Raw genomic sequence first — 144,179 nt, 5'->3', positions numbered from 1 at the left:
CAATGTCTTGAACGACCCATTTTCCTCAGCTTTCAAATGCATGTTCAACAAGTGTTGGCTTCATCCTTAAATAGGGGCCACCTGATTCACACCTGTTTCTTCACAAAATTGATGACCTCAGTGATTGAATGCCACACTGCTATTTTTTTAACACACCCCTTTCAACGTATTCAACTAGTTGCCCAATTGCACAGCCTTGGGAGCGTGCGTGTCATGAGTGCTGGGTCTCGTTTGTTTTCTGGGAGTGTGCTGAACCTGCTGGTGGCTTGTTTGCCACGCAGCAATAAAAAAATATACTAAAAACCTTGATTTTTCTGGTTAGTCACATTGTACTGCTATTATTTTGAACAATACTGTACTTACTATTTGTTATAAATGAAGGCGCTTCTTCACAACCTCCCGGCCGTCAGAGGGCGCCTTCACCAGAGTGTTAGTAATTTTCCCTTTTCACTACATTTCTCATAATACCTCTTACCTGGGACTGATCACGCCACCAGCTGCAGCCTATTATGAACTGGCTTTATAAACCCATGTTACACAAGGAACGGTGCGAAGTCTTGTATTGCCCTGGTGTACATTTCTGAGCGTTTGTTGAACATTATTCTGATTGCTATTTCTGTTGTGACGTTGCCTGTTATTGGATTACTGAGTGTTTGCTACCTGCCTTTTTACTTTGCCTGTTTTCTGGATTACCGATTGTGATCTGCCTGCCACTGACCCTTGCCTGTCTAAAGGATTATTGATTGTCATCTGCCTGTCTCGACCCAGCCTGTCCACCACTCTGATTCTGGTTTGCCCCATTGTATTATATTTGTGATATTAATAAAACTGCGAATGGATCCTCCGTCTCATGCCTCTTCGTTACACTATTTTTACATTGATATTATTTGAGTAAATGTAGGCAAAAAAATAATAATAAGTAGAACAAAAGTTAATTTAAAAAAATCCCATATAGCCAACAGGTTTTAATCAGCAACAGAGAAACTGCGCCTTTTGCCGATGACAAACACCTCAGAAACTCCTCGAATTTATGAATATTTACACTCACAATATGATTTTATTTACTTACTACAAAAGTATAACACCTTATACAAATTTATTCAACACCATTGCACACTTTATATCGAGTTTCATACCATGTAAAGGAAAACATGATAATATAAAAAGTACAGTAATGCAGAAAAGCGCATTACAACCATGTTCAAGCTATTAAAAACGTTCAGATGCAAAAATGAACTAAATGTACAATTAGATAAAGTAGTTAATGATATTGCGCAAATGCTCTCGGTCTCTTCAAAGGTCTTCGCAAATTATTTTGTTATAAGACTCAGTTATCACATCACGTGTCTTCTACTGTAAGTACACAAAAAATAAGATGAATGATCCGCGTTTAAGTCAGATTTTTATGAAGAATATTTGACTGTTTATGTAACTGGCAAAAGAAAACTTCGCCAACCAAATGTTTGCCAAAAAGCGTGCATGTGACATCAAAGTACTGCCAAAGCACCGAGAATCCCTGTCATGTTACTTCAATATCATACAGTATGCTCAGCTTAAAGTCGAGCACACATATTGCCGTCAGTATGGCCTACTTGAAACACGACTGCCATCTACAGGTTTTTGTATGTCCTGCGTCCCCCATCGAACCCCCCTTCTGCGGGATCTCGCAGAATTTCGGAAGTGCTCGCGGCATTCTGCTCTCAGAGACGCACATTTTTAAAGACCACATCTGTATTACCATTAGCACTAGGCGCATCTGAAACATTGTTTGTAACATTAACATTAGCAGCCATACTATCCTCAAATAGCGTTCAGATGTTTTGCAACTTTCTCTGTCAGCCTTACTACTTCTTTACACTTAGTGCACATAAAACCCTCTTTGCTGGAGGGGAGGACTTAACTATACATGTGGCATGAAATGCAGGTTACAATAACAAGTGCAGTCTTACCACTTTCATGCTGGGCAAGGGCGTCTCTGTTCACCCGAACGCGGTCCGTGAAGCTGCATCACGTGGAGTGCTCGCTCGCTGCATGCCTCGGTCGCTTGTGGGCGTCTGGAGCCAGGGTGAAGTGGGCGCTGTACTGCATGTTGGATCTACGAAGGCCAGGCAACAGCTCCTCCACAGCATCCCGCTTTGGTGAGGACAGGTCTGAAAAGCATACATCGGATAAATCCGCCATTAGATCGACAGGGAAGGCAGATTTACAGTAAACAAATGCAAACTTTACCTGGCACTGTTTGGTGATGCTAGCAGGCTATATGCTAACACTACAATCGTTTCGCTTAGTAAATACTATTCAGTAATTGTCAAGGTAAAGTGTTCCTGAGATCATGCGGTAGCGTTGAACCGTAACTGGTCACAATCATAACACGTGTTGGAGAAAATGTATTTCTTATTACATTTTTGAATATATTATGTTACCATTTATGAATGTATAATCCTTTGCTTAGAATCATATTAATAGCTACTCAGAAAAACTGCCGAGGTGAAATAGTGGGTAGAATGTTCTTTTGTTATCATACGACCTTTGATTACTGCATATTCAAGTTGCATCATCAGGTTACTATCTCTGTTTTGGTAGAATGTAGTCATTCTTCTAGACTTAGAAAAATGTGTGATGTTGCTACCATTGTGAAGGTCTGTGAGGTTCAACCTTCGGAATGAACCAAACCAGTGATTAAAACCTAAATAAATACAGTCCGCAGAGAAGCTCAGATCGAGAGACAGTTGAGTGTTTCCTGATGAGACATCTCAATCTGGGTTCTCCCTGCAGAATTTTATACTACCCCATTCGTGGTCTGAGTGTGTCTTATTTTTGTTAAGGTTCATAAGTATTTTAAACCTGACACACGAGTCCATAGGCTTAAAAAGTGTACTTAAGTACAGTACTCAAGTAAATGTACTTTGTGACTTTTCACATCTGAATCTATCTGATCTGATTCTTATATAGTATAAAAAATGGTCATGGCATCTTTAATATTCTTGGTGTCACTCTTTTATATTTCAGTAGGGCTGTACATTTCCATTCTGTGGTTCTTCCTGTTCTGTTCTGTTGGGTGGAGCTGATGACGTCTAAAGGGTTTATAGTCTGCTATTGTTCAAAGAGTGAAACTACACTGGAGACTGAAGATCAGCATTACAGTGAGTATTTACTTACTACTCCAACACATCCTTACATTGATTTATAATAAATCCATATTATCTAGTTTTATCAGTTTTCTGTGGGAGAAATAAACTGAGGTGGTAAGGTTAAGGACTGCTGAAAATATATTTTGCGTTAGTATTAAAGACATATTGATCAAATATTTTCTACATATTTTTTCTATTTTATAACAATAGTCAGTATATAAAACTAAGAAACATATATAACAGTAAAGACACTAATAATACACTTAAGACACAATATTGTTTTATAAATGTAACAATTTGATGTAAAGCATGTGAAGATTTTAAACAGAAAAGCAGTAAACGCAATGAGAAGATCATAACCACTATTTCACTCATTTAAATAAACTGATGAATAATTGTATATAGTTCAAGTTCAACAAATGATTTAATTATTAAATATTTTAAAGAAAATCACACTGACTTAAAATAAAGGTCGATTTTATTTATTGTAAAAAAAAGGACAGTACTCATTAATCAACAGCACAGACACTGTAAATAAGTCAAAGTTAGCCTGAAGACTAATTTTCATCTGCTGCCCCTTGCCAGATTTTAAAAGCAAACCAAAAAGAGAAAACATAAAAAATTAAAATAAATAAATAAACATCCATAATAACCCAAACACAATAAGACATACATTCATGCAATAAAATTAGCAAATGAACATTCATAATTCAATTCAAATTGAGAATGAAACTCATTTAACCAAATACATTCAGTGATAGTAGAATACAATTACACATGATTGCATGTTTGGTTTTCTTTTAAACATAATGTAAATTTATATTTAAATGTTAGATTATTTGACCACTCATCAATTGGCAAAATATTCCATGGCTATTTTGGCTGGCTTTAAAAAGCTGATTGATTAAACTTAGTGTGACTCATTTGTATAACACAATCTCCTCTTATAGGTGGTCTTGTTGTTCTATCTCTATTATCCTTTTGCATGATAAATTGGATTAATGGGGGAAGTGCAAGTCCATTTAAAATCTTAAAAATCAGACAGACATCAGCAGAATGTTTAAAATGATCAAAACTTAGCAGTTCAAATTTTTAAACTATATTGCAATGATGATAACTACAAGACTTCTTTTACAAGACAAGTGTTTTTAGTGTTTGTTTTAGGGCTGTCAATCGATTGAAATATTTAAAATAGATTAATCACATGATTGTCATGAGTTAACTCATGATTAATTGCAAATTAATCACACATTTTTATCTGTTCTAAATTTACCTAAATTTAACACTTTTTCAAGTTTTTAATATTGGCCTGGGTGTGGACAAATATAGACGATGCAACTTTAAGTTCATTATTAGTGAGACCATACTCAACATAGAGCAAGAACATAGACATGTTTCAAAGGCAGAAGTTTTTTGAAGAACTTGTTTGTCTATTAAATGCATGGAAAAAGAAGATAGGAAATTAATAATCCCATTACTTCTCTTTCTTTGCACAGAGTAATTAACTTACACCAGCCTGTTTACATTTTTGACAGAACCTTTAGCCATTGTTTTGTATATGAATTTTAATTTTCTTTATTTTCCATTTCTGTTTGCTTCTGCATCATTTGTGACCTATGCTGGCAAATTGAGTCGGAATGAGCAAATTCTCAAAAATTAGTTATTTATATTTGACATTAATAATTCTCTATAAAAAAAATGTCTAAACTTAGAACTCTTAACTTCAAAGCGATACATTATTTGTTGGAATCTGACAAAACACAGCAGAGCTACAATTTGACAGAGTCAGCAAAGTTAATTTTGAGAAAAATCCAAGATTTTTTTAAACTTCAAAAGCAAAATTACCACATCCATAGAATAGGAACAGCCAGGGGTGTTGCTAGACATAAAGCTGTACTGGGGCACAGGCCCCCCAATTTTTTTTCACTTTTTCTTAAAAACCTGCGGTGTGAATCTATACAATTTCCTTTGCTTAACTCACTATTCCAACACAGCAACAAGTACTGAACATAGACTGTAAAAAAAGATGGACGACACGAGGCATGCACAGAAGGAATCCTCGGTGGAGCCAGAGCCGCTGTATCAAACTTCCGCCCAAACGCCTGCGCGACCAATTCAACCACGCCAATCATAACTTCAAGCCCGTTTCTATTGCATCAAATTACATGCTAAAAGGAAACTTACCACAATAATGAAGACTTGAAGATATACCAGCGTGATAAAAACTACTTGAAAGGACCAAAACCATCTATAGGAAACTTTTATTGGAAGTGTAAATAATTTTTTTATTTAGAGCAGAGTCCCATTCGTTTGAATGGAGAGGGCGGGGTTTATGACTTGCACTGCAGACAGCCACCAGGGGGCGACCAAAGAGCCAGAGGCTTCACTTTTCAAGGCTTAAGAGGCACACCCGGTACTGAAAGACAAACATGGATTTAAAAATATTTATTACACGGCTCTCTGGAATGCTTGATTCTGATTGGTCAGTTGAGACATTTGCAGGTTCGTTCTTTACAAATAATAACCGCTCCAAAGTAATAACGCATAGCCGGTACTACTTGTATGCTTAAAATCCCTCCGCGCCAACAAAGATTACTGTTTGGCGCCATCTTGTGACAAACACTGGACAACCACAATTAAGAATGGAAAATTTTGACATTAATTTTAACATGTACGGAAAAAATAAAACATTTAAACAGCGGATAGAAGAACGAACAACAACAAGACACAGAGAGCTTACTGAGACTCATTAATCTCATTAACAAAACTCATTAACAAAATAGAGCATGACAGCTACGAAGCCAACACCAAAAAAATACAGAATGGGCAATAAAACTTCTCAAAGACTGGCTAAAAGAGAAAAAAATGGAGACAGACAAGTATGAAGCAGAGGATCTTAATAAGGTATTACGATCATTTTATGCATCTGTGCAAAGTTTCGCGGAAGAATAAACATGTTAATTTAAAACAAATATGCCAATAAAATGTTTCAAATTCATATTCATGTCCAGTTTTTTTTCATATGTGGCAAGTAGCCGTGTAATAAGCGGGATAATGTAGAGGCAGCCGGTAGTTATCGCGAAATAAGCCCCTTCAGTGTGATACAAGTCACTACAAGATACTGATCACACTGTCGGGGCTTATTTCCCGATAACTATCGGCTGCCTCTACATTATACCTTACTTAAGTATCATCTTCATATACTTAACATTATTAACATGCTTGGAGGCATAAAATGTTTGAAAATAATGACAGCAGAGAAAATATTTTGATGAACATTTGCATTTTACATATCAATGATTTTTACAAGAACATTTTTTATTTTAGGACTGCTACTAAAATAATATATTTAGTTACTGCTAACTGTTTATGTAGTGTCCTAGAGCTAGTGAACTTAATATTAATTTCATATCTGAAAACACAGAACAGTACAACACATATATATTTTGACTGTCTCAGCAACAATGCAATTAGACTATTGACAGAGGTTTTCCTCTAATGTTTGAGACCTGACTGGGTGAAGATGTAATGTGTCTTATCTCCCTTGTACTCATCATCTCTCCTTTCTGCTTCCCTTTCCCTGCTTTGCACAAAACATTTCTGATGTCCATCTACAGAAGCCAATATGATCGGGTCAAAATAAAATTATCATTATTAATTAAAAAATTACTTTACTCTCGTCATGTTATCATAAGCTAACTCAATCGCGTGGCGTCACCTGGACTTTTTTATGCAGCTTTTTTAAGAGGCTTCCTGAAATTAATAAAAGGACTGGAGATGCATTTCACGTTTGAAAAAGTGATGCAAAAGGCTCACTGACGCGTGCACGCACCTTTCATGTGGATGTGAATTGGGTAACTACATTGCATATACAGTCGTGGCCAAAAATATTAGCACCCTTAGTAAATATGATCAAATAAGGCTGTAAAAAATTAATCTCCATTGTTAATCCTTTTGATTTTTTATTTTAAAAATTCACAAAAATGTATCCTTTCATTGGACAATAGGAATTCAAAATGGAGGGGAAATATCATTATGAAATCAATGTTTTTCTCAAATACTCGTTGGACACAATTATTAGCACCCCTAGAAATTCTTATTGGTAAAATATCTCTGAAGTATATTCCCATTCATTTTCACAATTTTCAGAACTCCAGCATGATTGTAAACACAAAATCATTCAGCTCTGGCTTCTGTTTCACAAAAATATAAAGAGGAGGGGAAACAAAGCCTAAATTCCCTTAATCATCCATCACAATGAGAAAAACCAAAGAATATATTTCTGATGTGCAGCAAAAGATAATTGATCTTCACAAATTGGTGAAGTGGCTTTAAGAAAAGAGCTAGAGCAGTGAAAATGACCATTTCCATTATCAGGGCAATAATTAAGAATTTCCAACTATCAGAAAATGTTACAAAACTGCCTGAAAGAGGACCTATGCCTATATGGTCCTAATGTGCGGTGAGAAGGAGAGTTTGAGCTAAAGACTCTCCTAGGGTCACAGCTGAAGAATTGCAGAAAATTGATGAGTCTCTGTTTCGGAAAACCTTTTAAAAAAGTGTCAAACAGAACCTACATCAACACATGTTGTTTGGGAGGGTTACAATAAAAATCTCCTAGCTAATTCAAAAACAAACTAAAGCATATTCAGTTATCAGCCATGACTGGAACTTTAAATGGGAATGGTTTTGGTCAGATGAAAACTAAAAAATGAGCTTTTTAGCAGCAAACACTCAAGATGGGTTTGGTAAACACAGAGAAAAAAAGTACCCCATGTGTACAATGAAATATACTGCTGTGTTTTTGATGTTGTGGGCCTATATTTCTGCTGAAGGTTCTGGACATCTTGGTAAAATACATGGCATCATGGATTCTATCAAATACCAACAGATAAAAAATCCGTGACTGACTCTGTTAGAATTCTTATAATGGGCCATGTTTGGATCCTCTAACTGTACAAATAACCAAAACACAAACCTCAAAAACAACACAAAAATGGGTCACTGAGCTCAAAACCAAGCTTCTGCTATAGCCATTCCACTCTTCTGACCTGAACCCCACAGAAAATGAGAGGAGTGAACTGAAGAGGAGAAGCACCAACATGTAGCTGGGAATCTAAAAGGTCTGAAGTGATTCTGGATGAAGGAATGGTCTCTGATCTCTTGTTAGGTGATTTCTTACCTCATCAGGCATTATAGGAGAAAATTTAGACCTGTTAAACTGGCAAATGGAGGTTTTAAAAAGTATTGAATAAAAGGGTGCTAATAATTTTGGACAATGTGTATTAGAGAAAAACATTTATTTCATAATCATATTTCCCCCCATTTTAAATTCTTATTATCCAATAAAAGAATACATTTTTGTGAATTTTTTAATGAAAAATCAAAAGGATTAACAATGCAGATTAATTTTCACAGCCTTATTTGATCATATTTACCAAGGGTGCTAATATTTTTGGCCACGACTGTAGATCTGCTTTGCCACGATTATCTTTGTAAATTAACACACATATTAACTGCTAAAATGTAAACTTGAGATTTACACTGGGGCACAAAAGATTTACACTAGGGCACGTGCCCCAGTAAAAGGGGTCTAGCGATGCCCCTCGGAACAACACCTTTAGGCTGTGCGCTTGGTGGACCAACCGATTTTCCTGTCGTTAATTTAGCAAAAGTGGATTCGGAAACACCCGTTTAGACTGTGAGATGTTACTGTGCGCTTTAGACAATGGGCTTAGATCATTAAAATAGGGACCTAAAAGGGTTGTTCCTATTCTCGTAAGGAGTAATGGGTCTTATCTCTCATTCTCTTTAAAAGCCATTTGCGCTGGCACCATGCTGATTCCCTAATTATAAAGCGGAATTTGAAACTGAAAAACTAAGCGAAGGAAGAAGACCCCCAGTTTATGATTGATATCAACAAATTGTGTTGTTTTCATTTTTATTGAAATTGTTATTTTTTGTATTAAAACATTTGAAAAATGTTCAAATCATAGAAGTAAAATTAGCAAGCTTTTAATTGCTGTAAATTTATGGATAGCCTACTTGATCAGCATAATTTACAAATATGCAAGAAAAGGTTTGTACTCTAAAAATTCTTTATTTGTAACAAACAGGAGATAAAGAATTTATCATTGTTGTGGCAAAAAGTCTTAGCTTGAATCTTCATAAGAAAAAATACTCAGGAGACAAAGGTTCCAGATGCCAAACAAAAATTACTTTATTCGCTCGAGCCAACAAAGTGAGACAATCAACACCCGTCAAAGAGGTGCTCAAAGATCATCTTGCCTAGATGCCTTATTATAAATATAGCAAAGTACAGCTGGATTCTCCTCAAATCTTAAAATGACGTACTCTTGTTTATTACTTTGATTGGTCTTGGTTTTCCCTAGCACAACTAACTTTTTGTTAATGTAGCGAAGTACAGCTGGACGACTTCTCTAATCTAAAATGACGTACTCTTGTTTATCGGTTGTTTTGACCTTGTTTCTCATAATAATTGTGGCGAGAAAAATTGTGGCATAGTCGCAGGATCGCACCTGGACTCTTTTAATTATGAAACGAAAGTTAACTGAGAAAACAAAAGTTTAAACGGGTGTCATCATAACCTTGTGTAGAAACAATAGGCCTAGTATAATTTTAATACAGTGTATGATCAGCAATATACCCAACAAAACTAACCAACTCTTTGGTTATTTTTTTACGCGATGCTAATGGTCTAATCAAATTCAATGGATTATGCTAATTTATGCTAAAAGTGCTAGCGCCACACCCGGACAGCAGCTAAATGGATTCCAAAACGGTAAAAATCAAATGTTTAACTCAAGGGGAGCTGGAAATTAGCATATTTTCAAAAAAGTGGAATGTCCCTTTAATATCTTTCCTCTGACCTCAATGCGTTTCACAGGGTTGCCAACTTTCTCACTCTGAAATACGGGACAAAAGATGGCGTGCTGCTGCAATGCGGATATGGTTTTGTGTATACAGTGTATAAGTTACGGTATTTCAGGAGGTTGCTTGCGTTTAACTGTGTCTAACGACAAATAGGTTGTGTGTATATAAGGGCGGGTAGACATGTGAAGGTTTGCTTTTAGTAAATAGATATAGTAGATTCATGCCGTCATCCAACACTGTTTATGCTCAGCATGTTTCTAGATATCAGACGATTCAGTTTTTGCAGCGAACTAAACAATTAATTCAAACTGATTCGCAAACCAATTCAAAATATTGTCCCATTTGCTTTGTAAAGACTCAAAAGACTCATTTATTTGCAATACTTTGTAAGGAATTGAATCAAACGAGTCATTAATGCACAAATGCCCCAGAAACACGAGACAGCAATTTTAAAATGAAATACACATTTTGTAATGAATTAAAATGCAGTAACGAAGGAATGAGTGTAACAAAGTAAAAGTGCAAATTCTCCATTAAAATATACTCAAGAAAAAGTACCCCCTTTTAAATGTAGCCTATTTTTAAGAGCTACATATTTTTAAATGTTACTCAAGTACATGTAACAAAGTAAATAATGCATTCCTTACCACCTGCACCTCTGCTGGTTTGATATTTGCTTCAATAACCACATATGGATCCAAACTTGCCCAAGTCCAGTTCTAGTGAAAATAGTGTAATAAAAATAATGTTAAAATGTAAAAAAAGACTTTCACATTTCAAATGTAATTTGTTTGGATTTAAAATATGTGTAATCCTTGATATAATTACAACACATTGTTGCTTTGTGTATATTTTACATATTTTTGATTGCTGAATAAATTAACTCACAGCTATAACAGAGTTATTCTTTTTTACAGGTCCTAAAGTTCAGCTAAAGCACAAGAACAATAAACCATGGTAGATATAAAATATTGATTCATACAGTAGACATACCATGTTATTTTACTGTTTCTAAAGCTCTAGTTACTTTCACTTCATTGACTTTTAAACTCCTGTTTCATAATCTATTCAGAAAATAGTAGGTTTTGTCCTTGGTTTGTGTCTGATATTATTTAACGTGTATTATAAAACTGTTAGTTCCAATCCTTGATTCTGATTGGTCAATAGCCGCTTCACCCAACGGTTCTATTTAATATCACTGCGCCCTTAGCAACCACACGTATCAACATAAACATAGAATGAGACAAAAGCTGTGGTCCAATTCAGGGGCTGCGACCTTCTAAGGACGTATTTTAAGCCCGATTGCGTCACAGCAGCGCAACTTAAGGCTAGTAAGGCCATCCCAATTCAAAGGATGCTTATAATGAAGCCTTAAAATGTGTCCTCATTTCTCCGCGCTGTTAAGGATAGAATGAATGGATCCTTAACAGCCGAGGATATCCCAAGATTCATTGCGCGCCTGCAACGGCTGCATATAACAGCTGGATATTCTAAAATAAACAATTAAAACCTTTATTAAGTAAAAGTGTATTTATCAAAACATTTTTCTTGTCACTGTTTTAGTATTATAAGTTGTTTTGTATTATTATTCTGTTCATGTTGCGTATATTTTTAAGGTTGATTAATTTGATAAACTGTTGAATAGTTTAATCTACATCATCGTATTTTTCTGATTCCATATTTATTTTAATAAGTCAGAAACGTCTTCACTCTGCTGAATAAAAAAACAATAAAACCATTACAGAAAATTCTAATGGTTTCTATTAAAATACCAATAGGAACCATTAGCTTTTACCATTAAAATCACTACACTGTAGTGTGATTTGGGCCATATTCCATTAAAACAAATAAAATTCCCAATAAAACCATAGAATTTCTGTGATGGTGTCTATTGTTTTTTTTTTAGCAGTGCGCGCTGTGCCGTAAAATTAGGTGACGCAAATGATGGGTACTCTGAAGGTTAGACCGTCTAATTTCACTTCTCTTTGCGAACTTCTGAGGCTGCCAACCTGAAAGACCAAGTGCTCATCTTTTAAGGTGCTTAGAAGGTCGCAGCCCTTGAATTGGGACACAGCTAAAGTTTGAGAACAGTTTGTTGTTTTCATTTGAGCTTTTATGCATATTACACATTGGAACACAACAGATTTTTGTTCATGGTCAGGGACTATTTTTTCTAGCGGAATGCTTTTATTGATTTATCTTCATGAAAGTTGAAATAATATTTTTATTCTTTAATATTGTGTGGTAACAATAGAGGCAAGTGCCGTATTGTGAATAAGTAATGGCTGAAAGGGTTGCAGGCACCTGACCACGCCATTCAGCCATTACTTATTCACAATACAGCACAGCCTCTCGTACCTTATTGCTTACATATAATCATTCCTTCAGGCAGACGCATCACATCCCGATTTAAGACAACGTCAACACATTTCTCAGCACCCCCAACAGCCTTCAAATAATGCAGGTAATCCCGACCAACATCTACTGTTTCACAATATGCATTACATAAGCTAATGAGTAAAGAGAAAATGTAATGATTACACAGTATAGCCCCTTTTAGTGCCAATGTCACAATTACATCACAACTCTAGCTGAAGGCAGAACAAAATGAAATTGGAGTCGGTCACTACAAAGCAGTACAGAGCCAGCTACAAAAACGCAAATGTCATCTTATGTTGTTCGGGGCTAGTATCAACAGACTAAAGGCTTAAATTTGAAATTTAATCAGATACCTGCTGCCACAGCCAGGCACAAAAAGCTTTGGTTAAACGAAATAAAACGAGTGGACCAGGCAGAAACAATCATCAAAAATGCTTGCATTTTATATCATATTAAGTAACTTTCAAGAAAATACAATGTCTTTTGTTGGTATGGTTTATGATTTTGTTACGTGATAAGTTGTAATAGAAGATAAGGCAAATTGTTTTGACTACAATACACACCCAGGGGTAATTCAGCAAAAATATTCTTCGAATGCACCACTTGAAACATGGATTCAGTCTTCCGTCCTTTAGGATCAGTTGATTTTGATACAAAGGAGAGAGCAAAGACAGAACTGAAGACGGAGAGTACCCGTGGGGGGTGGGGCACTGTGCTTGTTCTCTCTGTCACTCCGTCAGTAGTTTGCTTCACTCACAAAACCCAAACCCAATTACAGATAAAATATCAAAAAAATCTAGGAAAACCGTTTCAATTTAGGATAATCCCTGCCACCTAATCAGAAATTGAGAAACAAGTTAATAATTGATTTCTTATATAATGCTAACTTTTAGCCTATAAGTTAGCTAATGAGCAGAGGCTAAACGAAACTGTGTTGTCTCCTTTTTGACAGTTGCCAGTGCAATTGTAGAAAGGGAGAGATTACAGTGGGCGGACCCATTTTATGTGTCAGGCATATGTTTAAGTATCTGCATTTGCTAATGTTTGCTACTGTTAGTACCCAGAAATCTGGTTCCATCCATTAAAGTTAACTTTAATCATATAAAATTGGATTTTGTCCAGTCATTGTTTAAAAACAACCTAACAAAACTTTAGTGAAACAGTCAGAATTCTTATATTATTATTATTATTATTATTTTAATATTATTATTCCTTTATTTAACCAGGTAAAAAAACTTTCAGAGATTAAAATCTCTTTAACAGAAGTGACCTGGCCAAGATGAACAGCATGGTTTTAAAATAAAAAATAATATATATATATATATATATATATATATATATATATATATATATATACACATGAAGAGTTTCGTTGCAAAACGAGATAAATCAATTTTTTAACATTTTTGTCAAAACATGTTTATTTTATTACATGTTATATTATTATGTTTTCATGTTATTATTTTGTTTTATGGTGCTACTTAGCCGTATTTTTTAAAGGGCGTGTTGCAGGTTAACCACCACTGTCAATTAATGGGGACATAAATCACTCAAGATCTGTATATCATTTTTAAAATGTCTCAAAAATGGTCTTAAAGACCACTTTTTTTACGTTTTTGGTATTAACCACAATTCGACGATGGCGTCACGCTGGGGAGAGGTGGAGAAAGCCTCAGCCAGAGCCATAGAGATAGATGAGACATTTATTGCCGTTTAATACTTACATATATCATTTGGAAATCATATATACCTCGTAGGAAATATATAATGTGGTATAGGGGTTATTCGATCTACGTCATCAATGTTCGCGGCGGCCATATTGTTGACATAAAACTGTCAGTCTGTCAATTGACAAGCGAGGCAGCGTGGGTATTATGCATGGTATTATCTGTGTAATTTTTTTAAAACCGTGCGATGGTGTGTGGTGTAATACACGGATGTTCTAACAACAGCAAAAAGAACCCCGGAATTACTTTTTATGCGATACCGACTGTCAGAAAACATGAAAGGAAGGAGACAGAGTTGAACCAGCGAAGGAGAGACTCTCAAAGTCTGTCCCCATCATTTTACCACAGGTAACGTTAGGGATATATGCCTCACAGCCAAGTCTGTCCCCATAATTTGATCACATATGGTTAGCTGTAAGCAGTGGCTGAAATTGCTCTTTCAAATAAGCTGCCATAAATTGAGACCGTTATTAAATTAGTATTAATAACTATATGAACATAATAATAGGTCTGGCATTGATACTAGGTAGGGAATTAAGGGCCGTTCACATAGTTTTGAAAATCGTTTTATATTAAACAGAATAGCGGAGCTCACACCAAAACTATAACGATACAGATACAATGAACGACATCATTGGGATCACTTTTTGAGCGATTTTTCCCACCTGATGAAGGATAAACCATTGATAGCATTAAAATCTATTTGAACTTCAAGTGCATGAGCACTTAAAATGACAGTGAAGCTCATTGCTGAGCTCTATAACATTACATTACCTCCAGTTGCTGTGAAAATTGACTACGTAATGCTTTTTAATCTATTACATTAAACTAACTGTTATGCCAAAAGGTAAGAGATTACACAAACTATTAGATTCACTGTTTAGAGTTACTCGAAACGCAGCGTGTTGAGGACATCTGCTAAAGTTTTTATTACAAGCAATATTAAAGGCAAGTGATTTGCGCGAGTGCCGTGAGCGAATTAGCATAAACGTATTGTTTGGTGATGTGGACGATGATATAGTTATCGTTATAGTTATAATGTGAACGGCGCTTCAGTGCTTGCATGATGAATGCGGATACTGTATGAACGATATAGTTATAAATATCCGGATAAGTTACGGCTGGCAAAAGGACGGATCTTTACTTAAGGCAATTGGGTCTATTTGATATTGTTCCACAATAATCAAGCTCATCTTCTCTTAATACAGACGAGATTAAGCCATTAGGCTACTGCTCCCCTCGACTCAAATCTACGTGCGGCTAGGGGCAGGACAGATGTCATGTCAACAAGATGGCCGCGGTTAGCGACTTCCGGTGTTTGCGAATAAGCCCTATACTGCAAAGTTACCCTGCTAATTATTATTTAGGATATATGTGGAGATAAATAAAACTTCCCAAATCTGCTGATTTGATCCATTCATGTCCTGACCATCAGGCTAGAGATTTTTAAACATCCTTAATCCACACTTAGTTTATCAAATACTATCTAAAATATATTGTTTTGTGAAATAAAAGGATGCTTTGTTATATTGTTTTTGCGATCATAACAAATCACACAATCATTTATACGCAGAAGCAGTCAGCAGCTGCAGCACACTCGGATCCGACCGCATACATACTGTAATAAACAGGCGTTCGGCTGCTTTTTACATCAAATGATGTAAAAGGCTATGCCATTTGAGGAGGAACCGCTCACTTATCCCCATATTTTTATAAATCCTGTACATGGTTGGACCTGCCGAACAGGTTGAGCACTCTTATATACTTTGTTGATCAGAGAGGCTGCACAGTTTGACCAGCGGGCTGCGGGATCCGGCCCGCTCGAAATGTATAACTATTATCAGACCGGCCCAGCTGGAAAGTCCTGACTCTCCCGATTGTCACTCCGCTACTGGCTGGAAGTGAGTGCGTTTTGGTCACCGGTCGAGAAGCTTTCCCTGCGAACAGATGTGACATACTTCACTCAGCTTCCAGGATTTGAGACATGCTGCCTAAATCCGTTTGTGCTGAAGATTGCATACACCCATTTCAGGCAGGATCATGGTCCCCCTCAAGCCAGCATGCACGAGTATGCTAATTGTTTGTTTACTTTCTACACTAAGTTATGCTAACCTTATGCTGTCTGCCTATCTTTCTATACTAGCCTGTCTGTCTGTATCTATGTATTAATCTATAATCTGCGCTATCAGAACTGTACTTTACTCGTCTCTCTATAGTCACTTTCAATGGTCTCAAGGCGGCTTTGGTAAATTCTCTCCCCAGCGTGACGTCATACAGTGCGTTGTGGGGGAAAGGAGAATCATTGCAAGCCGCTGTACTTTTTCGTATTATATTCCGTTTTGTGATACCCAACAACATAAAATACAATGGATAACAGTTTAAATGTTTATTATCAACAAGCAAATTGCACAAATTTGTTGAAACATTTAACCTGCAACACGCCCTTTAAGTTATGAAGGTTTAAATCAAAACAAACCAACTCCAGTTGAATTGAAATTAATTGGAATGCACAACCGAAAAACAAGATTTCTGAACAATTAAAAAAACGGTGGTTATCTCGTTTTGCAACGAAACTCTTCATATATTCATATGCATGTTGCAGATGCTTTTATCCAAAGAGCCTTATAGTGCATTACAAGGTATACAGTATAGGTTTTAACAGTATGTGTGTACCTTGGGTTTGAACCCATAACCTTTTGCACTGCAAAGGCAATTCTCAACCACTGAGCTACACAGGAGCACAGTCTTTCTGCCTCCACCCAAACTCCGCCCACAAAAGTCATAATGTTTATTAACAGAAAGGGTCTATAAATTAATCTTATAAAGATTGTGGTTCAAAACATTGATTTTTCTCTTATCCACTTCAAACACATGCAGCAGCGGAAGTGCAGAACAATAAAATTAATATTGTTCTTCTGGGAAAGACTGGTGTTGGGAAAAGTTCATCAGGAAACACCATACTGGGAGCAGAGCTATTTAAACGGGGAAGAAGTATCTCATCTGTTACAAAAACCTGCAGTAAAAACCATTGTACAATTGATGACAAAGATGTGTCTGTTATTGACACTCCAGGGTTTTTTGACACAACACTTGAAGAAAAGGAATTAGCAAAGGAGATAGCATATAGTGTCTTTCTATCAAAAGAGGGAGTGCATGCATTCTTATTTGTACTTCCGTTTGGTAGATTCACAAAGCAGGAGGCAGTCATATTAAAGCAAATCCAAGATATTTTTGGTAAAGAGATACTGAAGTATGTTATAATACTTTTCACGTATGGAGATGATGTGGGAATGGTAGACTTAGATCTTGAGATGAAAAAAAATGAGATTTTATGTAACACTGTAGGAGACTTTATGAGATGTCATGTTTTCAACAATAAGGATCAAAGAAACAGAGATCAAGTGATTGATCTATTGCAGATGATTTACTCAATGGTACAGCAGAATGGAGGCTTGTACACAAATGAGATGTATAAACTAGCTAGCATGACATCATTTGAACGTTTCTGCAAAATACTTAAGGATGTTTGGGACGCTATTGTGAAGTATCTTAATGAGAACAGCAGCTTTGATTGTACCATTTGGAAAGCTAGATGTAATGATGTTTTTCATTCAATATGTAAACCCTCTGGATACATGAGTCTTTCAAACTGAAAATCGCATCTCTAAATTCATAGCAAAATCTATTTTTTCAGTTTTGTGAGATGACTTGCATGAATATAGAGTGCTTTCAGTCATAACTCATTTAATAACATAACTCCTTTTACACATTTTTTATTTTATCGTTATGTGTATTGCTGTTGTATTTGATTGTCTTCATATATTAAAGAAACTTCCTCATCTACAAGCACACTTGGCAGTAAAGCTTATTCTGATTTAGGGTGAGGTACACCATATGAAATTTATGTAAACTAGATAACTTGATGTCTTTGGAAATAATGCATATGTTATACCCGCTTAAGCATGTCTTGGAAAGGTTTAAATTGAAATTGATTACTCGTTGTTTTTGTCAAGATGAAAAGGAAACCATTTTTTATTTATTTTTTGGGTTGAATTGGAAAGATTTATTATGAAAAACTGAACATTGCTTTACAGCTAACTGGACTGGACATATTAATATACTTCAATGATCAAACACTTGATAAAGAAAAGGAATATCTTATTCAGATGTTGATTTTACTGGGGAAATTTCACATTCATAAAGTAAAATGGTCTGACTCTAAACCAAGCTTCTTTCACTTTAAAAATGAGCTTAAGAATTACTGTACTATGCTAAAGAACTGTAAAAATAAAAAATCAAACAGAACTCACATGATTACAAGCAAATATGACATTGCTAGTTAAATGAAACCTTTATTCCCTTTTTTCCTTCTCTCTCTCTCTTTGTTAATTTATTTATTTTAACTCTGGCTTGTTGATTGTATAATAATTGTATACTTTTGTTCAATTGCATATTTCTCATTGTACTGTTGTTGATTGCAAATTAAAAAATGAAAAAAAAAATAGATAACTTGATGTCAATATTTTAAAAATTATTTTGGCTGAATGAATGTACAGTGGTTTTGAAAAAAGTAACCATATACTAATAAAAGTGATTCAAGTGCAAATAGAGTTTATTTTCTTAATCTCTATTTAAACTCTATAAACTGAAAATTGTACACAGAATATGTGTTATAAAATGCAACACAAAAATGTGTTGCTTCAGTAAACACATTAATAAGTTTGTGGATTTGCTTGAGCTAGAAATAGCTACTGAACATAAATAAAATGTGCAAAAGGATTTTGAAAAAATACCATTACACTGTAAAAAGTGAACATGTGCAGTTGTTGACTTAGTGAGCTATTTTTTACCTGATTCTACCTATAAAAGTAATTTTGTAGCTGAAATCTACTTAAATCAAGTTTATGTAACGTAGAACAAGGGAATGCTGTTTAAACTTAATAGGGTACATTCAACCAACATAGAATTTCAATTTCTAAAGCTTGGGATGGACACATTTAACACAGCCACAGACATAGAGGGCGGTATAGAGTTGTGTCATCTACAAGACAACTTCTCTTAAGGACAGAAAATAAAAAGAACACCTGAGGACATTTGAAATGAGAAGCAGCTGGAAGTGGTGTTTGTCGTTTGGTGCAACTCATTTAGCCAGCTTAAAAGTAAGTTGTGATTTTCCTTTTAATTTTAGTATAAAATACATTTATTAAGATTGTTAGTTGTTAGTTGTGATTGATACTTTACTGTTGTTGGCAAAATGCAACACACAAATCTGTTTTGTTGTCATCATGACACCAACATTTCAGTTTAGGAAATTATTTTGGGTGTCAAAGACAAAAAACATGTAAATGGTCAAATTAAATGGGTCTTATTCACCAAGTATTTTATGCACAAGTGAGAGGTGTGTATGACTATTAATAGGGTTCGCTTGAACTGGTTTTTGCAATGGCACACTTACAGAGGTGGTACATTTATTTCGTTAACGTGCATCTACTTGAGTACGATTTTGGAAAATATGCACTCTTAAGAGTACATTTAAAAAAATGGTACTTTTACGCTTACTTAGGAAACTTTGTACTTGTACTTCATTACACTGTGCGGCATTCCTTCGTTACTGTATTTTAATTAATTACGAAATGTGTATTTTATTTTAAAATCGCTGTCTCGTGTTTCTGAGTCATTCGCAATTGAATAACTCGTTTCTTTACTAAGCAAATGGGCCAATTTTTTTGAATTGGTTCGCAAATCAGTTTGAATGAATTTAGATCACTGCCAAAACTGAATCGTCATATAGGCACAAACTATTCGTCGTCTTACACAGTTAAACTCGCACAACCTCCAGAAATATTGTATACACGTGACTGAAACACAGAATGAAGAAAATCCATTGATGATTGATGTCTGATTCGCTGTATACTGTACTGTATGATGTAAGTGCTTCTCACAGCACACACATGACATGAGATTCACAACAAAAGACAATGTGAGTTTTGTCTAAAATCAGTTTTAAGTATTTTTAAGTTAAGTGTAAGCTGTCGATGTCCTCAGACCATTTTAGAAGATTCTCTGAGTTAACTTTAATATGCAAAACTCTACTTGTCTGATATTTAAGCTTCGCTACATCAACATTGAGACTACAGTTAATTTTATAGATATGCTTGTCTATTCGGTATAAAATATTTTTTTAATCTCTACTGTTTGTGTATGTTGCAATTTTATACATGCTGTTTAAGTGTCCTTTATATGCATTGACACAATACAGGTCAGGCAAAATTGCTCTGTTTGCGGTGGAGTTAAGCAATGTCTAAACATTAAAAGGTGAACATGACACAAAAGTACAGAATGTCACATTTATTTTGAATGTTTTAACATGCACAATATTCCAGCTCAATGACACGACAACACGTTTGTATTTTAATACTTCTAACTAATGTGGGCATATTAAGACCATTGGCTGATGATCTGTGTCCTGATACATTCATTGTTCACACATAAAAAGCAGAGAATGTGTATTGTCAGTTTGATCCTTGAGTCTTGCATTTGGGTACAACACACAAGTCACCACTAAATGGTTGTTGTTCTTTGTTGGTAAAGCATATATGTGTTGATTGAAACATAATCAAATGTTAATAAAACGTGACATTCTGTACTTCTGAAATACTGGTTCATCTTACCAATTTCTGGTCTCCACAGCAAACAGAAAAAAATTTATACTGATTGAGGGCATTGTATATACTGTGTATACTCGGTGTGTGTGTGTGTTTATACAGATGCACATGCACATGCACAGACACAGATGCACATGCACAAGATGCATGCACAAGATGCATGTGCACAGACACGCACAGATACATGCATGTGTGTCTATTCTCGTTGTCAGACATATTGCTGCTTATCCTGTTGTTTAGTTACCCGAAGCAGCGTGTACATTTTAGCAGCATCTAGCGGTGTGGTTGCACATTGCAAAGTTAAGGTTAAATTGAGTATGATTATTGAACGTTTAGGCAATTTTGATTGCAAAGCATTTAGTGTTGTACATAAAATAAATTTATATTGTTGTCTTTTAGGACATAAATGTGGACATGCAAAGATTATGATGCATCTTTTTAAAGAAGATCTGTTCTCCTTAAACACTACAGACTGGACCATAAGCACCATGGAAGAGGTCATTTGTATCCATGCACATATGTGAACTGCCCCTGCCGCTTTAAAACTTGGAATGCTTTAATAAGTCATTTATCAAGAGGCCATCCATCTAAGCAACAACATCAAGCTGTTGCAACTGTTATATACACATGTCATGTTTGTGGCTGCAATCAGCTTTCATCAGACAAAGAGTACTTTCAACACATTAGTGTGCATCTTAAAAACTATGAGACAATCAATTGTATGTTTTTAGGTTGCTCTTATGAAACCAACATTTATAACAATTTTAAAACCCACAAATACAGAAAACACAGACATTTCCGATTGGAAGACTTCAAGCCTGGAGTTGTTGAACAAATGCCAATTTCAGGCTTGCCATTAGAAAGTGCTAATACATCAGAATTTGAGGAATCAACCAGTAAGGAATGTACAAGTCCAGGCTTTGCCAATGAAGACCAAGACCAGTTGAATGACATTGAAGTAAACCTAGCTTCACTTTTATTAAAGCTAGAAAACATATATCTTGTATCTAGCTCAGCTATTAATGATCTTCTCTGTGAGTTACGGTACTTAATTGGCTCACTGAGTGTGCCAGCTACACGAAGCATTATTAGTCAGGTCTTTCAGCATCACAGCTACCAGATAGAGGAAAGTGTACTGCAGGAGTTGGCATCAACACTTTGTAAGTCAAATCCGATTCATTGTGCAATTGCAGACAATGGTCCACTGTCCACTTCATGGAGACGAAAGGCTTACTATAGGAGTCATTTTAATGTGGTTGAGCCAACTGAATATGTGTTAGACCCAAAGAAAAACAAAACATTCCAGTATGTACCATTATTGAAATCTTTACAGCAGGTGGTAAATTGTCAACCCATCTTGGATAAAGTGATAAACTTTACAGAAGGAACATCAGAACCACACACTGAAACACCAGTGTATAAATCATATCGTGATGGACTACATTTTAAAGAGAATCCTTTACTTTCAGAAGCCTAAGTTATTTCTTTGATACTGTATGTGGATGATTTTGAAATCTGCAATCCTCTTGGCACATCAAAGAAAAAACACAAAGTTTGTGGAGTTTATTGGGTTCTAGGAAGCTTACCCTCATATTGTCAGTCATCTTTGTCATCAATTTATTTGGCTGCTTTAATCAAATCTGAAGATGTTAAGAGTTATGGGTACGAGAAGGTGCTGGAGCCACTGATAAATGATCTTGTAAACTTGGAGCAGCATGGTGTTTTCATTAGCAAGTTGGGCAGGGTTTTAAAAGGTACAGTTCAATTTGTGGTTGCTGATAATCTTGCTGCACATGGTATTGGAGGATTTGTTGAGAGCTTTTCTGGAACTCATGTGTACAGGTTTTGTACTGCTGAAAAGTCAGAAATACAGTCACAAGAAGTTAGAAGCGGTACATTTTGTTCCAGAACAAAAGAAATTCATGAAGAGCACCTTAAAACAATCAGACAAAAGTCATTGCCCAGTTACTGTGGTGTGAAGAAAAGTTGCATATTGTCAGAAAAACTGTCATTTTTCAATGTAACCTCTGGATTTCCACCTGAAATTGCCCATGACATATTTGAAGGAATTGTGCCAGTTGAAATTGCCCTGTGCTTGTCTGTACTTATCTCCAAGAAGTATTTCACTTTGGATGATCTAAATCAGTCAATACACAACTTTCCTTTTAAGTGGACTGACAAAACAAATCGCCCTCATTCTATCCCTCTCAACTTTGCATCAAAAAAAACTGTGGGCGGAAATGCTCATGAAAATTGGGCTTTGATAAGATTTTTGCCTCTGTTGATTGGCAGTAAGGTTCCCTATGAGGAACAAGCATGGCAGTTCTTGACAGACTTGAAAGATATTGTAGACCTTGTTGTCACTCCAGTTCACACTGAAGATTCTATAGCATATCTTGATTTTAAGATCTCAGAACACAGAGTGAGATTTCAAGAGGTATTTCCAGATTCAACACTTCGGCCAAAGCCATACCTGTCAAGTATCCCGTTTTGGCCGGGAAAGTCCCGTATTTTACCCTTCTTTCCCGCCGTCCTCCCGTATTAGTATTTTCCCGTAAATCTCCCGTATTTTAACCTGCGTTATTACAAAAATAATAATGCCCGGACGGAGTAATAAAAAACATTCCCAATCCCAGATCGCTAAAGATCCACTCATTCCGCTAATCCACTTCGTGTTTTCCCACCCGCTCCGCAGCATCTCTGTGTGCACTCTCTGCCTGGAGAACGAAGACGACAGTTTCTGTCTGAAGTTTGTTGCATTAACAGGTAGATTTATTACATAATATATCAGTTGTTAAACCGCAGAATTACTAATTTGGAAGTTTGTTTACGTATTTCTTCGGTAAACGATTTACTGTCGGTGTTCTAAAAGTGCTAACAAGTTAGCAAGCAAACAGCAACAAAATATCCACATTATTATCGTTTCAATGCTTGTCTAATGAATTAAATGTTCCCGGTCAGATCTAAGCTAACATAAATACTAAATTTGCTGTTGTTGGCACACTTTATAGACAAAAAATACAAAAAACACCAATGCCTTCACAAAATAAAAACAGAGAACAGAAAGGGAGGCTGGTAAAGGCAGTTAAACATTGCAAACATTGATTCAAAGCTCCATCAAGCCAGCAGATAAATCATATTGAATATCTACTGTACACTTTAATTCTTATTATATTTTCCCATTATAATCACTTGTAATCACTTGTCTAAGTGCCCTTTTTGGTTTGGGCCACTGCCCCATCTAGCATTTTCATTTTCTAAATGACTGTTCATTACAAAGAAAAGTGAATGGTTTATAAATAATTTTGGCATTAAGGTATAATGCAAAAGAAGTTAAAATAAGGCTTTGTTTTCAGCCTAAGGCCATCGGGTTTTGTACAGATGCAAATTTGTGTGTATAGTATGTACACAGTGTGAGTGTGACTTATGAAATGTAGTTTTTACAGAGCTGTGTGTTTCACTAGTTTTCTTGCTAATGAATTAGTTTGTTTAGTTAATTTTAACACAATTATCAGCACTTAGGTTTAAAAAATATTATCCGGCCCTCACCAGTCTTAAAATGTAAGGAATACTGGAGCTTGTTTGGGTTGGTGGTGGGACTGTTCGCGGTGGGCGCCGGAAAATTTCCCTTATTTTCAAATCCAAAACTTGACAGGTATGGCCAAAGCACCATTACTTGGAGCACTATCCCCAACTTATTCGTCAGTTTGGTCCACTGGTGGCAGTTTGGACGATGCGTTTTGAATCCAAACATAGCTTCTTTAAGAGAGTTGTCAGACACACAAGCTGCTTTAAGAATGTGCTCCAGTCATTGTCAATGAAACATCAATTTCAGATGGCATATTATTTGCATGTGAGCTCTGTCCCCAAACCATCTCTTGAAGTTACAGATGTTTCTACACTACCACTTGATGTTCTAAATGAAAACATTGCACAAGCACTGAAGCAAAAATATGTGCATATTGAGGAGGCATGTTTGTCGAAAAATGTTACATACAATGGCCTAAATTACAAGACTGGAATGATTTTGGCACATGGCTCCCTTGCAGGACTCCCAGAGTTTTGTGAAATTGTCCAAATGGTTGTTGTGCTAGACGGATTATGTTTTATTGTCAGGAAGCTGAAGGCGTGGTACTTTGAACACTACAGATCATTTGTTTTGGAAAAGTCTTTGAATTCAGAAGTGTTGCTTGTAGAGCCTCACGAATTAAGGGATGTGTACCCACTTGCAGATTACTGTGTTTCAGGGATGCATCTTACAACAGTTAAGAGATACAAACATGGTTAGGTATGTAACCACTTGTATATAAGGAATTTGACTGATGTATTTCACTTTATTTAGTGACTATTATTGATGTTATGTCTTTTCTCTCTTTAGATTGTCACAATGGCTTGCACAAAGAACATAGGGCTTCGAGTACTTTTTGGAAAAGATGATGCACACAAAATGTTCCTTCCTAATGGCTTGCCTGCATCCCTGGATGATATGCTTGAGAAAGTAAAGACGAATTTTAATTTGAGAGGAAACATAAGGCTGCAGTACTTGGATGCTGATTTTGATGAATTTGTTAATGTAACTGACATTTCTGAAATACATCTTGGCACCATAAAGGTAATTCAGCTACAGGATGAAATGTTTCCAGTGCAAGAATTAGGCTCTTCAGCCACCTCAGGATTGACCATGGAGATGGATGACGTTACATCTGAAATTTCATGCAATACAGAATGCAGCACAGAAAGCCCAAACATTTCCCATCCTGAGTCTGTTTTGTCCAGAACCCATCCATGGCCAACAAATTTCCCAATCCCGTGCTTCTCATATGAGACTGAGCTTCAATTAGAAAGGGGAAATGCTGAATATCAAGCTAATACGAAGGTGTTGACTGTTGGGTCGAAGATGAAAAATGACATTCTACAAAAAGTGGCAGAACAAATCTACAAATTTAAAGCATATCCATTAGACACTGATTTTAGTGAGGTAGCAGAGGCATTAGTGGAGAGACATCCTTGGCCTAAAGGAGCTCGGTTCCTGTTGTGGATCCTATGGATGGAAGCAGAGGCTAAATTTTAAAATGGCCACCTACAGAAAAATGCTGAAATTACATGGCTGTGCCGAAATTAATATTTATTCACTAAAAGCTAAAGGTAATGAAGATGCTCACCCATCTAAGAATATTAAAAGACCAAGACGAGCAGAGGCAAACTACTGTCCTAGTCTGCCAGTTGGTGAAACGAGAGAGCCTTGAAAAACTGTGCATAACTCTTTTGAATGAAGCGAAGAAAAAAAACGATAAAGTAATTCGTGAAATTTTGGCAAAGACTTTTGGCTATAGGCGTTATGAAATTGTCACAGAACAGCCAAAAATAGCAGATTTTATGAATAGATGGCCTACTCTTTTCCAGGAGAATGAGGTATTTTTTTGGGCACGTAAAGCTTATGTTTGATCTTACTGTAATTGCTATGTTGTCTGAGAACACACTTCTGTTTTTTATCTTTTAGATCAATGCAGAATTTCTCCGCATCACAACAGTCCCCCTTCAGATTCGATTCTTTGCAGAATTAGACAGACTTTCCACAAATCTTGTAAAAGTTATCAAAGGCAGAGGTGGAGCCATTCGTTCAAAAACTAGCCAATATGTGTTGGCATTTGATGAGGTACACTAAACTTCACAGTTCAGTTTTTGTTGTATTCACAGCCTGCTTTAGTTTACATTTTTGCTGCACTCCCTTTATTTATTGGTATTTACTGCTGATAAGTCTTTAAATAATTTTCAGACTAGTGACATAAATATAAGGAGAGAGTGTATCCTTAGATCCATTATTCTCTACCTTGGTGAGGATGACAAAAACCTGATAAAAGACTACATGGTAAGGACAATTAATATTAATGTTGATGATGGCCACTGTTCTGTGCTAATATGGTAACTTGTTTGTAGAATATTTTAAGCATTTTAGAGATATTTTAAATGTATAACATTTTCAATTACAGTTACGTAATTTTTAATATGTGCTTTAACATTAGAAATGCTTTAAATGTCGAAGTCCTGTTGTGTAGCTGAAGTGTTTAACCATTTTGTGTGTGTGTGTGTGTGTGTGTGTGTGTGTGTGTGTGTGTGTGTGTGTGGCACTGGTTTGTGCAGGTACAACTTTTAATTATTATAATGTGTGGTATACCCTTTTTTTAATTTCTTTTGCAGGATATACAAGATGAGCAGGAATCAGATGACCTCTCTAAACAGACAATGGCCATCTTTGTGAAACGAAAACCATGTGAGAGACCCTTTGAAATGCCAGATGACGTGGGAATCGTCATAGAAGGAAATGTGGTGTTGAATAATTTAAAATCAGTTGCATCTGCCTTTTATTCTTTCTGGCCTAATGTATTGTTTAAACCTTAGCTACCCACGAGATTTAAAATACACATTTGAGATGATACAAAAGTTATTTATGGACCTTGAAGGTCAGAAAAAGTCCAGCAAGGTGCACAATCTTTATGTGAAGTTGCTACAAACAGAGTAAGCATTTGGGTGGGAGGACAAGTAATTTATTATTATTATTTGGCTGAAATATTTTTGATATCAAGGACCGATGGTTTAACATTATGTAGCATCTACACTGTTTTGGTTTGTCTGAAGTCTTTATTATCCAAGCTTTTCTTCTCTAGGTTACTGATTAATTTTTATTTGTTGTGACTCAGCAAAGGAAAAAAATGGCATTGACAAATTGATTATTAAAAACAAGAAGTTATCAGTTTCATTCATTCAGATTCATTGTGTTTGTCTTACATTATATTTTAAATAAAACCATGTGTTATGTGTATGGTGTCAAAATATAGTTATTAGGAGAGCCGGATCCACCTTTGAGGTTACCATGGTCTGAACCTCTGTTTTTCCAAGGTGTATCACAGAGATTCAGACCATTGGAATGAAATATGCAAGAAGATTAATATCCTAGGTTCACCACTGAACACTCTTAAAACTAATTTTGTCTTGTTAATTTATTTGAACTCAAAATCCACATGAAATGACACATAATTTGTTAAAATATTACAATGTGTTAAATAGGATAACCCAAAACAATGTGTTAGAATGAACACATCCTTTCTTAGACTGAAGAAACATCAGAGCCAGCTGCAAATTTCATGTATATTTGCCTTGACGAGTTCTGAGGTGCAATTTCTGGGCAATCATCTGGCTCGGTGCCACAGAGAACCGCATGATCTCTGCAAATACACACAAAAATTGCAGTTGGCTTAGATGTTTCTTCAGTGGTGAACCTAGAATATTAGTTGTCTTGCATATATCTAATTGCCGTTGGCAGTCTTTGGTTTAATAGAATGTACTAGTTGTTTGACATCAGTCATAATTATTTGTCTGCAGAGTTTAATCATTTTATCCATGCACTATAGCTATATATATTTTCACTTCAATGTTAGCTTGGAGCACTGCCTGTGTACTTTTGATTGAATCTTTTTCCCTGTTACAAACTTTTTATATTTTTCAATAAAATGTTTTGTATCACATTTAATTTTAGTAAAAACATAAAGATAATCCAATTAGATGCCATTTAAAACATATATACATTAACAATAAAATGAAAAAGCAGGATTTTGTTTTATCATATTTTGCTTTAGTGTAAATGTAAAATAAAGGTAATCCTGGATTGTATTGAAGTTTAACTATTAAGTGGTGTGATATTCAGGGAATATCAGGGTTCTATTTAACTGTAAGTACATGTAAACCGAGCACCTTTGACCAATGATAAACTTTGTTGCATGACATGCCCCCTACCTTTCGCCACGCCCATTCCGACCTGCAGCAAACTATAATAGCAGGGTTTCAGTCACGTGATTTTGATGACGAGCGAGGGCGGGTCTAAGGGCAGATGGAGGGCAGGAAGTAAAAATCTGAATACGTCTAATGGAGGGAACCGTTGCAGAGAGTCCGTATTGTACAGAATTAGATCCAGTTTCAAGACATAGATACAAGGAGTTTATTAACATATGTTAGACGTGACCCTTACCTCATGAAGATGAGTGAGTTTTCGGTAGAACTGAAAGATTTACCGACAGTCAAGGCTGTTGACATCACCGATTATCAGCGACATCGTATCGATGGGGATAATGACAATGACAATTTATTTATATAGCACAATTTAAAACAACAGCTGTTGACCAATGTGCTTTCCAAATAGATAAAATACAAGATAAAAGACAAAAGAGAAAATAAGATAAAATCACATCAATAGATAAAAGACACAGGAAAAAATAAAAAAATAATAATAAAGTAAAGTAAAATCACATTAATGTAAATTTTCATCAAAGGCTTTTGAGAATAAATAAGTTTTGAGTCTGGATTTAAAAGTAAGGAGAGATGGAGCCTGTCTTAAGCTAACAGGTAAGCTGTTCCAAAGCCTTGGAGCCGCACTGTAAAAAGCTCGATCTCCCCTACACTTTAGTCTCGATTTTGGAGTATGTAATAGAGCCTGGGTAGACGATCGAAGAGATCTTGGAGGGTTATATTCGGTTAAAAGATCAGACAAATAGGTAGGTGCTAAGCCATTTATGGATTTATAAACTAGAAGTAATACTTTAAATTCAACTCTGAAAGGCACGGGAAGCCAATGTAGTGAGCGTAAAATAGGAGTAATATGCTCCCTCTTTTTTACGCCACACAAAAATCTTGCTGTTGCATTTTGGACAATTTGTAGGCGGGACAGTGTTTGCTGACTAATCCCCAAGTAAAGTGAATTGCAATAGTCAAGCCTAGATGAAATGAATGTCACCAAAGTCTTGACTACTACTGTAATGGAATTTTTGTTGAAAGTATTTTTTTTGCCAGATCTTAAACTTTGGGATGGTGTGTGGTTCCTAATGTTGAATGTTTTTTTAGAAACTGTATACTTCCAGAAATACCGCGACAGCAAGTTACAAACTTACATGTGTAATGTGATGAAAGGATATGAACTCCAAGCACTCTTTAAAGTAGGCTGTGTAATATATTTCTGTTATATCAATAGTGTCGTCGTATGAGACAAGATGACATTTTGAATATTGTTGTGATTAAATGCCATTGGTTTATTTACAAGATTTTTTAAACAATTGTTATAATAACTACAAGAACATGGTGCAACTACTACAAAACATTGCCATCCATTTCATTTCATATAATACATATTGCCAGTACAATTAGATTAGGGGATAAAAATATTACATTTGAAAACACATGATGTGACTGATGACCCTCCCTCCTCATTACTCTAATGTGATGACAGACTCCAAAAGATTAGACAAGACACAGCAAATAACATGCATTTATAAATCTTCAAGCTAAATCTTTCAGCCAGGACTAGGCCTTAGTTTCATTATGAAATATAACTAGTTTTAACAAACATGCCTTACTAAAAACATTACTTGTGTGCATTTTGAAGCAAAACAAAGGGCACTGATGTGTTTTAAGATGTCAGTGAAGGTCGTTTTCAATTTGGACAGCTCTTACATTTATTTAGCAAACTAAAATGAACTATTCAAATTTAGACAGCACAGACATAGAACCACATGTGATGTAGGGTTTGCACAGCTAAAAAATCTGAATTAAAACCAAGAAGTTGGGGAGCCCTGTGTAGAACTTTGTCATCTTAGTGGTTTGGTCCAAAGATCTCTCAGCTCTGTTGTGTTATGTCTCAGAACATGCTTCATCTTCTCAATGTCATCCATCATCAGCTCAGTCTGGCATCCAGCATCTGCATAGCCTGCAATATAGCAGTGGGGAGCATAATTAGTTACAGGTGAAACTTGAGAAATTAGAATATTGTGCAAAAGTTCACTTATTTCAGTAATTCAACTTATAGGTGAAACCTTTTTACAATATTTTAATTTTCTCGAGTATCACCTGAAATTCATGAATGAATTATGTGAATTTTTGTGGAGTTGGTTGACAACCTTTTAAGAAGTTCTCTGGTCCAATTACACAGGGTGATTTTCTGACAATCACATTTGTAACATTTAATAATAATGCTAGTTACACATCTTGGTACAATAATTTACCTTGATCATTTAATGTCCCATTCCCACTGATGCCCTCTGATTGTGAATAGTTGTCAGCTGGATGCTTCGGTTCGGAGCTCTCGGCTGTCTGCGTCAGATCCGGGCTCTCAGCTGTCTATTGGAGATCCAATAGCCTCTGTACATTCCGACCGTGTTTGTTGGTATTTCTTAAACATCTTCATCTGCTCTCGTGGCAGACATGCCTATGATTTGAGTTTAGTTTTTGGTAAGTTAAACGAGGTTGAATGTCGGAGCCCATTAGCGTTACACAAAGCACTAGGGCAGCTTAAAATGTAGAAATGAGGTCCATTAGACTACCGGTTACTTAATAATCATTACTACGTAAATGAGCATTTAACGTCAACCTAATGTTATATAAACACAGCCACAAAAACCAAGTTATATATCAACATACCTCCGACCAAGTGATCGCTGCGGGCATTAGCAGAGTTTGCTCCTCCCGGCGGCAGACGTACGCTTAAAATCCACTTTTTACCGTCGTTGTTTTGTGAGATTTTTACATTTTTCACCTTTATGAACGACAATCTTTGGAACTCTATAAACCCCCTTTCCTTTTTCTCGGTTAGAACGATTGGAACAGCCGTAAATTACACAAAACATAGGCATTTTAACATACGGCAGATGAAGCTACTTCACTTCCTGCCCTCCATCTGAGTTTCGCGCTTTCGCGAAGCAGCAATGTGACGTCACGTGAAACCAACCTATTGAGTGCGACTGCCTCCTGCGCTAACTGCCATGGCACAGCTGACCCTACTCAAGTAATCAGGGAGAGAGCGATATAAAGACCACAAGAAGCAGCAGGGACTGTTTACACGAGACAAGTTTCAACTGGAATCTGAAACAGTTTTATTAATTTTTATGGAAAACAAATTTGTGAAAACGGGTTTTAATGTAAAAGTCTTTAAAAAATACATTGCTATCTTGCTATGTGCTCGGTGTAGACTACAAAAATGAATCTGTGAAAACTGTGACGGTGTGGGTGCGCTTGTTTGTGTTGACTGTGTTTGTATGCAGATGTAATGAGGCGTGCAGTCCATACTGTAGCTTGTAAGCACTAACGACGGGTCTGGCATACATTGTACAATGATAGTCGTTTTCGCGGATCCGTGTGATCAGATTTTTTTTTGCCAACATTTTTTGTCTATACAAAGAAAAAAATTGTAGTACAATGGTGTCGTATGAACGTATCAGTACAATAACCTGTCTAATGTGTGTTCCCCTTTTCCTAGGAAGCGACTTAATGCTGCGTTCCAGGCATGTTTTTGAGCACGTGAACTACGACTTCAAAACCACGACTCACGACTCTGAACTGGGAGTATGCGTTCCAGGCAGCCTGTAACCCGTGTTTTTACAACCTTCTACCTGTGAAAGTGCACTGGAACGGCAGTCAAATCCGTGACTTCCTACCCGTGAACTCGTATTAGATCATTGTACTCCCAGTTCAGAGTCCTGAGTCGTGGTTTTGAAGTCATGATTTACAGGTTACAGGTTGCCTGGAACACAGCATAAGACCCAGGCTGAGCTGACATAACTATCCAGTACTGCACGAAGCAAGCGATTCCCCGAATTCACCAGGATGCCCAAAATCACGAGGCACCCACAAAGCCCAGGAGGACAACTCAGCCCCTCACTGCCCCCCATTCCCTTCACTATTGTTAATAAAATGCCCCACTTGTGCATTTAAGCATCTGTCTGTGTCCTGCCTCCTTACTGCCCTGCTAAAATAAAAACTGATTAAAGTGCTTTTTAAAGAATGTATTGGAAGCTGTAAATGAGATTTCACTTTAGTACAGAAATTATGTTACAAAGTAAAAATTATTTTTATGCTATCACATAAGAGTGAAAACATATTTTAATTTTATTAAATAAATTACCTTGCATCAAAGTAAAATATTGATTTGAGGTTATGCTACATATGATGTTACATAAAAATTAAACTGTATTTTGACCTTATAAAAGAAATTACCTTACATGAAAGTAAAAACTTGATTTGAAGTTAAGCAACACATGAATTTGCATCAAAATGAAACAGGATATTTGCATTATAAAATAAATGACCTTACATCAAAGTAAAAAGATAATTTCAAGTTATGCTACATATGAAGTAACAACAAAATGAAACTATATTTTGACCTTATAAAATAAATTACTTTACATCAAAGTAAAAACATGCTTTGAAGTTATGCTACACATGAAATTACATTAAAGTCACACTGATATTTGCCTCTATAAAACACATGAGGTCACATCAATGCAAAATTGGGATTGCAGGTAATACAAAATATGAAGTGACAGCAGACTTAAATTTAGATTTCAACTAATATAACATACATATTTACATCAAAGTGGAAATAAAGTTTCAATGTGTAAGACAAAATAGGTAATGTCAAACTTGCAATCTGATTTAAAATTGCAGGACAAACCAAGTTACAGCCAATGACAGTTTTGCCTTAGTAAAACCTTGGCATTTCGGGTTGGTTGAATTGAGTTATTCTCAGTCATCTAAAATGAGATATTAACTTCAACAAACTCAGTTAATGCAGATGTTACCAAATGAAGTACAATTTCTAAGTTGATCTGACAAAACATTTTTTACAGTGTAGAAAGAGCTACTGTAGAGCTTTTGAACATAAATAAAATGTGCAAAAGGTAGATATGTAAGTTAAATTTTCAGCATGGTTAAATGCTAAAACTAGTTGTTCAGATAGAAATAGTTTAGAAAAAAAACTTTAAAATGACACCAAGACCATGTCTATGGGTTCAAGAATAACAAAATACTGGCCATTTGAAACTCGAAAGTCATTTATTTTGTCCCATTGTTTTCCATTTTGCAGGTGGTAAAACTACTGTGCACGTCGTTTAATATTCATTGAGATTTCGTTAACTTGTAGTTTAGCAATTAAACTAAATGTATATTACAATTTCAAAAAATGGTTTCTGCACATCGCCTGAGGAAATCCAAAGTTGCGTTGAGGGGAACCAAACTGACAGCCACGACATCGGAGATTATCACGTACCTACAAAAGGGTATTGAATAAGGCTTGAATCTGACCTGCAGCTATCATTCTGGCTTGGTGGGATGTCAGCCAGCGAGTCCTCTGATTCTGACCTTGTTCTTTTACTACTCAGAGTGTCACGATGGGTACAGGAATCAGGACGCATGTGCGAAGTTCAGATGAATAAATAACATTTATTAACAAACAGAACGAGAAACAAAACACCAGGAGTATAAATAACGGGCAGGTAAGTACTACAGGAAACACTGACATGAACAATAGGAACAGACGTGGAACGGCGACAATGATCCGGCATACGGTATGGCAGAGACAAGGGTATATATACAAACACACTAACTGACAACAGGTGAAACAAGACAGGCAATTAATGAGTAAGTGTCTAGGTCAGGGGTCGGCAACAGGCGACCCGCGGGCCAAAAGTGGCCCGCCAGTAATATTTTCTGGCCCGCCGGATTAATTTGAAATCCGTTTTTTTTTTAGTTTTTTTTAATCAGACTTTTTTATTTTAAAATAACAGTTTACAAAAATGGCCCCGTGTATCATTCCTTCACTCGTTTTTTCAAAACAAAAAAAAAAAAAAATAAAAAAAAACGACTTGTTTTTCTATTATTTATTGCCTCAACTAAAACCCCACGACTCGTTTTCTGAATGTGCGCTCAGATCAAAAATAACAAAAATGAATGAAAACGGGTTCGGACAAATTTTAATTGAACAGCTTAGCAGACATATACCAATGAAATAAATTTAAACAGATCAGGTACTAACAGATTACATTTTAATAAGGGTTTTAATAAGGGTTTGAATAGAAACCTTTCCGGTAAGTCTCATTCGCTTACAGTCCGACTTTTGAACTTTTTTCATTATTATTTATTCGCGTGTAACACACTGACAAATAATATGTATTACCTGATAAAAAAATATTTGCGTCGTGGACAAGTTGCCACCGGCTCGCAAGAATGTCCTGAAAAAAATGCGTATAATAGCTCATGCTCGGACTGATAATCTGTACAACCGGGCAAATGCCCGGTGGGCCGGTCGACATGTGGGCCGGTGGCCCCCGAGATTAATTTTTTGTTAATGCCAAAATGTTAAAGTTATTTATTTTCGGCACGTCATGTATAAATGCAGTTGCATTTGGCTTGGGGGGCGGGTGACAGGTAAATATTTTCGGCCTCTTCATGCAGGTTCAGTGTGTGTTACGATCGCGCCCCCCTGCTCCACCCCTCAAGTGGATTTGTCCAAGCAGCCGTGAGGTTCATGGGGAAATATACAGTGATGATAGCGCATCATTTAGCCTTGCACTTAAGAATAATCATTATGGACAACAGAGAGAAGAAAGGGGGAGCGGAGAAGATCCGCAAGAAAAAGTCGCCCAGGTATATTAACAACCACCCAAGTATATCTAGCATAACTTTTTTTTGTTTTTCCGTGACAATGACATTTGCGTGCGAGCACGTGTCTCTTCCAACGAGTTCGGTATGTGTTTGCATGCCCTCTGTTTCTCGATGAAGTGCGAGCCGAGGCATGCTCAGTGTCACATTGTGTCCATGTTTCTGAACTTGAGCAGAGTTGTATGCATTAGAGGTCTTCACAGAGGACCCGTACACTTCCGGGTCTATATTTTAAAGGGGCAGTTGGGTCTGTTTCAGTTTAATTACTTCGGTCCGTGATCAGAGTCAGTTGGCGCTAATGCGTTAAAGTGTATGTGCAGTCTCAAGCGTGCCTCTGGTTTCTATGGCTATAACAACTGCCTCTTGTTTTGAAAGTCACAATGCACTTTCTTTTTCGTATGTTTATAAATATTATTAATGAACCATCTTTGCTTTCTGAACAAACATTTTAGATATAAGAGATGGAGATGGTAGCAAATAAGCAAAGTTATTATCAAGCCCATTGCACTAAACGAGCAATTATAGCTCAGATGGGCAAACAGTCATTATAGCTGACTCAAGATATAAAAACGCAAAGCTGTAAAGTCAAGTCACCCGTCACAGTGACAGCAAGTAAAATTTTGAATCTGACATAATGAAGCTCTTTTAATCTGCAAGGGAGGAATAGAAAGAGAGGCACTTTTACTGCTTCTGCTCTATCTAATAGAAAGTGAAGAAAGCTACATAAACTTTATAACACCGGTCACTTTTATAATCTGTAGACCTGCACTTTCTATCATTAATATACTTTACATAATATTGATTTAATATAAAAGGGGTTATCTACACAAGTATTGCTTTATATATCAGTGCAAAAATTTTTGTGGTGCTTTGACAAAACAGTGTCAGCTTTGTTCATGGCAAAGAGTGTTTGTGGTGGTTGAATTTTAACTATATAGCCTACTGTGAAATTAATATAAATGTTCAATAAATCAAAGCATTGGGTTAGTGGGGCGATTTTAGTGGGGGGAGGGGGGTGTCGTCGGTCCAGGTGTGGGCCGTTCCACAAGAAAATTGCCAGGGCCGAATTTTGTTCCCAGTCCGACCCTGTAATAGCTAGTTTAATCTTAACCGGCCGCTCTTTCTCTTCCAGCGCATCCGCGATCATAACTGTCATTAGATTTTGAACATACTTCTAAAACAATCAATCAAATAATTGCAGAAGTTTGACTTCATGAATCATTTGCAAATTTACCTCGTAAATCATGTCAATGGGTCACGCGTGAAGACGTTAAACTCCGTGACATCGCAAATTACTGAAAATTAATTGCAGGCTTTTAGAAACCACTACAAAATATGATAAAATAAACTCTTTTACTGCAGTAATATTTTAACTAATACACTTTCAACGTAGATTTTAAAGGAATCTACTGTTCTGTTACTTGAACCTTAGGTTCGACCTGCCTTCGAGAACAGCAAGTCAAGTTCGTTTACCGTTAATTATTAAGACTAAATGGGCAGGTAAATTCGTTAAAAAATGAAAGTAATCCGCCAAAATATGGTTTTACATGTCTATTAAAATAAAGCCATTATTAATTTTCCTAACGCATAGTTCTTTGATCTTTACCTCTGTTTAAAACGTTATAAATTTGGCAAAGGAGGATGTTCAGCAATTTGTTTGAACAGCAACTCTGCAACCAATGGTTTCGGTTTATGTTGGTTAGAAATTTGAGTGAGATGCTTTGTCCTATTTAATTTATTATATTTCATTATTTTTTCTGTGACATTTTTTCTCTGCTAACAATACAATGTTAAAATAATATTTATATTGGCACGAACACAATTTTTGTATAACATTTATAATTGTTATAGGCTACTTCATCTCTCTTTTTTCGTTAGAGACATTGAATTTGAGATTCTGGGAACGAGATCTAACGTTAAGTTTTGCGGACCCGTCAGGTCGGGAAATAAAGCGGGTGAACACAGAGTGTATTTTAAGCGGTTTACTAAATAGAACCTTGTCGGAGCTGGACAAAAAGCGGAGACCTCCTTAAGCATACATAGTCTGTATGAACTGTTTCTGACCATCTCTTTCGTTTTTGTGGATGCTGGATCAGCCTGGTCGACAACGTCTGACATCTTTGATGTGCTGTCCACTGTAAGTCTTTGCGGTCTGCTGCGCTGCTGTTTGTGTCGTATATACACGTCCGCAGTCTGTTTGAACCATTGATGACCATACCACGACTCAATGGCCTTTTAGTTAAACTAAACACAGCCATTTCTGAATTGTATGTTTCCGTATAAATCTGAATAACTAATTCTCGTTAACAAATTATCCTTATAACTTCACATTAAGGACATTACATGTTTGTCTTATAGGTGCACATGTGTATAAGCATAAATAGTCTGTATGATCCGTTTTTGAACATCTCTTTCGTTTTTCTGGAGCGAGGTGGTCTATCATTCATTGTGTCTGTATTCGGGTGCAACTCCTCAGCCTGGTAAGCGACGTCTGACGTTTTTGACGTGTTTTAATGCTCGAAACCCGGCAATTGCTGCTTGCAGTTATATTTCATCCTTGTTCTTCCGCAATAGAAGTCAATGGCAGCCCATAGAACCGTACGTAGGAAAGTTATGAAATTTGGCACACATGTAAAGGACAGTCTCAGAAGTTACTATAGCAACATTGGTGTGTCTGACTCAAACCCTCTAGCGCCACCAACAGTCCAAAAATCCACTTATGTTCATGCTCATAACTTCTGACCCGTGAGACCTAGAAACTAAATTCTTGTTTCCTCTGAATCCTTGGCTCATGTTGATTCAATTGCACACATTGATGTAATTTGTGTCATGCACATCTTTCCGCCATTTTGAATTGTCCGTAAAACCTACTTTTTCGAACTCCTCCTAGACCGTTGTCCGATTTGCATGTCCTTTGGTATGTAGCATCTAGAGACACCCCAGACAAAAAGTTATCAAAAGCTTTTTGATAGATCAATGCGTTCTCATATAAATTGACAACATATATGGCGGCGAGCACGCCAAAATGGACGTGAGGCTATATCTTCGCAAAACTTTGGTGTATCGACACGGGACTTGGTATATGTCATAACAGTCATGACCTGAGGGTGCCTGCAACGTTTCGTCACAGCGCCACCTAGTGGTCACGAGATTCGAAAAATGCCTTTTTTTCGTTTATAACTACTTCAAACTTGAGTCTAAAATCATGAAGGTGGTCTTGTTATATTCCTTGAGGCATGCCGAGTCAAACGATACCAAACGGTTTTTGGTCGGCCATTTTGGGTGTCGGCCATTTAGAATTTTCTCATTAAGTTCAGTATTTCACAAACAGAATGGCGTATCGCTACGAAATTTGGCATGGTTCATCGGTGACATGTTCTGAGCGCACCTATAAATCTTTAAGACGGCGCCACCTAGCGGTCAAGATGTGTACAGAAATTGTTTAAAATCTTTATTTCATTTGATTATATTGCCACACTAACATAAGACTTCACTCTATTGATTCCTTGGCTCATTTGGTACAGTCGGACTCAGCATATGTCTGAGTCAAACCTACTTCCTGTCGGCCATTTTGAATTATATTGAACACCTACTTTTTCGAACTCCTCCTAGAGCGCTCATGTGATTGGCTTGATTTTTGGTATGCATCCTCTAGAGACACTCCAGACAAAAAGTTATCAAAAGCTTTTCGTTAGACCTATCCGTTGTCGTATAACGCATCAAAGAATGCGACGGCGAGCACGCCAAAATGTGTTTGAGCCTATTTCTTCGCAAAACTTTTGCGTATTGATATGAGACTTGGTATATGTCATAACAGTGATATATAAAGTTTGCTACATTCATATAATAGTTAAATGAATCTCCAAAATACCAGAAAGCATGGCTATGACTAATATAATAAAACCATGGTTTCTTTTTCTAAGGGCTGACTAAAAAATTCAACAGAGATGACAATATAACACAAAAACACAATAAACACCCATGTAAGACACTTATGCAATCGTTATTTGTATTGCATTTTAAGTGTTTTGTATGCAAACGTGTTTTTGTAAGCATGTTAACTCACCGCCTGTAGATACCATCGTGACTCCAGTGATCGCTTCTTTAATACATGGATGATGAAATGATGATCCAACACACATCTTTAATTTCTCGGCACTGTTGAACTTTAAACACTTTTTTCTGTGCCCGAAGTTTTATAAACTTCTCCCGAACCGGTACCGGTGTGCGCCGGATCCTTAGCATGAAGCGTTTTGGCGTTGTAACACATTTTTGTTTTTAAAGATGCAGATCATTTTCTTCAGTCCGAAGTAAAAACATAGCGGGCATCTTCCGTTAAACAGTAAATTGGTGATCCCGATTATTTTTAAAGTTTTAATTATGCAGACAGATGAATGCGCATCTTGCCAGAGACTCAGATAAACTCCGCCTTTGACCTTTACCACTCCCCTAGCCCCGAGAAGCCCGCTCTGGCCCAAGGTATTTGGCGGGCCAGAAAAGCCGGACCTTAAGCCCCAACGAAGCACCAGTGAAGCACGATCATGCCCCGAAAGTGACAATGCAAACGTGACAGGCCTCAGCAGGCACTGGCACACCTGCTTGAAGCCCGATTGTGTTGTTCACACGAGGAGACAACCTTGAAGATGAAAGCATTGAAGACTATGTTCAAGAAGAGATCAGTGACTGTGGAGGAAGATTTCACATGATAAATAATAAAGATAAAGACCCTGATCAGGTCGTGAGTTTATTAAAGAAAATTGATAAGATGTTGTGGAGTAATGATGCCAGTTTCTATGACAACGTAATGTTTCAGGAGGCCGAGAGAGCTTTCAGACTAACTCAGCTGAACAAAGAGAGAGAGGCAGAGATCAGACAACAGATGGAGGCCATTACAGCCAAATATGAGGCTGAAATTAAAGAAATTAAAGAGAAACTAGAGGAAGAAAAAGCAAAAAGGAAAGTTAGAGAACTTCTGCTGATGGGGAAAGAGAACATGCTCTGGAGGAGTCATCTGACAGGACCAAAAAAAGATGATGATGGAAAACAAACACAAGAACAAGATCAAGAATCAGAAACCTCAGTTATTTAAAATCATTCTTCAATATCTTAGCTTAATTTGGCGGGTTTACAACCCAAACATGTATTGTAAACATTGTGGGATCTGTGGGATCTTTAGTTTGTTTTAATGTTTTATTAACCCTCTGGGGTCTAAGGGGTTTTTAGGGCCCTGGGGAAGTTTTGACATGCACTGACATTTGTGCTTTTTTCAGTTGCTTAAAAACATATTAATGGCAAAAGTCTTATAACACTGCGTTCATCACAAACTGGGCTACAATATCATATAATCAACATGTATGTACATGTTTGTATTTTTGAGAGAAAAATGTTTATGCGTGGTTTTTGAAAAAGCTAAATTTTTAAGTCACTGATATAACTCCACAAAACTCATTCTAAACATTTTTTCCCAAGACTTTTCAAAACAGGATCTAGTAGTCTAGAGTTTTTTCTTCAAAATGATGTGAAAATCATATGGCCTACTCATTCACATAAAGCAAGATTTTTATTTACAATTTCTAAGACACATTTGCTTGGGAAAGGCTGTATTCGTGGAGGCGGGAAAGCTCCTGAATAATCAGTGATTGACAGCTGAGAGACAAAAGAGTTGAATAATGAGCCACATGAGCCTTGTGGGGATGTTCAACAGGAATGTAACTTTCTCTGTAGTAATGATAAGGTTTACTTTTTAATATAATGTAAATACACACACACACACACACATTATATATATATTTCTATTGAAATATTTTCTATTAATTTCACAAGTATAAGTTACCTTTTAAAAACCATAGTAGTCTAATCATGGTAAAGGTACTGTTTGGCCATCGTAAAGTGAACACACTTCAACACAGGGTTAGTGTTTGGTTGGCCAGCAAAAGGGGTTTACTTTTGTGCAGTAAAAAGCTCAAAAGAACAACTGCCTATCGGTGTCTGGACTCTTATTTGTGTTTTTGTAATCATTAGAAACACAACAAGGGACACGCGTGATAAACCTATCAATGTTTGTTTACAGTCGCCGCCATTACCTCACGTGTTGATCATGAATGCAGTGAATGTGTGCACACGCGAGTGATCCTGTGTTTAATAAACATGCTGTGCGGAGATATGCGCTTAGACGCAACTAAATAAGGATTGTACTGTTTGTAATCGCGTATTTTATAAGAATACCAAAAAGCGCGTCGAGTTTCCTTACTCGCGTGTTTGTGTATGTGCGTTCCCGTCGCGTCAACTGTTTGATGGAAGACAAAGAAAACACTCGCGTCTGGAGATACTGACACACATACGCAAGTAAATAAGGATTTAGATGTCATGTTTGGTGCAATCGGATGGAACAACAAGGAATGGAGAGAATGGATTGTGGATTGCGTATCCATTGACTGCAGAAGGCACGAGTCATGCATATGGATGTTTCTGCTCGTTCACTTCAATGGCGCGGGGGTGTGGCGATCTCTTCTCATTACAGATAATGAGGTAACTGGAGAAATACGGTCCTTCTCCACCTTCTCATACAGTTTACACCGAATGACAATATCTGTTTTCAATCTCACTTACATCATTTAAAAGGAGACATTCCAAGCATTATGTAGACATCTATCTTTTGTCTCTACGACAAGTATTCGTTAAGTTACAGTTTATTTTTCTGACGCGTTTCTGAAAGGACTTCACTGAGGGAGAGAGAACAAAACGCGCATCATGTTTATTTTCGTAATTTTGCGAAAAGCACAACATTCTGTTTTTATTGGGATTGGACAGAAAAAAACTAGACACTGTAACGTTTTAAATGATGTATAAATCATATCTGTATGTCAAAAATCAGCAGAGTAATTTAAGTCTCTTTGTGGAGTGATTGAAAAATAAAGAGTTTGCGGCGCCCGCGCCGCCGTCGACCCCAGAGTGTTAATAAGTTCCTTTCTAAAAAGTTAAGATTGAAAAGTACAGAATAATCTGAAAACAGATTCCAAGGTAATAAAATTGAAAACAAAAACAAAGCAAAATAAATAATAACACCACATTTAAAAAACATATTTGTACTTAATTTGTCCCAGAGGACATATTCGCAACTTAATAAAGTAATAATGCTGTACAGTTGTTACGATTTCAGGCAGACAAGACAAAGCTGAGGATCAACGTGCAGTTTTAAAGTCTTTATTAAATCCAATGGGTAAAACAGACCATGGCACAACTACACAGAAGTAACACTTAACAACAACTGACAAATGGGAACTTTACTAGCAAGGTATTTAAAGGTGTGAACAACCAATCACAGAACAGAAACAATGAAACACTATGACAACAAACAATAGGCAATGAGTGAGTGAGTGAGTGACCATGGCAACAAACAAGCCAGACTGGAAACACCTGGGGAAACAATCAACATGAGAACCAATGAGAAAACAGAACTACAAACAGACTACAAGCAGAACAGGAAGTGCAAACTCAAATACAAACTAAAAGTCCAAAAAAAAAAAAAACAGAACAGAACCTTAATTTTACAGTTTTCTTCAACTGCTTACACACAAAATGATTACTTGTCACACCAATTCTTAAAACTGACACTCAAACACAAGAACCACACACTAAATTTGCAAAACCATACACAAATTTTTGGCCTTTTACTCAGTTTTCAATTTCATTAAACACTTTTTGCAAAACACAACACACAATTTTCTATGCAACACACAAAAATCTGACAGGAAGATTTTTGATTTCCTTTTATAAACAAAACTAATAAAAATGTCACACTAATTAATCAGTGCCTCACACTAACTCCTCACATGTGCAAACACTTGTTGCTTTACTTAACAACAACAAATCATGACTTTAGGAGTGGCCTATAAATAGGCCAGAGGTCAAGTAATAGCTTTTGGACAATGGATACCCAGGCCATCGTCCATGAACACATTTATGTGGAATAGGTGGGCTTTAATCTCAGTAAAACCAGAAGAAGGAGAAGGAATGTCATTGGACAACGTGGCGGAAACATTACAATGTGTGCTGCAATTTCACAAAATAGTGTCCTGCACCATCACGCCACACTTGGCCCCTATAACACTCATCACATCATACAATTTCTGAAAACTATTCATGACATGCTTGTTCAGGGTCTGCAGTATGAAGATCAGGCAAGATTTGTCAACATCTGGAAAAATGTCAGGTTTCATAATGCCCATCATGTCCAAAACTGGTTTGCTATTCATCCCCATTTTTCTGTTGTTTACCTGCCTCCATATTCACCATTTCTAAATTCTATTGAGGAGTTTTTCTCCACATGGCGCTGTAAAGTTGGATACGCCATACAAGAAGGTTCTTTCCACTGTGTCTAGCAAGAGAGAATATGGCATATGAAGTGAATGAAGTATTGTGGCCAGCAGTGTTGGGTAAGTTACTTAAAAAAAGTAATCCACTACAAATTACTAATTACTACTTTAAAATTGTAATTTGATTACATTACTGATTACTACATGCAAAAAGTAATCTAATTACTAATTACTTTACTTTTAAGTTACTTTGACAACATCAAATGTAAAAAAGCTACAAAGTGAAAACGTCAGAAACAAGGACGGATGAACCCAAACGCAGGCGATGACGGGGGTGAACAGAAAACACTTTATTATAACACAGACAAAACAAGAGCCCACGTGGGGGCAGAACAAACACGGAATACTGACAGATGACTTAAACTAGACTTGACTATGATTCTAACACTAGACAGAATCACACAGTAACAGTACAAAATGAACGAGCACAGGACTAAGAACACAATGGCATTAAATATGAAAAACTAAACAGGATAAGGAGAAAACAAGTGAGGGCAATGAACTAATGATTAAACTATTAACAGGGAGAAGAAGGGGGCGGAGACAAGAGACGAGACACCGAAGGTCATATTTAAATGCTTAAAGCTATTTTTGGTGTGATTTGCACTCTCCTAAAATTGCTGGTCATAATGATGCAGAAATATTTGTAGCTTTTATAATAAGTTACACATGTTTAACATTTCTCATTAAACATTCTACATTTATTAAAATCTATCTATCTATCTATCTATCTATCTATCTATCTATCTATCTATCTATCTATCTATCTATCTATCTATCTATCTATCTATCTATCTATCTATCTATCTAACGTTATCTATCTATCTATCTAACGTTATCTATCTATCTATCTATCTATCTATCTATCTATCTATCTATCTATCTATCTATCTAACGTTATCTATCTATCTATCTATCTATCTATCTATCTATCTATCTATCTATCTATCTATCTATCTATCTATCTATCTATCTATCTATGCACATTCATTCGCGGTCGCGGAGACAGAAACTAGAACATTCGCGAGGGCTTTTTGGTCAAGTTTAAGAATGTTAATATTCATGTTAGTTCGTTAAATATAACAATCAAAAGTTGTTTTGTTAATTGTTTAAATAAACATATGATTAATTAATGCAAGTGCACGCATTGAGCTCATGATTAAATAACATAGTTAAATAATGTTAACAAAGAAAACGTCTCGGTTACGGATGTAACCCTCGTTCCCTGAAGGAGGGAACGGAGACGTCACGTCGTGACCGACGAATTGGGAACTCGCTTAGAGAGACCAATCTGCTTCGAATACTACTAAAACGCCAATGAACTTGGCATTGAGATATTTGCATAATGCTGGCGCCGCCCCGCCAGGTGCATATATAAGCAGCATGTGCAAATAGGGAAATCAGCTTCTATTCGCTGAGAAAGCCGGAAAGTGACCGGCCTAAACAGCAGGTGGCAGCACCTGTGGCGACGGGACGTGACGTCTCCGTTCCCTCCTTCAGGGAACGAGGGTTACATCCGTAACCGAGACGTTCCCTTTCAGTCGGTCACTACGACGTCACGTCGTGACCGACGAATTGGGAATCCCTACCAAAACGCCACTAGGGGCTGACCTCTTCCAGTGTCTGCAAAAAACCCTCCAACTCCCCTTAAGGGAATGGAGAAATAGGATAAGGCAGAAAGGCCGGGCACTAGATGTTCCTTTAACCCCACAGAAGTGCCAGCGACTGGGAAGCGCCCTACCAGAGCGGGATAGGAACGCTGCGGAAGCCACCGCCCCTCTTAAGGGCTAATGGTGGACTAAATAACAGTAATAAGGACAGCCGTGGCTGTGTAAGCAAAGCAGTGCTCTGCTAAGGGAAACGTGGGCTGGTAGGATTAACCCCACGGAATAATACTCACAAAGGAACCCGATGGGACCCAATGTGGAGCCCAAGCCAAACACGTAGGTTCGTAAGAATACAGCTAGTGAAAGGCTGACAGCCAATGCTCCGCAACAAAGGCTGCCAAGGCAGCGGAGGAAGAGCAATTCAAACCATTACGCATTTTTGCTCTGATGGCCTTCCATACTGAAAACTCAATCTGGAGCCTCAGTCGGAGGCTGCAAGCCGACTTGCGAGTCTGCTCTCCGTGCCCTCCCTGGTGAGGAAAGAACACGAGAGGATACAGGCTCGATACGAACATTGTAAAATTAATGAACGTATTAAGTGTCGCCCAACCAGCAGCTCTGCAGATGTCTGTTAGCGAGGAACCACGAGCGATAGCCCAAAATGAGGCAACACTCCGTGTGGAGTGCGCTCTCAAATTAAGAGGCAAAAAATACCCTGAAGATATAAGCCAGGGCGATAGTATCAACTATCCAATGAGACATCCTCTGCTTAGTGACAGCTTTCCCTTTCTGCTGGCCACCATAACAAACAAAGAGCTGGTCTGAGGTCCTGAGGCTTTGCGTGCGAACCACGTAGAGTCGCAGTACGCGTACGGGGCACAACAAAGCCATGGTTGGGTCTGCGTCCCCCGGGGGCAGCGCTTGCAAGCTCACCACCTTATCTCTGAAGGGAGTGGTGGGAACTTTGGGCACGTAGCCTGGTCTGGGTCTCAGTGAGACAGCAGGACCAAACTAAAGGCACGAATCGTCAACAGAGAATGCATGTAAATCCCCTACTCTCTTCATGGAGGCCAATGCTAGCAGAGTCAGAGTTTTCATTGATAAAAAAAAACTTCAGACTTGCAGACTGCAAAGGCTCAAATGGGATACCTGAAGGCTTCAGCACCATGGACAGGTCTCAGGAGGAAAGAGGGAGGGCGTGAGGGGTTTAGCCTGCGAGCGCCTCTTAAAATGTAATAACTAATCATGCTGGCCAACTGATCTGCCGTAGATAAGTGAGTGATGAGCAGAAATAGCGGCGATATCAACTTTAATGGTGGAGGGACAGCCTACCATCTAACCTATGTTAAAGATATAAAAGCACAATGTTAATGGGCATTCTCTGGGTCCTCGCATTGCGAAGAGCACCGGGTGACGAAAAAGGTTTCATTAAGCGCGTAAGCCCGTCTTGTGGACGGTGCTCGAACCGCGTCGATGGTGTTAGATACCGCTAGCGATAAATCACCTAAACCTTGCGCGCGCTCAACGACCATACATGGAGATCCCACAGGTCGGGGCGCGAGTGCCAAATGTGCCCCTTCCTAAAGAAAGAAAGTCATTCCTCAGGGGAATCCGCCAGGGAGGGCTGTCGCGAGGAGCATTAATTATGAAACCAATTCTTGGTCGTCCAGTACGGACGATTAATAAAAGGCTCTCCTCGTCCTGCCTGACTTTGCACAGAGCCTGTGCAGTTAAGCTCACTGGAAGGAATGCGCGCTTGCGCATCCCCCGCGGCCAGCTGTGTGCCCACGCATCCACGCCGAGGCTGCCCTCGGTTAGTGAATAAAAATAAAGGCGACAGTGGGTATCGTCCGGTGACGCAAACAGATATATCTACGCACGACCGAACTTCTTCCAAATTAACTGGCCGCTGGGGGTGGAGTCGCCATTCGCCGGGGGGCGCAGCTCGGGAAGCGCGTCTGTCGCTGTATTGAGCGATCCCGGGATGAAAATGGCACGAAGGGACCTCAGATGCTTCTGACTCCAAAGGAGGAGATGACGAGCGAGATGCGAAAGGTGACGAGAGCGCAAAACCGCCTTAACGGTAAATAACGCAACAGTCGCAATGTTATCGGTGTCGACTAATACATCCTTCCCTCGCATCTCCATAGCGGAGCGTACAAGTCCCAGATATAAAGCGCACCGCTCGCGGCAGTTGGGGTGCTATGAACACCCCAGAGACTGCAAGCCCGTCATACGTGGCTGATCATCCCGTGCTTAGGGCATCGCATGCTACAGAATGCCAGGAGACCCCTCAGAGGCATATCTTGCTATCAGAAATGCTGGGTCTACTACGGGGAAAATTTAAATGACACGCAGGTGTAGTGTTTACACGATGTATGCCGGTGCGCCACGCTCTCCTCGAGACTCGATCGTAAAGCCAACGCTGAAGCGGTCTCATATGACGCAGCTCGAGCAGTGTCACAGCCGCAGCATGCTGTCATATGTCCAGGAGCTTCTGAAATAGTTTCAGAGGGACCGCGTACTTCCCTCGAATTAAACCGAGGCAAGTCAGAACTGACTAGTTGCGCGCTCTTGTTAAACACGCCAATAAATCGATCGAGTCTATTTCCATACTGAGAAAAGGATCCTCTGCACGGGGCAAAGTTGCTCTTTCCCAGTCGACCTGATGACTTAAACGAGCGAGAAGCCGAAGCATTAACTCTGTGTTCGCGCACGTCTGCCAAGAACGGGCTATTATACACGTAAATAAAGCAGAATGCGAACAATGCTCTCTCTCTGATAATTTAATGCCGTGACTAGGGAGACACGGAGAGAGAGAGACAGCTCGAATGGTGTACTTAATATTAATATGCCCACCCCACGACGCAGAGCGAAAAACGGTCTAAGGCGAGGGGAGATGGACACATAAAGTACACGTCTTACAGGTCTAAGGCTGCAAACCGATCTGAATATTGAAATACGAGCCTCGGCGTTATCATCCAAAAAAAGTCCACCTCTGTAGAGCCGGTGCGTAAATCAAATCGATCGTAACCCACCGCGTAATTTTGGGTACTATGAGATAAAGGCTGGAAAAACCCTATCATCATCATCATCTCGGTAAGAGGGCCCGGCTCGATACATCCTTCGCCAGCAGGACATCGACTTATGCACGCAGTACATGTGCATCGGACACTTTCACTATAGTGAAACGAAAGCCCGAGAATTTTGGCGGTGTGCCGGTAATTGTATTTCGTAACCGAGGCGGATCGTGCGTAAAACCTAACGAAACGGCAGGCACTGTACGAGGAGAATTAACGACACTACCGAAGTACCCGCAGTGGGGCAGCGAAGCGAGACAGGTGAGACTGCCGGTGCGTCTGCTGTGACAGCATAAACATCTACAGTATGTGTGTGTGACACTGACCTGAGCCCGCTGAAGGTGACGGTCGTCTGGTCTCCTCTGCGGAGAGCGCAGACTCCGATGAGGGTGCTGGTGGTCCGGTCTCCTCAGTGGAGGGCTCGGACTCCTCAGAACACCCGCTGGCGATAGAGGAGAGGTAGGGTGAGTTGGTGTGTGCCCGCTCACGGCTCTCTCGATCCTCCGGAGACCTGGAGAGGAAAGAGGAATGCACTCTTATGTGTGGTTAAGTGGGTACCGGCTAAACAGCCGGTGGAACACATGCAAACCAAGAATTTTCCACCCGACCCTCTATCGGGGGAAGGAGCGAATCACCGTCTCCTGAAGAGTGATCCTCTGCCAATCCGGGTCGCCCATTACTGGCCACTTAAACTCCCGATTTCACGGGAAGCGGCTAAGCGGGCGGGGCGAGCTGCTGACGACCGGTTCCCCCGCGCTGCCGAGATGTGGTCCGAAGAGGGGAACGGAGATGGCCGCCGCAGGACGCCGACGGCGAGAGGCAGACTGAGGAGCCGGCGTTGTGGACCAAGGGCAGCTCTCCTTCGCCGGGGCATGACCTAGGAGATCGCCTCAGTCTGCGCAGCGGAACTGTACGACTCCACGGGCTCGCCGAAGGGGCCGGTCTGTGAGACAGGAGCATTCAAGAAGTTGTTCTCGCCTGCGCCCGTCATGCCAGCCAGACACAGCCAACGGTGGCGATCCTGAACCACTGTAGTGGACATCGCACGACTGAAGGTCGCGGCCTCCCTCGTAAATCCTTTGAACATGCAGCAACGTTATTGCGTGCAGGGCTGAAGCCGCCTCTCCACATGCCTGATGGGCAGCGCCCGTACCCGCCCTTAGCGGCTCCGTTAATGAGGGAGGTGAGGGGTGAAGCTGACGCTGAACGGCTGAGACGGCCGTAAATCACGTCAGCTCTTCGTGCCGTCGGTAAAGAAAGGCACAGGAGGAGAGGACCGAGAGGCCCGAGCAGCTCCGAAATACCAATCACGTGGGCGGTACGGTTCGGGCGGAGAGGGGTTAACCTCTCCAACTCTACCGTTACCGCCGCTCGAGCGGGCACGGCCGCCATCTCCGGAACGACTCCGCCTCGGAGGGAAAATGGACACCCCTCTGATGCTGCAGAAGTGAACGGGACCAGAAGGAGGTCCAATGGATTCGGCAGAAATCGTAGAACACGACTCTGCAGTCTCCACCGGAGCCTCAACCGGCTGAGGATGAGAGGCCGGTAGGTGGAGGACGTATCCTCCGTCCTACTCAGCGTAGTGATGCGAAGAGCGTCCTGCGAGCGCTTGACAGCCGCACCATGGCGGCGTCAGCACTGCAAAGGCGCGGACAGCATTCCCGTAGAAACGTCAGTCGTCCCCACAATCCAAGAGGGTTATGCTCTCACAGAGAGAACAAAAACTCTCCACGAACGCAGCCTCGGAGTGCTTGATGCCAAAGCACAAAGACAGCGCTCGTGATCGTCACTGGAACCCTTATACCTCTCGCATCCAAGATCGCACGGACGAAAAGCAATCCTGAAAAGGACGCTGATCTCCGAATATACGAGAGAGTGGCTGTCTTTAAAAAGACACAGAGCTCTCACGTATCACTCTTTAGGGAAATCACTCTTTAGGTGCTCAGCTGATGATGCGCACAGGGAGAGGCAACGCACACACTAAACTCAAAACAAAAAATATGCAGAGCAGTGGAATACTGTGAGCGTCCGCTGTGTTAGTACTGCTTGTCAATCAACTTCAGCAACCGTTCCCAGAAGAGCAGAGAGTAGCTTCTCAGTAGCAGATACTGCCGGCTTTCGAAGCGATAAAAAGCTGATTTCCCTATTTGCACGTGCTGCTTATATATGCACCTGGCAGGGCGGCGCCAGCATTATGCAAATATCTCAATGCCAAGTTCATTGGCGTTTTAGTAGTATTCGAAGCAGATTGGTCTCTCTAAGCGAGTTCCCAATTCGTCGGTCACGACGTGACGTCGTAGTGACCGACTGAAAGGGAACCTTATTGTACATTAGTAATTTAAAAACACACCTGTACAATCGCTTCTGGCAGACCAGATGTCATCGCGCAAAGCCCACTTTTTTGGACATGTATTGTCTGTATTCTACGGAGCCCTTCTGATGACATGGTAAAACTTTTTTTTTAAATCGTGGCCACGAATTAGCAATTCGTTCCCACGAATTATTAAATCGTGCGCACGTTTTAGTAATTCGTTCCCTCGTTTAAGCTAAATCGTGCGCACTATTTAGTAATTCGTTCCCTCGTTTAAGCTAAATCGTGCGCACGATTTAGTAATTCGTTCCCTCGTTTAAGCTAAATCGTGCGCACGTTTTAGTAATTCGTTCCCTCGTTTAAGCTAAATCGTGCCCACGTTTTATTAACTCGTTCCCCCGATTGAGTTAAATCGTGGCCACGTTTTATGAATTAGTGCCCAGAATTTCATTTAAACCATCTGGACATTAACACAACGCTAACAAGATCAAATTCACTCTAGCCATTATTAATGACGCATACTTAATGCAGTTTTATAAATTCCTGCCAAGAATTTCATTAAAATCATCGGAATAGTGACGCTTATTGCAGCTCAATGCATTAATACATTGCTATTAAGTATAAAATTCATACACCTTATGGCTTCTGTATAAATACAGTTTATTAACTCCTTCACAGAATTTCATAAAATATATTGGGACATAACGTGAGCTAACGCATTGATACAGTGCTATATAAGGATCAAATTCATACATCTTGGGTCTTAAACCGTTTTATTCATTCCTGCCCGGAATAATAAAAAAACAATAATCGGGAAATTAACATGACCCTTAACGCATAAATACAGTGCTATTTAAAGATCAAGATTAATCTATATGCCTTATTAATGAGCCATACTTCATATACAGTTTTATTAATTCCTGTGCAGAATAAAAAAAACCTTAGCACAACCTTTAGGACATTAACATGACGCTTAATGCATGCTAATGCATTAAATACAGTGCTTTTAAGATCAAAATCACTTTATTAATAAGTCACATCAGGGGCGGAGTGGGACCAAAAAATCTACCGGGAAATTTCGTATACCACCGGCCCTCCGTGGTAAAAAAAAATGTCTCGTAGCCTATTTGTAGTTAAACTAGTCTAATACAAATCGTAATCAATTTGCCCCCCAAAAAAAACATTTTCATAATATTAATAAAATCATTAAATCATGGCTAATTTTCCTAAATGAGTAGCTATACAAAATGATACCCGTTTGAAAGACGGAGTTGCGCACCTGTCAATCAGCTATTACATAACAGAGCGAGAGAGATGAATGTGCTCATAAACGGAGTAATATGGAATAATTCGTGCATCTTTGAATAACTGTAAGAATATTTCCTTTAAATATAATTTTTGTCATATAAAGTTTTGAGAGATAATAATGTTTTTTTCCACTGTTATTGCTTATTTATTTTAACGTGTTTGGCGCATTACCTCAGAGTTTATTTCAGTAATATTGCTTTTTTTCCCGCTAATTATAATACAATTTACATGCCAATCCTGCTTTCTTGTCTTTTTATTAATTTCATTATGCTGTAATGTTAATTTATATGTGGATATTTAATGGCATATGAGACGTTCATTGCCGTTATATTATCTCGTCTAATATTCAAATCATATCCGGAATAATGTGTGCATCTAGAATACAGATTCATTTGAAAATAATTTTTGTCAAAGTTTTGAGAAATAATAATGTTGTGAGGATATTTATATATTTCAGTTGAATACTCTCGTCTATTAATATGGAAATCTAATAGAAATCTAATAGTAGGAAATCTAAAATGTGATACTGCAAAGTTACCCTTCTAAATGTTATTTATTATATATAGCCATATGGAGATAAACCTTTGCAAATGTGCAGAGATTTTAAACATCCTTAATCCACACTTTCTATCAAATAGTCTCCGCTTAATGGATCAATCCGACCGCATATGTACTGAAATGAATAAACAGGCATTCGGCGACGCGGCTTTTCACATCAAAGGCCGACGGGCTATGCAATTTGGAGAGGGGCCGTTCAATAATCCCCCTATATTTTTTTAAAAATCCTAAACATGGTTTGACCTGCCTAACAGGTTGAGCACTTTTATATAGCCTACTGTGTTGAGCAATGAGGCTGCACAGTTTGACCAGCGGGAAGCGGCCGCACATCAGGCAATATTCAACTGCAATATGGCAATATCCTCACAACATTATTATTTCTCAAAACTTTGACAAAAATTATTTTCAAAGGAACTGTATTATTGCAGTTATTCAAAGATGCACACATTATTCCGCATATGATTTAAATATTAGTCGAGAGTATATAACAGCAATGAACGTCTTATATGGCAATAAATATCCACATAACTTCAAATAACAACATAATGAAATTAATAAAAAGACAAGGAAGCAGGATTGGCATGTAAATTGTATTATTATTACCGGAAAAACAGCAAAATAACTGAAATAAACTCTGAGGTAAATGAGCAATAACAGTGGAAAAAACGTTATTATCTATCAAAACTTTATATGACAAAAATTATATTTAAAGTTATTCAAAGATGCACACATTATTCATGAACACGTTCATCTCTGGCCTGGCTCTGTTATGTAATAGCTGATTGACAGGTGCGCAACTCCGTCTTTCGAACAGGTATAATTTTGTATAGTTACTCATTTAGGAAAATTATCCCTGATTTAATGATTTTATAATTATTATGAAAATGTTTTTTTTTTTTTTTTTTTTTGCGGATTGATTACGATTTGTATACCCTAGTTTAAATACAAGACCATTTTTTTTTACCACAGAGGGCCGGTGGTATACGGAATTTCCCGATAGATTTTTTGGTCCCACTCCGCCCCTGACTTTATTAATGCGTTAGGCGTCTCATTAATGTCCCTACTTTTTAATGGCCTACTGGGCACGAATTAATAAAACTGTATAAGACCCAAGGTGTATGAATTTGATCCTTATAGCACTGTATCATGAGCCAGCTCAGGTTAATGTCCCAATATGCTTTTTAATTCTGTGCAGGAATAAATAAAACGGACTATGTGACTTATTAATAAAGTGATTTTGCATTAAGCGTCATGTTAATGTCTGTTGTGTTAAGTTTTTTTTTAATTCTGCACACGAATTAATAAAACTGTATATGAAATATGGCTCATTAATAAGGTATATAGATCAATCTTGATCTTTACATACTGTATTTATGCGTTAAGCGTCATGTTAATGCCCCGATGGTTTATTTTTTATTATTCCGGGCAGGAATGAATAAAACGGTTTAAGACCCAAGATGTATGAATTTGATTCTTATATAGCACTGTATCAATGCGTTAGCTCACGTTATGTCCCAATATTTTTTATGAAATTCTGGGAAGGAATAAAACTGTATATATACACGAGCCTAAGGTGTATGAATTTTATACTTAATAGCAATGTATTAATGCATTGAGCTGCGATAAGCGTCACTATTCCGATGGTTTAAATGAAATTCTGGGCACTTATTCATAAAATGTGGGCACGGTTTAACTTAATCGAGGGAACGAGTTAATAAAATGTGGGCACGATTTAACTTAATCGAGGGAACGAATTACTAAATTGTGCGCACGATTTAGCTTAAACGAGGGAACGAATTACTAAATCGTGCGCACGATTTAGCTTAAACGAGGGAACGAATTACTAAATCGTGCGCACGATTTAGCTTAAACGAGGGAACGAATTACTAAAACGTGGGTACGATTTAATAATTCGTGGGAACGAATTGCTAATTCGTGGCCACGATTTAAAAAAAAAAGTTTTACCATGTCATCAGAAGGGCTCCGTAGTATTCCACTTGAATGATCAACCAGCGCTCACACAGCATCCATTTGCTTGCGTCTCCGACGAGTGATTATGCACATGCTCGTTAACAGACGTTGCTGAGCAACGGCAAAACGTCATTTTAAAATACATTTTAATTAATTTGTCAACACTTAATTTGTAACGCTAGTAACGTAATTTTGTTGTCATTGGTAACTGTAATCAAATTACATACATTTAAAATGTAAAGCATTACGTTACTGCGTTATCAGGAAAAGTAATTAGATTACAGTAATGCGTTACATAGTAACGCGTTATACCCAACTCTGGTGGCCAGACACAGTCCGGAGGAAAGATGGATCAGGTTGATACACCCAACCATCTCCACATGCAAGCACACACGTTTGGTTTTACACTACATGCAACAACACTACATTTTGATGTATTTTTTTCTTTTCAAACTGTGTACACTAATACTGCATTTACAACCACAAAGAACAAAAAATAAAAACAAATAAAAAGTTTGGTTTCAATTTTGCTTTTGTTTGTAAAAACAAATGGTGCTAAATAGCACCAAAAGTGGTTCTTTGCTCGTAATCATAGAATAACATTTTTTTAGTGCCAGAACCATAGGTGGTGCTATAGTGGTGCTATATGGCCCCATATGGTTCTACACAGGTGCTTCACCGGTCCTATATGGCACTAATAACAGTTCTGATTACGAGCAAAGAACCATTTTTGGTGCTATATAGCACCGTTTGTTTCTAGAGTATACTGTATATATTCTATAGCTCTCTCCTAATTACATTCAATCGTGTATATGCAAGCTTTTAAAAAAAGAGCTTTAGGTTTTGAATAACAGTGTGTATATGACAAATTCAAAACTATAACTTTAGGGTAAAGGTGTTTACAATGTAAGACAAATGTTTGCTTTTGAAATATGTTTGTGATATTTTGTGTTTCATTTTGAAAGAGATGTGAGGCATTTAGCATCTTGGGTGTGCAATTCTTGAATTTGTGTGTTAAGTTTTGAAAAAAAGAGGAAAACTTTGGTAAATGTGTGTAAGCACTTGAAAAAAACTGTAATTCCCAGTCTATTTTTTTCTCTTCTGCTTTGCTCTTTGTCTAATCTCTTCTTCATGTTTTCCATTTCTGTTTCATATTTGACTTGAAATTTCTCCATTTGTGCTTGAATTTCTCTCTCTTTCTCTTTCGGTATTTTCTCTATTCTCTTTTGAATGCTCATGTCTGCTTCTTCAAACATGCTGTTAGTGAAATATTGACCCTGATTTCTTGTTTTCATCTCTTCTATCATCTTTATCAGTTTTATCACTTGAGTTCTGTCTTGTCTTTTGTTATTAAAGGCCATGTATCTGTCTCCACAGTCTCTGAGCAGTTTCTTCAATTCTTCAGGGCGTCTCTTCACATAACCCTCTATAGATTCATCTTAAAGATCATCTCCCCTTGTGAACAGAACAATGCTGAACTGTGCAACTTTAGTACCAAAGGTCTTCTTTATCAGATCTATAGTCTCAGACTCCTCCTGAATGAATCTACCCAAACTCAACACAATGATGAAGGCGTGAGGTCCAGGTATTGACAGTGAAACACATTTCATGATTTCTTCTTGTACTTCTTCATTTGACATTCTTGAATGAAACAGACCTGGAGTATCAACAACAGCTACTGGACGACCATCAACTTCACAATCTCCTCGCTTACAAACTGTCGTCACTGATTCTACTCCTAATATACTCTGAAACTGTTTTCTTCCCAGTATTGTGTTTCCTGTTGCGCTCTTTCCAATTCCTGACTTCCCGAGCAAAACAATTCTCAAACAGTCTGATGAATTGTGACCATCACCTGAAAGTGACAGTTATGGTAAGAAAGAATCATGTAACATTCAGTATAAATCATAAAAAACATTCATAAAAAGTACGAAGCGGTCACCTGTAATTTAATTTAAACTATTTGCAAAAGTGTAAATAATTTAAAATGTTATTACAATTAGATGTTATGTTTATTTCTCACTTCTGTTCACTCTCAATTGAGTCCAAGATATGAACTGCACACAGATCAGTCTTCTCATGTCAATTACATTTATCTACATACAGCTGCAGGATTTTACATTTGAGTTGCAGCTGAATAATGGCTTCATAAGACAGCTATTAAAAAGATGTTTTAAACAAGAAATTTGATGTAACTTTCTCTCTAAAAACACAAGTATCCCCAATACACATGTCATAACAAATAATCATTTGTACAAATATGATTTATTCTTACCTGTTCTCATCGTTGCATTTCCCTAAAGAATGAAAGATTTGAAAGTGATTAACATCCTGGAATTATTCATATCTTACAATAACTTATCTTTAGGTGATGATGTGTACAAATGATGCATCTTACCTCAGTTTTAACTCTTGTGACATCACTGTCCACAGTGTAGTTGAGCTTCCCCACTGCTGCATATTTAATTTCATATTGAGTATCTGATCTCAGATCAGTCAGAGTAACTGTCTCCTGATCCTTCAGTACAGATTGAGATCTCCAGTCGGGCTCGTTCATTATTTTGTACATTAATCTGAGCTCTACTGTATTAGGACATGATGAAGGAACCTTCAGGACCACACTGTCACCTTTGACCTCTGCTGTGATTGGATGAGCTGGTTTTAATGGAGGAATAAAGCAAACAGCTTCATCACACCCATCTTCATACAGCAGTATGCAGGAACCAGGATGATTTTGGTGGTCTTTGGAGAAAACAATAAATTTTGTGGACTGAGTGTCATGTGACATCATCAGCTCTTTGAAAAATTTTAAATGTTCCCTCATTTTCTTCCTGATCTTTCCAGTGAGCCATGTTCCAGTCCATTCACAAAGCGCGTTTTTCAAATTCATCCTCAGTGTTTGAGATTTCAGGTAATTGTCTTGTCCAGAAAGCAGCGAATCCCGCTGTTCAAGAGAAGTGAATGTGTAGCAAACCACATTCTTCACCTTAATATCTGACAAAACTGTCTCCAAACGTTTACTCGCTTCAGCTCCAAAGTCCAGACACTGTTGAAGAAACTCACCAACTGTATTTAATTCTTCTTCTTTCTCTGTGATCCACTTGAACAGATCTTGCTCTTTAAATGGAGATTCCTCACGAGCTTTTAAAATATCACTCAAAGTACACGTCCGTTCTTCACACACTTGAACTGACTGAATCCTGTGGCTGAACTCTCGTCTGTAGGTTTCACAGTTTTGTTTCATATGTTGAATTTTCTTGTGAAATGCACTAAATGTTGTTGTCCTGGTGTCTTCCAAAAGTTTACTGCATTTGTTTTCAGTCAAACACAGATTTTGAATAACAGAATCTGTTGCTTCCATGAGCTTTTTGTCTGTGACTTTGATGTGAATTACATCAGATTCAACAGTGTAGTTGAGTTTTCCCACTGCTGCATATTTAATCTCATATTGAGTGTCTGATCTCAGATCAGTCAGAGTTACCGTCTCCTGATCCTTCAGTACAGATTGAGATCTCCAGTCAGTCTCATTCATTATTTTGTACATTAATCTGAGCTCTACTGTATTAGGACATGATGAAGAAACCTTCAGGACCACACTGTCACCTTTGACCTCTGCTGTGATTGGATGAGCTGGTTTTAATGGAGGGGTAAAACAAACAGCTTTATCACGTCCATCTTCATACAAAAGAACGCAGGAACCAGGATGATTCTTCATTTCTTTTGATGTGACAATAAACTCAGCTGGTTTACGCTCCTTTGAATCCATTAGGTTTTTAAAGATCTTCATGTTGTTTCTCATTATATTTTTGATGTCAGCTGTGATCCAAGACTTTGTCTTGAATTCAGGTCTAGGTGAATTCTCATCATCGTTGTTCATTGTTGAAGATCTCAGGTAGTCCTCTTGTTTAGTAAGAACCTCATCTGTCCAGTCCAATGATGTAAATGTGTAGCTGATCACATTCTCCACTTTAAGATTCATCAGAATTTTATCTATGTTATCTTCGACCTTTACACCAGATTCATTGAGTTGTTGAAGCAGTGTTTTAATGACATCAGACTCTTTCTGTCTCTCTCTCAGCCATTCTGTCAGCTCAAGTACTCTGAATGGAGATTTCTCGTGATCTTTCAGAAGATCAATCAGTGCTGTGTCTTTTATTAAGTCACCATAGATGTTTGGTAACAGAGAGCCAAGTTTCTTCATGAGACTCAATTTGTAGTTATCACAGTTTTTCTTCATGCGCTGGATTTTATCAAGGAAAGCAGCAAAAGTCAGTGCAGGAGAGTCTGTCAGGAGATCAGTGCATTTCATCTCAGTTGTACATAAACTCTCCATTACTGATTCAATGCTTGTGATCAAAGTGATGCTGATCTCTTTGTGAAGTTTCACAGTTTTTGAGTGAAGTTTGTCGAGAGGATAAAGCCAAACTCTCAGTGGAACCACAAGTTCTTGATTTTCTCCCAGAAATTTCGGAAGATCAGCAAAAACTTTCAAAGCTTCATCAAAAGAGGTCGGATTAAACGGTAACTGGAAGTCTCCATAAAATGTACAGGTGAATTTCTTGTTTTCAGTTTTCTGTTTTTCAGTCATGCTTACATCAACGTTTGCTCCAACAGAAATACCATATAGTTTATCAAAAGCAGCTTTCATTTCTCCTGCTATGGTCTGTTTATCTTCATCCGATGAAACTTCTCTATCAAACACAAAGCAGGCGTCCGCTCCATACAGCACTGCTGTCACCACGTGTGTCGCTGAATCTTTATCAAACACCTCATTATGAGAGATATTACCAGAAGCTAAATGGTTCATGGTCAGTTCTTCAAACTTCATAGTTGAATGATAATATAAGGTCAGTCTCTGTTGTCTGAAGGATTTTTTATTGTCTTTGAGGTATTTGGCAGCTCCACCAACATCAATGAGTCCTCCTAAAAAACTCAGTTTCACACCACCATCAATGTTGAGTAATTTAGTTTTGTCCTCAAAAGAGTCTGAGGTTGTGATGTTGAAATAAATGTTAACATGAGGACGAACTTTAATGCTCTCCTGTAGCTGCTCTTTATCCCACAATGTGATTCCTGTAATAGTAGAAAAACATGCACATTTTATCAGCTCATTTCAAATTATGTCATTTTTGTTTTTTAGGGGTGAACCTGAATAGTCAAAGATTCGATGCTTCGATATACAGAGCGTGATTCGACTACCATGATCACAGACAAATCTTCACAGGGATTATAAAATAAGGATTGTTCCATTTTGGCAATATGGGGGTGCTTAATGTCTGATTTTTACACAGAACTACTGGTTTTACGGTTAATATTAAGTTAATATACAGTGTTTAATTACGATAATTCTGTAAATAATAATGTCAAAAGAAAGAAGCGTTTAATAAATATTTTTAACATAAATAAATCCAACCAATCCTGTGACAGATTTAAGTCTCATTTTCCCTGATTTGTGACAGACAAGGAGCATCGTGGTGGCAGGGATTTAAACTTAATAATGTCTGGAATTAGAAAATCTAAAGTGTTGATGCACTTTGAAATGGTAAAAGTTGAGCCAACAGTTCAGTTCATACCACTCAACAACAACAACAATGGCCTTCCACTTAAAACGGGTAAGTTCAATAAAGACACTGTTTACTCTTTCATTTATATAATATTGCTTTTAATTTATGAATAGCATACGATGTTGGGACTTAAAGGTCCAGTTTTTCCTGATCCCATTTTTTATACCCTAGTTAGTGTGTAATGTTGCTGTAATAGCATAAATAATACATGTAAAATGATAAACCTCAAAGTTCAATGCCAGGCGATATATTTTCTTTAACAGATTTCACTTTTCAAAGCCTACAGCGAATGGCCGGTTTGGACTACAGCCCTCTATCTCCTGCTTTAAAGTGCCCATATTATGAAAAACTCACTTTTTTGGGTTTTGGGGTGTTCATTTGTGTCTCTGATGCTTCCACACACATACAAACTTGGAAAAAAATCCATCCATGCTGTTTTGAGTGAGATACAGGTTTCTGAATGTCCTAGATTGCACGATTTCAAAATCAGCTCTGTTGTGACATAACTAGCCTTGTCCTCACATTCCATTTGAATTTTCCCGCCCACCACCCCACTCTCAGGTCTCCACCCACTTCGCTGATATCATCTGTACTGTTATCATGGCTCACGGAAATAACAGCGCTCTTTGGATATTATGGATTATACTCCCGCCTACTTTTAAAAATAGTTTTAACGCGTGTTTATTGGAACCTAAAATGTGATCTCATATACAGTGTGTTACGACGCAAATAGTCCTCAGATTGTAGGCGATATTATTTTCTATTACAAGACGTTCATGCGAAATCTGATGTAAACAACCGACTATTTATCTATATTTCACGGATTATACGCATTTGTAGACAAAAATGTTCATCGGATGTATTCTAGACGGTTTTCATGGATTAATTACACATCTGAAACAAACTGGATTCGATTCACGATCGTTATATCAACACAAAAGGTAAGAAGTCACGTTTATATTTTGCATGTTGTCATCTTCTGTCACAAAATACTACATTTATGATGCTAGAGCATCTGTATCTCAAAACATAGATCATGCATTGATGCTAATCCCGTAAATTAAACCTTTTAAATGTATAGTAATGTGAATAACATTACTATACAGTAGGCTATATAGATATTTTTGCAGGCTAGATAGTTTACAGCGTGGTTTCGAAAGTAAAAAAAAATTTAACGGCTTTATTTTACAATTCTACATGAACTAAGTAATAGTGCTTTGCCAAACTAAAAGTGTTTTGCCAAACTAACCGAGACCGGGCCTTACCGCCCCGGCTTTTCTGATGAGGCTAACGTACCCCCGAGTCTTTTATCACTTTCCCAAGATACGGTTTGGACCTCCCGCTAGCTTCTAGCAATTAGCACGCAGTCCACAAACAGTATACATCCCCTGAAAATGTTTTATAACAAGAATATGTTAGCATTGTCCAGGGAAAACGAGTGTACTGTTGAGACTGCTACATCACAATTTACTCTGGAATCATTATGTGTCATGAGTTTCTACTGGAATGTACTTATTAGTGGTACTTTTCTGCATGATTTGTCTGTTGGCAACATAAACCGTTAATAATAATATATAAAAATAATAACACAGTATGGTTTGTACTGCTCACAACACCACTGAGCATGCGCACGGGCACATGACGTTAGCAGTGGGGCGTGATCAAAGGAGCAGCAGCTCATAAATATGTACTGACCAGCTCAAAACAGCACAATCTGAAATGCACTGAAACAGAGGCTACTAGAGATGGGTAACAATCTTTTCCTACAAGCTATTTCGAGCAAACAACTTTTAAAACATGTTTTATAGAACTCATACACCTATTTAACTTGTGGAAAAGCAGTCATAAGATGGGCACTTTAATGACGTCACCCTGCTGAAAAAACAGCATACCAGCAAGACCAGCATATGTTGTGTTTTGGTGCTGGTATGCTGGTGACCACCAGCTAAACCAGCATCAGACCAGCATAATTCTCATGCTGGTCCGTGCTGGTTTCATGCTGTTTTTTTTTTCAGCACGGCAGTAGAACAGTTTTTGACTAAACTCCGCCCACAGGAATACATCAGTCGCCAGCTAAGCTAACGGCAAGCTAAGCTGCTATTGAATCACAACACACTAAACAAACTACACAATCACAACACACTAAACAAACTACACAATCAGAACACACCAAACAAACTACACAATCAGAACTCGTTAAGTATTTCTGAAGGAGGGACAATTCATTTGTGTGGTGTACCAACTCCCAAGCTTCATACCGTATATGGACAGCGGCGTCCTGGATACATATTTTTGAATCCTAAACTGTAAGTGACAGCCAAAGCCTGCAGGGATAAACGGACGTCTGACTATAAATTGAGTGTTTCTATTTTCTTTATTAAACTAACGTGGCATTTATGTACACAATAGCATATAGACGGTTTCATCGGACGCGCGTAATACACGTCTCGATACGAACCTTACTTCTGGTTTCGTTTTTTTAATGGTCTGACTAGTTGCTAATCTGATTGAACAAATGCCTCGTCAAAAATAACAAATGTTTTGGTTTCCTGGGTAATCTATGTGTTGTTTTTTGCTTGTTATATAAATAAACTACGTTTAAAGATCTTTGTTGATATTTATTCTTAGTGGAGTTTACCGGAAGTTAAGTGTGGACCGCGACAGCCGCTTGTTTATGTTGTTACTGCTGAAACCGTCTATAGCTGAGCGGTGCTCTGGATTAGTGGGAGTGGCTTGCAGAGCTGTGCATTGTGGGAGGTGTTGTCTTCCAAACAAATGCTCCCTAAAGTCACTTTCTCTCTTTTCTCGGTTAAATAGGCACCAAATATTCAAAATGTATGTTACATTTCAACTACAAATATGACCCACTTTCAATAAAGATTAATGTTCCAACGGGTAAAGTTTCCCTTTAAAAAAGAGAGAGTGATGTTTTTAATCACATGACTGATTGTGTCAGTGTGATGTCACATGTGTTTGATCAGCATGGATGCATTGTAAATAAAATAATCTGACAGAAAACATCCCCATGTCACAATTAACCCGATCAATAGCATTTGATTAAATCTACTGCTCTTGGGTACACGTCATAGTATATCTGTTATCTATTTTATTATTCACTCTCAGAGAATCAAGTGTGATGAGGATATATATTTGTACCTGGTATGAGAGCATCTCTTCTGTAGTCATACAGCATCCCCAACTGAAAGGGTCTCCCTAAAGCTGCGGTTTCAATTGTGTTCACACCAACTGAATCCATCCTGAACACATGAGAGGAGAAAACACACACGAATGTACACACACACACACACACACACGCACGGGCACGCACACACGCACGCACGCACGCACGCACGCACGCACACACACACACACACACACACACACACACACACACACACACACACACACACACACACACACACACACAGTTTATTACACACTGAGTTAATGGCTGTACAGTTACAATGGTACTGTATGTGATAAACATAATGATTATGGTGAATGTATGCTGGTCTTAGATTACTCTTTTTTATATATACTTTTCCACTTTTTTCAAATTTTTTGTAAAAAGGTGTGAATAATGTGTACACTGAAAAAGACATAATGCACTATGATTTGATGATGAAGCAGTTAAGGGTTGAACGTAATTTTCACAGATTTGTACTGTTTCATGTATTAATTCTTTCATAGCCTCACTAAATGCAAATGTAATCAGTTTTTCCTTCATTAATGTCTGTTTCTTTATGTGCTGAACATAATCTTCAGTGGGAATAACGGTCAGAGAATGGTTTTAGCTTCAGTTTTCACTCCTGCGACAGCTTTTGTACCTTTGATCCGGAAATACACAAACATTATAAGTTCTCTCACCTTTCTGCAGTCGAGAACAGAGATGCTGAAGATGTCTTCTTACGTTAAACTCATAAGTAAATAAAAAAAAAAACATAACAACAGTAAATCAGCTGTGTTTGTTTTTTACAAATCCATGTCTCAATTTGTTTTAAACTCTTTCACTTTCATTTCGACTGCAGATAAACTCCTCCCACAGACATGTTAAAGACAAACCAACAGTCATCTTCTGCTTCTTATCTTATAAATCATTTAATTATAAATACATGAATAACATCTCTGCTGAACACCTGCATATGATTTTGCCATAATCCTGAAGGTCTGACTCTGAATCAGATGAGACCTTGAGTTAAACTCTTCACGAGCAGTGGATCGACTGATCAATGAGTGAGTTAAATAATAATATAAGAATCACTTGTTAATAAATCTACAGGTTCACAGGTTTGTATGTTGGGTTACATTTCTGATCTACTGTTATAAACACATATTAAATATATTACTACAGAACTCTCACTTTCACTTTTCTGACAATTAGATATTGAGACAAAATAATACCACAGAAACTGGTTGGACTGAGTTGCTTCACATTCCAAAAAAACTCCCTACATTGTGACTTTATCAATGTGATCTGTAAAATGTCTTCAAACATAAATAAAATATATTTCAATTACATTTTATCCTTTCCACACCTTTTACAATAAAACACTTTTGGGCCATTTCACCGGTAGAAACCTTAATCTTTATTGAAAGTGGGTGATATTTGTGGTCTTGATAACATAAATTTAAAATGTTGTGCTTATTTGATCGTGAAAAGACAGAAAGTGACTTTAGGGTGCATTTGTATGGAAGACAACACCTCCCACAATGCACCACAATCCACAGCTCTGCAAGCCACTCCCACTAATCCAGAACACTGCATACTAGGCTAGCTCTATGGGCTAGCTACCACATTCATTTCACACAAAACTTAGTTGGCAAATTCATTTGTGAATTACTCCTCGTTTGTATTTCTTTCGAAATGGTGAACTTACTTTATATGGATTGCCCTATTTTGGATGTGTTTGCTAGCCTACGTGGAATTTATAATAAACCTCCTTGCACATGGATTCATCTCTCTCTTGCTTTGTGTAAGCAGCCCACGTTACAGCTATAAAGTATTATTCTATAAATATATAAAGTCTTTTCTTCACTCAACAAACACTAAAGGCTAATGTTTCATGTATTTGACAAACGATGAGAAAAGCCACATACCTCATATTTAGATTTAAATATTTCCATTTTTATGGAGCCTTTTCCAGTATAACAAGACCTGTGGCCTCATTTATAAACGTTGCGTACGCACAAAAGAAGGCGTACGCCACTCTCTACGCAATAGTTGTTATTTATAAAAAGCAAACGTGACGGGAAAATGTGCTGTCCGTCACGCAAGCTCTGACCCAGGCGTACGCACAAAAACGGGTGAAATGAGAAATGGCGACACCGTCGGCAGATGGAAGAAACACGTGGAAGTGAAAGTGACAACACTACCTCTCATAAATAACATGAAGACTTCACAAAGCAAGTCTTACAATTAACAGCCTACAGGAACACCCGTTTGATCCATCAGCAGTGAAACAAAAAAATAAAGAAATCAAAAATTACAACAGAAATTCAAATGAACACATATTTGCTAAAAGAAAAGTGAAATATGTTCTGCAATAATATTGGCATGTTGTGCAATTCATCCTCATAAAGAATATAGTTAACAGAACGAAATAATGTACAAAACTGATATTCTCGTCAATATGTCCGTCTGGCGGAGCAGATATAGATGCAATTACATAGACAGATAGATAGATAATTAAGGAGATATATAGTTAGATAGATAGATAAATAAATAGATAGATGTATTAATTGTCATCTGGGGAAAGTTGTTTTCATAGTAAACCATATCTTCATAATCTACGGAATTATGGTATTCATGCATATGCCTTTAGTGTGTTTTATTTTTGATAAAACAATGTATGGCGTATGTCTCAACCATTCAGGAAGCAAAAAGAAATTACATTTGCACTGAACAATGTCCCCTTTCCCCCACCCGTGGCAGACACACTCTGGCGATGGAGTGCTAGACGTTTTTGTGCCTCGACTTTGATGTCCGACCATTTCTTTTTTATTTCGGCCACGGTCCGAGGTTGTGAGGCTACAGCATTTACGGAGTGTGCCGCCGTTTGCCACTCGAGCCAAGTGCCTTTTTGGCATTAGTAATGCCCACACTGTGCACTCCAAATACCATTTTTCTCCTCTTTTCCACCTCGCCAACGATAATTTCTACTTCACATTGAGTGAAGTTACGTTTTTTTGATTTCGCAATCAATGCATATTAACTTGTGGGCATTTCACGGACTATTTATGGGTAACTATGGGCGTGTCATGAAGCCGCAAAAGCTGCGCTACATTTAGAATTGATTGTGATTTATTAAGGGAAAAATGCGTAGGATGTGCGTGCGCACGGTTTTATAAATCCGATTATTTCTGTGCGTACGCGCGTCCTATGTTTCATCCGTACGCCACTTCTGACGCAAATCCTACGCAAAGTTTTATAAATGAGGCCCCTGCACATAAAATTCAGATAATTTTTGTTAATACAATTATTCCAAAAATGGAAATATTTGTTTGCAACCAACTATTTAAAATGTTTCCTTTTTTGTATAACCACTTGAAAGTTGTTTTTACCCTGTAAGTAAGACTTTGAGAAATATTAATTCCCAGGTAGGCAATCTCTATTTTTTTAATAGGGTTATTATGAACTAATGTTTGTACATTACCACAAATAGTCAAAATCTCACACTTTTTTAAGTTTAAGTATAACCCTGAAGCGTCTGGGGAAAAAGAAGGCATTTTTAAGGCATTTGGTAAGTCTTTTAAAAATAAAGTTGTGTCATCTGCTTTTTACAACTGAGATGAGCTAAAACCTCAAATCTTGAGGCATGAATAAAGTATTTTTGACAGATAAATCTCATCTCATTTTCAATCTCATTTTATTAATTAAAGATAAATTTAGACTCCAGAGGGGACTTTAAGAACTGAATAATACATTAGATTAGAACTTTTTGCAAATTCACATTACAGAATCAAAACTGTTCAATACTAAACACTCAGAGCTGTTATACCAAGCAGCCAACAACGCACAAGCTGCTCCTTTGAAGTTAACATATGGTTAAAACAAATCAACTCTTTTATATTTGAATGCAACAGAAACATAAGATTCAATAAACTGAACAAAAGAGGTATTTATTGTCCTTTTTATGAGAATAAGAATATTATAAAAATATTTCAACCATCAGACATTACCTTACCTTATTTCATACCTGTGTATGAAATGTACAAATATTTTTTTCTGTTCTGGATTTGCAGCTGAGAAACCACTTCTGTGTAATTACTTCAGAGCATCTGGTTACACATGAAATATATGACCTGAACTTGAAGCTAAGGTTTCCTTTCAGTCGGTCACTACGACGTGACCGACAAATTGGGAACTTGCTTAGAGGCCAATATACTTCGAGAAGCTACTAAAACGCCAATGAACTTGGCATGCAGGTATTTGCATCCGCCAGCGCCGCCCTGCCGGCCGAGTATTCAACGAGATGCAGGCGCGATACCAAATCAGCTTTTTTCGCTTCAAACGCCTGGAGTACAGCTGCATTTGAGAAGCCATTCTGCTCTACCGGAGTACACTAAGGACAGTTACGATCTCTGCGTCTCGTTCATGGGCCTCGAGCACGCAGAGGCGGAATTCAAGACTATGACCCTTGTGGATTTGGAAGATGCCGGCAATGCTCTCTTGGGCAACGTAGACGGTAGGGCTGGAGTGGACTAAACCTCCCCTCCTGAACTGTCCCACCTGGATAACTGGTACTTAGGAGCTGCTTGGGTGTCTCAACCCACACCTCCAGTTCTTTCCCAAGGTGCATGAGGAGCTGACTCTGTCATGGAAAGCCCCATTTTCCAACTGCTTTCGGCCGTTTCAGCCCTCACCCCTCTCAGGGCCGCTATGGTGTCCGGCTACCACTTCCCCTCTGGAGAGAGCGGCCAACCCTTCCCTCATGTGCCTGTAAGCACGGTCTCAAGGCGGCTGCGTATCAGACATGTGGGGATGCGGCCAAGGCTTTGAGGGACCTGCATGAGGGAGGTCCCGACGACTCTGTCATCCATCAGCAGAGTCAGGTGAGTGTTGCACAATGGCGATGTTCGTGATGCCACAGCGCACACATCGGTGGTCACCTCTGCTCCGCTTGGCTGTCCCACCGCGAGTACACAGGTAGTGCTTTTAATTCCCCTCGTGCGGTCCCTGGTCGCCTGGCAACAGCTTCCGGTCGGTCTTATTGGTTATTACGCACGATACACCTCGGTAATGCGATTTCCTGCGGCCGGCACCCCCCCCCCCAAATTTTCAGCCATTTGCTTCACCACAGTGAAACCTGCCAACGCACATGTACTGCGTGCAGAGATATTGGTCTTACTGGCAAACAGGATGACAACACAGAAAGGTCTTTTTTAATGCATTCGCCCTCAAGATTGGTTTACAGCCATAGACCTGATTGGACGCGTACTTTCATGTCTTGATTCTCCCTCGTCACAAGCTTTCTCTTGTTTCTCTGCTTTGCGTTTGAGGGGCGGGCATATCAGTACAAAGTAGCAAAAGCAGTACAAAAATAGCTGATTTGGTATCGCACCTGGCTCTGGCCAAACACTCAACCGGCGAGTGGTGCCAGCAGATGCAAATACCTGCATGCCAAGTTCATTGGCATTTTAGTAGCTTCCCAAAGTATATTGGTCTCTCTAAGAAAGTTCCCAATTTGTTGGTCATGACGTGACATCTCCATTCCCTTCCTTCAGGGAACGAGGGTTACATACGTAACTGAGACGTTTTTGCAGTAGTGGTTTCTCGAGGACCAGAAGTCTGATATCTGTAAAGAAGAATCAAAAAGAGTTTAATTAGCATTATAAAGGTTTTGTTTGTATTATTACTGTATGTGTATAGATATTTTAATCTGCTCACTTACCTAAACTCACACTACAGGATTCTGCTCTATGTTTTGATGATCATGACGATTTAAACATTTGCTGATAATCCAGTGAACGAGATCTTCACCTGTACCATAAAAACCTCCAGCAGCTCCTCCAACAAAACTTCCATGATGACTCCAATCACGAGCTCTCTTTGATCGACTGGATAGTTTCTCTTCAGCTTTTTGCAAGGCTTTAGCCACTTCTTCATCAAGTTTTTGTAGATATTCACGTTCTGCTTGTTCTCTTGTTTCTCTTTGAATTTTAGTTTGGAGAGTTTGTTTGTGTCTCTCATGTTTCTCCTCCAAGTATTTAATAAAGTTGACTTGTTGTTCTTGTAAAGTCTTTTCTTTCCTTTTGATCTCTGCTTCAAATTCTTTTTGCTGTTCACTCAGTTTACTCTGCAGCTCTTTTTGTAGATTCTCGTCAGTTTCTTTCTTGATCTCCTCTTTTCTCATCTTAAACTCTTCTTCTCTTCTTCGCAGTTCATTCTGCATCTCTTCTCTTTCTCTCTCATTCTCTTTCTTCAGTTTTTCTGATTCTGCTTCATATTTGGCTTTTAGTTCTTCCTCTCTTTTCTTGATCTCTTCTTCTTTCTCTTTCATTATTCTCTCTTGTTCTTCTTTTATGTTCTTCTCCACCAGCTGGAACATCTCATTGCTGTAGTAACTGCCTCCATTAGCTGCCATCATACAGCCGATCTTGTCTATCAGGTCATTAACTTGTGTATGATCTTTAGTCTCATTGTTATTGAACACTTGATATCTGTTTCCACACTGTCTGATGATGGTCTGTAAGCTATCATTACTTTTAAGAAAGTCCTCAATGGTTGTTCCTTTAAGATCATCTCCTCTGGTGAACAATAGCATTGTGTACATACTGGATTTTTCTCCGAAACTCTCCTGGATCATCTTCACCGCATCTTTCTCCTCTTGAGTGAATCGTCCCAGTTGAAGCACCAGAAGAAACGCGTGTGGTCCAGGAGCTGCCATTGAGATGCACTTCACGATCTCCTTCCTGCTGTCAACATTATCAACTTCGGTATCAAACAGTCCTGGAGTATCAATGACAGTGATCTTTCTTCTCTTGATTTCAGATGTTTCTTTCTGACACTGTCTGGTCACTGAGCCTGCTGTAAGTAATGATTTAAAAGCTTCTCTTCTCAGTATTGTGTTTCCTGAGGCACTTTTCCCAACACCAGTCTTTCCCAACAACACAATCCTCAGATCATCATCTTCACTGTGTGATACACCTGCTGACAGCAAGAAAAGCAAAGTCAAACCAAAGCTTTCTGTCTGATATAAACGAGTTTTCTCCACTACATCACATGTATGTAAATGCATTACTTTGCATCACAAAACTGATATGATAGTTTATACCAACAGTTTGCTTCTGTTGTAAAGACATTTGTAATAGTTATGTGAAGGAACGCACGTGTTTCAGTTGTGTTAATCTTTTATAAAAAAAGAGTTTATAATATTTTTGAATGACCATTGTGCAGAAGAGTGGTGCTTTTGTTTAGGGAGGATAGATGAGAATTGTGATGTGTGCTATATCTTGGGATGCCAACTGTGCTGTATTAGCTACTGTAACAGTGACTGATACAACAGGCTTGTTTGACTTCATGTGGCGCCACAAGAACCAAGAGATTCGAAAAATCAGAGGAGACTGCTATCGAAATGCTCTCACGATACTTTGATGTCATTCACCTTTGAGTTCTTGCGGTGCCACAAGCAGACACCTTTCATCCAATCACAGACCCTTCAAGCACAATCTTTTTTAAATAGTGGGTTATTTATGTTACGGTATAGTGGTGGAGGATGACAAAGAGATGACATATGAAATAAATTAATAAACTTTAATTATAAAACAATAAACAGGAAGACAGGTTATCCAAACACACACACATAACATTTGATAATAACAGCCAACAATGGGGAAAACATACTGAGTATATATAGACATGATGACGATTGATGGCTGGTGAAGGTAATAACAAACACAGTTCAGGTGAGAGTGTGAGGAGGATGATGAAAAATAATACTTTGTGCTTCTGATTCACAGCCTGTAAGTGTGTTTTAATTGAAGTATTTGATGTTGAAATGTTTGTTTTCGTAAGATTAACATGAAGTGGATAAAGTTTTTTACCCTTAGGATGGGTTGCACCAACACAGATTGAATTAATCAGTTTAAAGTTAATCTATGGTTTGTTGATCTCAGTTTAATTTGAATTCTAATTGTGCTGCCCCACTTAAACTTAAACACAGATGAACAAATCTTAGATTAAGACTTTAACCTGTGTTAAACCTGTCATCTGTGATTTATTTTGTCCACCATAATGAATTTGCTGGTGTGAACAGCAACAATGTTGACGTTGTCATTCAAAAAGGAAATAAAGAGTTTATGCAGGCAAATTTCATTAATGTATCATAAATGTATCAGTAATCTAGAGCGCTGATTGATTCAAATAAAAACATTTGACGATCAGTTAAAACAATCTATTGTATTGATTAACGGAGCAATGTGGCAGGAAATACTGTAAAGCACAGATATTGTGATATAATGAACGAGATGTGTTGACGTATTTGTCATGAAGTGCCACCATATCTGTAAATTCACTGCCCTTCAGTTCCTAACTGGAGCACGATTGATAGAGAAGCGCTTACAAGTAGGGATGTCACGAGAACCGATACTTCGGTACCAGGCCGATACCAGCATTTTTTAAACATGACGGTACCTGTTTACATGCGGTACCGTAGGTACCGAGGTTGCATAATTCTTGCGGTACTGATGGGGGCAGCATATCCGCGTATGTGTCATAGTCGCTCCACAAGTAATGAAGGAGAAGAAGAACGCCTACAAGCGCACGTGAAAACCTTTGCAAAATGGCAACAAGTTCAGCTCCGCTTCGACTTGTGGAGAAAAAAGGTGCCAAGAGTCGAATTTGGAAGTTCTTTGCGTTCGAGGTGGATGACAATGATCGTATAATTGATCCGTTGAAGCCGATGTGTAAACGATGCAACCGTGCGTTTCAAACAAAGGGAGGAAATACCTCAAACCTGGCAAAGCACCTTAAGGACAGACATCCCGACCTCTTTAAGGAATTCAAGGTGAGTGACAACCTGTAAAACTTCTAATTTTACCCTAAAACATAGGTAAGTCCCTATATTACTGTATGTTTGTTTGACCCAGCTAACGTTGGCGTTGTTGCCGTTTAAACCATGTAACATTATGCTCCATCGTGTAATGGAGCGTTTGCGTCAGCCAGTTATTTGTTAACGACGCCAACGGATTGCAACGCTATAAACTACTACTAATGTCAGCCAAGTTGACATTAGCATGCTTCGTCATTCAGTCTGTGTCCTGTCAGCAAAATGTAGCCGAATGTCGCTGGATTAAATAATTATTGAAATGTTAAAGGTTAATAAATATTTTCGTCCTGCCAGTGCCACAATGTGAATGAATTTAAACTAATGTTAATGCTTGCATTCAGACAAATTAAATTGCATTGAATTGCATTTAAAAGAGTGTGCGTGTCTGTGTGTGCGTGTCTGTGTGTGCGTGTCTGTGCGTGCGTGTCTGTGTGTGCGTGTGTGTTAATTGCGTTTATTCAAGCAAATTACCACCTGAAACCTTCACTGATTTATTAGTCATTGTCAGACAGTATGTTTGAAAACTAAAATATCTGTCTCTCGTTTTGCCAGTATCATCCAGATGAAGATATACACCAGGAGAGTCTGGGGACAACAAGTCAGCAAAATGTAACACAACCAACACTAACAGAAGCTCTGCAAAGGCACAGAAAATATGACAAAAACTCACACGAAGCTAAGAAACTAAATAGGGCAGTTGCTGAATTCATATGCATGGATCAAGTTCCTGTCTACACTGTAGAAAAGCATGGATTTCAGCAAATGCTTCAACAGTTCAACCCCAGATACCAGTTACCAAGCAGAAATTTCTTCACGTATACAGAGATCCCCAAACTATACACCGAAACCAGAGCCCTCATTTCAGATTATCTCAAAGAGAAACCATTTTATGCCTGCACAACAGATCTGTGGACAAGCAGAGCTGCAGAGACATTCATGTGCATTACCATGCAGTACATAACCAAATCCTGGGAGATGCACTCCTGGTGCTTGGGCTGTAGTGGCCTGAACACTGAGCACACAGGGTAGAGTTTGAAGGAGGCCTTTGATGAAAAAATTCAGGATGAATGGAAATTGGACATTTCCAAAATAGCAGGTATTACCACAGACAATGCATCTAATAACCAAAAGGCCTTCAAAGATGATTACACATGGATCCCATGTTTTGGTCACAATTTACACCTAGCAGTAAATAAAGCAGTTAACATTGACAGGGTATCTTCAGCACTTTCAAGGCTTTGCAAAACAGTGGCTGCATTTACTAGATCACCAAAGCTCTCACGCCAACTCGCCAAAAAACAGGCCGACCTCTCACTCCCAGATCATAAACTCATACATGACGAACCCACCCGCTGGAACTCATCCTATGATATGGTCGAACGGTTTTTGGAGCAGCAGCAATCTGTATGTGCCGTGCTGGCAGAGGACCGAAAGAAATGGCATCTAATGCCCAAAGATACTGACATTACAATTTTAGAGACTTTAAAAAAAATCCTTGGACCACTGAGTCCATTTACAGATGCCCTCTCTGGTGAGAAGCACACAACCCTCTCATCTGTCTTACCATTGATGTGGAAAATACGGTCTTGTCTTGATGATGTAGACGGTGATTCTGTACTTGCTAGGGAAATGAAAAGTGCAATCAAAGAAAATCTCAGGCAGCGTTATAATGATGAGGAGTTACAGCTACTTTTGAACACTGCCACCTACCTGGACCCCAGGTTTAAAGATAGCTTTGTTGCACTTGAGGCTGATGTCAAGCAAAGGCTTCTGGACCAAATAAGGGATGCTGCTGATGATGATAGAGCTAATGTTACAGGAGGAGCAGAGGCTTCAAGCCAAGTCAGACCATCTAAAAAGTCAAAGACTTCTTTCAAGTATCCAAGGAGAAAAGAAAGGCAGTGATGCCACAGCAACTCAGGGGCTTTCCACAAGTGACCGTTTAAATGGAGAGTTTCTTGTATATAGCAAAATGCCAGAACTCAGTGCTGAAGAGGATCCACTCACCTGGTGGAAAACCAATGGGAGCACATTACCCCTGTTGTCAGAGTTTGCCAGAAGGTATCTCTGCATTGCTGCATCCAGCTGTGCTTCTGAGAGGGTATTTAGTACTTCAGGCATTATTGTCAGTCCACTGCGTTCAAGACTGACCCAAGATAACATTGATATGTTGGTGTTTATTTCCAGAAACCTTGAACTGGTCAAGAAAAAGTTCAATAAGCCATAAAGTGTCATGCTATTTTTGTTTCAATCTGGCATTATAGTGCTAAAGCTGTGACTTAAAGTTAAATTTTTGTTGAAACTGAAAGTTGATCTTTTTTGTAATTTTGTGTGATTTTGTAATTGATCTACATTTAATAGTTTCATTTTATTTATTATTTGATGGCCTACATGTCACTGTTTTTATTTTATTTTATTGATGTTTAAGTTATTTATTATATATTTAAGTGCCTATTTATTTATTATGTGACTGTTCTGTTGTCACAATTGTTGTGTTTTCTAAAATGTTAAAAGGTTCTAATAAAACAGTTCATGTTTAAGTGTTATAGTTTTTACTATTTTTTAACACACCGTGGTACCGACTTGGTACCGAGTACCGTGTACATTTTGTGGTATTGGTACCGACTACTAGATTTTTGGTACCGTGACATCCCTACTTACAAGCACCGGTAGCTTATGTCTTCGTAAAGTATATACCATAGGATAGGGAGGGTATCCTGGACTTGACGCTTCATGTCACTGAGTTACCAAACTCACTCTGTTAAAACATTATAATAGACGCATCTCCGAATGGCACCACCACGCTTGCGGTGTCTATTTTTGATCATTTAACCACACATCAGCCACATACAAAACTAATATTTCAACTTATTTAGGTTTACAAGTGTAACATATCAAGGAAAAACAGCACTGAAGTAATTCTGCTATCAGTGTGGAACTTCCAATAACAAACATCAACACTTTCAGGAAGTCATACCTGCTGCTGTTCTCTGTGTTCTCATCACAGTTCTTCTCAGTTCCTCTATTTCAGCTCTGTGTTTGTTTCTCTCCACTTCTATTTGAGCCTGCAGAAACATGAAGGTTGTGTAAGATCCTCCACTGTTCTCCTGGACCATACGCTCCACATCCTGAAGAAGTGACGGTATCTGAGACTTATTCTCTAAAACAAAATTATGACCTTCAAACTCTTGAGAAACTGTTTGAGTAGCTGAAGAAGGGAACATACTGATTTTACTTAACCATTTACGCTTAATCTTAATTATGACAGTGATCACATGTTTGTTGATTCTTGAGCTGAATACTCGGTGGATCTTCTTCATTTCTGCTTTATCTTCATCAGTGAGTGGAGCATTAGGAAGAATGAGGAGAAACACATGAACTCCAGGATCACACAGAGACAAACAGTGATGAGTCTGAAGGATCCCTTCATCTTCTGAGAGTTGAGTCAGAGCTGGAAGCTCCATCAGATTGATCAGACGTCCACACACCTCCAGCTCTCTCTCATGTGAAACAGAAAGACTTTTGCTTTTTTCTCTTATAAGTTCTAATACAAAGGTCTTCAGTGAGTCATCACTTCCACACAGCACCAAATTCAGCTTCTCTTTGTTGATGACTGTTACACCTCCTTTAACAACAAAACATCTTGGTTACATATGTAACTCCTTGATGATCGATGTTTAGGGAACTTGCTCAGAGGGACCAACCCACCCCGAGTGTATCAACAAGAGCCAATAAATAGGCAGCAGGTGAACCGCATCACCAGGTCTCTCGCTATGAGAACCCGGCTGTGACGTCTCCTTTCCCTTCCTTCAGGGAACAAGGGTTACATACATAACCGAAACATTCCTTTTCGGACCACTTTAGGACCAACTAGAGTTTCCACAGATCTGGTGGGTGCCATGTGGTGCCCTGTTCCTGAGAAAGGCTATTCCCCAGGGGAATCCGCCAGGGAGAGGCTGTCACAAGGAGAACAAGTTCTGGGGACCACGTCTTGTTGGGCCAATTAGGTGCCATTAGTAGGACCTGCTCCACGTTTTCCTTGACTTTGCACAGTGTCTGTAGGCAAGTAGGCTCATTGGGACCTGAGTTACACTGAACCGTCTCCAAATCATCTGGACCCCTGGGGGGTGTAGTTGCCATTCTCCCAAATGTGCTGCCTGTGACAGCTTGTCAGTTGCACGGTTGAGCATGCCCAGGATGAGAACAGCAAAGCGACCTCAGATGCTTCGGACTCCACAGGAGGAGATGGCAGGCAAATTGCGACATGACAAAGATATACTTGAGGCAATTGATGTGCCAATGCAGCTGGGGTTCCGTCCAGACTCCTGATACTGCATGCCTGTTGTGCATGGCCCCCCACCCCATGGAGGAGGCATCTGTGAACACCACAGCATGCCTGGAGATCTGTTCTAAGGGCACAGCTGCCTAATTAAAGTAAGGTTCTGACCACAGGATGAAAGTTCGGCTGCAGGCAGGTGTAATTTGTACCTGGTGGGTGTCACTGTGCCACGTGCATCTAGGGACTCGGCTAAAAAGCCAGTGCTGAAGCTGTCTCATATGGAGCAGCCGGAGAGTTATTTCCGCTGTAGCTGCCAAATGCCCCAAGGAGCCTCTGAATTAACTTCAGTGGGATCGCTGTCCTACTTTCTAATGAACTCAAGCAGTTCAGTACTGACTGTACACGTTCCCTCTGTGGGGCACTGCCATGCCTTAAAGGTGCAGTGTGTAATTTTTAGAAGGATCTCTTGACAGAAATGCAAAATAATATACAAAACTATATTATCAGGGATGTATAAAGACCTTTTATAATGAACCCTTATGTTTTTATTACCTTAGATTGAGACATTTTTATATACATATCGAGGATCCCCTAACATGGAAGTCGCCATTTTGTGCCGCCATGTTTCCACAGAAGCCCTTGCTGGACAAACCTTTTTTACGAAGCTGTCTCTGAAGATGACATGTTTGTCTGGTGGTGGCTACCATAGCTTCTCTATGAGTTTTAAATGCAATGGGTGAGCAGTTAACTGAGCCATTGGTTGCAATTCGCAACCTCACCACTAGATGCCACTAAAATTTACACACTGCACCTTTAATGCCAACGTTTCCACAGCAAGCTCCCAGTAAAGTACACTTCTAGTGAACCAGTTAGTGTGCTCTGCTGCAAAGCGATAAAGCTAATAATGCAGTTCACCTGCTGTCTATTTATAACTGCATGGTGGGGTGGCATCAGCAGATGCAAACACTGCATGCTAAAATTCATTGGCTCTTTAAGATACACTCGAAGTGGATTGGTCCCTCTAAGTGAGTTCCCAATACGTCAGTCAACGACGTGATGTTGAAGTGACTGACTGAAAGGGAACTATATTAAATTTATTTGAATTAAATAAATCAAACTTCATTGAATTACTTGGAAACTTGCAGTATTGGCAGTAACTTACTGTTTTGTCGATCATGATCTGGACTTTGCTCTGTAGTACTCCCTGTAAAAATATTTCAGATGATTAATCACAGAAGTATGCATGCATTATTGCAAAAAATTACATTATATTGATATTTAACTGTATCTACTCTTTATTAGTAGCTTGTTGCACATAAAACCCTCTTCATACTGCCAGAGACAACACTATCTAAACTGATACATTTTCATTCACTCTTAAGACCTGAGCAACCATGACTTAATAAAAGTTAAACTTTCACACAAATGTGCATAGATTTTTGTAATCCTTATGCTAAACAAATGTAAAGTGTCAAAAAGCAGTTGAGTGTGGGACAGAGTATTTCATTATCTCACGCTTCCTCTTTCCTACAAGTTTCAGAACGTTTTTTTTTTTGAACATGGGTACACATTACATATTAATGACTCTAATGGCACTCCCCTCGGACAATCACGTCAACACGTCAATCAGATTGAGAGTGAGAAAGACGGGGAGGCTCATAATCATTGTTCCTTCCAGTAGAAGTGACAGACATCAGTGTACACGACAGCTTTGTTTTATATCAAGACTCAACAATGACACGAAAGAAGAAGTGTGTTTTTGAATGTAAGGAAAAGAAAGCCTTGTTCAGCTTTTCAAGTAAGCCAGCATTATGAAAACAATGGATATAGTTTATTTATCCGGGTAGCAGCAGAGTTTTGCATGTACTTGTTTAACGTTGGATTTCATTGAAATGGGCCGTCCTAACCGGGTCATGAGTCGCAGGCGGTAAGTAAAACTGGGCCGGTTACTGGTTTCAAGGTATACTGAGGTTTTAAAGAGTCAAGGTTTCAAAACCAAAAACCTTTCCTGTAATACCATTTCCAAAGTATGAGCTGAGTTTACACAAAATTAATTAAATCATTAAGTTGTGTAATTTACATTTAATATATATTACAAAAACATTTTTTGAAAGAAAATTATAATTTAAAGGCTTTTTGTTGGATGTTGCTTTAAAATAAAATGTATTGTGTCCAGTTAAAAAGTTGTTGTTTGTATAGCCTATGTCTGAAAATAACAATTCTTAGTATTACAATGGCAAAAACGCAATACTTTGAAACTTAACATTCCACCAAAATCTCATACCGGCCCACGCCTACACTCGAGCTACAACAAAAATGACTAAGGGAACAGGTTTGGCCCTTGTGCTGCTGATTTAGGAACCCTGTATGATACTGTACAAATGATCATGTAGGTCATTTAGACATTAATACCCCCTTTACATAGCTTGTATACAAAATAAAATGGTTAAATATTATAATCAATATTGTAAAAAGAAAATCCAGTTTCTTTCCTCGTCCTTATACCCTCGACTTCAGCTGTTATATCTGTGTCTGATAGTTAATATCCTGGTGTCAGAACAAAGTACAGTAATGTTGTTGGAAACATAAAAAATAACTTACAGTAGCGTCTTAATATTGGTAAATTGCGTAGACGACTTTTTGTTTCCTTTTTATTTGTCTGAGTGTCTCTGTGTTTTTCTTCCTCTACATCAGATTCTTCCTCTGATCTGAATGATCTGATCGACTCTTCATCCACCGATGATCCTTCTTCTGTATCATAAACTTTCTTACATTTGAGATATTCATCATGGTTTTCTTTGACTATCTTCTCCAGGCTGTGGGATATTTTAGAGGACCATCCCTCAGTGTCACTGTCCAGATGAAGATGTCCTCCACACTCTGTAGTTAACTCATGAATGACGGCTGTTGGTTTATCTTCACCAGTGGTTAGCAGTATGGTGTGTTTCATCACTTGATCACTGAAGCACTTCAGCACAAACTTGACTCTCTGTTTGTCGTCCTCACTAAAGTCATGATGTTGTAGTATGAGAAGGATGAGATGAGGTCCTGGATGAGACAGATTCACACACTCTCTCACTGTCTGTATGATCTGATGATATGAGAGGTTCAGCTGGAGCAGATGAGGACAGTTGATGATCATCATGTCTTTTCCTCTGACTCTTTCAATCTGATGATCATCTGGAGGAGCTTCACTATCCAACGCTGATCTTCCCAACATGAAGTTTCCCACTCGACTGTTTGTTGACACATCTTTACCCAGCAGAAGAATCCTGACTGTAATGAAGAATCACACATTTATGTATAAACGTAACTTTATGAGTGTAGGTTGGTGTAGTGCAGGGTATACGCAGGTAAACGGAGTATTCCCACTTCTTTATTTAATGGCATGGGGTATACCCACTTCTACTTTAAAAACATGGGGTCATAAAGTAAGAGAGTATACCCACTTCTCCATGTACCACTACACCACTGGGTTTTCCATAAATAAACACAAACATGTATTACAGTCAAAGACTGGGTTCAAAAATGAGCTTTTGCTGACAATGGCAAGTGAATGTAACAGCTATATACTTTTTATTGGCCACCAAACTGTATTTTGAAATATGTTGATTATTATAACCTGCAGAATCATATATTTAAATATGTGATGTCACATTTCATGCAGCATATAAACCTGACATACAATTGATAGGATGATCCATACTCGCTCTTCTCCCTGCAAAACACAAACTGTTAGTTGAACAAGATATCATGATGTGTTTGGACATCAGCTGTAAAACACTGAAGAATATGTAAGGAATAATTGACGACGGGCCATTGAATTATAAGAAAATAATGCACACCAAGGTGGTAATGCGGCACGACGTGAAGCCGCAGGTGTGCATTATTTTCAAATAATTCAAAGGACCGGAGTCAATTATTCCGCTTATACCACGGTTACCACAAACAATGCTCTGGTGCCTGTTTTTAAGACATTTGAAAAATAATCAACACCCATAGAACACATCTCAGCCAATCAGAATGCAGCATTCAACAGACCCATGGTATAATTGATCTTATACCACGGGTCTGTTGAATGCTGCATTTTGATTGGCTGAGAAATGTTCTATGGGTGTTGATTATTTTTCTGTAAACCGCACACCTAACTTGTCAAATGTCTTAAAAACAGGCACCAGAGCATTGTTTGTGGTAACCGTGGTATAAGCGGAATAATTGACTCCGGTCCTTTGAATTATTTGAAAATAATGCACACCTGCGGTTCGCTTCGTGTCGTGCCGCATTACCACCTTGGTGTGCATTATTTTCTTATAATTCAATGGCCCGTCGTCAATTACTCCTGACCTATTTGAATAAACAATGTCTCATAAATGTCATCAGGGCTGTTAATCATCACACATTCAGCATGAGATTTATTTACAGAGTAGGCTATAAAGGACACCTACAAGACAGTGATTTACTTTTGATAAGAAACAGCTTTCAGTTTCTGTAATTTTTCATACATTGTTCTCTTGGTCTCTATTAAATGAACATGAATGAATATCAGATAACAGTTCAGGCATCATCAGTGTTTCACCTGCAGGACATCTTCAATAAAACTGACTGTAAACATTAAAAGTTTCATTTACTTCAAAAAAATCCTTGCATTCAATCACCATAGTTTGCAAAAATGCATTATATATTTATTATATTATTATTAAAATTGTATAATGCCATCGTTTTAAAAAAATGCTTTATTATGTATTTCTGTATCTATAATGTAAGTCAGCTGTGAATTTGAATCTTTAACAATAAAGTTTATAGGGTTTCTTAGAGATTACATTAGTTGAAAATTATTTTTCCTCACGAAAAAATTAACATGTATATCGATGCATATCATAATCAGTACGTAATCAAATCAGTAGTTTATTAATCGAATCGTGACATTTGTGGTAATACACCTCAAAGAAATATTTCTTTAAACTAAACTCAAATGTTGTTTCTAAAAACTATAAGAGATCAACTGAGAGAAACACTGATCACGAGTCTGAAACCACACGTGATCAATAATCTGATAATCAGCAGAGATAGTGACACTCACGTTCTTTCACTTCCTTTAAAGTCGAACTTATGGCTGCTGTTACATCTGTAAACACTAAAAGAATAGAAAATAAACAATAGTGATGTTTTGCATAAATGCAAGCACCACTAATAACTGATGATGAAAATACACACAGTTAACCCTCTGGGGTCTAAGGGGTTTTTAGGGCCCTGGGGAAGTTTTGACATGCACTGACATTTGTGCTTTTTTCAGTTGCTTAAAAACATATTAATGGCAAAAGTCTTATAACACTGCGTTCATCACAAACTGGGCTACAATATCATATAATCAACATGTATGTACATGTTTGTATTTTTGAGAGAAAAATGTTTATGCGTGGTTTTTGAAAAAGCTAAATTTTTAAGTCACTGATATAACTCCACAAAACTCATTCTAAACATTTTTTCCCAAGACTTTTCAAAACAGGATCTAGTAGTCTAGAGTTTTTTCTTCAAAATGATGTGAAAATCATATGGCCTACTCATTCACATAAAGCAAGATTTTTATTTACAATTTCTAAGACACATTTGCTTGGGAAAGGCTGTATTCGTGGAGGCGGGAAAGCTCCTGAATAATCAGTGATTGACAGCTGAGAGACAAAAGAGTTGAATAATGAGCCACATGAGCCTTGTGGGGATGTTCAACAGGAATGTAACTTTCTGTAGTAATGATATGGTTTACTTTTCAATATAATGTAAATACACACACACATTATATATATTTCTATTGAAATATTTTCTATTAATTTCACAAGTATAAGTAACCTTTTAAAAACCATAGTAGTCTAATCATGGTAAAGGTACTGTTTGGCCATCGTAAAGTGAACACACTTCAACACAGGGTTAGTGTTTGGTTGGCCAGCAAAAGGGGTTTACTTTTGTGCAGTAAAAAGCTCAAAAGAACAACTGCCTATCGGTGTCTGGACTCTTATTTGTGTTTTTGTAATCATTAGAAACACAACAAGGGACACGCGTGATAAACCTATCAATGTTTGTTTACAGTCGCCGCCATTACCTCACGTGTTGATCATGAATGCAGTGAATGTGTGCACACGCGAGTGATCCTGTGTTTAATAAACATGCTGTGCGGAGATATGCGCTTAGACGCAACTAAATAAGGATTGTACTGTTTGTAATCGCGTATTTTATAAGAATACCAAAAAGCGCGTCGAGTTTCCTTACTCGCGTGTTTGTGTATGTGCGTTCCCGTCGCGTCAACTGTTTGATGGAAGACAAAGAAAACACTCGCGTCTGGAGATACTGACACACATACGCAAGTAAATAAGGATTTAGATGTCATGTTTGGTGCAATCGGATGGAACAACAAGGAATGGAGAGAATGGATTGTGGATTGCGTATCCATTGACTGCAGAAGGCACGAGTCATGCATATGGATGTTTCTGCTCGTTCACTTCAATGGCGCGGGGGTGTGGCGATCTCTTCTCATTACAGATAATGAGGTAACTGGAGAAATACGGTCCTTCTCCACCTTCTCATACAGTTTACACCGAATGACAATATCTGTTTTCAATCTCACTTACATCATTTAAAAGGAGACATTCCAAGCATTATGTAGACATCTATCTTTTGTCTCTACGACAAGTATTCGTTAAGTTACAGTTTATTTTTCTGACGCGTTTCTGAAAGGACTTCACTGAGGGAGAGAGAACAAAACGCGCATCATGTTTATTTTCGTAATTTTGCGAAAAGCACAACATTCTGTTTTTATTGGGATTGGACAGAAAAAAACTAGACACTGTAACGTTTTAAATGATGTATAAATCATATCTGTATGTCAAAAATCAGCAGAGTAATTTAAGTCTCTTTGTGGAGTGATTGAAAAATAAAGAGTTTGCGGCGCCCGCGCCGCCGTCGACCCCAGAGTGTTAAAGAGATGTGAGTGTTTTTAAAGAGAGCTCGTGTAAGCTTGTGTGTACTGTATTCATGCACTTTTCCACTTCAAGCACAAATAACTTCACTAAAATACTATTTCATTATTTAAAAACAGTATGAGATGCATTCACTATTAATGATGACTGAAGAAAGGGTAATGTTAGTGAAAGGTTAAGTTAGTAATGGTTAGTTTTAACACACCAAATCTGGTGAACTCATTTCTTACTCTTCGCCATTTTGATTTGATCAGCTGCTCTACAAACCGAAACCGAAACTTATGAGAGAGTGAGAGAGAGTTACTCACCTGCGCCTCCGTGTGGACGATTAATAAACATTTACATATAACACACATCAAACTATACTAGTCAACATTTGAAGTGGATCAAAAACGTTCAAAGTTGTCCTAAGACAAGAACGGGTATTGGTTTTAAGACAACTTTTAGAAAAGGTTTTGATCCACTTCAATTTTGACTAGTGTATTAACTTGATGAACTGCACGTTAAAACTCTATTAAACTTAAGTGTTGTATACACTAACTATTCTTTAGATATTTTTATTGTTACATCTCAATATAAGAGCGGGTCACGAATTAAACTGCAGGTTTGTATTGCAGAATGTAAATAACAGATGAGGCAACATTTTTGACTGGTGGCATGCAGTGATTTACCTGTTTAACATTTACTATAAGATCATATTAAGCCACATTACTATTTATTATTATAATAATTATTATTTAACAATTCATTATTGTAGGATTATCAGACTGTTAAAGGGATACCGCACCCAAAAATTTGTACCCTTTACTCACCCTTAAGTTGTTTTAAACCTGTATACATATATTTCTTTGTTTTGCTAAACTCAAAGGAAGATACTTTGTAATCAAGGAGGAATCAGAACTACCATTGACTTCCATAGTAGGAAAGAAAAAATATTATCATAGTAAGTCAATGGTGCTCAAAAACAGTCTGGTTACAAACATTGCTCAAATTTTATGATTATAATCCTACAATAATAAATTGTTAAAAAATAAATATTACATTAATAAATATTTAATCCTGCTACAGCACATTATTTGCACTAACATCCACTGTAACCTTAACCTTGAACATTGGGGGGGGGGGGGGTTATTCAGAGCTATGTATATTAAAAACATTAAATATGAGGGGGGGGGGTGTGATTAGGCGTTTCTGATTATTGGGCGGGGGGCATATCTTTCCATTGTCTATTGTAGTTACAGCCTTGCTAATATTTTAATTCTCCTGGTTTTCATATTTCTATACCTTCTTTCTTATGTCTTTTTTGTTTTTGTGTTTTTTTTCTGTAAAGCTTCTCTGCAATGATGCAAAACTCTCAAACATGAGAAGAGAATAAAACACATTTTTATCATTCAAGTACAACCCCAAAACAGAAAAAGTTGGGACACAGTAGAAATTGTGAGTAAAAAAGGAATGGACTAATTTACAAATCTCATAAACTTATATTTTATTCACAGTAGAATATAAATAACATATCAAATGTTGAAAGTAAGATATTTTGAAATGTCATGCCAAATATTGCCTCATTTTGGATTTCATGAGAGCTACACATTCCAAAAAAAGTTGGGACAGGTAGCAATAAGAGGCCAGAAAATTTAAATGTACATATAAGGAACAGTTGAAAGACCAATTTGCAACTTATTAGGTCAATTGGCAACATGATTGGGTATAAAAAGAGCCTCTCAGAATGGCAGTGTCTCTCAGAGGTCAAGATGGGCAGAGAATCACCAATTCCCCAAATGCTGCAGCGAAAAATAGTTTTCTGAATTTCCCAGAGAAAAATTGCAATGAGATTGAAGTTATCATCATCTACAGTGCATAATACCATTCAAAGATTCAGAGAATCTGGAACGATCTCTGTGTGTAAGGGTCAAGACCAGAAAACCATACTGGATGCCCGTGATCTTCGGGCCCTTAGATGGCACTGCATCACATACAGGAATGCTACTGTAATGGAAATCATAACATGGACTCAGGAATACTTCCAGAAAACATTGTCAGTGAACACAATCCACCGTGTCATTCACTGTTGCCAACTAAAACTCTATAGGTCAAAAAAGAAGCCATATCTAAATATGATCCAGAAGCACAGGCGTTTTCCCTGGGCAAGGCTTATTTAAAATGGACTTTGGCAAAGTGGAAAACTGTTCTGTGGTCCAACGAATCAAAATTTGAAGTTCTTTTTGAAAAACTGGGATGTCATTTCATCCGGACTAAAGAGGACAATGACAACCCAAGTTATTATTAGCGCTCAGTTCAGAAGCCTGCATCTCTGATGGTTTGGGGTTGTATGAGTACGTGTGGCATGAGCAGCTTACCCATCTGGAAAGGCACCATCAATGCTGAAAGGTTTATCCAAGTTCTAGATACATATGATCCCATTCAGACGTCGTCTCTTTCAGGGAAGACCTTGCATTTTCCAACATGACAATGCCAGACCACATACTGCATCAATTACAACGTCAAGACTGCGTAGAAGAAGGATCTGAGTACTGAAATGGCCAGCCTGCAGTCCAAATCTTTCACCCATAGAAAACATTTGGTGCATCATAAAGCGGAAGATGCGACAAAGAAGACCTAAGACCGTTGAGCAACTAGAAGCCTGTTTTAGACAAGAATGGGACAACATTCCTATTCCTAAACATTGGCCCTCTTCCAGCTGTTCCTTATATGTACATTTAACTTTTCTGGCCTCTTATTGCTACCTGTCCCAACTTTTTTTGGAATGTGTAGCTCTCATGAAATCCAAAATGAGCCAATATTTGGCATGACATTTCAAAATATCTCAGTTTCAACATTTGATATGTTATCTATATACTACTGTGAATAAAATATAAGTTTATGAGATTTGTAAATTATTCCATTCCTTTTTTACTCACAATTTCTACTGTGTCCCAACTTTTTCTGTTTTGGGGTTGTACTCTATTATACATTAACCTGCTCTCATCCAGAAGAAATCTGACTCTAAACCAGCTGGAGTTTAAAGTTTTCTGAAGACTTAAAGGCCAATACACACTGATCCAACAAACAGCAATAATCTGGTTAATGAATGAGTGTGACACAGATCAGATAATAAAACTCAAACTTTAACATCACTCATTTCACCTCAAGAGTTTGTGTTTCATTTCAAACAGTCAGTCAGATTTATTCTTGTGCTGTAGTTTATTAAACAGAAGATTACAATCCAGAAACGTCAACAGTGTGTAAATATATCTGCACATCTATCCTCCAATACAACTCTATGTTCATATGAGAGAGTATATATAAATATCCTCCAGAAAAATCTCTGTTTTCTGATCAGTTTTAAACCCAAGTTAACTGATCAACTCATGAAACTCAACAGCATAGGTTGTTGTTTATGACGCTCTTCATGTTAACATCACACCTATAATGTTTAGAGACTGTGTACTGTATGTGTGTAAGCGTGCGTGCGTGTGTGTGTGTGTATATGTGTGTGTCAGAACTCATCATCAGAACTGAGCAGTAGTGTTTTTTCATTGGTACTGTTAGATCGGGTCAGGTGAGGTTCTGTTCGACTCTGTTGTGTGTACTGCTGATACGCAGGAGAGAAGTTATGGATGGCGTCCTGAAGCATATCGCCTGGATTCATCGTCTCCTTCAGACTGCTGGAGATACTCATAGACGAATGACCTGAGACAGAGAGAGAGAGACATTATTGTTCATGACATGATGATGATGATGATGATGATGATGACAGGGTTTGTAGTGTGTTGTGTTAAAGACATCATCAGTCTAGAGATCATTTCATTTCAATACTGAGTGCATGATTGATTTATGATGATGATGTTTTACACGCTACTTTCTCCTACTTCACATTTTCAATAAACATTATTCTGTTTGATTTATAAGCTTGTTTACTCATATCTTTGAGGGGAAATTGGTCACACACACATAAACACATCGGTTTTAGGGTCAGTGCAGAGAAGATGATCAATATCTCAAACAAATAACAAATGAATGAAATACAATGAAAAGCTATTAAATTAACCTACCGTACTGACCATAGACAGGAACACAGCCTGAGAGAGAGAGAGAGAGAGTGAGAGAGAGAGTGAGAGAGAGAGAGAGAGAGAGCGAGAGAGAGAGAGAGAGAGAGAGAGAGTATGATATCAAAGCAACGGTGAAGACCGTGATTGGCTAAATGTGATTTGTTGATGTGATCAGTGATTGGCTGTGCAGTTGTTGAATGTGATTGGCTGATGTGATAAGTGATTGGGTGTGCAGTGGTTAAATGTGATTGGCTGATGTGATCAGTGATTGTCTGATGTGATCATTGATTGGGTGTGCAGGGGTTGAATGTGAGTGGCTGAGGTGATCAGTGATGGGCTGATGTGATCAGTGATTGGGTGTGCAGTGGTTGTATGTGAGTGGCTGATGTGATCAGTGTTTGGCTGATGTGATCAGTGATTGGGTGTGCAGTGGTTGGATGTGATTGGCTGTGATGAGTGATTGGGTGTGCAGTGGTTGGATGTGATTGGCTGATGTGATCAGTGATTGGGTGTGCAGTGGTTAGATGTGATTGGCTGTGATGAGTGATTGTTACCGTGAGCACTGAGTGATTTGTCCATGTAGATCTTGTGTGTGAATGCGTGTCTGAGTGCCAGAGCAGCGAAGAACATCTCAATACAGATGATGAAGTTCTGGTAACCGGCGGCAACAGTCCCCTCCCCCACAGTGACATCAGAGGAGTTTATCCGAGGAATTCCACCACATTTCTCCAGGATAGCCAAAAGCATTCCTACATCACACAAAGTCATTTAGTTTCACCAACATTCAGCCCATTAAATGTTGTACTGATACAGATGTTGTGTGAAAAAACTTTCTTCTATCTGAGCTTCATGTTCAGAGTAACTGTAAGATACATGCGTTATGATGTCACAAATAAAAATTACGTTTTTGGAAGACAACATCATTTGTAAGAATGTTGTGTAGTAAACTGTACAAACTAAAAGCAATAATACCCAAAAAATAGAAAAGGGATGGCTCTTCAAAACACAAATATATCGTGTGTGCATTTATGAATATGACACGTTGGGCGCGTTTCACACAGAACATGGCAAGCGGCTACGGTTTTTCCATATAGTAGAAGCATTTTGTGTTGCATTTAGTGCAAATATGTTTATCTTTAACGGTGCCTGGTATGAACACACCATAAGGTTGATATTTGCATGAGATTACTGATATAGATAAACTCAGAGTTCTTGTGTATTTTACTATAAATGTCAATGTAGGTGATTTCTGATGAAGAAGAGAAAGACTCACCCTGCCAGAATGAGAGGAAGATGACTGATTTGACCATGAAGAACTTCAACATGGGACTGTACGGCTCTAACAGATCTCGTGTGGCGAAGTAAAAGAGAAAGAGAGCGTAGAGAGAGAGACTGACCGAGATGTTATAGATGATGGTGACGTATAAATAACCACTCGCCACACTGTAAACACAGAGAGATAATGATGCTCATACATCTACATCTCACTCATATCTCTGTGTGTCTGTTATATATTTGTGTGAATGTACACACTTAAAATCTCCATCTCTGTATTTCCCAAAGGCCTGCAGGATCAACGTGATGACGGCCATCAGAGGTTTCACTACACAGAACTGAAGCGTCGCCTGATAGACACAAAAACAACACAACATCATCACAAAAGGTGTACGTATGTATTCACAACATTTGTTTTTGTGTCATTTATAGGGTTTTTTGTTTTATGAAACCAATATGAGCACAGACTGCACTTCTACAAACTAAAAACTTGTATTAGAAAGTGGCTTTTCCTGTTAGACACATTGACTTATTTAGTGTGAATTTGTTTGATACCTGTTTACAAAAGCGCAGAAAGCCGATGGAGTATGTTCTGCCCCATAGACAACATGTGCCATACACACAACTGGACCTGTGAACACAAACACATACACACATGAGATGTGTGAACAACTGATGTGTGTAAGAGAGAAAGAAAGAGCGAGAGACATAGAGATGCTGAACTCACTGGATTGGTTTTCCTCTGATCTCTGCCATGATGGCGCTCTCTCCACCCAGATACTCATAACACAAACTCAAGAAGTTATAGATCACAAACGCTGCAGAAAACACACAAACACAACACAACCTATAACAGAGTATCCACTTATTAAGTCTGATGATATGCAGGGCTTCTGGGTCCAATCGATCTTAAATGCCATCCACAACACAAAAAAATACAGTATACACTCATCTTATAATGCACAACTTCTTGTTTTGCACTAGCCACATGATGCGCCAGTGTGACCTTGCGTATTAACGTCGAAAGGTCATGCATGATGTATGTGGAACTACCACTCCAGTGTTTACACGTATGGAGAATGAGGAGCGTTCAGACGTTGTTGCATGTGAAATGATAATAATTAATGTCTTTTTGTCAGTTTATTGTTTAAAATGGTCCACAAGTGTGCGTTTCACAGATGTAATGCGTGACCTTTCCATGTGATTACGTAATACTTAAGGTCACGCTGACGCATCACACGACTAGTGCAAGATGAGAAGTTAAGGTTTAAAAGTATATATATATATTTATTTTGGTGAATTTGATGATGGTTTTGCTAGATAAGACTCTTATGCCTCAGTTGTGATCGTTTAGAGGTCTTTGAAGCTGCATTGAAACTGTAAACTGTTGAGGTCCACTAAAGTCACTATATGGAGAAAAATCCTGGATTTTTTTCCTCAAAAAAACATAATTTCTTCTCCACTGAACAAAGAAAGACATCTTGGATGACATGGTGGTGAGTAAATTATCTGGATTAGTTTTTTATGAAAGTGGAGTAATCCTTTAACAAGCAAATAATATAACAGATAATTCTCTGTACATGTAAATAACTACAGTATTTCTCATGTTTCTTAATAAATCAACAGTTTTACTAAATGTATAACAATATCATTAGATCACAAACCTGAATGTGATTTTAAAAACATTTGATATTTATGAATCAGTGAATGAGTTGTGGTTTGATAAAGGAGAAAGTATGAAGATCATGTAGATGTTTGCTTACCTTCATAACAGTCTCGAACCGTGTCAAAGTAAACATAAAACTCTTCATTAGTGAAGAACAGAAGACTCAGCCATGAATCAAAGGCATAAATCGGCACAAAGAAGAGAATACGAACGATGTGCCGCTGTTCATTAGGAGAATTATAATACCGCAAGTGCATGTAGATCTGAGAGAGAGAGACAGAGACAGAGAATTAAAGCTTATGGATATTTATGTGTGTGCACGCATGTCAATCAATCAATCAAAACTTTATTTATAAAACACTTTACAACAACCAAAGTGCTGTACAGAAGAATATACCCAACATACAAACACATCTCACACAAGCTTAAAAAAAAAATCACATAAAACAGGTAATAAAAAAGAAATGAAATAATGCAAATGTCAACATCTTGTGTCAAAAGCTACAGAGAATATTTGTGTTTTAAGCCTAGATTTAAATACAGACCATGAGGACGCCTGTCTAATGCTGCGTTTACACCAACTGCGTTTCAGGCATCAAAATCGCGTCTACCGAGCCGAGTTTGCCGCTTGAACAGTTTGAATGCATTCACGCGTCTAGAGCGAAGTAGACGCTCTGAAAAAGCAATCATTTGACGCACGTCAGAGGCAAAATCCGCTTCTTGTGGGAGGGGCAAGTGCTATGCGGTTGTCTGTTTGCAAGTTGGCTGATGTTGATTGTGCATTTATCGAGAGAGTTACCAGTTTGTATTTGGTCACCTTACTATAGGGGGGAAATAGTTAAAAAAAATGGCAGGAATGCCGAGGGTCGATAAACGTCACGTGACTCAAAAGTGAAATGTGTATTTACAACTTACCAGGTTGCCCAATGTCCTCACTGACACTCTTCTGTGACTCTGGGCGGGGCTGCCGCCACAGCAGCAAGCAGGCTCCTGATTGGTTAACCCGGCGCAAAATTCCGCCAAAGTTCAAATATTTCAACTCAGGCATCAGCCACAAATTCGCGTCAAACGCAAAATGCACAAAAAACTCCATTCGCACGTACCGCCCCAGGCGCTCAATTCGCGCCATTCGTAATCGTGTCTTCCGCGCCGCGAAACCTCCAAACGCGTCAACGCATCTTCACATTGACTTAACATTGAAATCACTCGCGCTTCACGCCTCTACCGCGGCTGGTGTAAACACAGCATAACTGTGGGTTCACACCAAACGCTCGCTTTAGATTACTCGCGGGATTTAACTTCGTGTCATGCACATTTTTCGCTAGACTTTTTTTTTCGCGTTTGAGGCAAATAGCGCATGTATTCACGGCAAACGCACCGCCCATATCGCGTCATTCGCATCGCCCCACGCGAGGACGTGTCTGATCCCGTTTTTGCATTGACTTTGTATGTAATCTACTCACACAAATCGTTAAAAAAGAACTCACATCTGGTGTAAACCCGAAATGACACGATCCCCTTTAAGCTTACGTTTAGTTTTTGGAAGGGTCAGGAGCAGACGATCAACTGAGCTGAGAGAGTGGCTCTGTGTATACGAGTGTAGCAGCTCAGAGATTTAGCAAATAAAAGTATTTTAAACTGGATCCTAAAATGTACGGGCAGCCAGTTGAGTGAGGCTAAAATATGGGAAATGTGCATTAAAGTTTCAGTTAAAAGATGCGCAGCGGCGTTTGCACCATTTGGAGACATGCAACATATGACCCACTGACCCCCACATAAAGTGAGTTACAATAATCCAGCATAGTGGTGATAAAGTCATGAATCAGAAAGAATTGGCTTATTTTAGACAGATTTCACATATTTTGGCATGTGTGTGTCTGTGTGGCTCTTTTATCAGCAACACTAAGTTCTGTTGCTATGCAACAACCTCTGCTCTCTGATGTCATAGCACCTGTTGTCACAGCAACAGCCTCTCAGCATCCCTCTATACACCTGAACCACAGGCTACATTACTGACCTTTTAACAATTATTGAAATGAGCTTTGAAGCACAAGGAAAACCTGCTTTATGTAAACAGTACACACAACACACAGACACAAGTTTGTTTTGGTGAGGTGACCTTACAGACGCTGTGTTGTGTATAAATACTTCTGCTACAGCAATCCCTCACACACACCTGCTGACATCAGATTTAAAGCTAAACATCTTGTAAAATAGTAATAAACACACATGTCATGATACCTGCTGACAGGTGAGCAGTAGAGCCGTCCATGTAAAGATTCCAGAGATGGTTTGAGCAGCAGGTGTCATCAGGAAGATGGGCGTCTCCGGGGTGATCACTGGAGTCGCCCATGATCTGTTGTGTCCCTCTGGGGTCACCGTCACGACCCCGGACACGAGCAGAGAGTTATTGACTGAATGATCTGATGATAGTGTCACATCTCTCCTCCACCGCTGAGACATCTATAGACGAGAACACTGATCAGCTCAACAATAAGTCACATGTGTGTGATGTTTTGTCTATCCTTGAGTGATAAAGTGCTAGTCAGATCCAGTATCAGAAATGACCTTTATTGCAGTGCGTCATGTAGCTGTGCATCGATGTAAGTGGTGTGCAAAGTTGTTAACCCAAAAAGTGCATAATAAATAAAGTCATTGGCGTCTGTTTGTGGATCTCTGAGAAATGGGGTAATGTTAAACTAATATTTTGTGAAAATGACAGTGTTTTTTTGACCTTGCATGAAATTAAACCTGTTGTTGGGGACTCCTTAACAATTCTTTTATGTTCATGATAACAAATGCACATTATTTTTAGAGAAAGCAAATAAAACACATCACTATGATGACGTGAACATCAGACCTCAACCTCATCTTCACCTCAGAATCATGATGACATCAGCAGATTTAAAGTGAAGCGTGTGCTGCTGTTTTGCAGGTTTCACTATCACAAGATTTTTGACATTCTGGTCCTCAGACACATAAAGCAAATACACAACACACACACACACACACACACACACAAAATATCTCTCTCATACAGACACACACAGAGAGAGAGAGAGAGAGAGAGAGAGAGAGAGAGAGAGAGAGAGAGAGATTTATCCTGTAGTGATGACATCATCATCATCTGTTCCTGTGTGTCTGATTCATTTCACTCTAACAGGAAGTGCAGAACAGATCCTCTGTTGCCATGTCAACCGCATCTGTCTGAAGAGCATCACTATAGCTTTCTGTTGCTCATTCTCTTAAATCAACAAACATCTTTAACACAATATTACACACCTGATCTGATGATGATACCATAGTACAGAGATGGCAATACCACTGTATGTATTACATTTAAACAGAATAATACTATGGTATTATCATAGTACAACACTATATCATTACTAGACTGACTTTACCAACTATTATCTCTATATTTCACTAAGACATCGATCAGATTCATTTCAAATCTACAGCAGTAAAAATATCAGGCCGCGCGTTTATCATCTGACTGAAAACTGGATGCGATGAGTCACGAGAGCTATAGCCATCATCATCATCATCATCATCATGTTTAATGTAATGATTGTTATTTGTGTGGTTTATTAAAGCTGCAGATAAACACAGCGAGTGTTACAGCAGATCAAAACACAATCACAGATGTTAGGTGATGATACACGACTCACAAAATCAAAACAAATCAATCATTCACAATATAACCGATCGGAGCATTATAATCTTACATATAACGTTAAACACACACTCACGATATCATTCATGTCCGGTTACCCGCATCTGTCCGGTGTTACCGACCGCTCCACTGCTGACTGCGCTTGATGGAGGTGACGTCACCTGCACCGCGCGCGCGCCCGACACACTGTACAGCGTTATTATATCAACAAACATTACATAACATCAATCATATCTGCAAATATAAACAGATCATTTGTTTCTTACTTAAACGACACTCGATCTCAATGTGGATGTATCTAAAATAAATGGCAAACAAAGTGCACATGGACACAATATTAAAAATACAACATTAGTGATGAGAAACAGCACGAGAACTGAATGTAAATCATGTGAGGATGAAGCATGTGAATCAGAGGATTTGAACAAACATCATAACTTTACAGTTTGTCATCTCTACATAATTCCTGTGCTTTAGTTTCTTGGGGTTATTTAAATTATTAAAGGGGACATTTCTCAAGACAAGTACATTTTTGGTGTCTGCAGAGTATATGTGAAGTTTTAGCTGAAAATACCCCATAGATAATTTTTGATGTTAAAATTACCACTTTGTAGGTGCAAACAAAATGTGTTATTTTTTGTGTCCTTTGAAATGCAAATTAGTTGATAATGCAAACACTGATCACCATAATGTTGGTTTGTTGAAACTGAAACTCAATTGTGCTGTTAATTACTTTCTTTCTCTCTGCACTAAATGGCTGTGCTGTGGTTGGATGGTACAGATTAAGGGGTGGATATTATTATTATAAGATCCTCTTCTGACTTCACAAGCTTGCAGAGATGGTTCACCAAAACTAAGTTACTGGGTTGATCTTTTACACATTCTCTAGGTTGATAGAAGCACTGGGGACCCAATTATTTACACATAAACATGGAAAACGTCATTTTTTTCATGATATTTTTCAAGATTTGTATGATATGTCCCCTTTAAACTATTATTTAAACACATATTAATAATGGAGAATGTGCAGAGACATGACTGATACTGAACCTTGTAAAGAAGCTCAAGACACGTGCAGTCAGATCTCATCACCGATTCCATCAGTAACTTCATCACTTTAAAACACCTGGATATTAAAGTTAGCACATGAATAAGATTTTTAAATGTGTTCAGATCTTCTCCAGAGAGTTTAACCTTTAGTAATACTGTTTGTAAATGTTCATATAAATCATTTCAAAGAGGAAGAAAGATTGAAAAACTTCCACAGTTACAGAAGTGAATGTGAATGAAACAGCAGACGTAGAGACAGAGATGAAATACTTCAATCTTTATAACAGCTTCATATTTCACGTATTTAAATAAGCTCTTCACTTTTTCTTTGTAAAATCTCAAAAAAATGAAACACTGAAAGGAGTGTTAAAGTCTTAATTTAAAACAAAAACAACAATACAGAAACACATGTATAATGTCTTTTAGCTGTTTGTAAACTCTGGACAGGCAGATAAGTTTTTTTTGTTTTTTTTTGGCAGAAACGCCGTCACATGTTTGTGTCTTATAAATGCTCATTGAATCATTATTGCAGTTCAGCCGATATACAAAAGGCTACATGAGTTCACTTAGAAAAGAAACGCAAAACCCGCTAATGCCAAACACAACCAGCAGTGTATAGTGCACAATAAACAACATCAATCTAAAGCAGCCGCACACAAATATACACCAAAACAAACTGTAAAGTGCACACATACATACATTATAGACACACGCTCAGTCTTTAAACATAACTTGTATATGCTTTACCAAAAAAAAGACATTTAAATAATCAAATGAAATGATATAAATGTTAAATCAGAGAGATAATGAAAACAGTGATCGGTCTGTATGTGAGACCGGTGTTCAGTAATACACAAACATCAATCCACAGCGTTATTGAACACTGAACATAACTATAAACACACTGCAAAAAAAAGACTTTCTTACTTAGTATTTCTGTCTTGCTTTCAATACAAATACCTAAAAATTGACCCAAGACAATAAGTCTTTAGTTTACACAAAAATATACAATTTAAGTAAATTTGTGCATAAAACAAGCAAAAAAAATCTGCCAATGAGGTAAGAAAAATTGTATATTTCTTGACTTATTTATAATCAAGAAAATGCATCTTGATTTAGGAATTTTTAGATATTTGTACTGAAAACAAGACAAAAATACTAAATGAGAAAGTGGCAGTGCATCACAAACCGCTTATATTTCCCCTCAACATCAAAAAAAAAAAAAAGTTACAGGAGAGCATCAAGATCTTCTGGCATTACTGAAAGATGTGTAAGACAAACAGATGTATTATAATGAAACTAACATCAGGATAAACTGATTCTTTGATTTTGGGGTGAAATATAAGACAGACATGTTTTCATGAGACTCAAAAATCTACCAGCATGAAGTGTTGCTTGATTGAAAATGAAATGCGATGTGAAGATCTGTTGGATGTTGAAGTGAAGCGGTAGGTGAAAGAAAGGCCTTTAGTAACAGTCCCTGCATTCAAATACAAGATAGCTTAACTCTGGCGATGAGAATGTGTGTAAGCACGGCATCACTCCATATAACATCAGTGTTTGTGTGTTTCTTCAAACTCTGATTCTTACATTATCATAGAATTAACATCACAATTGAAAAAAAAACATCCTAAAATTAGGCTTACAAATTTAGGATTTAGGGTAAAATAAGACATTTATCATTTTCTCCGTCACTTCTTGACTCCAGTGGCACAGAAACAACACCGCAGCTTTAACTGTACCAGTATTTCAATAACTGTCAATCACAAACTATCTGTCCCGCCTCCGAGCAGGTTGCCTGGCAACAATCCAGCTGGGCCGTCCTCTAACTGAGAAGTGGCCCACAAGCTGCTGCTGTTGCTGCCGTGGTAACCGGGAGCCACGCCCCCCCAGAATCCTTTTCCCGCCCCCTCCTCTGTGCTGTTGCTCCACTGGCTGAGGAGAGCGAGTCCGGGTCCTTCCGGCCCAGAACCGCCCGACACGTCCAACCCCTGCCAGCCCGCGCTCGCCATCCTGACCGCCGCGCCCTCGTCCGAACCTCCGCCCTCTCGTGACGTGGGGTCAGAGCCGGACGAGCCATCGGGTGACCCCGTGACCCCAGTGGTCTGGGAATGTGTGAAGTAGCGCATGACCTCATCATCGCTCATGAACTCAGCTAGGATGGTGGTGTTTCCCAGGACACACCTGAACCAACATGAGACAGAAAATAATGAACGAAACTTCATCTGTAAACAGTAAATACACTGACTGTCACTAAACACACACACACATAAAATAATCATCAGTGACTTAAATCCTCTCATTTAAATGCATCCAACATATAGTAAAAGTATAAATGTTTCTTTACAATGATCGCATACATGAATATATGTTAGTGGGGCATGTCAGTGGGCGCGGCTTACATATGCAGGGCACTCTGGGCTTTGGCGGCTTCATGAGGACTGCAGTAGCGAATCAGAGCGCTGCCCTGTGTCAGACCGAGGTGAAAGGTCAGCAGCGGACCGTGCTGTAAACAGATCGTCTTCAGTGTTGAGCCGTCAATCTGCGGAGATGAACATAAAAAGGCATTAAAGAGAGCAAAACATCTGAAACACAGAGATGAGAGATGATAACTGAGCACAACACATCTTCAAGAGCTGGAGTTATATTGAGATGAAATGATAAATACTGTCTCTGTGAACACACAAGACTGAAAGTCAACATTCACTGTATGTAGGAAAGTCATCTCAATTAGGACTGCATGATTGTGATGTGATTGTCATTGTGCATAAAGTCGGTCACTTGTTTAGTAGTAAATCACCATGACCTGCTTTCAGATGAAGCGGCATTTACTACACAAAGCTGTGGTTTACTTACAGCTGGGCAATATCGCCTTCATTATCGCCCCGATTGTCAGTGAACTATGGCTTTGTGTAGTAAATGCTGCTTTATCTGAAAGCAGGTGACGGCCAGGTGAACCCTAATCTCAATTGTGTATCTGTGTGTGTGTTTATTTGTGTACCTGTGGTGTGAGGTTGCGTAGTAACAGCCAAGATTTTCCTGCTCCACCATCACTCCACTCTGAACAGATGAGTTACACAAACAGACAGAGAAGAAAGCATTAGAGACTTTACATTTACATGAATGCATTTAGCTTTAATCCAAAGTAAAGTTTATAAGAATCTCTTGATGTAGATGTGTTTACTGAGGACCAAACCCATGATCTTTTGACATCTGTATGTTTCTGTATGTGATCTTTACCAGGTTTAAAGGGCAACTCCTGAGTGTTTGCTCCTCCTCCCCACACCCTGGGCATCCGTGGCCCCTCCCCTGACCACGCCTGTTTCTGACTGGTGAGGCCTGGAGGAGGGCGGGGCAGATGAGAACTGTTCCGATTGGTCCTCCATGATTTGCCGTGTCCAATGGGCTCAGGGGGCCAACTGGACTTCAGTTCTGAATACTTAGCTGCAACATGAAGTTCAAATGATGATTTAATATACTGATGTCTACAGCTTTGTGTGTGCGTGTGTGATGTGCGTGTTACCTGAAGCGTGTACAGTGTGTGTTGGGTCTGAGGTACTGTATGGCCAGGCACCAGGTGAAGGCAAACGTGTGTTGAGTGAGTTTGACCCTGAAACACAGACATGTCACACATCACGCATGATTATTCTCATATAGCTATTAGCATAAAGTCTGGTGTACTTTACAGTTTATCTCATACATTTAAATAAAAAGAGACAGATAGACTGACAATAAAAACTAATGATGACTACAACTGCAATACTACACATACTCAACTATGATTATGGTGATCTAAATCTCAGCTAACACAAACTACAACTTTAAATTCGTCATAAATTTGTCATTTTTTATTTATATGCTTCAAAATAAACAATGAAGGATTGAAGATCAGCCATTCTGTGTTTAGGGCTTTGGCAATATAAGATATATTATCCAACAACTTTGCTGAATGTTGCTAAAAATAAAGATGAATGTGTTAAAGCCGGCACCAATAGACATTCATTCACCCTTCACATCTCAGAAGTAACTCATCATTATCAGAATGGTGAAATCAGACATGCATGATGCATTTGATAATGAAATGTTCCCAAAAAATATACTGTGTGATGATGATATGGTTTAAAGAATACTGATACAAAATAAAATATTATCATTTACAAGAGAAGATGGCGGTCTCTATAATCACCTCAAGCAACATTTACATGTGTTCATTTAATAAAAGTAAAACTGGTCTCTAGGTCTAAATTTTTACAGCATTTTAAAGAGCACCTATCATCCCATAATGTGAGTTATCGTCTCCAACCAGGGGTTAAATTGGGATTTGTTATGTGGGCGTTGAGAGGTAACATTTATAACACAAATGACAGCAAAGCCACAGGTGTGTTTCAGTGACATGCTGGACCTCTGATAGGATTTGATAAGTTTAAGTTTTGAACCGTGCAAGACCCAAAATACTTTAAAAAGAGCTTCTGAACCTGCATTAAATGATGCAAATCTATAAGTCAGACACCCTACATGGATTTGTTGCACATGTCATCATGCACAATTAATCAAACTTTCAGAAAAGGAAGTTATAAGAAATATACAAACTCATTGACTAATTATAGACATAAGATACCTAAAAAAGAGACTCAATTTCCCAGAAAAGGTACATAATATCAGCAACATGTCTTATAAATTAGCCATAAAGATCCCTATGCTGATCTAAGGTCAGCAGCTAGTAAATAAAATCACGATCATGGGTGTGAACCCTGGGTGTGAATTCTTTCCAAATAGTTCACTGGCCCGTCATCAATTATTCCTTACATATTTCATTAATTGTCCAAAAATGTAAAGATATCAAGTTTTAGTTGTATCATACATTCCTCTTTCTTTGTGTGTGTGTGTGTGTGTGTGTGTGTGTGTGTGTGTGTGTGTGTGTATACCTGTGTTATCTTGCAGGAGATGATGTTCTGTATCTGTTAGAACAGATGTTCCCAGCAGTCCTGCAGGAGTCATGTAAGGGTCCGGTTCAGGACTCGGTACACCTTTCCATGGGACACCCGGCTGAAACTCTGGGAATGAGCACATATAAAAAGAATAAAACATGTGAAAGTTAAAAACTGCTTGTGTTATTTCATCATCATCATCATCATCATCATCATCATCATCTAATATATCACTCTGCAAGAATCAATCAGAAACAGAAGAATGCTTTGATTACACTTCACACAATTCACTTCCAAACTAAACCTAACATTACATTATTTATTACGCTTATATTCAAAAACACTTACAGATAAGAAACATCACCAGCAAAAATACAGTTTTAATATTAATCAGTAGTAATTAATCAGACCCTTCAAACTTAATTTTTTATCCAGTAGATTCAAACAACAGACAAATCTACATCCATTGATCAAAAACTTTCTTGGGCTTCAGTGTCAAGAACACTTCAACAACACACAAAAGAGTGTGTTGAAGTGTGTACCTGGAGGCCAGGTGGGATTGACAGGTGATGTGTCCACTTTAACACCTGATGATCTGTGCCAGCTTCCACCCAACACATCATACTGAGAGTACGAGGAGCCACCGCTCAACTTCACTGGACCGTTATGCAATGTGGGCTCTGGTGGTGAAGGTGTCAGACTGCTTCCATCCATCATCCATTTAAAGCGAGACTGAACACTTCCTCCATCCTTCAGTCCACCAGAAGAACCAATCAGAGAATCCAGATCAGAGGCGCCAGCAAAACCTGAGACACAAGAGTTAATGCATCAACAAACAATCAGTAAAGAAGAATATTCAAGATGTTTTTGTCTAGATATGTGTAGAAGCTCGTAGCTCATCTAGCTGACCTGTGAACGCAGTAGATGGTTTGTTGTGCATCTCAGGTCCTCCCATGGCAGCATGAAGAGACACATCCGGCTGTTTGTTCAGGTGATGGAGAGGCGGTGTGTCCGGATGTTTGGAGATAGGTCCTCCCATTGGGGACGAGGGGAGTTTACCTCCTCCCAAACCCTGCTGCTGCTGCAGAATAGCCATTATACGCGCCAACTACACACATAAGAATTAGTACATTTAAAATGTGAGTTATCTGTCTTATTTAGATAATGCACTAAAGGGGCTCTGTGCAGTGTTTGTTTACGTGTTGTACCTGCTGTTGGTCATGCTGCGGTCTTGGAGGAGCAGGAAACTTCCTCTGATTCAGGAACTGTTGTTGCTGTTGTTGTTGTTGAAGGAGGAGTTGACAAGCCTAAGAGAGAGAAAGAGAAACCATGAAACAGTAAGATGACAACATATGAGGAGTATCGTTGAATTGATCTCTATTCAAACATACCAGTTGGAACTGCTGCATGTGAGGATGAACACCTCCGAGCATGGCGATGTGCTGGGGGGAGAGCTGAGGAGGGAACATTCCCCCACTAGGAGGTGCCATTGGCTTTAGCATTGGCCCAGCAACCTGTAACACCACACACAGAATTGGACAAATTAGGACACAGCAGAAAGGGAAGAGTTAATAAGAATTCACAAACACAAGAGTACCTGAGGAGGGAGGAACTGAGGCACTTGTGCCCGCATCACAGGGGAACGATTTAAAGGATGTACACCAGCCTGATGTACCCCCCTCTGCTGAGCTATCCCACCACTGCCAAACATAGCATGACCACCAGTCTACAACACAGCACAAAATCAGTCAGACTACCAAAAACATGTTAAACATCAACATGTCTGAAACAGTAAGGAAAGTAAACCTATGGTATGCTTTGTTTAGAACAGCCACATCTGCTTTGTGTTAGCCAAGGCATATGGACACAATAGGACTAGTTAATGGATCGCACTGTCATTGATGTCACACAATCATGTTGTAGGTTATTTTACAATTATTAAGGATGCAGTCCAGGTGAATCTCAATACCTTGTCCAGGTATGGCCCACTATCCCCAGGTGTGATCTCTTTGGAATTCTGTGAGCGGAACGCTCCTCCAGCCCTGCCACCTCGCCGCATATCTCCATCATTCATTCCTCTCTTGTCTTGTCTTTCCTGACTCATGCTGGAGTCTTCATCCTAACAATGTCAAAAAAGAATGTGCAGTGAGACAGGACCTCTGTTGGCCAACTGAACCTCAGTTTAGGTGGATCAGAACTGTATCTTACCATGATGCCCATGTTTGAGAACTGTCGAGTCATAGGAGTTGCCCATGAGTCCCCACTGTTACCTTTAACCGGGCTCTGTAGACAAACCAAATGTATCAAGTCAATAAAAATGTTATCCTGTTAGATCAAAAAGTCTTGGTGAGTACACTGGACTGAAAGACAACGCTGGTTTTCAACAGCACACATGATCAAAACATACCCGAGTACTATGTCGCCTGCCCCCATGGTTCTGATTCCAGCTTCCAGAGTTGTACGTGGACATGCTGCTTTGAGATCCCCTGCTGCCCCAGACGCCAGTGCCACCATCTTCCTCCTCCCAGCTAGAGTGACGGGATGCAGGTGAGCTTTCGTCAGCCCACCCCTCTTGCATAGACTTTGAACCTAAAGGGTAAAGGGGAAGACCAACTTAAATGAGACACTGGAAGAGTTTCACTATTGAATAAACAAGAGTACCTCGACAAGATCTTACCAGACTTGGTAGGACGAGAATGTGAGATTCCCCATACTCCAGCTTTCCCTGGTTCCTCTGAGTCCCCCCAGCTAGCTGGGGCATCAACTGATTTTCCCCATGCAGCTGCCCCATTGTCCACAGACTGATCTGGTGAACCACTGCCCCCATGTCCCCATGTTGCAGAAACTAGAAAGTGTACATACATTCATGAACAGCTCCATAGTTTAAAAACATTAACTATACTGTAATATGCCTCTATAGATTTATCTTCTTACCAGGGTTCTTAGGTGGAGCTCCAGTCTGTCTTCCAGAAGACTGTGTAACACTTGACTGACAACTTTGTTGTTGGGTCTGTGAGCTTTTCTTATCCCACAGATTGACATTCTTGTTTTTGTAACGTGATGGGTCGCCCCATGCAGATGTGCCATCATCAATCTCCATATTTCGGCTAATGGACTGAGGCGAGGGTTCCTCCCACCCACTCGGCTCTACAACTGAAGAAATCTCAGGGATGGGGCCGCATGTCCATCCAGACCCTTTACTTTGACCCTCTGGTCCTCCTGGTTGACCCCTGTCCTGCAAGGCCTTTGGATGTCCCGGCATTTGCTGCTGGGTCTGTGATTGCTGCTGCGGTTGGTTTTGGGTTTTAAGTGCTGTTTGTTTGTTTGGTATTTGTGATGGAAGATGCTTCTCACCCCATCCCTGGTGTTGCTTGACGTTGACACCTCCCCAGCCACCACTCTGATGCCCCTCCTTTTCAGAGCTGCCCCATAACCCCTCACCCTGATTATTGGAGTCACTACTTCTCGTCTCCTTCCAGCCTCCAGCCTCGGGTAAAGGTGTCGTCTGTCTCCACTCACTTCTGCTACCTTGGTCCCACTCCGCCCCTTCCCTCCTGCATGTACTGTCATTGTCTTGGGCTTCCCCCCATCCACCTCCTTTGTGACCAGTACCAACTTCTCCATGCATGCCCCAGCCATCCCTTTTCACTACCGTCCTCTCATCCCACTTCTGCCCTTCACCTCCCCATCGTTGATCATGGCTAACCTCCATTCCCTCCTGCTTTTTGGAGCTAGAAAAAGGGGCATCACCTGTACCTTTCCAGCCCTCCTTATGGCGGCTAGTGTCTTCCTCTACATTACAGACAACATTCTCTACATTCCAGGCGACACTCTGTTTGATCTGGGTCTTGCCCCATCCTGTGTTGCACAGCACCTTAGGGTCCAGGTTAGTGCGATTGATCATGGTCTGCAAGGCCTCTTCAGGGTTGGAGGTCTGACTTGTTAAGGGACTCTGGATGTGCATTCCATCCCTACTACTTTCCCCTCGAGCTGATTCTTTCTCTAAGCCATCCCAAACATTAACGCCTTTCTGATTGTCATCTCTTGATGTCACTGAACTGGTTGCAAACACAGAAGAGTCCTCTCTTGATGTCCCAACAGAGTCTGAGGTCCATCCTGTAGATGCCTGCTCATTTGTAACACCCATCTCTCCCTGAGAGATGCCAGTGGTACCAACTGAACTTTCATCCCCAACTGTTCTATTATCTCCTGCTGTATCACTCCCCCTCTTCACCTGCTCTTCACCTGTATCCCATGCATCTAAGTTGACCCCATCATCTTTGCTATTAACAACATTTGGTCCAGCTTTAAGCTCCGCCCAATCACCCATAATACACTCTTTGTTGTTGCTGAGCGTCTGGGACAGCGCACCAGCTGGACTCAAGGGTGTGGGAGGAGATTCCTCAGAGGCAGTGTTGGTTAAGAGTCCTCCGTCAGGGTCATCTTGTACAGGACCAGACCAGGATGGAGGGCTGTAGTTTGGGTTTAGGCCTCGAGAGCCCTCTTGATCTCCAGCAGAAGATGGCACCTTGGAATTGAATGACTGATCCGCTCCTTTAATAGATTCTTTAATCTCAGACCGTGAGGATGCACCCACCACTGCACTGGCTTCTGAATATTCACAAATGGGAGAAGACGCTCTCTGATCACTGCTCCAAGAACTTTCCAGTCTTCCACTCTTGCTGAGACTCGGCCATTTCTCTGTATCAGAACTGTCTATATTGTCCATTCCCTGAGCGGAAGATTGGCCTTCTGGGCCAAGACCCCATGAGTAATTTGCATAAGTTGGAGTGGCAGAGGCATCAGATGATGAGTGCAGAGAAACAGTAGCATCTGGAAGAGGGACAACACAACTTCAGGCAAGAAAATGGGTCAGTGACAAATATGAATCTAAACTTTATTTAGTCTGAATTTTATTCTTATATGCTGTCTAAAACATAACAATATTTCAAAAAGTCTCCTTATCACCCACCCCTTGCATAATTATTAAAATGTGCTTTGAAAAGGCTTTGAAATATCAATAAGACTATTTAACATATCTTATCATAACAACATTCTGTGTCTATTATCCTAAACATTTTCATTCCACATGGTTTACTACGCTATTAATGACCGACCCACCTGAGGGATCAGATGTGCTTGCATTAGTGGAGGGCGTGACGTCCCCTCCCTGTCCACCTCCCAGCAGCATGCAGGACAGTGGCGGCTGGCCTCTCTTCAATAGCACTTTGGGTTCCTGCTGGTTTCGGAAGCGTGGTGGCACCTCACGGGGCATATAGCGCTGAGACACAGCGGAGGGGGGCTGTCCGTTGGCCACAGTGGTCCACTTTGCATTGTTCCCTCCCTCAGGGGGGTTAGTTGAACCCCCGATGACAGGACAGGGGGAGATTGTTTGGGTAAAATCAGGACGTGATGAAGTACAGGTAAGGGGGGTGAGAGACGGGACAGATGAACTTGATTCTGACAGGTAATTAAAGAAGAAACAAGAAACCTTAAACATAACAAACTCAGACATAATCAAGAACTTACAGTTTTGTAAACAGACTTCCATTTAAAAAGTTTGGAGTCACTAAGACATTTTTTAATTTAATTAAAATTGATTTCAGTAGGGCTTTTTTACAGATCATGTAAAAGATTCATATGTGTGGCTTATGAAATGAGTATTATTGCAAAACACACATGGATTAGGAGGACACTCTCGTTCTCTCTCTCTCTCCTTTTTTAATACTTTATACACCTACTTCTGTTTGCTTAGAGGTATTTGTAAACTGCTGTAAAGTTCAACAGTAATAAAATAACTTGACGACATCTTTTAGCATCATGTCTTTTTGCATCAAATTACAGAGAGTATTAATAACAGTATCTATGATCTCGTACACACTGCAAACTTTCGGGAATGACAACCGCATTTAAATGCGGGAGTGAATCACCTAAATGTTTGTTTCATGTCTGTATGGAACAAGACTCACTCCCGAAAATGTAATGATTGACAAAGAGACAACCATAGCAATGTTCTGCCGTCTCACGTGCTTATCACTTACAGCTTTGACAAAAATAATATAACTGCATTATGTTTTGCAATAAACCTCCATCTTGGCATTATGTATTGTACGCATTTGAGAGTCTGGTCCACAGCGCTCTGTCCTGCAGTGTTGCCAGGTCCTCGTCTTTTTTGTACTTGCATACCATTTTTGCATTTAAAAGTTTATGGCTTTTGGCTCATGAAGCGATCAAGTTTTTTGGTGTTATTAAAGTGTGAATGTGCTGGCCCCAATATTTTGATCTTTGAAATAAAGCATTTGGTTTTATTAATTTTTCTTGTTCACTGTTTTTTCGTGCAAGATCTGGCAACACTGGGCAGCAAACGCTTGTGCCTCTGTCATTTTCTGCAATGATACCCAATGATACCCATCCCTACTACCAAACAAGCCTGTGTGTCAAATGTTTTTATAATATGATAAGATGTGATGGCTAATGAAAACAAGGTTTATGTCAAAATAAAAAATATATATATAACAATTAGGGGGTCATATTATGAGATTTTTTAAGATTTAAAGCAACACTATGTAGTTTTTTTACCTTTAAATAATGAAAAATTATTTCAGTGATAGAACAACTTTTAACTGGAGAAATTGTACTGTTGCTGCAACCTGAGCAGCCTCCTAGCTGCTAAAAGCACACTCTGAAAGTGGCGGTGGTGGGTAGGAAACACAGCCCCGCCCCTCCCCCTGCCTGCAGAAGAGTGTCTGATACCAGGCACTGTTGCGCTTTTCAACCACATGGGGGAGCTGTAAGTCATTTTTACATGGAAACTACATAGTGTTGCTTTAAGTTTTTGGTGTCCCCAAAGTGCATATGTGAAGTTTTAGCTCAAACTACCCCACAGATCATTTATTATAGCATGTTACAATTCCTATTTTGTAGAACCTAGCAAAAATGTGCAATTTTTGGGTGTGTCCTTTAAAATGTAAATGAGCTGATGAAATGCAAACACTGATCGCAATGATGGTGGTTTGTTAAAATTTGAACTCAATTTAAATTTGCAATTTAAATTGTGCTGCCATTATTGTAATTGGCCTTGCTATCTACCCCACAAAACAGGCCAAATCTGAACGACCTAATTTTTCCACATGTTTGCAGAGAATGGTCTACCAAAACTAAAGATATATACACAAGAGATATCCCGCACACTAATAACTTGCAAAATTTTAATTTATTGCGACGTTTCAATCGTAAGATCTACTTCAGGCATATGGGCTGCACGATTTGGGTAATTTTTCCCATTGCGGTTATTGATGCTAATATTGCAATGTGCGATTGCGATTATAATAAATGGTATCATGAGTCAACTTGATGGGTTTTAAGGAAAATCCACACACAGTTTAGTGATAATGCTAAAATGTGTATTGTTAAAACTAGAAATGTTTTCGTATTGCCACGTGATGTAGCAACTGCTCAGTGCCAGTAATCCTAAATCCAAAATACCGCCATACAACAGACATAGAGTTTTTTTTAGCTACCAGATCACTGTCAATCTCCTCTGCATCTATCTTCGCTCTGGTATTTCCGCGCTGCGCACAAACAAATGACGATGCACAACACACAAGTGCATGCCACACATGCACTGCCTTTTTTTGCTTTTTTCTTTCTTTTTTTAAACAGCAAGGAAAATCATCAAACTGTTATCAGAAAGTTTGTGTTAACAAGTCCACACATTTATTTATTTAATATAATTGCAACATTTTGCTTTCATATAACTGCACAGGCTGATATAAACTTTTTTGTGTATCTGACTAGGTCCTCTTTACGGCAACAATCTCAGAAGATTTACAGGACGTGTTCGCGTTCACACAAAAGCTTGTCTGGTAATTTTACGGGTATTTTCTGGGACCAAAGGTCTGTGTGAATGGGGTTTAAGTTACTGGGTTGATCTTTTTCACCTTTTCTAGGTTGATAGAAGCACTGGGGACCCAATTATATTACACATAAACATTACTTGATACCTTGTTGAACATATGTATTCACTAAAACATAAAAAAGTATTAGTGGCCTCAAACATACATGCAGATATATATGTAAAACACCAACCTTTAATACTGTCTTTAGTGTCCTATAATAAAAACAACATATTAGTAAAAATTCAACTATCCAAACACAACATAAAAAGTTGAGATCATCTGTAATTAATGTTTGATATGAACGCTTGTCAATCTGTTTAACTCAAATCATGCTGAACTATTGACCACAGACAATATCTGTCACTCACTATTATATTATTTATGTTCAGATTATCTTGACATTAACTGATTGTGTGTTTTATCAGGAAACATTCAGTGTGTTCATTTGTAATGTATGAATAAATGCTAACAGATTTGAGAAAGACTAAATTCATATTAATTTAATCTTTTAAAGGGGTTTGTACACAAATGTGATGTTAATTTCCAGATTAATAAACATGATAAGCTTACAGGTTTAATAAGTATGAGAGTTTTACCTCCTGATGCCGTCCACTGTCTTGTGTTTTACTCTGACGGTCTTCCATGAACTGCAGCTCCAGTCCTGTTTCTGAAACACAAACATCACAGCAGATTTAACACAACAACAGATCTGATCTGAACTGTACAGTAATTTCACAGGCAGTCACGTGACAATAAAGACTTAAAGCCTCTATTCCGTTTCAGGCAAAACAACAGAAGTGATGTGAAAACATTTAGACTGATAATACTGATAATCTATAAGTCCTGTGATGATAACCTGCGACCAGTAAATTTGATCTTTTTTTGATATGTGACACTGAATTTGAAAACTGCACATTGTACTTTCTGCATCTATCATTAAAGTATTTATTAGTAATACAGTGGAAATTAGTAGAAATAGAGTATTTGGTTAGCATGTTGATTTACAGTGTGTGCCCCTAACTTTTCTGGTTGTGCCCCTAAAATTTTCAGTTGGGGGCCACTGTGCTCCTAGTGAAAAAAGTTAGTCTGGAGCCCTGCCAGCTTAAAAAGTGACCAAAACACAGCTAGACCAGCTTGCTACACCAGCAAAATCAGCTAAAACCAAGCTGAGAGACCAGCTGAAACTATCTTATTTTTTTCTGATGGAGTGTCAGTAAAGGATGATAATACTGCAGATCTTTAATGCAATAACATGACACTGAATGATTTTATGGTCATTCATCATGTTATACTTCAAAAACATGGCACAGGTCAAAAACTTGCTATTTATCAAGAAGAACGTTTATAAATAAACCCGAACTAATAATTAGGTATATGTGTTAGTTACGTACGAGTTTATCGATATATGTCACTAAAATAATGCTTTACTGGTTTGTGTTTGATGTGTTATTCATCTCTCCATACAAACTTATCAAGCTAACATGCTAACGATGGCGTATTTACAGTTAAACACGAACAATGCACCGACATTAAACTCTAATAACGTGTATATTGTGTAAAACAGTGTTATTTAAATCATTTAATGTCGTGTTAGTTTGTGTACAGCTGTTATTTATTTAATTTATTAGTGTGTGACGATAGCCAACAGCTAAAAACAAAACTTCAGCACTGACAGATATCATCAGAAAGGAATCAAACGAATCCTCACACATGAAGTTAACACACTATCACACGTGCACGTGTGTTTATGTTCGCGTTATATATGTGAAAAACACCATAAACCAGCGAGTATTTGTAAATGTTTCAGGTTTGTTTTGCTTACCCGTCAGTCCGGCCTGCAGCTGCGCACTGACGCCACTGCGAGCGTCATCCGGGTACCAGAGCGCGCGCGCACGCACGCTCGTACACACATAATAAGAGTATCACTTTATTATCGAAAGCAGTTTATTGCATTTTGTACATTTCGCGTTTTCGTACACATTTATACTTGTATTCTACTAAAACAAAAAGCGTGTTTGGCTTCGTTTGACGCCGCGCAAAATGGACATCAAAGTATCGCGAGAGCGCGTTATTGACGGAGTGCTTTCGATTTGCAATCGCGATACTACGATGTCATCCACCGATCCATCTGCGCAGCGTCGCATGAAGTCGAACACAACCAACTATTTACCGGAAATGTCTTCATGTTAAGTTTTTAACATTATATCCCACTATATTTCATTTTTTTAAAATAATATTTTTATTATTTTTGGCCTATAAATACTTTAAGCGCCATTAAATATAATACAAAGTATTTATAAGAATAGAAAGTGTCTGTTTATTGAAAAATTGTTTCAACTGAAAAAAGAATCACATTTGTTCTCACAATCACAGTGTGTTACAGTAGTTCCGATGTTGTACAGTATTGTTTGCTGCCATTGGTTGATGTGTGTTGTAAACAGACTGATGCACGTGACACTAGCAGAATAATGCACTGAAATACATCAGCGATTAAAGATTACAACCACACAGAGCTCTAGAAAAAAATTCACTTGCTTGAGATAAAATATAAAACAGAGTTCACATTATACATTTAATGAGGTAAATAATCAGTATATAACTAATATGCTTATTAACACTCCCTCCAATAATCTAAGATAAAAGATAAACACAAAAAATCTGGGGTCTCATTTATAAAGCGTGCATACGCACAAAACGAGAAGTGCGTACATCATTTCCCATGCAAAGGTTGTGATCTATAAAAAACAAACAAAATGGGAGAATGGGCTTCCAGGGTGGTATCTGATGATGATTCATATAAGTACACTTGCAGGTGATCTGTGATTTATAAAGGGAACATTACTTTGTTTTATAAGTCTTGGGATTTTTGACTTTTATTAAGGATCCTACGCACAGTTTTATAAATGAGACCCATGATGATCCAGAAGATCTTCTTGTCCTCATCTACTGGATCCTGTCCTGCTCCAGCCACACCACTGCTCTCTGCTGGTTCATGATGGTACTGCGGATGACAGTCAGGAGATCATCTGTGCTGGTCCATGTGTTCGGCTCAACGGTACTGAACATCAGAGGAAGAGCCTCTAACTGCAGCTCCTCCATCTGACAGACCTCCATCACCTCCTCCTCCCTACATCCTGATAACAGCTTCCTAACAGACAGACAGAAAAGATGGGTTTATTGAGGTTTTAACATTTAAAGTACACCAAAAAGCAGATAAAACGACCAATCCTGTAAATCTGATTATAGATCAGCTCATCCACACCTGAACTTTCTTCCCTTCTTGTCTTTAGGTTTGATGTAGATGATGATGGGATAGACGCCTTGCTTCAGTAGATTCTCTACACTGCTCAAACCCAGAGGAAGCAGACAGTGTTTCTCCTGAACAAACACACACATGAGGTTTAAAAAAATCTTGACTCTCATTATGACCGTGTGCTTGTGTGTGTTTACCTGGTTAATGATCTCTTGAATACTCTGTAGTTTAATTCCCATGGGTTGATCTGAGGAGTCTAACAGGAAAACACTTTGATCCTCACGCATGCATTCCTCCAGTGGCTCTGCACAAAATTTGTCAATTCCTTCATGAAGTCAACTGAATTTTCAATTAACTTCATAATGGGGCTTATCTGAAAAATAAGTGGGCGTGCACACCAAAGCGTTTATGCCATTGGCCGGTGTATGTTTCCAAATGTTTCCAAAAACGGCAGCAGGCAGCTAATGGGTTTTGTGCGAGCTGAGCGGTGAGAGTTGAAAAATATTCAATTTGGGGTGAATTTATTGAAAAATTCGTCAATTTCGTCAATGTCACTTCTCACTTTGCTGTCCAATCACAGTGGAGGAGGGGCGGGACAAATATCACAACAACCAACCAGTGCATCAGTAAATGACTGATAAACAAAGCAGAAGTATCATAGTAACCAAAGCGTTTAGCTGAAAAAACGCTGGCAAGCGGGTTCAGTCGGCGTTTAAACGCTTTGGTGTGCACGCCCCTAAGGCAGGACTTATTTGAAAAGTAGGCTTGTCTTGTCTGAAGAAAATCATGGGGGATTTACTCTAGTAAAACACCAGCAGCACACACTTCTAAACACCTCCTTAATCAAACTGTTATTTGCTATCAACATTAACATTCTAATGTTACGTTTACACCAGCCACGGTAGAGGCGGCAAAAATGCGCTATTTGTGTGTAGTTGGACACTTGAACATTTAAGTTTACTCGATTCATTCGCGCGTGAAATTCTAGTCATTTGAGACACCCACGCGGAAATACGCGTCATGGGAAGGACTTCTGCGACTCTGCTGAGACTCCGCTCGTTTCCTGTAATCACGTCACTACTACAGCAAGGTCCTGATTGGTTAATGGGGCGCGGAAATCCGCCGAAGTTCTGATTTTTCAACTCGCACGTTTCCTGCGGCAATGCTCAATTCGCGCGGCAACGCTCAATTCGTGCATACCGCGCCACAGGATGCCTAATCGCGTCTTTGCATTGACATGTAAATAACCACGGCTGGTGTAAACGCAGCATAACACTGTATACATTTATTGTAAAAAACAGAATAAAGTGCTATAAAAGGAGAGGGCGGGACTTATGGGTCACACCTGGCTGGCAGGTGTTAAAGTCCAGACCGGATTCAGCAGGCTGTAGGAGTCTCTCGATGATCCCACGGGACAAAATACAAGGAGAGAAAATCACCGGACGCTTACTGGACACATGAGTTAACTGAACCAGACTGTAGGGAATCAACTCCTCTTCATGACCTGAGACACACACAACACACAAATAACAAACAACACTCATGTACTATTGGCACCTGAGGATTACAATCCGTCCGATTGGTTGTCTTACGGGTACTAAGTGTGTACAGCACCGGAGGGGATGAGCCAGTGGCACGATAGTTTGATGCAACCGCTTTGATCAGCCGAACACGATCAGGATTCTTCTTAGTAAACTGAACACAAATAAACACACAAAACAATTCAGTGTGTATTAGTGTGTGTGTGTGTGTGTGTGAGAGAGAGAGAGAGATAGAGAGAGAGAGAGAGACTGACTCACTTTTATCCTGTATTGATTCTGTTCCAGTGCCATTGTGCGAAGTCTCACTAACAGAAGTTGTTGAGCCCTGAGTGAGTTAAAATATTCACATTCAGAGATGATTTGTGTGATCTTTATGTGTGCGACTGTTTCTCATATAAGTCAGTGTTTAAAGTCCAGGTGAACAATAAGTTGCGATTGACCTCTGTATTGTTACATATTTCAGAGTACAATCGAATATCACATGAGGGCGTGGCTTGTCTTTCCCACTTTTAATTGATTGGATATAGAAAAGTAGGCGTACACACCAAACGTGAATTTAATTGTAGTTCTAAACGTTGTTTTGAGAGGACCCTAAACATTCAGGTCTGTCAATCATCATTATGGGCGTATATAAGGCAGCCTTCCGGCCTCCGGGTCCAGCTGCAGTTTTTCCGGCATCCCTCCTCCTCCCCATCTCCTCCTTCACTGCTCTCTTTTTCCTCTGTGCATTTTTGTTGCAAGGGGGGGTTGAACTTGGGGCTCGAGCCCCGGCCTCAGGTTCACTCTCTCTGAGGGTTCAGAGCTCAGCTGTAGAGCTCCCTTAGAGGACAGCAAGCCACGTTTATTTACCATTATTACATGGCTCTCTGGAATGCTTGATTCTGATTGGTCAGTTGAGACATTTGCAGGTTCGTTCTTTTCAAATAATAACCGCTCCAAAGTAATAACGCATAGCCGGACTACTTGCACGAGTAAAATCGCTCCGCGCCAATAAAGATCAATAAAGATTACTGTCTGTTTGGCGCCATCTTGTGACAAACACTCGACAACCACGACAAGACACAGACAGCTTACTGAGACTGAACTTGACAAAATAGAGCATGACAGCTACGAAGCCAACACACAAAAAAATACAGAATGGGCATTAAAACTTCTCAAAGACTGGCTAAAAGAGAAAAAAATGGAGACAGACAAGTATGAAGCAGAGGATCTTAATAAGGTATTACGATCATTTTATGCATCTGTGCAAAGTTTCGCGGAAGGATAAAAATGTTAATTTAAAACAAATATGCCAATAAAATGTTTCAAATTCATATTCATGTCCAGTTTTTTTTCTTATGTGGCAAGTAGCCGTGTAATAAGCGGGATAATGTAGAGGCAGCCGGCAGCCATTGGGTAAACAAGCCCCTTCAGTGCGATACAAGACCCTCCGCTTCGCGTCGGGTCCCGATCACACTGTCGGGGCTTATTTCCCAATAACTACCGGCTGCCTCTACATTATCCCTTACTTAATCATTAAGATCTGAATGTGCAGGCGAACTATTGAATGATTTGTGCGATTACAATGCAAAGACACAAATAGATGCATATTTGAGCAAGGCAATGGGATTGACGCAAATTGGATGGTGCGATTGCCGTGAACACGTGCTATTTGCCTCAATCAAATGCGTCTTCTGCACAAGTTAAAATAATTCAACTCGAGCGAAAAATTTATCTGAACCCAACATTCAATCCAGCGAGTAATATTGAGCGAGGAACGCATTGTGAATACACGTTTCGTGTTTGGTGTGTACGCAGCATTATTCAGAAATGGAACACAAAGCAGACTGACAGCTGGAGGGGGCGGAGTTAACGGAAGTACATTTTGATATTTTGATTATCAAAGATTATGTTTTTGTGGGAACAAGGGGAAAAAAAGACAAGGATAAATGTTTATAATGAATATTGCAATATTCACTATAAATATTGAAGAATTGTTTAAAGGCAGAACAAACCTCAGATGAGTTACAGCAAGTATTTTAGTGTCAATTGATGATTTGTTAATTTGTTTAAAACCATTTCACATTCACAAAAAAAGTGGTTTGGCTGGGTTGGTATATGTGGTTTACCAGACATGAATAGTGTATAATGACATGTTTAGTATGCTATAAACATGGTTGACGGGGTATATGGTAGTTTTTCATAGATTAAAAACAGGTTTTTGTGTTGTTTGGGGTTAATGAGTGGGGTAGGTTAGGGGAAGAGAATATACAGTTTGTACAGTAGAAAATGCATTGCGTCTATGTAATTGTCCCCATGCCACATATGTGACTGATCACGGAAAGTAGATTGCAGATTCTGAAAGTGCAGTTTCTAAGCTTTCCAACGATGTGTAACACATGGAAATCTGATAATATTTGGAGAAGTTGTGGCCATTTGAATGTAGGAACTCAAAAAACCTCAAAGCGGAGAAAATAGAGACTGAAAGTTACACTTCTCTCCTGCTGGAAGTGACAGTAGTGCTCATTTACATCTCATTTAGGACTTTTTACCTTTGTGTTGATCACAAGTCGAATCCAGTCTGTTTCAGATAAGTGAATCATCCAATGACCATTTTTGTCCACAAATGCGTATAGTCCATGAAATATAGAAATATAGTCTATTGTTTACATCAGACTTCGCACGAACGTCTGTTAATAGAATATATCTGAGGACTATTTACATTGTAACACTGTATATGAGATAATCCAAACAGCGCCGTCGAAAACGTGACGTCCTTTAGGGATGTAATCAATCGCTCGCTTGTTCCTCCATCAGCCAATGACTTCATGGAAAATATTGATAAAAAATATTTGAAAAAGTCATTTGTTTTAATGTACAAAGAAAGTTTCCTAAAAATGTAGAAAATAAAGAACTTTTAATAATAGATTTTTGGAAACAAAATAAAATTTGCTGTTGCTTTTATAACCGTCTGCCGGAGACACTGAAGTCACGTGACTGCAGTGACGCAGCTGACGTACGATGAGGCTATCTGATGCGCCCCAGCCTTTTATTTATTTCTGTGCGCACAAACTTTACAGTCTGGGGAGACGCACGCTGTAAGTTTGAAAAAAAAACTTAGCAAACATGTCTGAGGATAACCGGTCAGCCGCATCACTACAGTCACATGACTTCATGCACTTCACAACAGAGCTGGAAGAGAAGACAATGCTGAATAAAATCGTAATTCTTGCTATTTTTAGACCAAAATGTATTTTGGATGCTTCAACACATTCCTACTGACCCACTGATGTCACATGGACCACTTTGATGATGTTATTATTACCTTTCTGGACATGGAAACCATACATAGATTTTCAATGGAGGGGACAGAAAGCTCTCGGACTAAATCTAACGTTAAAACATCTTAAACTGTGTTCCAAAGATGAACAGAGGTCTTCAGAGACATAAGGATGAATCATTATTTTCATTTTTGGGCGAACTATTTGTATTTATTCCGATCTCCATTAGCTGTGAAAGCACAGCTATTCTTCCTGGAGTCGATACTTCACTACAAAAACATTTACATGAATAATGTGACAAAAAAGGGACACTATCCCTATTAAGTAGCCATGCTGTTCCCTTTGGGGGGCAAAAACAATACACACAAACAATGGCTCTTTCTCAATTCCAAGAACGTTCTTGAGAAGACTGGTCTTGCCAGGCAACCTTGAAAGAACAACCTCAGAAGGTCGCGAGAACACAGAACGCACTTGTGAGAATTGAGATGTGTGCCATCTTCCTGTTGGTTACCTGACTTCCTCAGATTTCAGCGCGCAATTCTGCATTCGATGCATCCTTGATATCAAGAACACATCCGGGTATTTTCATGCGTCTTGCGTTCTTGAGAATTGGAACTGAACTTTGACAGTTAATGATGACGTAGAGCGAGAACACGAGGACGCAAGAACGCTGAAGAACGCATATTGAGAAACAGCCAATGACGCCCCCCGCTGCAAGCTAGAATCTCCGGAAAAACAAGCCGATTCAACCGCAAAACGTACGCTTTTAAATATACAAAAACTGCATATCAAACATGGAGAGGCTTCTTCGTGATCTCAACTAACAGATTATGCAATAAAACGAAAATAACAAATTTTGAAAAAAAAATTCTTTCTTTCTCATTATCTCGAAACTTGTGCTGCCGACTTGTGTCACTGGTTTCCGTGATGGATCACATATGCCAAAATCATGTTTGTGTGTGTGTTTGTGTGTGTCATACCTGTTGTAGTTTGGCACTGCTCCGGCCTGTAGTGGTTTGGCTGTGTATTTGTCCACGCGGACGCAGCGCCACTGATATTTGCCGTTGTAACGTGTGTCAGTCACATGCAGCACATCATCACAGTGAACCCTGAGACACGGTGGGTCACCATGGGACGAAAGGTCAAGGTTCACACGCACATAGAAAGAGTCAGCACCAGTGAAGTCAGGAGACAGGAGTTCAGCTGCTAAATCACTGTATTCTGACAGACAGAGAGACACAGAAAACTGATATCAGTGCAGGACTGACAATATAATCATTATTTAAATAACATCAAGACTTTTATATTGCTGTGTGCGCGTGTTTATTCACTCTGTTGATTGTGTGTGTGTTGTTGGTTGTGTGTGTGTTTGAGTGAGTCTGGTTCTGTCCACCACTGCAGAGAGAAATGAGCCACTTCACCGGTACACTGATGTAGAAGAACACGACCTCCTCCACAAAACACCTGATCCAGCTGATACACAAACACACACAGACGCACACATTTTAAAGTGTCTCAGTGTAGTTCTCATTGAAACATTATTTGATCTTTTACTCTCTCTCTCTCTCGTACCTCCAGTAACTCACTGCCTTCTCTCAGACCACACAGCGCTGCACATGAGTCTGATCTCACGCTCTGTACAAATATACCCGTCCTGTTACCACCCACAATAGTGATGTCATTAGCCAGACTGATGCTTTTAGGTGAAGAAGACACCAAAGAAGATGACCTGAGACATGAAAATGAAGAAGAATGTACAGCTAGAAAGTCTGCAAAATACATAAATATAAATGTAATGATGAATGTGTTTGAATGTCTGTCATCACTAGAGATTTGGGTTTGCATTTTAGTGCATTTGGTGTCAGAATTCATTTTATTCATTTTTAACAGAATTCGTTTATTTTACGTAATAAAAAGTTTCTGGTATAAAAGTGACAACAGTTTGATTTGCAAGTGAAGTGCATGGAAAATTTTGACAGTAAATCAAACACAAACTTTGCAATTAAAATATGTTTCAATAGGACACATGTTACCCCAGTAAGGATGATGATGGTTTGGTGGGAAGGGGACTGGCCACAGTGATCAGGTCAGAAGGAAAGAGTTGAGACGAAAGTGAACTCCATGAACTGCACAACTCTGAATCCTCTATAATACACAAATACACACATGCACAATTATAAAACAATCATATCAGGAGACAGACAGGTACTGTAAAGAGACAGACAGACTGAGAGATAGACACCTGTGTTTGGCTCATTCTCATCACTCATCCAAGAGTTGAAATCAAACCTGCAAACACTGAGACATCGATCAGTAAAACAAGAGATTGTGATCGCAGTGACATCTAAACAGCACAACATACAGTCACTATATTTACAATATAACACATGAAATACAAATATAGCGAACACAAGATTGCATTCAAGTATTATTGCTGTTATTAAATGAATGTTATTATAATGTAGATCTCAATGTTATATATTTCTATATTTGTGTTGTGTGTTTGTGTCATACTCTATGTTTCCTCTGCGGATAGAGGGTGGAAATGGAAATGTAGAGAGTCTGTTAATGTCTTTTTCTGTGTTACACTCCTACACAAAACACACAACATCAACACAACGCTCAGTTCTTACTATAATAAATGACTTTAATAATGATTATGTTTGAGTTTAAAGTGTGTGAGACTCACTGGTGTCAGCAGATTATCCTCTAAATTTGACCAGCAGGAGTCTGTGATAAAATACACAACTCTATTTATCACAACAAAATAACATAAACACACGCACACAAAAACGAAAACGCGCGCGCTCTCACACACAAACACACTCACACACACACACACACACACACACACACACACACACACACACACACACACACACACACACAGAGTTCACATACCTTCGTTGATTTGACCTCCAGAGGACGACTGTGGAAGCACAATATGAAACTTAGAGACCCAATACACAAACCCAACACTGAAGATTGTGTGTGTGTGTGTGTGTTTGTGTGTCTGTCTGTATGTGTGTTTGAAAATGACCTGAACTGAACTTACCTTCCTCTGATCTCGGCGTGCGTGTAGATTGGGGCTCAAATCTCCATAACAACAGGGCCCAAAACACTGATCCTCACTGAACAATGACAGATGAGACTGCACACATGTGAACACACAATATTTTAAACTGCACACATGCGAGTATGTGAAAGTTGTGTGACTTTATTTCATCACTTGCACTGAAATATCAGAGAAAGCTCTTACATATACACATACAAAACACTGCACTGCAAAAAATGACTTTCTTACTTAGTATTTTTGTCATGTTTTTAGTAAAAATATCTAAAAACTCTTAAATTAAGATGTATTTTCTTGAGGAGCAAAATAACCTAAGAAAATAAGTCTAATTTAAATTTGAGCTTTTTTGTTTAAAACAAGCAAAAAATAAATGAATATCTGCAAATGGAATAAGAAAATTTTTCTTGAATTAAGTGGTAAGAACATTTTTCTTATTCTATTGGCAGATTTTTTTTGCTTGTTTTAAGCACAAATTTCCTTAAAGTTTATATTTGTTGTCTAAAAACTATACTAGTATTTATACTTGTAAAACAAAAATGACCTAAGAAAACATCTTAATTTAAGAATTCTCTGTCATTTCTACTGAAAACAAGACAAAAACACTCAGCAAGAAAGTCGTCTTCTTGCAGTGTGTGCAGCATGTTTACTAACAACCATTACACAAATGTAATGCATTACAAAATTAAGTTACTCACAAAGAAAGTAACTAATTACGTTACTTAGTTACTTTTCATGGAAAGTAATGCTTACTGTTACTTTTTCTTGTCTGAGGCTTGATTTCTTTCAGGCCTTGCAGGTGTTTTTATGACTGAAAAGGTCTGCATTCAGAAATTGCATATTTCATCACAAAAATGTCAAACTCTGTCCTGCCATCTCAGTTTCTGACTCAAACTGTTCCCACACAGACGTGTTTAATTCAGTACATCATTTTTTTTATCTAATTAATTAAACTAATAAAGTAACTTACATTACTTTAAAAAAAAAATTACTCAAATATTAATGTGTACATTTAGAAAGTAATGCATTACTTTACATTTTACTTCAGAAAAGTAATATTATTGTTACATGTATGTTAATTGTAATGCGTTGACCCCAACACTGCTAACTACACAAACAGTGGACTCTTAGTTCATGCAATTTAAACCCTTAATTTCTCCCGCTTGCGTTTAAACGACTCGCCCACAGATCACCCCAGTGGACAAAGAGACAGATTTAAACACCAGGTGTAAACGTGTGTCTCTCTCGTCAACTTGTGATTAAATTGACTGAAACGCATCTTAATAGCAGGTGTTAACAGGGCTTATGTGTCGCTGCTGCATACATACACAGTGCAGACAGGTGGCGCTCTGTTCTCTCTTCTCTTGATTTCTCTCCGTCTCTCTCTGCAGCTGCTCCAAATTTCTCTCCAGCTCTGCGATACGTTTGCGGAGACTGTTTTTATCCAAGAGGCAGTCGGTAAACTCCAGCTGCAGGCTGTCACGACTGCGTAAAGCCTGACAAACAAACACACAAACGCACACACACTTAAAATGGATGCCACAAAACAGTTGAGAAGAATTAGTGTATAATTGTGTGTTACCTGATCTCTCTCTCCCTCCAGCTCCATGATCTGATTAAAGTATGAAACAGCTCGTCTCTGCTCCGTCTCCCAGTCCAGCTGTAAAGTCCTGACCCTCAACTGCAACTGTTCACACTGAGACGACAGCTACACACACACACACACACACATATGACTTATGAAACAGAATATCATTATATATCTTTGATTGTTTAAATGATTCCTGCTTGTATTTTATTGTGTGTTTCTGTTGGATCTATAAGTGTTTGGTGTAATGAATTGACTGTGAGAGATGCGTGAGGTGTTTTAAGGATTACAGAGCAGTACAACCTTTAAAAATGACTCTAAAGAATGAAGTAAAGTGAAGTGAAGTAAAACATGATTTGACTGATTGACGAGTCTGTGGATTTGAGCTGTTAAACAGGTCTCACTATATTCATGACCTGACAGGTACATATTCACACACAGTAATGACTAAATGATCAAGGATATTTAACTATTTCCCTGCCATTGATGAGTTAACTCATCAATTAAGAGAAAACGCTTCCCTGTCAATGACGAGTTTTTACATCAATCTATATTTCCTATATTATCCACTAGGTGTCGCTCTTACACAACTTATAAAACACTGAAGCATCCACTGATACAAAAACAGTAAAAACTCTTGTGTATGTTTTGATCATCGCTCTGAATCTGAGCTCTAACAAAAGTCCTTTACAACAATGAAATTATCTCAGCTTTTTGCTCAAAATTTCGTATTTTTGAAGAAACCTACCCACATTTGAGAGGTGATAAAAAGAGGGTCATGAATAGGTAGGATGAAAGTTTTTGTTGATTGAAAGCAGAGGATTTGTTCTTTCATTTGATATATTTGTGTGTTTATATATTTACAAAATTTTTTGGAAGGCATTAAACTTTTGTGAAAAACATAAAAATGCAGGCACTGGCTGGCAACTTTTTAAAAACGCTGGCTTTTTTAAAATGCAAATTTGAATAGGGTGAAAGTTGATCATTTGCACGTGTTTCACAGGCTTGCAAATGTTAACACTTAAGTGATTTTAAACAATTTAACCGCAAAAAGGCGCTAAAGTGAGCAATTTTCTATACGCACAGACATACATGTGGTCGAATGTGTCCGGTCCAACTCCAATCAAACGTGATTATCCCTTCAAAGATCAGAACTCTTTATGTATAAACTTGAGAGAGAGTTGCGATACTGTCTCTCAAACTGTAGTCCATTAAAATACATGTGGCAAATAAAGCACTGAAAAACAACATAATTTTCACTTTATGTGGAGCGACTGTTTATGCTGCATCTTCTTCCCGAAGCGCCGTTTGGAATTCGTCCTCCGTCTGTGAGTGTGCGTGTGTTTAAGTGCAAATATAGCTATGTCAGAATTACAGTTATGCTAGCCTTTTTTAATGTTTGATGACAAGATAGAGAATTAAGGAAAATTATGTAGACTAATAATTTAAGTTTAATGTCCTAATGATCGGTGTACTTATTGGTATGTCCCACAGCTGACATAGAACGTTATTAACCGGTTCGGGAACTTTATTTTTTTGGTCTATCCGGTTCAGGAAAGTCAATTTTAGGGTTGAACTACAAAAAAAACAGAAATGTTAAAATATTGTTTCTGGTTCAAATCTGGTTCAAAGCCCTGCATGTACAATACACACACCTTTTCTCTTTGAGCCTCTGAGCTCTCCAGCTCCCCCTGCAGACAAGCAATAGTACTGCACAACTCCTGTCTCTGCTCAGCGGCTTCTCTCCGATCCTGCTGGAGAATATCCAACAGAGCCTAAACACACACAGACACAAAAAAAACAGACACACAGAAACACACAGGAAATCTGAGGAAACACTCATCACAGCTATTTAAAAGGGACACATCATGCAAAATTCACTTTTACGTGGTGTTTGAACATAAATGTGTGTCAGCAGTGCGTGTACACAACTGCCCTATAATAACAAAAATGATCACACTCCTTTTATAAAATCCCTGTAAAACTTTAAAACTCATCTTCTTAGCAATGTGACATCACATTGCTTAAGCCCCACCTACAATTGCTGCCAGACTCTGCTGTACTGTGTGTGTGTGTAGCAGCAATTGATTTTACTCAGGATTGCTTTGCAAAAGGTGAATACAATTCTTAATCTGCACAATAGTTTATTCTGAAAGATGGGCCTATGCCAGCTGTTTGTGATCCAACTCCATATCAAAGATAAGTGTTGCACTTTGTATTATGTGAATATTTGCAAATCACTTTTGTAAATGTGTTTGTTAGCTCATTGTGTTGTTATTGTTGCTGAAGTGGTCTCTACAGAAATCAAATCTATTTTAACAGTAAGCGCTGACTGTCTCTTCTGGTAAGGGGGAAAAAAACATGAACACTCATCTGTGGGGTATTTTACACTGAAACTACACAAACTCATTTTGAGCACACCTGAGACTTTTAAAATGTGATTCTGACCTGATTTCCTGTGATACATTTTCTGTTCATCACAGAAGGCAGGGGTGTGTCCTCCTGGCCTTTGGGGGAGTGGTCACACACCTCACGGCTCACCTGATGGGTCAGCGAGGGGGCGGAGACACCAGCTCCTGTTTTCTCTGCCTCCTGCAATCTCTTTCGTAGCTGTTCCACCTGACAATGACATCACATGGCCACACCCAGTATGAGATTCAAATAAACACCCTGTGTGTGTGTGTGTGTGTGTGTGTGTGTGTGTCTGTGTGTGTGTGTGTGTGTGTGTTTGTATACCTCATTAAGAAGTTCTCTCTCATGAGTCGCAGATTTTCGTTGCTCCTCTAACACTCGTGAGTATTTCACAGTCTGATCCAAAAGTCTCTCCTTCAGTAAACCCAACTCACGACTACCAGACTCCCAATCCTGCCTTAACCTGACACAACCACAAACACACACATTTCCATTAATTGAATGTCTTTTACACTAAATCAGGGGGCAGGGACCCTTAAATGAGAGAGGCATGGAGCAGAGACCCTTTATAGTAAATGTGTTAAACAGAGATATTAAAGTAAGCAGTAAGGGACGAAAAGCTGCTTTATCATATTAGGCACAATGTAAATCAGCAGAACTATTGACCAATCAGAATCAAGGACTGGAACTGGAAGTGTTTTACAAATAGAAACAAACTACATTGTCACATAGCCATACTATATTAACACTATTATGTATGCTGTTGTTGTACATGCATCATTTTCTGTGTATTATGTTTATTGTTAAAGTAAATTTAGTAAAAAAATTAAGGTATTTGCAGTATAATACATTTTCATTTTACTGTGATTGGTTGCTATTATATTTCTGTTTTGTTTATCAGTCGTTGAACGATGAGCTGGATGGTTGTTGATAATTGTCCCGCCCCTCCTTCAATGTGATTGGACTGCTGAGTGAGAAGTGACATTGATAAGCTGGGCGATTCACTTATAGTCGGCCGCCAGTTGTTGGTGTTTTTGAAAAGTGTGGCGCCTCCATTGGAAACAATTGAAAACATATGCCGGCCGCCGGCATAAACGTCCTGGTGTGCACGCTCCCTTACAGTGCTTTCTAGTGCTGTGTTCAAAATATCGATACGACGATACATCGTCATGGACACATGACGATGCGCGCATCGATACAGCGCCTTCCGTATCGATTCGGATGCACTTTTGAAAGTAACGTGACGAAACGCTGTTGATCCATATGGAAAGGACGCATGTGTCCCGTGGAGTACGTAGAGTTAAGGTAGCGGGGTATAGTTTCACTTTGCGTGTCTGTCTCGCTGGCACACGTGTCTGCATAGCGAGCCGCGTACTCGCGCTCTCTCTCTTTCTCGCTCGCGCGCATATTTAAAATCAATGAGTTCAGTATGAAAGCGCAGATATCTTAGCCTATACTACAGCAAAGGGCTTTATTAGCCACTCTCTTATAAAACAGTACTAACCCATTTGAGAAGAACAAAGATTTGCATGTGAAAAGTGTACGTCTAGAGATACAGAGCTACTTTAAACTATAGCTGTCACATTAATAATCTGATTTCTAAATAGTATTAACTCTGACTGGATGTTTATAGATATGTTCAAAGATATAAAATAATTAAATGAGAGACAAATATAATGCCTAGAGTAAGGCACTACCTTTGTAAAACTGCTTTAAAAAACATAAGTACTAACCCTGGGATTTTAAGCATTTCTATGTGACCCCAAAAGCTAATAAATAAATGGCAAAAACACAACTGTTACAACACTGCTTATTCAATGTACAATAAACAGATAATAATAATAATTATGTTACAAAAGTCTGAACAAAAAAATGTAATTCAAAGTAGTCTTGTATCGTGATGCACATCGTATCGGGACCCTTGTATCGGGATACGTATCGTATCGGGGAATTGTTGGCGATACACAGCCCTAGTGCTTTCACACGGGGCATAAGCGTTAACGCTTCCCATTCACTTTTAATAGGTGACGTCATGCGTTGCCGAACGAAATTGTGGATCCGTCAGCGCCCTGTTAGTGGTGTTGCTCGCGGCAGAAGTGGAACATTTCTCAACTTTTCAAGAGGCAACACGTGCGTCAGCCAACCAGATCGCCTTATGCAAATAACCTGAGCCAGCCAATTAAGTTTGTGGAAGACGAGAGAATGTGTTGCAGCCACTGTGATTGGCTGTTGGCCACGGTCCAGACAAGCCTTCCGTCAAGCGTTAACGTTTATGCCCCCTGCGAATGTACCGTGAGTCTTCAGATATTTTGTTTTTTCCCGCAGGCTAAAACTGCACTACATGCAAGACATTTGATAAACATACGCACACTTAAAGGGAACATTGGTTCTAAAATGTGTGTGTCTGTGTCTGTGCATGTCTGTCTCGGTTACATGTTTGTGTGTGTGATCACCTCTCCAGTTGTATTCTGTCCTGTCGTAGCTCTTGTGCTTTGCGTTCGGCTCGACTGCGCTCCTCCTCGGCCATACGGCAGCGCTCAGACAAATTCCGTTCACACAAATGACTATTGCGCAACTGCTCACGCAACTTACGAACCTCAACCAGCAGAAACTGAGTCAAACCTTCTGGACCCTCTTCATCTACAACATACAGACACACAAACAGAGACACAAAACAACAATCTGAGTCAAACCTTCTGAATCCTCTTCATCGACAGCATACACATAGTGAGGTCAACACACACATTTTATATCGGGTTAATGACATTTTCTATTCCCCTAAGAGAAATATGGCATGCCATTACATTTAAAGACAAAGATGATTTGACCATCAAATAACCAAACCTGTACACACACACACACACACACATTCTGGTTTCCATGTTTTGTGGGGACATTTCATAGACGTAATGCATTTTATACTGTACAACTGTATATTCTATTCCCCTAACCTAACCCATTCCCTAACCCCAACCATCACAGAAACCCTTCTACTACTTCACATTTTCAAGAAACATAATTTTGTTTGATTTATAAGCTTGTTTCCTCATGGGGACATCAACATGTCCCCACAAGGTCACAAAAACACTGGTATTCCTATCTTTGTGGGGACAATTGGTCCCCACAACGTGATAATTACCAGGTACACACACACACACACACACACACACACACACACACACACACACACACACACACACACACACACACACACCAAGTATGATGGAGCAGCGTTGTGTAGCTTTTTCTCCTGTCAGTTGTGTGTATTGCTCAGGATGATAAAACTCCAGTGACTCCATGAAGGCCTGTAAACCACGCTGACCACGACCCCTCAGGATGTCCAATAAACGACCTGTATCAAACATACAACAACCAATCAAATCACTTTATAGTTATTAGGATATGTTAGCTGACCAATCACATGACACATTCTTTGTTATCTACATTTTAGTTTACCATCTGTTCAAGGTTAGAATTAGCACAGCCCAAACCGTACATTTTAGGAACAAGGTGCAAGCAAGCAAGCTATAGAAGATGAGTTTATGACATGTTTCTCTTGATTCTCAATTCTTATCATTTTTATTATTTATTAATAGTCTTAATGAAGGAATTCAGCTAATGTCAGTTTTTTATAGATATTTTAGTATTCCTGTGAGTGCAGTGTGTGAATTGTATGGTGTTCTCACCAGCTTTGCTGATTCTAATTGGAAACTGACTGGAATTCAGCACCTCGTCTTCATCCTGCTCATCTATAACTTTACATTGCCGCAGGTACGGCGTCAGTTTCGCTGGGTTTAAAATGCGAGTGAGTTTGTGTCTGACTCCTTCCACTCGCTCCCACAGCTCCTCATGTTTCTCCTCCTCCGACGACGCTGCTGGACTTCCATCTCCCAATGGCAATTCACCTGTGCAGAGACATAAACAGATTCATTTGTCAAAAGAAATAACTCTGTCTGCATCCTCCTTGACTGCCTACGTCCTCTCTGTCAGCCTGTGTCTGCCTGCGCTCTCTGTCCACCTGTGCCCTCTGCTTCTGCCTGCGCTCTCTGTGTCTTCTGTGAGTGCCTGTGCTCTGTGTGTTTGCCTGTGCTCTCTGTGTTTGCCTGTGTCCTTCGTGTCTGCTTGCGCTGTCTGCCTGTGTCCACTGCATCTGCATGTGCTCTCCTTGTCTGCATGCACTGTCCATGTCTGCCTGTGTCTTTCTGTTTGCCTGCACTCTGTGTCTTTCACTATCTGTGTCTGCCTGTGTCTGTGTCTTTGTGTCTGCCTGTAATCTCTGTCTTTTAAGTCTGTGTCTGCCTGTGCTTTCTGTGTTTGCCTGTGTCCTTCGTGTCTGCTTTCGCTCTTTCTGCCTGTATCCTCTACATCTGCCTGCACTCTCTGTGTCTGTATGCATCTCTCCGTGTCTGCCTGTGTCTTTCTGTTTGCCTGCACTCTGCGTCTTTCACTATATGTGTCCGCCTGTGTCTTTGTCTCTGTCTGTAATCTCTGTATTTTCACACTGTGTCTGCCTGTGTCCTCTGTGTCTGTGTTATATGTGTCTGCCCGTGTTCTGTGTCTGTTTTCCCATGTCCGCTTTGTTGGCATGTATGAATCTCTGTCTTTATCTGCTGCAGTGTGTGTGTGTGTGTGTGTGTGTGTGTGTGTGTGTGTGTGTGTGTGTGTGTGTGTGTGTGTGTGGCATTATAAATCTGATATGAACACAGATGTAAACATGATATTTCACTGTATGAGGGTCAAAAAAAATCTACTGGTGAAATATCAGCAGAAAAAGAGACAGCTGCTATCTCACTGCTTAAGAATGCAGAAAAAACACCAGAGAGAGTTTAAATAGCTCAATACATCTGAACCTGCATTAACGACGACAGTGGGGCCTCCAGCCTTAGTCAAACGGGTTGACACGTATGGTCAGGTTGCGATGTTGGCGTTTTCTCGTGATCTTGTAAATAGTATGCAATATAGACCCGTTTGCCACTGAACCTGCATTAACGACGACAGTGGGGTTACAGGCCTTAGTCAAACGGGTCGACAGGTTTCATTTTCTCTTAAAAATCTGAAGGTGACCCTTAGTTACCATATATACCGTCGCAGTGGGCCCCCAATTTGCAAAATCCTCAACTGTGGATAAAACAATTATGCCTCAATAGTTAGTCTGTCTGAAACTAAGCTGATTAAACCACATCACTGTGTGACACTTGCATTACACGTGAACGGCCCCTACGCTAATATGATTTTGTTTTTCTCTCCCGGTCTCGCCCTGGGTCCCCTGAGGACAATGGGACAAACAGACCCAGTTCCGGAAGATGTGAAAGTCGGCACACCTCTGATTTACTGGTCGTCCTTCAATGTGATGCCCAGCTGATGCCTGACCAACGACCACCGGCAGGACCCGCTTAATATCCGCTTAATCTCTGCTTAATCTCCGCTTAAGCTCCTTATCCGTTTATATGTGTGTATATACATGTATATCTCCCAAGGGTTTTTCCCTCCTAGGACTTTTATTTTTATTTCCTCGGCTAAACAACCCGGGGTTTTTGTTTTTTTTCTCCTAGGGGGTTTTTTACGCCGGGGAGGTAGCCTGCTTTGGCTTAACTTAGCTTCTTCTTCTAGACGTTACATTAGTAATATGCTCGCTCATAATGTTGCGTCATAGCCGCAGCAAATTTGACTGCTTATGCTATTGTGTATTATGTTATGCTTTCTGTCGTTTTTCTGTGCTTTTAGTGCTTCTATTAATGTAAAGCTGCTTTGAAACAATTGATTATTGTGAAAAGCGCTATATTAATAAAATTGAATTGAATTGAATTGATCTCCTCTCAGAGAAAAGAAATGGAGGACGATGTTGACAGTGAACATCTAGAGATATGAAATTTATGTGAAAATCAGATATCTGATTATTAGTAGAACTGAAAAATGTTAGTGTTTACAATTTCTAACTTTAGTACCCATGAGAATCTAAGTACAATCTAAGATGTTAGTAAGATCCTAAAACAATCAAGTAAAAAACCTAAGCACAGCATGTGTGTGTATCAGTCATATAAGGGGTCTCTGTGGATCTACAGTATTTGTGCTGTGTGCAGGCAGGTCCAAACACATGCTGGAATCTCAATGAATGGATCACGCTAAAGGAATTCCTCATCATACACACTATACTCACATCACACACACACACACACACACACACACACACACACACACACACACACACACACACACATATTAAAACACACATTCTGCTACCCATGTTTTGTAGGGAATCTCTATAGATGTAAGGGTTTTTATAGTGTACAAACTGTATATTATATTCTCTTCCCCAGACCCAAACGCTATCCCCAACCATTCTGCTATTTCAAATTTATAAGAAACATCATTCTGTTTGATTTATAAGCTTGTATATAGCGCATTATTTGATGATGGGGATATCAAAATCTTCACAACGTGGTTAATACCAGGTACACACGCATATACACATTGTTTATAAAGCACTTTTCCCAATTGTTCATCGTGGCATCAAAAAAGCATAGCAGTTTTTAAATATAGGTAGGATGGAGTATTTGAAGTTACTCTGAGTTATTCAAATGTATTTCTTATTTAAGTAATGTAAAAAGAAATACTCCATTTCAAATTCTATTATGAACATAGTCTAATATGGAGTACACACATTTTGTAAATAATAAAATAATGCAATAAGCAATAGAGACGGAGAAATGTAATTGTTGTCATAACAATGAAAATGTATGTTATGTTATGTTTCCTGATAATGTTTACTGGAGGAAGCATGTTTAAAGAGGAAGAATGTATAACAAACATCAACACACACACACACACACACACACACACACACACACACACACACACACACACACACACACACACACACACACACACACACACACACACACACACACACACACACACACACACTAACATTAACAGTATGCTAACACAAATACAAGGGTACACTACATTAAAACTCAAAATACAAATGAAATCCTTCGTCATATTAAGTATCTATGTTGATTAAAACTCATCTCAGTGTATCTGTTAATGTTCAATGAAGAAGGTGAAATGTGTGTCAGAAGTGAATAAATTAAAAAGTGAAACATCTTACCACTCATGATTCGATCCAGATCAACAGAAGAGACAACAAGAGTCATCAGAAGCTGGAAAAAGAACTTGAGTTTGATCTTTACACACCTACAATAAACCACTTCTGTTCACTACCATACCTACCTACCTCTCTCTCTCTCTCTCTCTCTCTCTCTCTCTCTCTCTCTCACACACACACACACACACACACACACTCACACAAACACACACACACACACACACACACACACACACACACACACACTCTCTCTCTCTCTCTCTCAAACCTTTAACTCAATGTAAACACAGAATAGTATTACACACACAGGTAGTCTTATCTTAGCTTCATAATGTAATACATGAATTAGTTTCTGTATCTTGAGTCACAATTAAAGTGAGAGAGACTCATTGTATTGTGTCGTGTGGGCTGATGTTAATATTTAACAAGCATCCGGCATGATTACTCACATTCCAGGCAGGTTTTTGAAGTGCTGTAACTTGTCTTAAAGGTCCCGCTTTTCATGATCCCATTTTTTAAACTCTAGTTAGTGTGTAATGTTGCTATAATAGTATAAATAGCATAAATCAAAGTTTAATGTCAAGCGATATATTTTCAGTTTTCCAAGAAAAAAAGTTTAAAGAACATAAATGATGTTTTATTAACAAGGTTCGGGAGGAACACGATCAGATAATTAACTAATCAAGCACAGGTGCATCTAATTTGGTAATCAGCCAAACACTACATATACAGACATCCTACCTACCTCAGTCTATTGAGATTGTTTTCGGTTATACTGCTTCGAACTGCCAACATGTCTGAAGTCGAGCTTTACCCTTCTGACGACGAGTTCTACGCTCCACTGCAAGCCACCGGCTCAAAACAAGCAGCTGGCTCCAAGGCAATTCCTCCGACCGGCTCTAAGGAACTCCCGAGCCAACCCGGATCTTCTGCCGAACCACACGTCTCGGCACACGGCCGGAAGTCCAAAAGGCCCACCACCCGCACTCCTACACAGCGCAATCTCCGTTCACCTCCACCTTCTAGACAGCCTTTACAATCTCCAACATCTTCATATTGTAACGATACAATAATGTGGAGGAAGCAAGCGCAGGCGATCAACACAGATTTATTAAGAATGATGGTAAATACAGTGAAATAACAGAATGAATGACTGAGTCCAGGATGTTGGCAATGGTGATCGAAGGTCTACGGTGGCGTGAAGAGTGTTGAATCGTGAAGTCGGTGAAGAGTGTGATGATGGCCAGTGGATATAACCAGGAACAACCAAACACTCACACGGAGACGACAACACGAACACAAATCCAACACGACGACGAGAGACGATAATCCAAGTGGTAATCAGCAACATGAAATGAGGATCTGACAACAGGAAGAGAACTGGGTGAGTATATGTAGCTGCAGGGTGATGAGGATCAGCTGGAGCGAGTAATCACTACACAGGTGACAACACTTAATCAAATGAGCACATGGACACAACGTGAGTACAAACACAAACACAAAACATAACACGGAGGAAACATTGGATTTCCTACCGTGACAGTACCCCCTGCCCTAGGAACGCCCCTTGGCGTTCCCAGCCTGCTTTACCTGTAGATTGTAATCATCAATAAGGCGGTGATCCAGTATGTCCTGAGCAGGAACCCACCTTCTCTCCTCCGGACCGTAACCTTCCCAATCCACCAAGTACTGAAAACCGCGTCCCCTCCGTCTAGAGTCCAGAATACGATTAACCGAATACGTGGTCTCCCCATTAACGATACGAGGCGGGGGGGGAACCGGGGCAGGCGGATTAAGACGGGAAAAAATCACCGGTTTAATTTTGGACACATGGAACACGGGATGAACCCTCCTGTACGCCGGTGGAAGGCTAAGACGCACTGTTACCGGATTAATGATTTTGGTAACAGAAAACGGGCCAATAAATTTGGGAGCAAGCTTATTCGAAACGGAACGCATCGGAATATTCTGGGTTGAAAGCCACACTCTTTGACCGACGACGTAACGGGGAGGCTTCGACCGGTGGCGATCGGCCTTAGCCTTGGTGCGCGACCTTGCCTGGAGCAGAGCTCTACGAGCTCTGGTCCAGGTGCGGTGACACCTCTGGACTAGTGCGTTTGCGGAGGGGACCGACACCTCGGATTCAGTACTAACAAAATTAGGTGGTTGGTACCCTAAACTACACTTAAATGGAGACATGCCCGTAGATGACACTGGCAGAGAATTGTGTGCGTACTCCACAATTGAGAGTTGTTGACACCAGGATGAAGGATTGTTGGAGGCCAAACACCGCAATGCCCTTTCGACATCCTGATTGGCTCGCTCGGTTTGACCATTGCTCTGGGGATGGAACCCGGATGAAAGACTAACAGTGGCCCCTAACAACTTACAAAATTCTCGCCAAAATTTGGACACAAATTGGGGACCCCTGTCAGAAACCACGTCTGTCGGAAGGCCATGTATACGGAAGACGTGGTCAATGACAGTTACCGCTGTTTCCTTGGCTGATGGCAATTTGGGCAAGGGGATGAAATGAGCCGCCTTCGAGAACCGGTCCACTACGGTTAAAATCACCGTATTACCCTTGGAGGGTGGGAGGGCGGTAATAAAATCTAGCGAGATGTGGGACCAGGGTCTCGAAGGGACAGACAGCGGTAAGAGTAACCCATCTGGAGGTCGATTGGAAGTCTTACCAACAGCACAGACCGAGCAAGCCAAGACGAAGTCGTGGACATCGCGAGCCATACCAGGCCACCAAAATCGTTGCTTGACTAGAAATTTAGTCCTACTAACCCCTGGGTGACAAGCAACACTGGAACAATGACCCCACTGGAGAACGTCTGACCGTAACCCCTCCGGCACAAATAAACGGTTCGGTGGGCAACGAGCCGGGGGCGTTACCCCTTCTAAGGCAGTCAACACCTTCGATTCGACCTCCCATCTGAGCGCGGAGATAATGATGGTCTCCGGTAAAATGGGCTCGGGAGTAGCAGTACGATCGGAACGCTCAAAAAGACGGGATAAAGCATCGGGTTTGATGTTTTTGGAACCCGGCCGGTAAGAAAGTGTAAAATCGAGATGACCGAAAAACAATGCCCACCGAGCCTGCCTGGAGTTAAGTCTTTTAGCAGTTCTAATGTATTCGAGATTCTTATGGTCCGTCCATACAATGAAAGGTACACCCGACCCTTCAAGCCAGTGACGCCACTCTTCCAGTGCCAATTTGACGGCCAACAACTCCCGATTGCCAATGTCATAGTTAACTTCCGCAGGAGATAAACGATGAGAATAATACGCGCAAGGATGAACCTTTCCGTCTGAGGATGCGCGCTGGGATAACACTGCTCCTACCCCCACCTCTGACGCGTCGACCTCCACTATGAATTGACGTGAGCGATCAGGGGTGACAAGAATAGGAGCTGAACTAGGGGAGGTCAAAGCGGTCAGAGGTGCGGCTAGTTGGCTGAAATTGCGAATGAAACGCCGATAAAAATTGGCGAACCCCAGAAATCTCTGCAGGGCCTTGCGAGACTCTGGGGATGGCCAATCTACCACAGCCTTAACCTTCTCAGGATCCATGCGAACACCCTCAGTCGAAATGATGTGTCCTAGAAAAGAAACAGACTGTGCATGAAAAACTCATTTCTCCGCCTTGACAAACAATCCATTCTCTAGCAACCGCAGAAGCACTCGTCGTACGTGTTGCACGTGTTCCTGGAGAGACGAAGAAAAAATCAATATGTCATCCAGGTAAACATATATGAACTGATCGACCATGTCTCGCAACACGTCATTAACGAGTGCTTGGAAGACTGCCGGCGAGTTAGATAGCCCGAAAGGCATCACGCAGTACTCAAAATGGCCACGAGGGGTGTTAAAAGCAGTCTTCCATTCGTCCCCCTCCCTAATGCGGACCAAATGATAAGCGTTACGTAAGTCCAATTTAGTGAAAACGGCCGCTCCCTGCAACCTCTCAAAAGCTGAAGACATAAGCGGCAAAGGATAAGTATTCTTTACCGTTATGTTGTTCAACCCTCGGTAGTCAATACAAGGTCGCAAGGATCCGTCCTTCTTTCCCACAAAAAAGAACCCCGCCCCCGCTGGAGAAGAGGAAGGGCGAATGAACCCCGTTGCTAGAGAACTGGATATATATTTCTCCATGGCCGCCGTCTCTGGAATAGACAAGGAATATAACTTGCCCTTAGGCGGAGAGGTACCTGGCAATAACTCTATCGCACAGTCATAGGGACGATGAGGAGGAAGAGAATCAGCCCGCGACTTACTGAACACCTCCTTCAGGTCGTGGTACTCCGCGGGCACGTTAGTCAAATCCACTGCTTCCCCCTGAAACACAGACTCAGAAACATTAACACCAGCAGACAAAAGACAAGACAAATGACACTCCTCGCTCCAGCTAACCACAGATCCGAGACGCCAATCAATCCTGGGGTTGTGTTTATGGAGCCAAGTGTGACCGAGAACAATGGGAGTCTGAGGTGAGTCTGTGATGAGGAATGAAATCTTCTCCGTATGATTACCAGATGTGATGAGTGAAACAGGAATGGTGGTCTGGGTGATGACTGGAAGCTTGTGTCCATCAAGTGCAAAAGGTGCAATGGGGTGTTTGAGGGAGGTGAGAGGAATCTTGATTTTACGTGCGTAGTTGAAGTCCATGAAACTACCCTCGGCCCCAGAATCCACCAAAGCGTGCTGATCCAGTGTGTTGGTGGACCACCGTAGTCTCACCGGAAGGAGTGTCGATGTAGATGAGGTCTTCCTGGCAGAGATCCCACCCGATAGTAGCCTCAGATTTACTATCGGGCTTGATCTTTTACTGGGCAGCGCTGGATGTGATGTTCTGGGCTGCCACAGTATAAACACAGTCCAAGGGATCTCCGCCTGATCCTCTCCTCCCGGGAGAGCCGAGCTCGCCCCACCTGCATGGGTTCCAGATCTCCAGGTGGGCTGACCGCAACCTCTGGCCGCTGATGCTGAACCTCTGGACTGGTTGTGCGAGTGGTTCTCCCCCTCGGTCTGGCGGCCTGGTCTAGCCGGTTGTCAATCCGGATAGTGAGATCGATTAAACCATTGAGTGAAGAGGGAAGTTCCACAGCTCGAATCTCCTGTTGGATGCGGTCAGCCAACCCATGCAGGAAATGATCCCACTGCGCCTCTTCGTTCCACTTACACTCCGCCGCCAGGGTGCGGAACTCGATGGAATAATCGGACACGGACCTCTCCTCCTGACGCAGGTCCGCTAACAGTCTGGCCGCCTCCCTCCCGGCGACGGAGCGATCGAAGACCCGTTTCATCTCCTCCGAGAGGGCGTGGAACGAAGCACAGCAGCTGTCGTGGTTCTCCCACACCGCCGTCCCCCAGAGGGCAGCCTCTCGGTGGTGAACGTGCGGGGCTGCAATGCGAAATGCAAAGAACAATGAGAGAGAAATGATCGACAAAATTTCGGCTCACCCGCATACTTCTCCGGAATCGGAAGGCGTGGTTCGGACTGGGGAATACCCCCGGTGGCGATCGGCGGTGTGGGTGGCGTGGGGGGCGCAGTGGGTGACGGTAGATGTTGTTGTTGAGCCTGAAGGGCGAGCTCGGAAACCTTCGTCACCATTGCTTGAAAGGCTCGACCCATCTCATCTATCGCCTTGTCCTGGCGATCCATACGACCTACAGCTCTCTGTAAAAACTCTTCTAGATGAGATGGGGAGCGATCGCCTGCTGCTTCCATGATGGTCAGATCCTTCTGTAACGATACAATAATGTGGAGGAAGCAAGCGCAGGCGATCAACACAGATTTATTAAGAATGATGGTAAATACAGTGAAATAACAGAATGAATGACTGAGTCCAGGATGTTGGCAATGGTGATCGAAGGTCTACGGTGGCGTGAAGAGTGTTGAATCGTGAAGTCGGTGAAGAGTGTGATGATGGCCAGTGGATATAACCAGGAACAACCAAACACTCACACGGAGACGACAACACGAACACAAATCCAACACGACGACGAGAGACGATAATCCAAGTGGTAATCAGCAACATGAAATGAGGATCTGACAACAGGAAGAGAACTGGGTGAGTATATGTAGCTGCAGGGTGATGAGGATCAGCTGGAGCGAGTAATCACTACACAGGTGACAACACTTAATCAAATGAGCACATGGACACAACGTGAGTACAAACACAAACACAAAACATGACACGGAGGAAACATTGGATTTCCTACCGTGACACATATGCCTCAGCTTCTCCATCCATCCCTCCCATCTCGAAATGGACCGTCGCGGGTTTGAGACAAGCTCTGACAAACTCTGAAGTTAAGTTCTCTCGCAAGTTGAGCAAAGCCCAACTTTATGAGCTTTATATTTCTTTGGGAAATGATTCACCTACCCCAAAAAAGGTAACAAAATCTCGTAAAACCAAAAGTCAACATTTCCTTCTAACGTCATCTTCTTCCAGATCAAGTTCCGGTTCACCTCAAGCTCCTAGATGCAACAGACCATCAGCGAGTCTGGGCCACGCCCCAGACTCAGCAGTCTCTCACACTGCTCTGCCTCCCTCCTCCTCCCAACCAATCGCTGCAGCGAGCCAATCGGCTACAGCAGGCTTGGTTTCTCAACTCTTTATTTTTCCCCGGCTGCAGACGCTGGCATGAGGATGCCTCCGCCAGCCCCTCAAACTCAGCCTCTTCTACCTTTTCCTTCTGCTACTTTTCCCTACCAATGGCCAGCAGCCCCTGCTGGGGGTGCACAAGCAGAACACCATCAGCCTGCTACACCGGCCTTCTCCCTCTTTTCCATCCTACGGGCTTCTCCAAGCTCCAGGGGCCAATCCGTGCATGAGGCTGCCTCCGCAAATGGCTACGCCCCCCCTATTTTCTCAATTTCCTCCTACTCCTTTCTACGGGCTTCCCCAAGACCCAGGCGCTAATCCGTGCGTGAGGCTGCCTCCGCAAACGGTTTTAGCACCTCTTTATCTTCCTTCCAACTCATCTTTACAAGACAAACCTCTCTACACTCTTTTCACAGCAACCCCCCTACCTACCCCAGTGAATGCTGCCGCCCTGGAACCACCTCCCGTGCCTAACTCCCTCAAAACGCAGATTCTGACAGGTGCAGACATTGATTTATCATCTCTCCTCTCTCTATTACCTCCCGCCGAATCTCACCGGCAAATAGATTGCGGAGATTTTTCCGTAACGTTAAAAAATGCATCTCACAATTCATCCCGTCCCCTTTCATTTTCGGAATTCACCATTGCATTTGGTCGCTACACCGAAGTAATCTGCACCGCTTTTCCCCATAGACGACGCAAACTCAATGATTATCTGGCGTTAATCACGGATCTCGCGTTGTCTTATGGCGGAACCCATTTTTTCACATACAACAAGTTATTTTCGGCTAAATGTGCAGTTCGCGTCGCCCAGTGGAACCAGTGCCCCTATTGGGGCGCACTGGACCCCGATCTTTATAATAAGGTATTTTTCAGTTGCCGCAATATTTCCTGTGCAGTATGCAGGTTAGTTTCTCACTCCACTACCTCATGCCCACAAATTAACCCAGCCATCATACCCTGCCCAGAACCAACGCAAGTTAAATCCACCAGCTACATCCCTCGCCCCACAACCTCTAACTCATCATCAGAGAATCCATTCTCCAACAACCAACAAGTTTGTGGGAATTTTAACAGAGGGAAGTGCGTAAGACAACACTGCAAATATCTCCACGTATGCAATTATTGTGGTGGGGCTCATGCCCGTACAATATGCCCCGTCATGAAAGCTTCAAATAAAAAATCTAGAAATTACTTATCGACTCCAGTCAATTATTTGCGTCTTTCCCCAGACTCATGGCACTTATTCGGGATACGTTGGCACGGGAAGTTTAATTTCTCAGTACGCCTTACCTTCGGATGTAAAAGTAGTCAAAAAATTTTCGACATGTTGTCAGAAGCAATCTGTTGGATCCTGTCCAACAACTACGCAATTTCTCACATTATACACCTGCTCGATGACTTTCTTGTCATATCTCCTCCCGATGCCATTCCAGCCGAAAACATTACAAAAGTTCACAGGGTTTTTTCTGAATTGGGAATTCCCATCGCGCAAGAGAAGTCCTTAGGACCAACCCAATATATCGAATTTTTGGGCATCAATTTAGATTCAGTCAAATTCCAAGCTTCTCTGCCAAAGGAAAAAGTCGATAGAATAATCTTAATAGCCACCTCTCTGGCAGAAAGCCAAAACTGCTCCAAACGCGATCTCCTATACGTGCTCGGTCATCTTAATTTCGCAATGCGCATAATCCCAATAGTCGTTGCTGCTTTTCTATGGGGAAAAAACTGGTCGACGAGCAATATTCTGGTATACTGCGATAACAAAGCAACCGTACATTGCATAAATAAAGGCCGCTCTCATTCCATCGCTCTGATGCCACTAATAAGACGTCTGAGTAGATTAGCATTACTATTGTATCTTTATCAGTGGATGGTGTGTATACAAATTCTTGTATTCTGAAATTACTCAGTGCAAAAAAATAAATAAATAAACTACATAATATATTGAAGAATTCTGCATCATGTCTGATTCATTCCAGTAACATATATTGCAGTGAATTATAAACAGAGATGTGTCCTTGTTTTACACAAGAAAACAATGTATAATGCTACATGTTGTTAGTGTTTTTTAGGTCATTGTTTTGTGGGTGACAAAGTGTGTTTGTTGGCTGTCAACATTTGCTAGTGTTCTGGAAGAATGAGTTGATTTGAAACCTGAATAAAGTGTTTTGGTAGTTGTAGTGCATTTTAAATGTGAAATTAACTGCTTTGCCAATATGAAAGTTGGTTAGGAGAACTGTGTGAAGAGTTTTGCAAAAGTGACCTATGTATTGAGAAATGTGTCCTAGCATCTGTAAAAAACTGTAATTGCCATTACATGCTACAGAATATCTGCCTTGAAAAAACTCACTTGAAGGCTGCATGGTACTTGGATTACTCTGCAGCTTTTTCAGAGACTCAACCTTCCCTTTGCCTCTAAAGGTACTTGTAAAGCTTTCCCTGTAAAGATGTAGAGGCCGAGTATTGTGCAGTAGTCTGCCCCCTTACATTCTGCCAGTTCGCTGACATTTAGGATCTGCCAGTGCTTTCCGATCCCAATGTCGACGTAGATGGTCAGCGGGACGGATTGGGCGTGGTGTATGAGGATGAAGAAAATGTCTGTGTCTGCAGTCCTCACCACAGCCACCTTGTGCCCCAGTTGAGCGGCATACAGCAAGTACAGAACAACCCGGTTGTCAGTCTCTTCCTGGGTTGAATCCAACTAGTCTTTTTCACATGGCCATCAGTGTGGTCCTCCGTATGAGACGTTAAACCAAGGTCCTGACTCTCTGTGGTCATTAAATATCCCAGGATGTCTTTCAAAAAAGAGTAGGGGTGTGCCCCAGCATCCTGGCCAAACTTACACGTTGACCTACTAATCATCTGCTCATACTGATTAGCTATATCACTCTGTCTCCTCTCCAATAATAAGCTGGTGTGTGATGGGTGTTCTGGCGCAATATGGCTGCCGTCGCATCATCCAGGTGGATACTGCACATTGGTGGTCTTTGAGGAGAATCCCCCTTTCATATGTAAATCGCTTTGAGTGCTGCCGGAAAGCGCTATATAAATGTAACAAATTATTATTATTTGACACCATCATCTCTCTTGGATTTCTTTGTAGCAGGATTAAACTCTTCAGATTCACTATTATTTTCTTCCTTGTGTTTCTTTGACTTGGGCATGATTAGCAATGATCACCAACTAGCCAATTAGCTATTATAGTATAACAGTGTTGACTTTATTTTTCCTTAATGTCTTCAAGGCAGCTTCAAACTTGGTAGAGGAGTATATTTTTCACACTCACCATCGATATCACTCTTCTCTTTTTTGAGGATGATTAGCATGCATCAATTGCAAAAAAAGAGAAGCTGGGAAGATGGGCCGGCACTGATACAGTGTGGCACTGGATTACTCCGAACAGCTTTTTTTGTATTTTGGGCTTGGTAAGTCTGGACTTTCTGAAGGCCTTCAGAGTTATTAACTTTCGACCACACTTATTTCAAATTCATTCCAATCTAAATAAAAAACTTGGCACAATATTTTAATGTGGAATATGTTTAGCAGACACCTGAAGCATTACAAATATATACCAGTTTGAAAAAGACATTATGTAAATGTTCTTTTTGCTTTTTTTTGGAAATCCAGGGAGGCAACCAATATAGTCAGAAAAGACACACACGTGACAATATTTCAGGTGTGGATCATCAACGTTTGTTTATTAGACATCTTACAGACTGTAAAAATACAAAAGTTAGAAGACATATATCAATAGAGTCCATAGGGGAGGAGTTCCAGTGATCCAATGTCACAATTTTATTTACATTATTTGAGTTTTTATGCATTATACATCATCTAATCATGACAATCCTCATATCTTTCAATTCCTCGTGCAAAGACGAAGAGGAAATGGGGTTGATTGTGTCTGTAGAATGTATTGTACAGATTCTATGTTGATTTAAAGTTTTCCTTTTTCACAGCCGAAAATCAAGCACGGACACAAAAGATGATACAAAAAAATCACACATGGGACAATAATTTGCATGGGGAACATCAGAATTCCTTTTCTAGACACCTTAAGGATTACAAAAAACTAGGTTAAAAAAATATACCTTTCGGGTGCAGGTGAACCCCCCCTTCCTACCCTACTAGAGAATTTTTAGAAGACCACGACCACATATTAAACAGGGGTGCCAATAATTGTGGAGGGCACTGTATCTACTGTGATTGATTTTGTGAACCTGTGAAATGTTTATTCTCTGTGTAATTTTTTACTACACAAGTACAACAGACATATACACACCATAGACTGTAAAAAAGATGGACGACGCCTGTTCGCTCTCTTCCATTGGTGAAAAGTGAAGCCGCCAGTTGCCCGATATGGCGCTGACATCTTGGGTCTTGAGTCTGCGCAATAGCGATTTTGGGACCAGTCATGCACAGTAGTGGGCAGGAAGGGAAGGCGCGAAGTCAAAACCCCGCCCTCGCTCTCGTAGAATGCGCATATCACACGATATCACACCTATTTTAAAAACAAACATTTGAATTTACATCAGCGTGATAAAAACTACAGTACATGACAGAAACCAGCTTGAATTGAAGTGTAATTAATTTTTTTAGTTGATCTCAAGTCCCATTGAATAACATGGGGAGGCGGGCTTTATGACCTATACTGGGACCGGTCACTGGGGGGCAATCAAGACGTTTTGGCTTCACTTTTCAGGGCTTGTGCGGCACGCTTGATACACACACACGCACCTTTTCTCTCTGAGCCTCTGAGCTCTCCAGCTCCCCCTGCAGACAAGCAATAGTACTGCACAACTCCTGTCTCTGCTCAGCGGCTTCTCTCCGATCCTGCTGGAGAATATCCAACAAAGCCTAAACACACACACACACACACACACACACACGCACACACACACATACAGTAAATCAGAGGAAACACTCATCACAGCTATTAGAAAGGGACACATTATGCAAAAGTCACTTTTACACTGCCCTATAATAACAAAAATGATCACACTCCTTTTTTTAAATCCCCGTAAACTTTAACACTCATCTTCATAGCAATGCGACATCACATTGCTTAAGCCCCACCTACAATTGCTGCCAAACTCTGCCGTACTGTGTGTGTGTGTGTTTGTGTGTGTTTGTATTAGTTTAAGTGAGTTGTACACGGTCCACCATTGTCTCTACCAGTGGCGGCTCGTGACTGTTCATCCGAGGGGCGCTAATTCAAAATAAGTGTTCGGAGTGTCATGTGTGTGGTTCCCTTTTCCAAAATATGTGTCCTGCGTGTCGAGAGATCCCGCGGGCACCACATGTTCTGCCAAAATAAGTACCTGCTGCACATGCATCCAAAACTATTCATGATAAAAGAGACGCTCATGTTCACAAAATACACACAAGACACTCCCTTAACATTATACTCTGATTACGCATGAGATCTGGCAAACGTGAGCATCTTTTCATAAACCCTTTAGACACGTCTGCAGCAGGCACTCACCCTGGCACGACACGCGATGCACGCACGATCTCCCAAAGCGCAGAACACATATTGTATAAAAGAACCAGACCCATGACAAGCTACATACATGTTGTGACGAACTTCGCATCGAGCGCCATCAAAAAAAGAAGTCACCGGTCGCCACTGGGCTCTATGCTGAAGCAGCAGTAGCAGCAATTGATTTTACTCTGGATTGCTTTGCAAAAGGTCAATACAATTGTTAATTTTCACAATAGTTTATTCTGAAAGATGGGTCTGTGACAGTTTGTGATCCAACTCCATATCAAAGATAAGTGTTGCACTTTGTAACACGTGAATATTTGCAAATCACTTTTGTAAATGTGTTTGTTAGCTCATTGTGTTGTTATTGTTGCTGAAGTCGTCTCTACAGAAATCAAATCTATTTTAACAGTAAGCGCTGACTGTCTCTTCTGGTAAGGGGGCGTGGTCGGAGATATTCTGTATATGGAGATCGCAACCTTTCATTTACCATAGGAAAAAACATGAACGGTCATCTGTGGGGTATTTTGAGCTGAAACTACACAAACTCATTCTGAGCACACCTGAGACTTTTAAAATGTGATTCTGACCTGATTTCCTGTGATACATTTTCTGGTCGTCACACAAGGCAGGGGTGTGTCCTCCTGGCCTTTGGGGGTGTGGTCACACACCTCACGGCTCACCTGATGGGTCAGCGAGGGGGCGGAGACACCAGCTCCTGTTTTCTCTGCCTCCTGCAATCTCTTTTTGAGCTGTTCCAGCTGATAATGACATCACATGGCCATGCCCAGTATGAGATTCAAATAAACACCCTGTGTGTGTGTGTGTGTGTGTGTGTGTGTGTGTGTGTGTGTGTGCGTGCGTGCGTGCGTGCGTGTGTGTGTGAGTTTGTGTGAGTTTGTGTACCTCAGTAAGCAGTTCTCTCTCATGAGCTGCAGATTTTCGTTGCTCCTCTAACACTCGTGAGTATTTCACAGTCTGATCCAAAAGTCTCTCCTTCAGTAAACCCAACTCACGACTACCAGACTCCCAATCCTGCCTTAACCTGACACAACCACACACACACAACCACAAACACACACATTTCCATTAATTGAATGTCTTTTACACTAAATCAGGGGCATGGAGCAGGGACCCCTTAGGGGTTGTGCACACCAAAACTTTTAAATGCGAACTGAATAAAATGTCTGGACAATGCCGAATGCCAGCTGTTTTTCAGCTGAGTGTCAGCTTTCTTCAGCTAGCGCTTTGGTAGCTCTGATACATCAGCTGTGAGCCGATTGGTTGCTGTGGTAATGTCCCGCCTCTCTTTCAATGTGATTGGACGGTCGTGTGAGAACTGACATGGATGAGCGAAGCTTTTCACCCAAAGTTGAATATTTTTCAACTCTCAACGCTCAGCACTGAGCGTGGAAAAACTGCCGAGCGCCAGTTTTCAGCGCGGAAGAAAACCGCTAGCTTCTGGCTTATTTGAAAAACGCAGAGCTTCCATTGGAAACTATTGAAAACATGCGCCGGCTGCAGGTGTAAAAGTATTACACCCGCATGCATTTAATTTATTTGGAACAACATGCGTCTCCTAACCACAACCTGTAAGTATGATTATAGCTACATACTTGCTTAAATGAGTGTAAAATGTTTTTATTGCTTGGATTAATGATGAATGATATCGTTGTTTAAACTCTATATACTGTCAGAGTCACGATAGCAAGCAGCTTATGCTACACTTACGGTTTTGTTATGACCCGGTTAGTTTACATAAATGCTTAAATGAGTGTAAAATTGTTAGTTTCTATTGTCGTTTTTATTGCTTGGATTAATGATGAATGATGTCGTTGTTTAAACTCTTAAAGTCGCCATGAAACGGAAGTAGCGATTGCCTTATTTTCCCCGTGGTGACGTATATCCGAATGAAACGGCTTTTGAGATGAAATAAGGCAGGGCTGGATTTGAATTTG

At 39.5% G+C, this 144,179-nt stretch overlaps 8 protein-coding genes, 1 long non-coding RNA gene and 1 pseudogene across 13 annotated transcripts in view; 2 read left to right on the top strand and 8 right to left on the bottom strand.

Annotated features, from left to right (window-relative positions):
• The first annotated feature begins 3,124 nt into the window (after positions 1-3,124).
• On the top strand, positions 3,125-18,529 carry LOC141351236 (GTPase IMAP family member 4-like). Its single transcript, XM_073857863.1, has 4 exons — positions 3,125-3,143; positions 10,943-10,982; positions 12,414-12,489; positions 17,009-18,529. Exons 2-4 carry the CDS (start codon positions 10,980-10,982, stop codon positions 17,782-17,784), a joined length of 855 nt encoding a protein of 284 aa, XP_073713964.1. The 5' UTR covers positions 3,125-3,143; positions 10,943-10,979; the 3' UTR covers positions 17,785-18,529.
• Positions 18,530-24,172: 5,643 nt separating this feature from the next.
• Positions 24,173-27,611, top strand: LOC141351237 (uncharacterized). Of its 2 annotated transcripts, XM_073857865.1 has the most exons (5): positions 24,173-25,084; positions 25,175-26,208; positions 26,297-26,452; positions 26,573-26,665; positions 26,995-27,611. In XM_073857865.1, the coding sequence occupies exons 2-5, from the start codon at positions 25,945-25,947 to the stop codon at positions 27,193-27,195; spliced, it is 714 nt and encodes a 237-aa protein (XP_073713966.1). In that variant the 5' UTR covers positions 24,173-25,084; positions 25,175-25,944; the 3' UTR covers positions 27,196-27,611. The 2 variants fall into 2 exon arrangements, with proteins under 2 accessions (XP_073713966.1, XP_073713967.1); XM_073857866.1 differs by lacking the exon at positions 24,173-25,084 and having other exon boundaries at positions 25,097-26,208.
• A 2,342-nt stretch (positions 27,612-29,953) lies between these two features.
• On the bottom strand, positions 29,954-31,565 carry LOC129426428 (uncharacterized). Its single transcript, XR_012359462.1, has 3 exons — positions 31,258-31,565; positions 30,843-31,045; positions 29,954-30,547 (listed from the first exon to the last, which is right to left on the bottom strand). It is a non-coding gene; the product is annotated as an uncharacterized lncRNA (long non-coding RNA).
• Positions 31,566-55,259: 23,694 nt separating this feature from the next.
• Positions 55,260-56,777, bottom strand: LOC141351235 (GTPase IMAP family member 9-like; annotated as a pseudogene).
• Positions 56,778-56,825: 48 nt separating this feature from the next.
• On the bottom strand, positions 56,826-64,561 carry LOC141350882 (neoverrucotoxin subunit beta-like). The gene is made up of 3 exons (XM_073856730.1): positions 63,916-64,561; positions 63,205-63,305; positions 56,826-59,557 (listed from the first exon to the last, which is right to left on the bottom strand). Exons 2-3 carry the CDS (start codon positions 63,302-63,304, stop codon positions 56,826-56,828), a joined length of 2,832 nt encoding a protein of 943 aa, XP_073712831.1. The 5' UTR covers position 63,305; positions 63,916-64,561.
• A 1,932-nt stretch (positions 64,562-66,493) lies between these two features.
• Positions 66,494-80,403, bottom strand: LOC141351230 (GTPase IMAP family member 8). 2 transcript variants are annotated; one of them, XM_073857847.1, is made up of 5 exons: positions 78,976-80,403; positions 77,537-77,578; positions 75,073-75,720; positions 68,940-70,198; positions 66,494-68,843 (listed from the first exon to the last, which is right to left on the bottom strand). In XM_073857847.1, exons 1-4 carry the CDS (start codon positions 79,592-79,594, stop codon positions 68,946-68,948), a joined length of 2,562 nt encoding a protein of 853 aa, XP_073713948.1. In that variant the 5' UTR covers positions 79,595-80,403; the 3' UTR covers positions 66,494-68,843; positions 68,940-68,945. The 2 variants fall into 2 exon arrangements, with proteins under 2 accessions (XP_073713948.1, XP_073713950.1); XM_073857849.1 differs by having other exon boundaries at positions 68,940-70,195.
• A 6,121-nt stretch (positions 80,404-86,524) lies between these two features.
• Positions 86,525-94,244, bottom strand: tmem184bb.1 (transmembrane protein 184Bb, duplicate 1). Of its 2 annotated transcripts, none has more exons than XM_055195091.2 (10): positions 94,085-94,244; positions 92,574-92,795; positions 90,430-90,595; positions 89,394-89,484; positions 89,222-89,297; positions 88,925-89,016; positions 88,665-88,834; positions 87,946-88,140; positions 87,395-87,421; positions 86,525-87,032 (listed from the first exon to the last, which is right to left on the bottom strand). In XM_055195091.2, exons 1-10 carry the CDS (start codon positions 94,094-94,096, stop codon positions 86,839-86,841), a joined length of 1,245 nt encoding a protein of 414 aa, XP_055051066.2. In that variant the 5' UTR covers positions 94,097-94,244; the 3' UTR covers positions 86,525-86,838. The 2 variants fall into 2 exon arrangements, with proteins under 2 accessions (XP_055051066.2, XP_055051067.2); XM_055195092.2 differs by lacking the exon at positions 94,085-94,244 and adding an exon at positions 93,210-93,347.
• Positions 94,245-95,320: 1,076 nt separating this feature from the next.
• On the bottom strand, positions 95,321-109,865 carry tnrc6bb.1 (trinucleotide repeat containing adaptor 6Bb.1). Its single transcript, XM_073857834.1, has 20 exons — positions 109,707-109,865; positions 108,481-108,551; positions 108,075-108,096; positions 105,108-105,446; positions 102,921-104,819; positions 102,664-102,831; positions 102,394-102,575; positions 102,195-102,269; positions 101,956-102,105; positions 101,584-101,712; positions 101,378-101,500; positions 101,195-101,293; positions 100,896-101,094; positions 100,529-100,792; positions 99,984-100,112; positions 98,582-98,668; positions 98,299-98,502; positions 98,060-98,118; positions 97,461-97,600; positions 95,321-97,242 (listed from the first exon to the last, which is right to left on the bottom strand). The coding sequence occupies exons 2-20, from the start codon at positions 108,526-108,528 to the stop codon at positions 96,822-96,824; spliced, it is 4,737 nt and encodes a 1,578-aa protein (XP_073713935.1). The 5' UTR covers positions 108,529-108,551; positions 109,707-109,865; the 3' UTR covers positions 95,321-96,821.
• Positions 109,866-110,177: 312 nt separating this feature from the next.
• LOC129436818 (caspase recruitment domain-containing protein 11) lies at positions 110,178-130,442 on the bottom strand. The gene is made up of 25 exons (XM_073857846.1): positions 130,424-130,442; positions 130,120-130,171; positions 126,695-126,913; positions 126,223-126,360; positions 125,462-125,648; positions 123,333-123,471; positions 123,045-123,215; positions 122,252-122,371; positions 120,591-120,716; positions 120,337-120,504; positions 118,994-119,089; positions 118,840-118,867; positions 118,628-118,668; positions 118,453-118,529; positions 118,181-118,236; positions 117,972-118,083; positions 117,511-117,667; positions 117,270-117,411; positions 116,919-117,159; positions 112,937-113,003; positions 112,730-112,832; positions 112,483-112,641; positions 111,335-111,441; positions 111,147-111,262; positions 110,178-111,032 (listed from the first exon to the last, which is right to left on the bottom strand). The coding sequence occupies exons 2-25, from the start codon at positions 130,163-130,165 to the stop codon at positions 110,828-110,830; spliced, it is 3,021 nt and encodes a 1,006-aa protein (XP_073713947.1). The 5' UTR covers positions 130,166-130,171; positions 130,424-130,442; the 3' UTR covers positions 110,178-110,827.
• Positions 130,443-140,413: 9,971 nt separating this feature from the next.
• Positions 140,414-144,179, bottom strand: part of LOC141351232 (caspase recruitment domain-containing protein 10) — a 9,796-nt gene continuing 6,030 nt past the window's right edge. Inside the window, exons 5-8 of one of the 2 annotated variants that reach the window (XM_073857857.1) lie at positions 143,128-143,266; positions 142,812-142,982; positions 141,474-141,569; positions 140,414-141,237 (exon numbers count right to left, since the gene is read on the bottom strand). In XM_073857857.1, coding sequence (XP_073713958.1) covers positions 141,232-141,237; positions 141,474-141,569; positions 142,812-142,982; positions 143,128-143,266 — 412 coding nt within the window. In that variant the 3' untranslated portion in view covers positions 140,414-141,231. Of the gene's footprint in view, positions 141,238-141,473; positions 141,594-142,811; positions 142,983-143,127; positions 143,267-144,179 lie in introns of both variants that reach the window. The other variant, XM_073857856.1, reaches the window with a different exon arrangement.

This window comes from Misgurnus anguillicaudatus, chromosome 19 (genome assembly GCF_027580225.2).
Source record: "Misgurnus anguillicaudatus chromosome 19, ASM2758022v2, whole genome shotgun sequence".
Classification (NCBI taxonomy): Eukaryota; Metazoa; Chordata; class Actinopteri; order Cypriniformes; family Cobitidae; genus Misgurnus; species Misgurnus anguillicaudatus.
This window is presented reverse-complemented; position numbering and strand designations above follow the sequence as displayed.

Coding starts and splice junctions, on each gene's coding strand:
- LOC141351236 (XM_073857863.1), top strand. Junction 12,490..17,008: donor ACAGCCTTCAAATAATGCAG/GTAATCCCGACC, acceptor AAACACATGCAG/CAGCGGAAGTGCAGAACAAT.
- LOC129436818 (XM_073857846.1), bottom strand. CDS start 130,165: ATGACTCTTGTTGTCTCTTCTGTTGATCTGGATCGAATCATGAGTG. Junction 125,649..126,222: donor ACGCTGCTCCATCATACTTG/GTGTGTGTGTGT, acceptor TGTATGTTGTAG/ATGAAGAGGGTCCAGAAGGT. Junction 118,084..118,180: donor TGAGAATGAGCCAAACACAG/GTGTCTATCTCT, acceptor TGTGTATTATAG/AGGATTCAGAGTTGTGCAGT.
- LOC141350882 (XM_073856730.1), bottom strand. CDS start 63,304: ATGGATTCAGTTGGTGTGAACACAATTGAAACCGCAGCTTTAGGGAGA. Junction 59,558..63,204: donor AAGAGATGCTCTCATACCAG/GTACAAATATAT, acceptor CTACTATTACAG/GAATCACATTGTGGGATAAA.
- tmem184bb.1 (XM_055195091.2), bottom strand. Junction 89,298..89,393: donor ATCAGAGGAAAACCAATCCA/GTGAGTTCAGCA, acceptor TTGTGTTCACAG/GTCCAGTTGTGTGTATGGCA. Junction 87,422..87,945: donor CAAATCACTCAGTGCTCACG/GTAACAATCACT, acceptor TCTCTCTCTCAG/GCTGTGTTCCTGTCTATGGT.
- tnrc6bb.1 (XM_073857834.1), bottom strand. CDS start 108,528: ATGGAAGACCGTCAGAGTAAAACACAAGACAGTGGACGGCATCAGGAG. Junction 101,095..101,194: donor CGCAGCATGACCAACAGCAG/GTACAACACGTA, acceptor TTATGTGTGTAG/TTGGCGCGTATAATGGCTAT. Junction 98,119..98,298: donor GGAGTTGCCCTTTAAACCTG/GTAAAGATCACA, acceptor TCATCTGTTCAG/AGTGGAGTGATGGTGGAGCA.
- LOC141351237 (XM_073857865.1), top strand. CDS start 25,945: ATGAAGATGCTCACCCATCTAAGAATATTAAAAGACCAAGACGAGCAG. Junction 26,209..26,296: donor CTCTTTTCCAGGAGAATGAG/GTATTTTTTTGG, acceptor TTTATCTTTTAG/ATCAATGCAGAATTTCTCCG. Junction 26,453..26,572: donor ATGTGTTGGCATTTGATGAG/GTACACTAAACT, acceptor AATAATTTTCAG/ACTAGTGACATAAATATAAG.
- LOC141351230 (XM_073857847.1), bottom strand. CDS start 79,594: ATGTTGGGAAGATCAGCGTTGGATAGTGAAGCTCCTCCAGATGATCAT. Junction 77,579..78,975: donor ACCAATATTAAGACGCTACT/GTAAGTTATTTT, acceptor ATATTTTTACAG/GGAGTACTACAGAGCAAAGT. Junction 70,199..75,072: donor AACACAGAGAACAGCAGCAG/GTATGACTTCCT, acceptor TCTTGCTGTCAG/CAGGTGTATCACACAGTGAA.